Raw genomic sequence first — 144,179 nt, forward strand, 5'->3', positions numbered from 1 at the left:
CACAGGACCCTCAGCTACAGGAGGCCAGACATTTTTGTTTCTCAGACCACATATAGACAGATGTTTAAGATAATTGCGAACTAAGCAGTCAGCCATAATCAATATTTATCATTCACTTTGTAATTATCCACATCCTATCTATGAATACATCATCTTAAACATTACGCTTTAAAAGTCATCCAATATTGCAACTTGAAACAGTCATTTACAAAAACACTTAACAGGAACATGTTTTGTTCTTGTTACGGTGACATTCTTCTCCATCTCCGAGGGATCAAAGGTTATTATTACCTATGGCAGCAATTCAACATGGAGACTTGCAAAGTTCACCAAACCTAATCATTTGGAGTGAAATCTGACCAGTCAGCGAACCTGGAAAAGTCAGGAGTCTTTCAAGCCCCTATTCAGTAAAGAGTGAAAATGATAGTCATTTTACTCCTTATGTCAACTATGAAATAAATGAATCTATCCTGGCAACAATTTATTTATTTTTACAGGATGTGGGTATCACTGGCAAGGCCAGCATTTATTGCCCAGCCCTAATTGCCCTTGAGAAAGTGGTGCTGAGCTGCCTTCTCAGACCCCTGCAGTCCCTATTGCGTAGGTGTACACACAGTGCTGTTAGGGAGGGAGCTCCAGGATTTTGACCCAGCGACAGTGAAGGAACAGTGATATAGTTCCAAGTCAGAATGGTGTGGGGCTTTGTAGGTGGTGGTGTTCCTATGCATTTGCAGCCCTTGTCCTTCTAGGCGGTAGAGTTTGCGGGTTTGGAAGGTGCCAAAGGAGCTTTGCCGAGTTGCTGCAGTTAGCCCAACAATATCACCAGGAGAAAAAGGGTAAACTGCACCCCCCGCCCCTGTAATGAAGCAGAACTCTTCAAATCGCTGCTTATTCTGACAATGATGAAAATGTCAGAAACAAACGGTGATTTTCCTTGCAACCGTTACAGTATCCCACTGTAGAACAAAAACTAGAGTCTGAACTGCCAGCTGAGAGCAGTAAAACAAATCAAATATTGCTGAGAGACATGTTGCTTAAGCTTTCCGCCTTGCACTCAGCAGGATAAATGCAGAATGTCAAATTTCAAACGATCACAACAGCTTAGATTAAAAGAAAAGGGTGCTGATTGGTTAGCAAGTCGACTCTGATTGACCGAGATGTTGCCATGGAGAAAACAAAGGGAACTATAGACTGCCCAAGCTCCAACGGATTGGGAAACACCATATCAGTGTGGTACTTTATAATTAAAATCAAACTTGTCAGAATTTTCAGGCATTCGGCCATTTTGTTAACAGACCATTAAATACAGAGCGAAACAAACATTTATTCCACTTTCTGTTTTGAACAGGAATTTCATGGTCCATATTTTTTTTTTAAATCACAGGCTCACTATTATGTTGCAAATGTGCCAAACTACTAAGCAGTTTAAAATGGATACTCAAAATAATGTAAACAAAAAACATAAATAATTATGAATTGGACATTTCTTTTGTTGTAAATCATTCACAAAGTACATGTCCTGTTGACATGCCAAGATGATTTGTAAAAATAATTTTGTACATGCACTTGTAGAATTCCACTAAAACAATAGAAGTCCAGGACAAGGCTGGAGATTCCTGCTCATGTCGAAGTCAAAAAGTTGTAGACATGGGTCATATCCTTTATCGCCACCTGGTGCAGCAACTTACCCAAGGATAAAGAACGAGACATTGTCCTGCTCTCCCTGCATATATTTCCGAGGTAACTTTCCTTCCTTATGTCAGGGTAGATACAGAGAGATGTTAAATCAGTTGCAAAAAATGTGATGGGTCAAACAAGAAAGAACTAATAAAAAAAAATGTATCATGGATACTAGTGGGAGTTTTTCTGCTATGCAGGATCATGGATTTTTGAGGGGAAAGGCAATCTTGGTTTACTTTCTTGGATAATATGAAGGATCATTTATACATTTACTTCAACAGTGTATTAGGATGTAGAGATAATGCCATTATAAAACAGTAGGATAAAATCCTTGTTTAATAAAGATTCTTTCTTCCCCTTCCTGAAATGACAGTAATTCTCCTCCAGTAATTGCAGATTCTGTGTCAAGTAGGGGGTTGAGAGGCAATCTGACAAAGAAATGCTTCTGATATATTTAGTTATGGCTTGAAGTGGTCACCTCAAATCCCTCCCCTTAGCCCTCTCCAGCATGGCTGCCCTAATGCAGCATTAGCCACCAGAACATCAATATTTTCGTAAAATTAAACGACGACTGATGATGATTAGAATCATGATTTTTCTTCATGGGGACGTGGAGCAATAGGCACTGCACTTTCAACATACTGTGGACAAACAAATCTAATAGGTCATCTATCAAATTTGCCACAGCACCAGAACATGGAAGAGCTTGAGAGGCTTAAACTGAAAGTTTGCCACCTTAACACTGAATAAAAATGCAAACTTCAAGAATAAAACATTTTAAAATCGTTAATGCTCAAGTCGAAGCTGTATGTCATTCAGCACTAAGCATTTTGTGCCGTCAACTCTAACAGAATTTATGGGCATCAGCTGTCCAACTAAAATGGTTGTATTTACAGAACTTCTCTAAAAGGGAGTGCGCTAATATGTATGTCAGAGACCACTGAATATGTACCTGTTGGCCAGGGAATACTGCATGCATTATTACTCAGTATATAAAAACTGTTTAAATGAAGAATCTTCAAAAAATAAACCTGTAGAATAAAATAACTACCCTTAAAGTGGCTTGCTTCAATCTTGTGTTTTCCCAATTTGCTGGTGCCTGAATATGGCAAAGAGTCAAAGTTTAACATTCATGTGACTCTCAGTGTTTGTGCAAGACCAAACGGGAACAAGGTGTCGTGCACAGCTACGAATGACAATGCACACTTATAATTGGCATATTACAAATGATTTTATAGGAACAGTTTTGCCTGTACACTTACAGAAGTTTTCTATATGGCAATACAGGAAAATGTGAAACCGAACACAACCTAAAAGTGCACAAAGTACTTCAACAGAAGGAGGAAAAGAAAGAAATTATTGCTAAATTTCAGTCAGTTTGTCTATTGAAATACAAATGAACTACAGTAATAATATTCCAACTGATTTTTAAAAAATCACAAAAAACATCCAATTTATCTCACTGGTATGATTAACCAATCTTTACCTGGTGGTTACAAGGACACAGAGACATTGAGTAGTTGTTCAAAGTCCTCAGTCATGATATCCAAATTACAATTCATATGACTCAATAGAAAAACAAACAAATCCATAAAATGTCATTCCGTATTACCTCATAGAAATTAATGTTGATATCCTACAACCTTTTGTTTTATAAAAGAAAACAAATTGAAATACGCAAATAAAGCTCATTAGTTCCCTTTAAAACCAGGGACAATACTCTTCAATATTTACTGTATTCAATGTGGTCTCCCACTGTATTTTAAACCATTACTCAAAATACTGGCATGATGGCCCTTTACAAAATTGGTCCATGGGCAAACAAGCACAAACTGGCATAAGAACCGCATGTGCAAACCAGACATTTGAAAATAAATCTATGTTGTGCTCTATAATAAAATGGCATTTGGAAACTATCTTTCAAATCAAACTCAAAATGCTGACACAAGTAGTACAAAAGAACAAGGATAGCAAATTCTATCTTGAAACAACAGCAGGATTTTAAGGAAAGACAATTCCAATCAAATAAAAGAGGCAGAAATTTTGGACTCATGCACAGGTCTGTTTAAGGAAGGTTTGTCAGAAATACAGTAATTTGTATGCAGGAAATGGGGCACAAGGTATAACACTTCAGGTTGTCAGCTGCTGATAATGCCAACACAGTTAGCCAATTAAACAGCAAATTATACATGGGTCTGTGTGCCCTGTGTACCATCTACTGCGCTGAACACATTGTCTTGTTTATTTTACTCCATTAAGTGCTTTTGCTTTCAATTAAAAACAAATCATAGCTTGACTTTAAAGATGATAAATTGCCCAGGTGTTATCTCATTTGGTACACACTGATACTGGGAAGTCACTCGCTTTTGAGCAGGGCCAACCTGCACAGAAGCAGTGTGTACAATATGGCCATTATTGAGGGACTGTGTCTTTAATGTAGATTCAGAGGGCAGGTATAGAAACCTGCAGTTAACAGTGTAAAACTTATAAAGATTGGGCATGGATTGGGCCCAGCACTCTTTCGCAGGTGACTGAGAAAATAGTGTTATAGCTCAACATGAAAAATGTGATGTCTTTATTTGGCAAATAGACAGTGGTCAACATCTGCTGGGTGCATGGTGGAGTGGGGAGGGAGGAGAGAAAGAGAACAGAGGCCTGTGATTGCAAAATGAAGGAGCACCTAAACAAGGATTTTTTAAGCTAATTTTTGATAAATTATATTTAAAAAAAATATTCCAATGCATTCCAGTTCCAAAAGTGCAATCTGCAAGACTTCAAAACTTTTCAGTAGTGTTTCTCCTGCAAATAATCCTTCATTTTGTTTGGCAGAGGCAGTTTTTGAATTAAGTCTATTCGAGTATACTGACGAATAACAAAACGGCACAGATACTGTAGTGACCGCACTTGCATGAACCGGGAGACTGGGTTTGTTAGTCTTACAGGATAAGTTGCAGAGCCAGGTAGGCGAGACCTAGAATAGCAAAATGCGCCGTTTTCAGAGTCCTTAATTGAATGCTCAATCAGCTCCACAATAGATGTGTGTCCCTCTACATCAGGCTGTTCATAAAAGCTAAACCTTCCATTCGAGTGTTCTATTCTAGTGTGAAGAGTCTTGCCTTGTGAACGAAAACTCAGGCTTAAAAGATAACGGTCATCAGAACTATCACGTACAAGAAAAGAACCATCAGGCACATTGGCAAGCTTCTCCTCTGCCTCCCACCGTGTTATGGGGCCCCAGTACCATCCTTGCCTTGCAAGTTTTTTCAGCTCTTCTGTGAGACTTGTGACTACCATTGGACCATTATTTTGTACAGAGTCATAAACTCTCCCTACTCCAGGAGCAGAATTTGGGTCAAAGTTCAAATGGTGACGGACTCTTTCTGCTACATGGGCCGCTGTACCACCAAAGCCAGGAAATGTCAACTGCATTTGATTTGGAATCGGAGGTAGGAGTGGAGATAGTGGAGGGATATCGACATGGTTGGAACCGGAGTTCTGCAAGATGACACCTGTGGTACCAATCAATAGACCATTTACAGGTGGGTCCAAGAATATATCAGAAGCAACCACTAAATCTGGGACCATATGGCCTTCATCTGTCTGTAGCGTGCTATTACATACATGGGATGGCACTGATGCAACTTCCATTGGCAATGGATTGTCAAGACAACAGGTACGGGACCCTTCCATAGGAAACATTCCCTCCTCTAAAGGCATTGTGTACTGAATGTAGTTCTGAGGCATTAACCCAATAACCACGGGAACGTGACAAGATTCATCAATATTCAGATGAGAATGGCCATTTTGGGGCTCAATTTCTTTGATTGTGTTGTTCTGTTCCTGAAACACATGATCTGTTTGCATATCGTGGAACTCCTTACGAACGCCATTTAATGCCTGGTTTGGGCTATTATTGTGGACTAATGCTTTGACCTTAACCTCCATCTTAATGCAGGTTTCTTCTGAGCTGGCTGATCGCAAAGGCCAAGGTGTAGGACTGTAATGGTGGCCACGGAGTGACGTGGATCTTAAGGGTCTTTGAGCTTTTAAATCATTAACGCTCGTTGGAGTTGAAGAGGAGGAAAATCGATCATCTTCCACTAAGCTGACAGAAGGTGCATTCCCTTTAGCTTTTTGTTTCTGCTTTGCAGAAAGCCTCCTTTTCAGCGTGCCCATCAAGCCTTCGCCTTTTGCCTTATTTTTTGGTCCTTTGTCATCCTCATCTGTTTTGTTTAGATCATTACCAGCCAAATCTTTCCCATAACAACTAAAGAGAGAGTCCTCTTTCCCAAAATCATTGACCAGTGACGGCTGCTGTACAACAGCAAATTCATTTTCGTCTTTGCCTTTGTTCAAGTTAAAGGATTTTTTGATCGTTTTAAGGCTGATTTTCTTCATCCTGGAAAGGGTGTGAAAGTCCTTTCACACAGCAATGGCTCCAATGATGCTCTTTGGACCAATCTAGCCGAAGTGCTTTTCTTTGTTCAAAACACAGTTAAACACCAAGATGTCCATCTCCTGCAAAGGCACACAAATGGTTTAACTTTTCAACTTTTAAATGCATATATTTTAAGGTACAAAGAACAAATTATATATATTTTCAAAGTGTTAAGTCTATTCCTAATATTGAAATGCGACACTGTTCAAAGCTAACTTATACCTCTTTTGATAGATGTAAACCACTTAGAATATATAAAAAGGAAAGTTCTCAAAAAACTTAAAAATGGCTTTAATTTCCCCCCCCACTCCATGATACTGAAAAAGCCTGGTAACCAACTAATGTGATTTTTGTATGGTTTGTCAGCTTTGACTAAGATGCTTTGAACAATTGTTAAAACTGATTTGGATCATAGGTGACTAACAAGAAATCAGGCTCTCTCTCCTTCCACCTAACTGCATTGCTTAAAGTTAATCTCTTAAGAGTAAACTTCACCATTACAGCTGCAAAACGCAGCCAGTTAGCAAAAGACATGAGCATTTTTACTAACAAAAAGATGAGGGTGCGCAAAAAATAATTTCTTAAACGCTGAGTCCTCTGCTGCTCAGACAATAGAGATGCCACAAGAGAAATCAGCCAAGAGAAAGTGAATAGGTTGCCAGCATGATAAACCTCAATTTGCCTGAAAAGATAAAAAAAAATGTCTGCATTGATCCCATTGCAGTGTGTTCGATGCAGATAGAGACAAAAACAAAAATTAAAATTAGCAAATTCCAAAGAAACACTGTTTGCCAGACTCAACACAGTAATCATGTAAACGGAGGCCAAACTGTAACTTCATTAAGAAAGTGCCTTTGTCAAACCTGACCAATCTTCTCAATCCTTACCAAGCTCATTCAACAATGGGTTACAAAGGATTTGGCAAGTAGGGTGCCAAGACAAAAAACATGCAAGGCTAGATTTTTAAATTCACAATAATACATATTTTGATTTTCACGAAGCTCACAAAACAGCACGTTAGCTTTTGTTAGCCATCCATTGTCCGCCATCCAAATTCTGCTTACAGGGGCTACAAAGCGAATCTGACAGCTGCCTGCCGCCACCACCCACCCCCTCCACCCCCAACCCCTCACACCCCCAACCCCTGCCATTTTTCACTGAACTGAATGGGAAGCAGTGATATGACTAGAGCTGCTACGTGCTAGGAAACATGCTGCTGTGACCTTCATCTCAAAGGTGCATCATTTGTTGCATTCAGAGACATATAAGAACTTATTCAAATGTTGGATATTTTGCCAGCATTGGATTGGAGTGGTTTAGCATCCTTACAGCATCGTTACACCTAAATTAACTTACCTACCACCGCGAACTGTTACTCAATTTTTAAAAATAGGTTTAGCGGTGACTGAAAATTAAGTCTGTAAAGGAATGCTTTTTCTGCAGATGAGTCAAGAAGTCTGCAGGATACAGACGAGTTCCAATTGACACCAAGAAAGCAGAGAAAGCAAAGCCTTGTTTACACAGAAACCCAAATGCATTATCCTGGCTTAGGGCAGACAGGATGGGTGGTAGTGCTACGTGCATACGGTTCATCCAAATCAACATCAATATGTGAATTACCATCCTTCAAAAAAAAGAGATGGTAAGGGTCACATAGCCACAAGTTCAGAAACACTTAATTCAGCTGAACTCCCGACTGTGCTCTTAGTTTGGGACAAACCAAGCCTTCAACTGGCTCTACAGAATGCAATATATCAATAGCTAGAAGTGGAGCAATAACTAGACAGATTTTTTTCGCAGGTTATTAAATAGCTTCAGTTTATATATCATACATATATCAATTTTCTTTCTCTCTCTATGTATATATTATATATATATATATATATTTATTTTATATAAATATATATGAATGAGAACCAAAGCCAAACATTCACTGGTTACAAAAACAGAATTACCTGGAAAAACTCAGCAGGTCTGGCAGCATCGGCGGAGAAGAAAAGAGTTGACGTTTCGAGTCCTCATGACCCTTCAACAGAACTGTTCTGTTGAAGGGTCATGAGGACTCGAAACGTCAACTCTTTTCTTCTCCGCCGATGCTGCCAGACCTGCTGAGTTTTTCCAGGTAATTCTGTTTTTGTTTTGGATTTCCAGCATCCGCAGTTTTTTGTTTTTATTCACTGGTTACTTCCTGGTAAGTGGGGCACATGAAAAATCCCTATACATTTCGGAATACATCATGAGGTTTAATCAGGTGACATTTCCATTCCCAAATTTTTCAAGTAGCTATTGTTTAAAAAGTGCCCCTTGCAACTTACCTCAAGTCAGTAATTACCAAACTGATTTTTTCCTCAAAAATAGTCTCATAGTAAGCCTTAATGGTGGGGTATTCCCAGTAATTAATTCTGAGCCTAGATTTACAATATAATCAAGCCTTCCTACATGGAACAAGAAATAAAGCAGTGAGAATCACAAACAGCTAGTCCTAGATGAGGATCAAAGATCTAGAAATCTGCGCATCAGCAAGATACTACAGGGCATAAATTTTCTACAATGTTGCATTTGGCTTTAAAGTCAAAAACTTCATATCCTACATGGCCTTGAACATTTAAGGTACAAACGAACAGATGAAGCAAAATACAGTATGCTGCTTTGAACTTCTGACCTAAAGTATTAATAGCATGGCTTATAATTGATTCCCCATCAGCATAATGCTTAAAAACTGAGAATCCTGCATTCATTGTTTCCTCTAGCACTTCATATTTTACAACTTGACCAAATATCTACAAACCTCCTCATCCTGGGGGAATTTCTGTTTATATTATCAAATGTATTACTAAATATATTACCATCTGGATCAGAATTAGCAATTCCATTTGTTCCGTTGTAGGGTGAATCTGAGCCATGACTAAACCCAAGATATTAAACAGAACAAGGACCCATGAAGAGATTAATTTGAGCCAAAGAAATGTAGATTCAATACACAGGATATATGGCATAGAAAGAGAGCACTCAGCCCAACCAGTTCATGTTCCACTTGAGCTTACTCCCATCGATTCCCTTCTCCCTCCTATGCTTGTCTAGTTTCCCCTTATTTGCACCCATGCTATTCACTTCAAACACTCCCTGTGATTGCGAGTTCCACATTCTCACCACTCTTTTGGTAAAGAAACTTCCCCTTATTTCACTACTGGACTCCTTGGTGACTATCTTATATTGTGACCTCTCTCAAAACCTTTCACAATTTTAAAGACCTCTATTAGGTCTCAGCCTTTCTTTTTCAAGAGACGAGACCCAGCCTGTCAATCCTTTCCTGGTATTTATGTACACGCATTTCTGGTGTCATCATTGTAAAGCTTCTCTCCAGCGCCTCTACATCTTTTTTTAAAAATCTGTCAACCAGAACTGCACACAGTACTCTAAGTGAGCTCTAACCAAGGTTCGATACAGGTTTAGTATAACTTCCCTACTTTTCAACTCTATCCCTCTTGAAATAAAATCTAGTGCTTGGTGCTTTTTAAAAAAAAAATCTTGTTAACCTATGGCACAAACTTTTAATGATTGATGTATTTGTACTCTGAAATCCCTTTGTTCCTCTACCCCATCTAGACTTGCACCTCCCAAGTTCTAAGTGACCTCCCTATTCTTCTACGAAAATTTACTACCTCATATTTATCTATGTTTTCATGTCTCAATTCTTTGCCCATTCTGTACGTTTATTAATGTCCTCCTGTAAGTTGTTGCCATCTTCCTCAGAACTGGCTACAACCCCCCTGGTGCTATCCACAAATTTAGAAATTGTGTTTTTGATTCCAAAGTCCAAATCGTTAATGTAAATTGTGAACAGCAGTGGTCCCAGCATTGATCATTATGGAACACCACTTCCCACCTTCTGCTACTCTGAATAGCTACCCTTTATTCCCACTCTGCTTTCTGTCTTGAAGCTAGCTAGCAACGCATTCTGTCACTTGTCCCGGCCCCACATTCTCAGACCTTGTTGGTTAGTCTATTATTGAGCACCTTATATAGGCCTTTTGAAAATCCAGTTAAATGATGTCTACTGCATTACCATTATCTTCCCTCGCGGCTACTTTATCAAAAAATTCAATAATGTTGGTTGAACAAGATTTTCCCTTCTGAAATTCATGCTAACATTCATTACAATATTTCTTATTTCTAGATGTTCTTCTATTTTCTCTTTTGGTAAGGAATCTAATATTTTTCCATCTATGAATCTGAAGCTGACTGGTCTATAGCCTGGTTTATAATTCCCTGGGCATGTTCTGTCCCCCTTCTTAAATATAGGAATTACATTGGCTTTCGACCTGTGCTTTGCGACTATGCATTTTTTTAGCAAATTATTAAATGTGAACGGTAATGCCTTTGCTATCTCTTCCCTAGATTCCTTTAGAATACATGGGTTCAATAAAACTAGGGGCTTTATCCTCTTTTGAGATTCTTTAGTTTATTCAATACATCTTTTAAAACTTTAAATGCACTTATTTCGTTACTCGTCTCATCATTCAATGTTATGCATACCTGTTCTATCTCCTTTTTATATTCATTCACAGGACGTGGGCTTTGCTGGCTGGGCCAGCATTTATTGCCCATCCCTAGTTGCCCTTGAGAAGGTGGTGGTGAGCTGCCTTCTTGAACCACTGCAGTCCATGGAGTGTAGGTACACTCACAGGCTGTTAGGGAGGAAATTCCAGGACTTTGACCCAGAGACAGTGAAGGAACAGCGATATATTTCCAAGTCAGGATGATAAGCATCTTGGAGTGTAACGTCCTGGTGGTGGTGTTCCCATCTATCTGCTGCCCTTGTCCTTCTAGATGGTAGTGGTCCTGGGTTTGGAAGGTACTGTCTAAGGAGCCTTGGTGAATTCCTGCCGTGCATCTTGTAGATGGTGCTACTTTGCGTCGGTGGTGACGGGAGTGAATGTTTGTGGATATGGTGCCAATCAAGTGGCTGCTTTGTCCTGGATGGTGTTAAGCTTCTGAGTGTTGTGGGATATGCACTCATCCAGGCAAGTGGGGAGTATTCCATCACACTCCTGACTTGTGCCTTGTAGATGGTGGACAGGTTTTGGGGAGTCAGGAGATGAGTTACACGTCACAGGATTACCTAGACTCTGACCTTCACTTGTAGCCATAGCATTGATATGGCTAGTCCAGTTCAGTTTCTGGTCAAGGGTAACCCACAGGGTGTTGATAGCGGGGGATTCAGTGATAGTAATGCCATTGAACATCAAGGGGCAATGGTTAGATTCTCTCTTGTTGAACCTGGTCATTGCCTGGCACTTTTTTGGCATGAATATTACTTGCCACTTGTCAGTGCAAGCCTGGATATTGTCCAGGTCTTGCTGCATTTGGACATGGACTGCTTCAGTATCTGAGGAGTCACAAAAGATGCTGAACGTTATCAGTCAACATCCCCACTTCTGGCCTTATGATGGAAGGAAGGTCATTGATGAAGCTGCTGAATATGGTTGGGCTGAGGCCACTACCCTGAGGAACTCCTGCAGCGATGTCCTGCAGCTGAGATGACTGACCTCTAACAACCACAACCATGTTCCTTACTGCTACGTATGACTCTAACCAGTGGAGAGTTTTCCCCCTGATTCCCATTGACTCCAGTTTTGCTAGGGCTCCTTGATGCCACACTCGGTTAAATGCGGCCTTGATGTCAAGGGGAGTCACTCTCGCCTCATCTCGGGAGTTCAGCTCTTTTGTCCATGCAGCAAAATAAATATTTAATGTTTGTCATCTATCATTAACTATGGCATTACCCTGTCTGTCCATTAATGGTCCGATGCTAATTACATTTTTATTCAATTTTATGCTCATTTTTATTGATGTGCCTTTAAAACATTGTACTTTTTAAAGTTCCTTGAAGATTAAAATTCTTAGTTACTCTTTGCATCTCTGTATCTTTTCTAAATGTTATGCCCTGCAATGTCTAATTCAGAGACTTGATTTTTCTGTAGCCATGTCTCGGTAATCCCTACCATGTCTGGTTCCTCTAAACATGATTGCCTCCAGCTCCTGTTTTATTACAGACAGTGTGTGCATTGCTGTACAGACATTTTAGCTCATTTTTAATTGGATTTTCTCTCACTTTGTTTAACCATCTTTTTAGACTACCATTCTATATTTATTCTCTTGCCATCATCCTTTACTTTTTCTAATGTTTTCCTGCTGTGCTTTGTTTACATTTGGGCTGTTTCATTTTTTGTAGATCCCACCACACCACCCCCACCCCCTGCTGCCAAACCAAACTTAATAATTTAAACCCTTCGCTACCTCCCCATTTACCCTTTCCTCTAGGACGAGTCCTATCTTGGTTCAAGTGGAGCCCATCCCATTGATACTGCGCCTTCCTGAACTAGAACTGGTGCCATTGTCCCAAGAAAAGGAATGCCTCTCTCCCTCGCACCAGCCTTTTAGCCACGTGTTAGTTCTCATTATTGGTCTGCTCCTGTGCCAATTAGCACATGGCTAGGGCAATAATCCAGAGATTATTGCCCTTGAGGTCCTGCTTTTTAATTTAGAGTCTAACCCCGACACTCTTTCAGCCGGACCACCTCTCTGTTCCTTCCTAAGTCATTTGTTCCAACATGTACCACGACAACTGGATTTACGCCTTCCCCTTCCAAGTTCCTCTCCCTGGCACTGAGTGGCCTGGCCAACACCCTTCATGATTATAGGGCCCCCCCATTGCTACCACATTTCTATTCTGTTCTTTCCCACTCCTAACAGTCTCCTGAGCTATGGTGCCTGGTCTGCATTGTGGCTGTCCTCTTTGCAGTCTTTTTCCTTATCCTCACAGGTAGCGAGTACATTGTGTCGCTTGGATAGGATCAGTGTCTGCAGGACCTCCTTCTCAACCTTTCCTAGAAGTTCATGGGTCGTATGAACTGTTATTCTACAAGTACCTCTGTAAACCAGGGATCTACGTTAAAGCAGCAGAACCAGGTTTCCAGTGACTCACTGGATAAAGGTATCATCTTGATACCAAGTCTCCAATTATTTAACTGGTCTCAGCTAGGGCAGGAGTTGAAACACAGCAGTGGTTTCATAACTCATGGACTAACAAAGAGGAAGGGGTCGAGTTTCTGCTCCTCACCACTGTCTAGAGATCTTTGCTAGAAAGCACAGGTGGATATCAGGTGTGAGACCAAATTCAGGCACAGCTTACAAACATGCCACCTAGGCGAGAAACCAATAGATATAGATAAAGAACTGTGGACCAGTGGAGCTACTGTATTTGCCTGTGTAAAAGTTGCCCTTGTGTAAAAGGCAACCCCATGACTTTTCGCCTAAAAAATAGTAATTTTTCATGTACCTCATGTGAAAGTCGACTCTGGTTTTTCAGGGATCAAGGTACCAACATTTCAGATGCAAAGTATAATCCTAGAGCTGTTAATGATTCAATTTCATTGTAAATGTATAAATAGGCACTAAAATATTTATCAATATACAAATAAATGTTAGATAATTGATATGAAATGCATATAATTTGTAATGTTATAAAATTTATTCATGTGAAACAATTAGTATGAATTATTTAGTCCAGTTAGTTTTTAATTTATTGCATTGCGACGGTCTTTTATGGATTTCACTTCAAGCATACCTGACAATACATGTAAAAGTCAACCCTATGACCTTTGGCCGAAAAGGCTGGTCTCAAAAATTTGACTTTTACATGAGTATATACGGTAATGCACTACAGTGGAGAGTGAGGGAAAAAAAAGAAATTAGTTCACTCACTGTGTAAGTCCTACAGTGCAAGTTGGAAAGTTCCAAATTATTCCCTAGAGCAGATGTGTACAATACGTGGGTGGAAACCAGTTGAACAATTATGTAAATTAGATGATCAGCACAATTTTCTTCTTTCCCTCCCATCAAAGCAAGGGACGAGAGAAACATTTTAATTAAATAAGTACCATGTTCCTAGCGTCACTTGCAAAAGTAGATTTTTACAAAATTAAAACTGCGGCTGGCTTTTTTTTTAAAAGCCCTTATGACAGAGCAATCTTTTTGATTAGCGCTCTTCCCGCTGGGCTAATTATATACATCTTTCATCATTGGAAACCTATGGCGTTACATGTACCATCCACAGGAAGCACATCAGCAACTTGTTGAGCTCATTTCAACATCACAGTCCAGACCAGGGGCTTATGGTGAGACCACATCAAGTCTCATATCAGCAAAACCCTATGTAATTCCAGCAAGATTTATTTACTCTGTTGCAAGGTGGATGGAAAATTCAAGGTTTATATAGTATTTGCCTTCCTAATTGTTTGTTGTATCTGCATGTTAACTTCACGATTTATATATAAAGACACACAAATAACTCTGTATATTAACATTCACTAGTCCTCTGACCTTTTACAAAATGGTCTGCTTTTCTATTTTTTCTACTGAAGTGGATAATGTCACAGTTCCCCACATTATGCTCCACCTGCCATGTTCTTGCACTGCTGAGTGGTGCTGAGCTTCGAGTGTAGATGTAGCAACACCTACCAGGTCAGTAGTCAGTTTTCTATCACATCTCTGATTTTTGTCTTGTAGTAGGCGATGGAGAAATTTTGAGGGACCTGGGGACAAGCCACCTACTGCAGAATACCCATCATCTCCCCTGCTCATGTGGCCAAGGTGTAGGGTTTTGTTATGTTATGTGATAACAAATTGGCAGAGGTTTCATAATTTGTGTAGAATGTACTGAGGACAGTGTTGTTGCACCATGAGATTGTTGCCTTTTTTTCCAAAAAAAGCAACATATGTACTGATGCTGTTCACCGAACATAGATGAAATGCTATACTTTTAGAAATGTGACTGCAAAGAAATAAGCTTTTTCTAAAAAAAAATCTGCTGCATAGCTTTTTGTTTATATTTTTCCCAAGCAATGCCCAATAAAATGCAGACCTCAGGAACTGAATTGTAATGCAATGCTTCTGACATTAGCTACTTCTGAATTTGATGTGACAAGTTTTGTAATAATTCAGTCCGAAATCATAATCTCTGTGTTAGTTCTGAGATTCTAATGTGAAAGGAGTCTAGCCAGTCGTAAACAAGTTTCTGGTAGAGTTAAGATGCATTATTGCAGTAGGAAAAGCAGGAGCCCCGCTTGACTGGGCAGTGCAGATACTGTAGTGCCAAATTTAATGTGTGTAGTGCAGGAGCTGAAGTGGCCACAACAATTCCCAGGCCTCCTTCAAATGCTGACTTCCACCTGATCCCAGTGTTAATAATGCGGAGACCAGCAGGTGGAAATGAGATTTCAGACCTCTGAAGGCTGGGGTGGGGCATCAAGAGGTGATCATGGTCATGGGAAGGCCGGAGAGGTTTAGCGCGGGTGGGGGTGGAGGGGTAAAGAAGGCAGGCCTAGGTAGAATTGTTTTTTTTCTTTTTTTCTCCTCCTCCTGGCCAGGAAAGAAACCAGTAAAGAAAAAAAAAAATCACATTCAAGCTGAGCCTCTTGCGGCCTTTGAACCATTCAATGCTAGCCTTCCTGGCACATTCGGCACTCTGCAAGAGTCGCACAACCCGGGAATAAATTTGCATCAGAGCTCAATTGACATTATTGGGCATCAAGCTTTGAAGGACTGATACAAGGGCCTTCGACACTGCCTGATAGAACTGCACGGCACAAACAAACTGAATTCTCGCTGGGTTTGGGGTTAAAATCTGACCTTGTGCGCTCAAATGGGAAAACATTATCTCATTCCTTGGGCTAACATATGTCAATTTAATGCAAAAAAAAAATCACAAAAATTTCCTCCCTTTTGCCACACAGAATGTGCTCTCTCATGTTTCGAGGCAGAAAGCTGTCACTGCACATGTGCCTGGAAAGGTTTCAGAACTATATCCTGTCTCAGAACTTAAGACGTTTGTCAAAAACAGGAAATTACTGTGAATATATTCAGCCACATATTACCTCTGCTAGCAACTGTGATTCATATTAGCTTCATTGGTGGTGTTACGGGTCCCTTCGAATGCATCTGCTATGGATTGAGCGGTTACGTGGCTACTTGAGGAGTGAGTAGTTCATACAAATGAGCAGAAACATTTGATAATGTCCATTCTTTTAAGTCTTCACATTCACCAAATTGTGGCTGATCAACAACCTCTTCCTTCCCATTAGTCACCCAAGTTTGAGATTAAATAAAAATTGCTTATTTACTCCTTTTCTCTGCATATGTTGCAAATACACAATTGCCCTTTAGAAAAAGTGTACATTCATCCATCATTTAAAACAAAAAAATTCAACTGTCTTAACTTACAAATTTTGTATTATTTATCCAGCTCTCTATTATAAAAAAAAAGACCCTAAGTTGTTCCGTTTTGCCCTGTTGGAAAATGATTTTCTTCAATTGCCTTTATCTATCAAAGGTGCATCTACCATATTCTTTGAATATAGTGTATGTGAATTTTCACATGAAAATGAACTGGCGCACTGTACCTTTATGGTACTGGCAGGATCGATGACAGTAAAGTGGTTCTTCCCCAAAGCCTCATCCTGAAGCTTTACCCGAGTTGTTTTCACACGAGGTGATAGCACATGAAAGTGAATCAGTAAACGGAAGTTACACCCAGAAAAGCTCCTGTTTGCAACAGATCAAACAGCAAAGAAGCTTTGCAACAAAAAAACGAACTGCACGTGTCAGTTATTACTCACTTGATAGCACTCTCACCTCTGAGTCAGAAAGTAGTGGATTCAAGTGTTGCTCCAGATACTTGAGCACAAAGTCTAGGCTGACAGACCAGTGCAATGCTCAGGGAATGCCGTACCAACAGTCTTACTGATGAGTCATTAAACTGAACCTCCATCTGCCCTCAGGTGGGACGTAAAAGACACCACGGTACTATTTCAAAGAAGGGCAGTGGAGTTCTGCTGGTGTCCAAGTCAATATTTATCCATCGGCCAACATAATTTAAACAGATTATCAGGTCATTATCACATTGCTGTTTGTGGGGCCTTGCTGTGTGCATACTGGCTGCCTCATTTTCTCCATTAAAGCTGCGATTGCACTTCAAAAGTACTTAATTGGCTGGAAATTACTTAAGGTCATGAAAGGCACTATATAAATGCAATTTCTTTCTTTGCCGTTAAAGGTTGTCAAATCAGCATTCATTCTTATTCCACCCCCCACCCCCCCAACCCCTCCCCAAGATCCTTATACAAATGCATCATACCAGAGTAAGAAAGAAAAACAAGTAGGGTTCCCTTGGACTTAATCTCAAGTGAAGCTTGGAGCAGAGTAATTACCAATATTTTGTTCTCATAATGTAACATATTTCTTTTTATTTCAACTGTCAGATGCTGATGATGCTTTGTGGGCAACAGGTAGAGAAGCCATCCTGCACTGGCTGACAATCAGAATTATACGCCACAGAAGGAGCCCATTTGGGCCTATTATGTCTGTGCCATGCTCTTTTCTCATCCCCTTGCAAATTGCTCCTTTTCAAGTATATATCCAATTTCGTTTTGTGAATTAGTACTGAATTTGCTTTCACCACGCTTTGAAGTGGTGAATTCCAGATCATAACTCACTAAGTACAATGGTTTTGCCTAATTTCTCAGGTGGATTTGTTGATAATTTTCCAAAATCTGTTATATCCGTGATCCTCCTGCCAACATAAAATGTTTTTCCCTATCTATTCCGTCAAAATCTTAGATACATCCATTAACACTCCTCTTAACCTTCTCAGCTCTATGGAGGACAATTTAAGCTTTTCTAGTCTCTCCACGTAACTAATGTTTCTCATAGAATCATCGAATGGCTTCAGCACAGGAGGAGATGTGACCCCTTGTGTACGTGCCTAATCTCTGTAAGAGCAACTCAGCTCATCCCACAACTCAGCCCTTTACCCATAGCCCTGCAAATTTTCTCTCTTCAGGAACTTATCCAATTCCATTTTGAAAGCCATGATTGAATCTGCCACCATCGCATTCTCAGGCAGTACATTCCAGATCCTAACTGCTCACTGCGTTAAAAAGTTTTTCTTCATGTTGCTTTTGGTTCTGTTGCCAACCACCATGAATTAGTGTCTTCTGGTTCTCAGCCCTTCTGCCAACACAAACAATTTCTCTCTGCCTACTCATGATTTTGAAAATCTTTATCAAGTCTCTGCTCAACCTTATCTTCTCTAAGGAGAACAACCCCAACTTCTCCTGTCTATCCACATAACTGAACTGCCTCGTCCCTGGAACCATTCTTGTAAATAGTTGATTGGTAGTGCAGAACTTAAAATATTTTCAACTTTTCATATCCTGCACTCATCAGGGCAAATCCAAGATTTTGCTGACGCATTGCCATGGAATTATTTTCAGTGCTGGTGAGATGTCAGGTATGTAGCCCATAAGTCTCAAAGATTGGCTGATCAAATCAAACGGTTCCTCGGGCTGTTCATAATAGGCAGAATATAGAGTGTACTTAACCAGCTCGCGCTTGCAAAACCAACAACAAACTTTCTGCTGTTAGATGTGATTCCACAATTAGGCAGCACTTGCTGAACAATCCCGAGTGTGCGAATAGTTACACTAACAACCAATTTAAGATAATCACTCAAGCTCGTAATGTGGTTCATTAATGCTTGCTAGGGAGCTTTTCTCTGCAAACAAAAGGAATATGTTCAAGCCTCACGCCTTTTTTTGAATTATCCAGAAGCATGGGGAGTCTATAGCTCCCCGTTGCTTTCTGCATGGCAACTCCCCATCCAGAGTCAGCTTGTAGCCAATCAGCACCCTTTTCTCCTGTAATATAAATTGTTGCAATTGTTTGAAGTTTGGCATTCTTGCGTTTGCCCTGTTGAGTGCAAGATGAAAAGCTATGCAAACTGAAAAGCTATACCTCTCTTTTCAGCAATGTCCTTGCAAGACTTTGCTGCACCCTCTCTAAAGCCTTCACATACTTTCTGTCCAGAATTGGGCACAAAACCCCAGGCTGAACCAGTGCTTTATAAAGGTTCATCATAACTTCCTGCATTTGTACTCTACACCTCTATGTATAATGCCCAGGTTCCTGTATGCCTTTTCAATCATTTTGACAACCTGCTTTGACACCTTCTGGTAAATCTCATTTGCAGCTGCTCCATGGACCAAACATCTTTCCTGAAGTACATTAGCCAGAATTGGACACAATTGTCTAGCTGCAGGCCCAAACAACGATATATAAAAGTTTAATATAACTTCCTTACTTCTGTATTAATTTCTCTGTTTATGAAGTCAAAGGTCCTGCATGCTTCTCATCAACTTGTTCTGCCACATTTGTCTATGCGAACTCCCAAGTCTCTGTTCTTGAACCTTCTTTAAAATTGTACCATTACACTTCTATTATGTCTCCTGATTTTCCTTCCAAAACGCACCTCTCACCTTCTCTGCATTAATTTAATCTGACACACATCAGTCCATTTCTTCCTGAAGTTTGCCACTATTCTCCTCATTGTTCACTATATTTTTTAGTTTTGTGTCATCTGGAAACATTGAAATGATGTCCCTATACCAAAATGACATATATCAAAAAGAACAGTAGTCCAAACACCGAACCCTGGCTATATACACCCCGAAATCTGATAAACAACTGTTCACCACAACTGTATAGTTTTTGCCCTTTAGTCCATTTTGTATCCATGCTGCCACTGCCCCGTTAATTCCATTGCTTTCAATTTAGCAAGTCAATTGTGGCATTTTATCAAACACCTTCTGATAGTCACAACATTAACTTGTAATACTTTCAATTAAATAACAATGTGCTGATTAGTTGGCAAGTGGACTCTAATTGGTAGAGGTGTTGCCATGGAGAATGCACCAGTGATGGTGACTGACAGTTAACTGCCAAGCAGTGTTTGAAATTTAAACCAGGCAGTTTGACCCTGATTGGTCAAGGCATTGCCCTGAGGAATGAGTCAGGGAATGGCTGTCACTTATTTTGTTTAGCTGAAACAGATGCAATGTGTGTACATGTTCTGTCTGCCTGCAAAGAACAAGGCCCTGGGAATTAATATATGTAGTTTCCAGTATACGCAAATGCACCACACTGTGAGCGCAACTGACAATCTTAAATTGTCAGTGTATTTCTTAACACACTGAGGATTATTTAGCAAATGTTGTCCAATCGCAGAACCACATCCAATGTTGGACACTGTGTTTTGAGTTTTGCAAGCACGGGCTGGTTGGGTATGGTCTGTACTTCTTTTTTTGCCCATTGCGAACAGCAGCTGGGACATGCTGTTTGATACGATCTGCCATCTTTGGGATGTATGACCTAGCATCACACTGGCACTGAAGTTCATATACCACATTACTCATTTGTGTGATAGGCAGAAGTTCTTTTTGGCTTGACGGTAGCATCCTGTTAATGGCAAATAACACTCATGTTGCTATTGCACAGTAGCAGCGTGAAACAGCTAGCTTCACCTGTTGCTCAAACATTAGAGATACTTTGCCTTTCCAGGGTAATCTGAGGTAGACTGAGCACTTTTCAGGGCCGAAAGTGACAGCCTTGGGCCCATTTGCGAGTTTGCGTGATGTATGGCGCGAAATGATCTGATCGAGGTAGCCATTATCCCGCCGGATGCTTTTGATACGCCCTATTTCAGTATTAAACTTGCATAGTGAGCAAATGGCTCGGGCCCTATTTACAAGGTTGCTGATGAGACCAATCTTGTAGCCTGTGGAACTGTAAGAATCCTAACGCGTATATTGACCAGTGAAGGCAGGCTTACGGTAGACCTTGGTAGAGAATCACCTGGCAGATTTCTCAACTAGTACGTCAGGGAAGGGGAGTTCATTTGACTGCTCCATTTCAAAGCTGAATTTGAGTGCAGGACGGAGCCCAATAAGACATGTAAGGAAATTATTATATGCAGCTGCAGGTTTAAATATAGTGAACGTGTCATCCACATTTAGGAAATATGCGAGGAGGTGGTGGTTAGGTGTCATTCCATCGAAGACATGTTTCTCGTGGAACCCAACAAGGATGTTTGCAAGAGGGGATCCCATGCAACATCATCTACTTGAGCATACATGGAGTCATTAAAACAGAACTCAACTGTGTGAGTTGCCGAATTCATAAGTTCAATGAATACTGACTCATGCAATGGTGGCGGGTCTAGATCACCATGATATAGTGCTGCAGCGCAAATATCTATGGCTTCCACGATTGGATAACATTTGCTAAATAATCCTCAGTGTGCTAAGAATTACACTGACAACCAATTTAAAATTGTCAGTCGGGCTCGCTGCGTGATGCATTGCGTGTACTGGAAGCTACATATGTTAATACACAGGGCCTGTTGTTTGCAAACAGAAAGAACATGCACATATATTACGCCTGTTTCAGCTAAACAAAATAAGTGACAGCCATTCGCTGACTCATTCCTCAGAGCAATGCCTTGACCAATCAGGATCAAGCTGCCTAGTTTAAATTTCAACAATGCTTGGCAGTTAACTGTCAGCCACCATCCCTGGTGCATTCTCCATGGCTACACCTCTATCAATTAAGAGTCCACTTGCCAACAAATAAGCACTCTCTTCTCACACAGTATAAATTGTTGTTTTCCCCTTATATTGGTATTCTTGCAAAGTGCCCTGATGAGTGCAAGATGAAAAGCTTTGAAATTTCGACATGTCTCTCTTTTCAGCAATATTCAAGTTCTGTACTACCAAATAACTATAGCTACAATACTTGGCACTAATGCATCTGGTAGAAGTTTGAACAAACAAAATTTTCCATTCAACTTTTGAGGTTTTTGAGGCAAATTCTAGTCCATACTTTGCGGTCAATATAACACTGTTACTTATACACAAACGCTACACCAAATTCAGCCGAGGGCACAGCTAAACACAGAAATCAAAATGTTTCTGTCCAAGTTGCACCACCACCAGTATCATGAAAATAGCATCTTGCTGTCTGCCTCACCATTGACTTGCATTTCAACATTTAACAGAGTAAAAGTTGCTTCATGGGTGCCTTTGATACAAACAAAACTCACCACAAAAAATTAAGTCTTGTCCCTTTATTCTAAGCACCCTTTCAACAACATGATAACTGTTAATGACTCGCAGTCAGCCTCTCTAACACGGAGAATTAACAATTACAAGCGTGCAGTCTCATCGCTTCATATTTTACTACTGGAAGTGAGCAGCAGTGTGATCTCTCAAATTTGGATTCAGAGCCATAAGAGGTTCAATAACCTCATGAGGGCAGGAAAGGTGAGTGGCATGTCAACTTCATGTGCAAACTCCCTTACTCCAATTTTCCCAGCCTTCTCCTGCACAGCACTCCTCAGCCCAACACACTGTGCTGCCGTTCATTCCTCTCTCTCCCCACCTGAACAATCATGACTAACACGCATACTCATGTTATTGCCATCTCACATACATCCCTCACAGTCACCCCCTACAATATTGTCAACCCATCCTCTTCACACAATCCATTACAAAAAGACTTGCATTTGTACAGCACCTTTCGCAAACACCGGACATCCCAAAGCCTTTTACAACCAATGAAAGTCTGTTTGAAGTGTAGTCACTGGGTGATTTAGGAAAGGTGGCAGCCATTTGCACACAGCAAGCTCCCACAAACAGTAATGTGATAATGACCAGATAATCTATTTTTGTGACTGAAGAGAAATGTTAGATAGGAAACCAGTGATAACTCCACTGCTCTTCAAAGTAGTTGTCCTGGGGACCTTTTGCGTCCACCTGATAAGGCAGAGGGGCTCTCAGTTTAATGTCCCATTCGAAAGACAGCACCTCCACAGCACAGCACTTCCTCAGTACTGCACTACAGTGTCAGTTTTGTGATTGTTGTGATCAACTCCTGGAGTGGGGCTTGAACCCACAGCCTTGTAACATCCGTCAACTCTAGCATAATACCTCCACCAATTACATCTTTCCCTCACCCCCCCATCAGCATTCCATAGGGACCGTTGCCTCTGTGACACCCTGGACCACTCCTCCATCACCCCCATCTCCTCACCCCCTTCTCACAGCACCTTCCATGCAATCACAGAAGGTGGAGCATCTGCCCCTTTACCTCCTCACCATCCAAGGCCCCAAACATGCCTTTCAGGTGAAGCAGCGCTTCACTTGCACCTCCTTCAATTTGGTCCACCGAATTCGCTGCTTCCATAGCGATCTTCTCCACATTGGGGAGACCAAGCCAGACGCATGACTGCTTTGTGGAATACCTCCACTCAGTCCGCAAGCATGACCCAGACCTTTCTGTCGCTTGCCATTTTAACACACCATCCTGCTCCCATGTCTGTCCTTGGCCTGTTGCAATGTTCCAGTGAAGTCCAATGCAAACTGGAGGAACAACACCTCACCTTTTATTGCCTTCCGGACTCAACATTGAGTGCAACAATTTCAGACCAAGAACTCTTTCCTCTGTCTTTACCTCTTATTTAATTCAATTTTTAAAAATTTGTGTTTATTTATTCATTCTTTCTTTTAATTTTTTTGCCCCAACACCCCCCTCCACCCACAGGGCATCTGTAACTTGTTCTTATGTTTTACATTCACAGAGTGCTGACCCTTGTTCTGCTATTAACACATTCTGCTATCTTACCTTTATGCCAATATCAGGACCTTCTTTAGCCTTTAACACTACCATTAACACTCCCTTTGTCCTGTGTCCATGACATCTTTGTCAAATTTCTCCTTAGCTCCCACCTATCCCTGACGTTCTATTTTGCTCCACCTGCTCGACTCCCTCAAACAGTATAAAATTCATCATATTTCTACTTCTTTTTAGTTCTGAAGAGGTCATAAGGACTAGAAACATTAACATTTAACTCTGTTTCTCTCACCAAAGATGCTGCCTGACTTGAGTTTTTCCAACACTTTCTGCATACTTTCAAATTTCCAGCATCCGTGGTATTTTGTTTTTATCTAAGGAGAAAGGGCACATGGACATGGGGACCAATTAGGGTCAAGCTGCCTGGTTTAAATTTCAAACAATGCTTAGCAGTTAACTGTCAGTCACCATACTGGTGCATTCTCCATGGCAACGCCGCTTGCCAACCAATTAACACTCTCTTCACATACAGTATAAATTGTTGTTTCCCCCTTATATATCAGTATTCTTGAAATGTCCTGACGAATGCAAGGTGAAAAGCTTCGACATGTCTCTTTTTTTCAAGCAAGACTCAAGTTCTGTACTACCAAACGACTATTTATTACGTAAGCTAAGGAATGGGGGTATTTTTTTTCCCTTCAGGTACATGATCTGGAGGGAAATTTGGAGGCAGTGATATTGCAAAGATCTTACTGATCTTTGCTTCCCCAGTGGTATAGGTCTATGGAGATTGCAAAGCTCAAGTTTGAGTTGCTGAAGTGCATCTGATACTCTGTACATGCTGCAGCTACAGTGTACAGAGGGGGTAAATTGGAGTTCAGTGACAAAGGTGCCCATTAAATCAACTTCCCTGGGTGCGGTGTCAAGCTTCTTGAGTGCTGTTACCACTCATTGATGGGAGCAGCTGCAAGCGTCATACCATCCCCTGAATTGAGCCGTGTAGATCTTGGGACAGATATTGAGGAGTCTGAAGCATTCCTTAGCGAATACACAATTTGTTTTGCTCCTGTAGCCAGGGAGTTGATATGGTTGGTCCCATTAGGTTTTTTTGTCAATGGTGGCCCTCATATGGGGACTAGGTAATGATTTTGTCATTAAAAGTCAGGGGGATGTGGCTGGCCCTTTGCTGTTAGAGACAGTCATTGCCAGTGATGCCAATGTCAGCCACTATGGTGAGGGAGCCAACTAGTTCTGAAATCAAATGTCTTGTACCACAGAAAATTTCAAACCTGAATTATGACAGCTAATGAAGTGTTCTTATACAAGCCAACAAACTAGTATTATACCAATACTTGCAATTTTTTTAAAAGCCACATTAAAATGATTGTAAAAATTGTAAATATGATCAATCTTGCCAGTCATAAAAGATCTTACTCCTTCCAAAATGTGTTATGTATCTCATAAAATGGCCAAGATGGGGTGGCAGTGAGTATTCCTGTCTGGCCCCCTCAGTAGACGGGAGAGCTGGAGTCGTGGTAGAGAAAAAGAGCCAATGAATTGCTTCATCATTTTGAACCACATTGTTCCTAGTACAATCATAGCAACAACCAATCCAACATATCCATCTACTGCCCTAGACACGCCAGGTGCTCAACATTTACAAAAGCATTGTTAATACATATGGCATCGTAAATGTTAATGTGTTTATATCAAGGTTTGTCTTATGGGTAGCAGCAAAGCCAGCAATTTAGATCAACCTCTGACTTCCTGTTGATGAACAACATATTACCCACAGTTGCTACGTTAACTAAATACGCACAAAATAAAAGTTCCGAATTGAAAAGATCCAAACACAGAAGTTGTGATTGAGATGAAAACCGGAAATTAGCTTAGGAACAAAATGAAATAGATTGCTAATTAGTCATACACTGGGTAAAACTGCTATAGAGGAACACTGGTGCCATCGGAAATGTTCACATTTTGTTTTGGCAGCAATGTAACATCTGCCTTTGCTAACTTGCACTTCTTTTTAAAAAGCTGGATGGAAATATTCATGCTCACAGTTAAAAAAATGTTTCCCCCCTCAATTTGAGTTTTAATGATTTTCTTTAGTTACTACATTATACGGTAGCATTTGATGCACCATAATAAGATTGTTACAATAAACATAAAAAGACACGGGGACAGAAGAAGGCTATTGTGCCCTACAAACCTTTCCCTTTGGATTATATTAATCTATGTAAGTATTGTAAATAGAAATACAGTAAATCCTCAGTGTTTGTCAACCAAAGTCCACGTTATTACCTCAAATTCAAACTGGCAAGAATGAAATACTGTCATCTAATGATGTTTAGCACTGTCACGCCATATTACACAAAGTGTATGCAGTACTGCACAGTCACTTCCAGGTTTCGCCTTCTTACATTCAATCTGTTAAGTATGCTCAGGTCCTATGATAATGTCAGCACAGATTCCTCTCCACAAAATTAATGCTTTGACCGAAAAAAATAGTCAAATAATTCAATCACTTGGAAAGGGAACCCAAACACTTGAATGTTACAAGCTACTTATGAAAGTTGGCACTGATTCAGATTCATTAGAATGACACTTCCAAAACTTCAATAACCCAAGAAATATTGCAACAAAATTTGACACCATATATTGTACAGGTTAAACCATTTTGTTACTTTCACAAAACAATAGTAATGAAGACATTCATACTATATAAATACAACACAAAATGACCAATATGATTCTGTAGTTGAGCAACAGGCTCACAAGATGAATAAAGGCCAAAATCAACCAACATAGACCTCAGACTTACAGGTGAATCATCAAGGTACAAGATAACTGTAAACTACTTCAGTCTTTCCCTGTTAACAGTGTCTGCTGCACACTAGAACCCTCCACAAGAAAGTCTCCCTGTAAATATAGTGAGCTGCCAATTATGCAGCTATATCTCTTCAGCAGAACTAAATCAGCAAGCATGTTATGCTGCAATTTTAACTCCACAGTTGATCTTGTTAGTCTACATTCCTATTTGGGTCAGAGTTCCACAATATACCACAGATGGAAAACAAATGCAGCCCAACTGTGGTCAGAGTCACTAGCTTCAGTTCCCATATAAGCTGACTCACGCTGTAGTCATGAGATTTTCCAGAATTCAATGACACTGGGAAGTTCAAAATGCTACATACTGCAATTTATAGTCAAACAATATCTCCTTCATACAACTTAGAACTGTCCTGAACAACAACTTTGTTACATATATGTAAAAGTACTAGTTATGTCAATGTAGAAAATGTTGACCAACTAGAACATGACATTTGAAGGAGAGAACAAGGGCAGAAGATGAAACAAAAAAAGAACATGGAAAAAAAGCCTTTTGAGAGTCACCAGTTCTTAATCTCCATGTAAACTGGGACATGTGATAGAGAAACAAGTAATTTTAAACATTTACCTCACCTTTTGACAGTGAAGTCAGCTGTAGGCCTAGTCAAAATAAGATCTGCCTTTCAGACACATGATCAATAGGGAGCACAAGTGCACATGTTAGGCAGTCACAAGAAACAAAAAAGGGGAAAAAAATTCTCCTGCTTGGTGGCAACTCCCAGCAATATGCTAAAGCGGTAACCCTGACACTTTTTTTACACACTCAACCTGTTAAAGAAAATGTGTGCAATGTTAACAGTAAAGTGAACTGGAATAAAGCTGCTATTAAGTCACTGTATATGAGTCTTAATTCCTTATTTTCTTCTATTTTTAAAGTTACTGATGCAAGCAGTCACATTTCTAACCTCTATTCACATATAACACTTCAAATTTATTGCAATCATTGACTCCAATGCACTTCTTGCCACGGCTTTAAATCAGAATGTTACAGTGATTTCACTTGTGATAACACACAAAACAAGTCATCAATAAACACAAAATAATTTTACATGGAGGCCATTTAGTCCATCTTAATTCTTCCATCCAAAGATGTGCTAATATCAATTCCATTACCACATCCAATTGTTTCTTAAATAATTTCCAGGTTTTTGCCTTTGATAAACATTGTGCAAGCTTATTGCAGTGTTAAATCTGGGCCTGTTTTTCTACCTTCCTGATATATCCTCAAATTACCTTTGACCAGTATGAACTCACGTACCTAATTCTATTCCCGAAGTCTGAAAGTAGTCATATTCTGGATTAATGTTTTCACACCCTTAACAACATTGTAGGTCTCGATATAAGATTTACCTCTCAGCTGCATTCTTTCTAAGCAGAATTGCTCAAGTTTCTCCAACTTTCCCCACCGGTTTTGTAATTCTTCTCTGCACTTCCTCCAGGATTTGAACGTCTGTATTGTTTCTTGGCAACAAAACTAGACGGAGCATTTAAGGTGCGGTCTAACCAGAGCAAAGGTAAGTTTGATAATTACTTCCTCTGACTTCATTGGCTGGAAAGTGGTTTGGGATGCCCTGAAGTTGTAAAAGGCACAACATAAATCTAAGTTGGGTCTCTTTCAGCATCAACCTTAGCTATTTCAACACTTTCGAGTATATTCAGTGCCTATTTTGCTACATGAATGCACTTTACAATTATCTACACTCAATTTCATTCCATTGATCTGTCTACTTGCATATTTTGTCCAGTGACTACAATGCAAAAAGTACGTCACTGGATATAAACGCTTCAGGACATCCAGTGGTGGTGAATGGCGCTATATAAATGCAAATCTTTCTTTTCTTTTTAACTCATTCTGTAACTTCTGAGCTCTCTCTTTTAATTCCAGCAGTCCTGCTAGTTTGGTACCATCTGCAAAACTGCCACTTTAACTTGAGTTTCTGAATGCACATCATTTCAGTAAATTAAAAACAGCAGTCAGTGGTCCCAGCATCGTGCCCTGAGGCAACTGGACCTGTCAGCTCTGGCTGCACATATTCCTGGAGGTTTAATCATCTGAGCTCCAGCCTTCAACCACATTACACATGCTCTCCTGCCACTGGTTACCATTCAAATCCAACCTTGTGGCCCAATGCCGACCCACATCAATCAGGAAGCCAACATGCTCTTCATTGCACAACTGGATGATTCCTAACCATTAGTCAACTAGGCTTCCCCCGCACCACCGCCCACCCCCACCCCCCACCCACACAATCTTAATATTTTCGATAATAAATGAAAGCATTCAAAGGCAAAATGATCTTTTTGATGCTACCTACCCCCACAACCACCCTTAATTTTTCTCTCAGGTTGTAGGTTGTTTATAGCTGTATCTAGGAGGTTAATCTTTAATTCCTCAATTCTCCTGGACAATCCTGGAGTGTTGGCAACCCTGGAGACATCGTACTCAGTACTTTCCCGCACTCCAACATAGCTCTTCTAATGAATGATAGTTATTATTTTTACCCATTCATAGAGTTCAACCTGAACCCCTAAGGCTTCAAATTTTATGGCCATTTATGTGGAACTTTAAACAGAGCTTTTGGAATTCAAGGTGTGTCACAGGCCACTTGGGTTGTCAACTTTAAAAAAGTTGCGGAGGTTGACCAAGCAGGTTCTTCCTCCTGAGTTCACTTTGACTGCTGGTAACTAGATTACTGTTGTACAACAATGCTTTGTCTCTCCCCTTGCCCAAGACACACTGCTTAATATTTACTCCAAATATTTAGATATTCAATTTCAATATTCAATTTCAGATTCAAATATTTACTCAATTTAAAATTTTCAAACTTCAACGACATCTGAACAATGGCCCTTTACAAATGTAAAATTCCCAATGAGGTTAAAGTTGTTATAAACATTACTCTGACAAGCGAATTGTATTTGAATGCTTTTCATTAGCACTGAATTTAGACCCTCACTAACCACACCATGAAAATATTTAGTTCATTGTTTTTAAATATTGCCATGTTTCTCAGGCTTAATGTACTTACTTTTTCATGTGGTTCTGAGTGTTTTTCTGCTTAGCTGAACAAGGATTTTACTGCCATCTAAATGGATTTCCCGGTAATAAAGTGATATAAGCCATTTCAACACACCATCTATATGTTGTGCTAAGAGCAAATAACAATTCAGATTCTCCGTAACCAAAAGAGTGGGAATGCAAGACTCAATTAATAATTATCTCACACAGGATGTAAAGAACTAAGTACTCAATTCTCAACGCTTTCAGCATGATACGGAGTATGGATTTTTAGAAGGAACACAATACCTGCTTTATGAGCACTAGTAATGATTTAGCAACATGTTAGATCATTAAGCTAAGGCATAGACAGACTAACATTTTGGTTTTCATTTGTGTTGCTGACGACACACCTGAGGAATCATTAAACGTTTACACCACATGAACTCATCACAAACCTCAATGAGGTGACATAATGTGGAGTAAATATCCCACTTTTGCAGATCGTGGAAATGTTATTGCAGTATAAAAAGATAAAACTTAAATGTAGTAAACAGTGAGATGGAGATGGTGACAGACATCAAGAGTACATGGACTGAAGTGGGTAGACACTTGTCAGGTGCAATTTAATGCAGAAAACTGTGACATGATGCACTTTGGAAGGACGAATAAAGAGAGGCAATATAAACTTAAACGATACAACTGTAAAAGGGTATGTGGGAGCAGAGGTCTAGGAATATATGTGCACAAATCGTAGTATGTGGAAGAACAAGTTAATAAGGCTGTTTAAAAAAAAAATAGGATCCTGGGCTGTACAGAGGCAAAGAGCACTAAAGCAAAGTTAAACCTCTATAAATCATTGGTAAGATCTCAGTGGGAGTATTCTGTCCAATTCTTGATACTACAGTAAAGAAAAGCACAAAGAAGGTACTGGGGAGATTTACGAGAATGGTACCAGGAATAAGGGTCTTCAGATATGTGGGCAGGCTAGGGAAGCTGGGAAGGTTCTCATTACAACAGAGATGGTTAAGGTGAGACTGGATAGAGGTGTTCAAAATTATGAAGGGTTTTGATAGAAAAAGGTAAAATGGGCTGAATGGCCTCCTTGTGTTCTATAAGGATCTCTGATTCTATAAGGTGGCAGCAACCAATGGCATTAGAAAATAAAGTTATCAAACACTAGAGTTAATGTAAGCACCAAAGGAGATCGACCAAATTTTGATTGCTTAATTAATTCTGCAAAATGACTATTTTTTAAAACAAGATTTGATTTTGTATCGCATGCAGATTGCCATTTTGACATAATCAGTATAAGGATGAAAGTCTACATGACAAAATCCACTGTAAATTAAACCTTTTGAACTCCACTACCAATTAAGCAATGCAAACCTCCTCCCACCACCATTCACAATTGATATAAGTGCTAATTTCGCACAGAAAGCCAATAATAACAAGCTTAAAGACAGACATTTATATTGATGTTTTTAGCATAGTTATTTTAATTAAAAGAAAATGCCATGGAAACATTGCAATCGTACTTATTATGTGACAACCTTTGACCCAGAAAATTTTTAATTTCTTGAATACAATTACAGATTCCACGGACCTTTTAAAGAATGTTTGAAAATGACTTTTAAGAGTTTTGCATCAATTGTAAATAGATCAACCGTAATTTTCTTGGATAATAAATTCTGGTCCATGTGGACTGACGACCCTTGACCTGGAAACAGTACCAACGGGAAGGAAGTTAAGAAAAAAGCTGAATGGCTAGCAGACACAGAAGGAGAGCTGCTGACACAAAGGAGAGCTACAAGCAGAGGAGCTGGAGAATGAAGGTGATCAGCACACTGATGCAGACACAAAGAGACACCAGACAGAGGCAAAAAGAGCAGCACAGAATTCTTGAAAGGAGAAGCAGCAAATTACTCTCAGGAAGAGGTCGATTTTCTTGTTTGGCAGAAAAGGAGACAGTGGAGGTACTGCAAGAGCTGACTAAAACCTGGAAAGCTGTGTGAATAGCTCGGAGATGCTAAAGTGCTGGATGTCTTTTCAGAAGTGGCCAAACTGTACACCTGGGTTTTATTGGTTGGTCAGCTGAAAAAGAACTCTGGAAAGCCACACCATCGGGACTGTTGGCATTGCCACTTTGAAACATCCCGAGGACTGGATCAGTGATAAATAATCAAAAGTATGCTCTTTGCCAGAGTACTTGATTTTTTACCCCGAGCACTATTCGCTGCCAATTCACAAACATGTTTCAGCAATTACTAGCGGCTCCGACAATGACAAATGTAAAATTAAAGGAAAGAATTAGCACTGTAAATCATCAATCTCGTCATTCTTCCACTGGCAATCAGCTACTTAAAAATATTAAACTGAACAGCGTTTCAGTCATAGCCACTATTTTCAACACAAGTCTCCAAAATGAGCTGCCACACTTTTCCTACTCAAATACGAATCATAGCCTAGTTTGAGGGAACATGGAGTGGAGGTTTGAATAATACAGCACCATACTTGGCTCATACAAAAAGATGATTGAAAATTGTTTGATCTCTAGACTAGAGGGATTTTTTTTAAATAATTCATAATGTTTATAAAGCATGTAAAGGAGTTTTGTTTGCTGCACAGAAGTTTAGCCCAAGGCATCACTGGAACAGTTAACAGGCAAGCAAGTTTCACTTCTAAAGCCCAATTAAAATAAAAACCACAACAGCGGAGCACCACAACATGCTGCAATAGTCAAGTTGCATAAATTGTTTATTCCATTCTGCCCTTACCAGCAGAGAAAGCAATGGAAGCATACTGGACCTTGAAAGCAGGCATTTTTTCTGTAGCACATCACAAATCCTAATATAAAAAGTATCACTCTGAAAAATGTATGCAACGGAGGAGAAAGTAAAATTGCTCTGTACTAGACTAGTGAATTTTGTCTTTTCCACCCCTAACTTGTAGATTTGGTGAATGATTTGAAAAAAAAAGCATGGAATTTGAAGTTCCCTGTGTTAACTGTAAGTCTCTCCCTGTCAGTACACAACCTCTCCACCAATAAGTCTTCAGCTGTCCCTCCTCGTGGCAACTCACAAACTGGGTCCCTGGCGGAAGTAGGCTAAGTTTCAGAGGAACTCGAGGAGACTTGGCCCTTAGACATGCAGTGTGCAGGCCGACAGACATGTGGACACACCCTGGCACTCATGAACCAAACTCCCAGCTATAGGCGAATAGCTCCATTGCCCTGTGGAGAGCTGAAAGCAAAGGGAGTAAACCATGACAAAAAATCTGGAGCGGAGCCCGAAGGCCGGCTGATGTTCTAAATGTCATCTTTCTGGCAACACCTACAGCCAAGCCAGTCCTAAACATAGTGCTTTGCATTCCTTTGGATTCAACTAGGGAGGTCAAGAGATGGACCCTGATATTGGGGTATCCTAGGGTCTCCAAAAATTATGCCCAAGCTTGCACCTTGGAGATTACACTCCAGTTTCTTTACAGAGCCTTAACACAACATGGGAGACAGGATTAACACAGTCAAACACCACTGTGCAAACCATCATCTTATGGGGCGGAAGGCTGCCACTGCGTTCCAATTCCTAGGTGTTTGTCAGGAGATATAGGTAGAAACAGAGCCGTTATAGTGGGGCATTTAGAAAATCTCGATGCGATCAAGCAGAGTCAACATGGTTTTGTGAAAGGGAAATCATATTTGATTAATTTATTGGAGTCCTCTGAAGAGTGAACAAGCTACATGGATAAAGGGGAGCCTGTGGGTGTGCTGTACTTAAATTTCCAGAAGGCATTTGACACATCAAATGTTACTATGCAAAATCAGAGCTCATGGTGTAGGGGGTAACATATTAGCATGGATAGAGGATTGGTTAGCTAACAGGAGGCAAAGAGTAGGGATAAATGGGTCTTATTCGGGTTAAGATGTAACAAGTGGAGTGCCAGAGGGATCAGTGCTGGGGCCTCAAGCATTTATAACTTATATCAATGCTTGGATGAAGGGACTGAACGTATGGTTGGCAAATTTGCTAATGACATAAAGGTAGGTAGGAAAGTAAGTTGTGAAGAGGACATAAGGAATCTGCAAAGAAACATCTATAGTTTAAGTGAGTGGGCAAAAATTTGGCAGATGGAGTAGGAAAAGGGGAGGGAGTGGCTTTGTTAATTAAGGATGGCATTAGTACAATAGAGACAGATGGCCTTAGTTCTAAAATTCAAGATGTAGAATCAGTTTGGGTGGAGGTAAGAAATAGTAACGGTAAGAAGTCACTTGCAGGAGTAGTTTATAGGCCACCTAACAGTAACTACACTGTAAGACAGGGTATACAGGAAGAAATAATGGCGCTTGTGAGAAAGGTACGGCAATAATCATGCATGATTTTAATCTAGTTATCGATTGCATGAATCAGATTGGCAAAGGTAGCCTGAAATCTGATTTCCTAGACGGTTTTTGGTATAGCATGTTCTCGAGCCAACCAATCTAGATCTTGTAATGTGCAATAAGGCAGGCTTAATTAATGACTTCATTGTAAAGACACCCCTAGAGGTAGCAGTGATCATAACATGATTGAATTTCACATACAGTTTGAGGGAGAGATGAGTGGGTCTAAGACTAGTGTTTTGAACTTTAATAAGGGCAATTATGAGGGCATGAAGGTAGAGCTGGCTAAAGTGAACGGGAAATTAGGTTAAGGGAGCAGTTTGGAGAGTTGCAGGGCAGACATTTAAGGAGCTATTTATTTTGCAGATGACACAAAGCTGGGTGGGAGGGTGAGCTGTGAGGAGGATGCAGAGATGCTTCAGTGTGATTTGGACAAGCTGAGTGAATGGGCAAGTGCATGGCAGATGCAGTATAATGTTGATAAATGTGAGGTTATCCACCTTGGTAGCAAAAACAGGAAGGCAGATTATTATCTGAATGGCTATAAATTGAGAGAGGGGAATGTGCAACAAGACCTGGGTGTCCTCGTACACCAGTCGCTGAAGGCAAGCATGCCGGTGCAGCAGGCGGTAAAGAAGGCAAATGGTATGTTGACCTTTATAGCCAGAGGATTCAAGTACAGGAACAGGGATGATTTGCTGCAATTATACCGGGCCTTGGTGAGATCACACTTGGAATATTGTGTGCAGTTTTGGTCTCCTTATCTGAGGAAGGATGTACTTGCTATAGAGGGAGTGCAGCAAAGGTTTACCAGACTGATTCCTGGGATGGCGGGACTGACATATGAGGAGAGATTGAGTCGGTTAGCATTATATTTGCTGGAGTTCAGAAGAATGAGGGGGGGATCTCCTAGAAACCTATAAAATTCTAACAGGACTAGACAGGGTAGATGCAGGAAGGATGCTCCCGATGGTGGGGGAGTCCAGAACCAGGGGCCACAGTCTGAGGATACGGGGTAGACCATTTAGAACTGAGATGAGAAGAAATTTCTTCATCCAGAGTGTGGTGAGCCTGTGGAATTCGCTACCACAGAAAGTAGTTGAGGCCAAAACATTGTATGTTTTCAAGAAGGAGTTAGATATAGCTCTTGGGGCGAAAGGGATCAAAGGATATGGGGATAAAGCGGGAGCAGGCTATTGAGTTGGATGATCAGCCATGACCATAATGAATGACGGAGCAGATATTTAAGGAAAGATGTTTAGTTGAGTTGTGTGGCTGTAGGGGAGAGATGTCCTGAGATCAAATCGAAGGGCTGAATGGCCTACTCCTGCTCCTATTTTCTATGTTTCTATAACACTCAGCGAACCAGTAAGAAAGAAGGACTCTAGAGGAAGGACAGACCAGCCGTGGTGAACTAATAAAGTTAAAGGTCCTATCAAATTGAAAGAAAAAGGGTACAATTCCACAAAGATTAGTGGCAGGTCTGAAGGTTGGACAGAATATAAAAAAACAGCTAGCAGGAAACAGAGCAGGCATAAGTGTGTTATTTTCGGGTTGGCAAGATGTAACGAGTGGAGTATCATAGGGATCAGTGCTGGTGCCTCAACTATTTACAATCTATATCAATAACTTGAAGGAACCAAATGTATAGTTGCTAAATTTGCTGAAGATACACAGATCAGAAAATAAGTTGTGAAGAGGATATAAGAAGCACACAAAGAGATATAGATAGGTTACGTGAGTGGGCATAAATTTAGCAGATTGCTTATATTGTGGGAAAATGTGAACTTATCCGCTTTGGCAGGAAGAATAGAAAAGCAGCATATTATTTAAATGGAGAGAGATTGAAGAACTCGGAGGTACATAGGAATCTGAGTGTCCTGGTACATCGGGATCTGAGCGTCCTGGTACATGAATCTGAAAAAGTTATGTGCAGGTACAAGTTATTAGGAAGGCAATTGGAATGTTGTCATTTATTGCAAGGGGAATGGAATATAAAAGTAGGGATGTTTTGCTACAGTTGTACAGTGAGTTGGTGAGACCACACCTGGAGTACCGTGTATAGTTTTGGTCCCCTTACTGTGAAGATGGATTTTTAAAATAGTTTTGGGAACATGGTGGTATTCTGTAAAGGTGGCTGTGTGTGTGTGTGTGTGTGTGTGTGTGTGTGTCCATGATTAATTAAACTGGGTGGGGGGGGGGCGGGGAGGTTAGTAAAGAAGCTTGTCTGTGGGAACTGAGAGATGAAAGGTAAAGGTGTTAGGTTCATGCATTTGTAATGTGAGGTTGGATTTACAAGTGTAAATAGGTTGAGTGTAATGTGTAATATGAGATAAGTAGGAACTTGACTTTCCAGTTGTTGAATTTCAATGGGGAGTTTAGAGGTGACAAGGAAATTCTACAACTTACAAAGATTTCATAAGTAAACAATGGAATTTTATTTGAACTGAAAGTGGAGGCAATAGGAAAACATGAAAGATTTTAATATTTGGATAAGTTGAGTTAAAAGAGGTGTTTGAGAACAATGGAATCTAAGATGAAAGGGGAAAAAGATATTTAAGGAAAGATGTTTAGTTGAGTTGTGTGGCTGGAGGGGAGAGATGTCCTGAGATCAAATCTGTGCTGGGAGGTGGTGCGAAAGTTGTGAATTTGAAGCAGCCATCGAGTTTTCAAGCCAGAGAAGTATTTGTTTTCAGAAAGCAATTTGTTTCTGAACCTATCTTTTGGATTTCCACAGCAGAGCGGAAGAGAGGGAGAAGTCATGCAGTATACCTTTACAAAAGTGACAGCAGTTTTTGCCTTGGGTAATATTACTGGATTTTTGTGGTTAAAAATCTATAAGGGAGCTGTTGCCATGTAGTTTACTTGTATGTTCTGACCAAGTGGGTTTTTTTTGGGGTGGGGGGATGTTTTGTAAACTGTTTTATCTGTGTAACTTTAAGCTTATGTGCTTAAGCTTTTTTTTCTAATGAATAAATCTTTCAAGCTTAAAATCCTAAAAGTGTTACTGGGATTCTAAGCTTCTGGGATCAGTCGTTCTTTCCCTCATTTTCAAAATACAAAAAAGGTTTTGATCAGTAAGACAAGTTTCCCTCTGGAATTTGGCTCGCTCAGCAAATAACATCAGCTGTGGCCATAACAAATTTGGGGGCTCTTTGCGGGATTTCGAAATCCTTGGTTGAATTGGGATTTGTGAATTTAAAGGAATCTAGTACGAGGACAGTACTAAACTCAGGAGTTTTGTGTTGAGGGATTTTAAAGTGGTTGGACTGCAAAATGGCTTTGGCAATTGCTAAGATTTTTCTGGGAGTGGAAGATGTGAAGTATTTGAAATCTCTGACTAAAATTCAGCTGAGAGAGTTAACAGATAAAGTGCAGGTGGAAATAAAAGCATAATTTCATAAGGTTGATATGGTTAAAGTACTTACTCAGCATTTAAAGTTAAAGGAGGAGACAGCTGAAACTAGTGTCATAGCTAGAGGTGTTAAGGCTTCAGTTGCAGATGAAGCTCAAACAAGGAAAGGAACTGAAAAGACTTAAATGAGAAGAAAAAGAAAAGAGAGAAACAAAAAACTTGAAAAAGAAAAGGACAGATTAAAAGAAATAGAAATAAAGAAGCTTGCATGGGAAAAAGAGGAGCAAGAAAAGGAAAAGAAAAGATTGCAAAAGTTAAGAGATGTGAAAGCTTGAACTTCAACTTCACAGAGTTTAGAGATTGAGGAAAGAGATAAGAGAGCTTCAGAGAGAGAAATAAACCAGACATTTAAGATGAAGATGATAAGACAATTTTTCTCACAGAGGGTTGTGATTCTTTGGAACTCTCTTCCCCTGAGAGCGGTGGAGGCAGGGTCACTGAATATTTTTAAGGCAGAGATAGAGAGATTCTTGACTAACAAGGGAGTCAAAGGCCATCATCAGGTGTAGGCAGAATGTTGAGTTGTGGCCACAATCAGATCAACCACGATCTTAGTCAATAGTAGGGCAGGGTTGAGGGACCAAATGGCCTACTCCTGCTTCAAATTTGTATGTTTACATACACACTCCTAACCCCTTCCACAAGAGCTACAAATGAAAAAAAGAGAAAAAATATATTTTTCTTAATTTTGCATGACAAGTTTCAGCATGAAATTCTGACAATATTTTTGTCGAGCCTTTATAACTAGATATAATTTAAAAAAACTTGCAATAAACTGGTTATTATGAAGATGAATAGTTTACTGTAAGTTACAGACGGTAGCACAAACTCCACAAGGCAACCACCAGCCTCCCTCCGAACTTCAGCAGGAGACCACTGTAAACCCTAGAGAGACAGCCATTTTCGCCTTTCACCAATCTCCTCCAAAGTTACAGCAGCAATTCGGGAGAACCGTCCTGGAATTTCTAGATCGAAGATATCTATTATCCATTTTATCCATCACATCATTCTTCTAATGTCATATTTTTGCATATCTGTAAAGCATCAACAATCCTAATTGGGAAATAATGGATCAGCAAAGAGGAAGAAGGAATGGAAACCAATCAAATTAAAGAAAGCTACAAATCAAAATTAGCCTAAAAGTAACAGTTATTGGAAGGTGGCGCAGGTTGGGGGGCTAGAAGCAGAGTGGGGTACAGAAAGAAAATAAATGAATATCTTAAATTCTTTTCGAACAACCATCTTTCTTTTTCCATCAAGTTGAGCACCCACTATTAGAATGAAGGTTTATAACCTAACAAAAGCACAAAGATTCACACATCCAGCCACAAAAGCACAACCTCCAATTCAAGTGTGCAAATCTCTACATGTTGCTAAATGCCAAAATTAGTCATGAAACACAATAGAAAGTATCATTTGTTTCCTCTTCTTGTCGATATTCAAGCTGCTTGTCCACATAGCTGAGATTTAGTGTCAAGATCTTTAAACCTGTTGCAAGAGCAGAAGTTTCTCTCCAAAGGTGATACTTTCAAGTAATATATCATCTTTCAAAATGACTGAGCCACACTACAGCAAACCTGGACTCATGTTTCTCATTCATATATGATTCCATGTTTATGACGAACTTATTTATATTATGTACTACTTCTATTCAAAAGAAAGTCAAGATCAAACTTTGAGTTCCCATACATACACAGGAGCCACTCTTATTGCTTACTGGAAACACATGTAAAATTTACTCTTTCATAACTCTTTGGATAGGATTTTAAGCTCAGTTTTCTGCTAAGGTACGTTCTCAATTTCAACACATCCTGAATCACCTTTGATTAAGCTGCAGGATGCTTACACAAAACAGAACAGCTTCCAACAGGGATATCCTGTCAGAAATAGGTACTAGGTATAACAGCTACAGGATTACAGCCAAACCAGAATGATACCAGCCTAAATGGGTTAAATTGTGAGGACTGATTCCACAGACTTGACTTATATTCTCTTGAATACAGAAGATTAAGGGATCAACGAATTGAAATGTTTAAGATGATTAAAGGACTTTATTGGGTAGGATAGAAAGAAATCATTTCCTCTGCTGGGGAAATTCAGAACAATGCAGCATAGCCTTAAAATTAGAGCTAGGCCCTAATTAATATGTTTTTGTAGACAAGGGTATTAAGGTTTATGGAACCAAGGCAGGTAGATGGAGTTAAGATACAGGTCAGCCATGATCGAACTGAATGGCAGAACAGGCTCGAGAGTCTGAATGACCTACTCCTGTTCTTATATTTACTCAGATTATGAACATGTAGGTGAAACAGTGTAAAACGAGCATTGGTTACGTGGGTCAAATGGCTTTTCCCTCATTCTTCCTCACTAATGTTCAAATTTCATTTACTGAAAAGCATGTAGCAACCATCCCCAACTCCAGGTGGTGTAGTTATATTATATCATGGGAATGATGATACTATATGAAAGTAATGGAGAAAAATGAAAACATAAAATTATTTTAAAACTTCAGCCTAAGGATTGCAGACTTTTAGATGCTTCTATTTTCTACAACTCAAATCCTACTAGTACAGGGAAAATTATGTATTAAATGCAGGAACTTATTCAATATCATTCAAATACCTCAGCAAGAAAAGTCAGCCAATGCATTTCTCTTTCTTAAAGCTACAAAACATTTTTCTTCAAATTGCTCACCTTTCAAATGCATGCTGTATGGATGCACAAATTGAGTGTAAACATATCCCAAGTCATCAAAACATCAAGTAAACACTGACTAGTTCTCACCGTTATCTCACAACAACAACTTGCATTTAAGTGGTGCGTTGAGGCATTCTAAGGCATGTCACAGGAGGGCCATCAAAAAAAATTGATTAGGTCATTAGGTGATGTGACTAAAAATTTGCACAATGAAGTAGGTTTTAAAAAGTATCTTAAAACTAGGAAAGAGAAGTAGAGAAGGGAAAAGTTTAGACAGGGAATTCCAAAGCTTATGGCCTGAGCAGCTGAAGGCACAGATGCCAATGATAGAGTGATGAAAATCAGAGACATTCAAGAGGCTAGAATTGGAAGATCATAGAGATCTCAGGGGATTGTAGAGCTGAAGGGGGTTCCAAATATAGTGATGGATGAAGCCATGGAGGGTATTGAAAACATGGATGAAAATTTTAACATTAAGATGTTACTGGACCAGGAGCCAGTGGGTCAGCGAACAAACTGTTACCTAGAAAAATGGTCTGAAAAAGTCAGTGTATGACTGGAAACTACATACTGGTGAAATTGTTCTCAAACAGAATTGTACGAGGCATACTCATGATGTGGGCAACAAGCGCCTTGTTTCCACAAGTGGATCCAACCCAAAGCCCACTACTGTGAGATTTATCAGGGATTGAATTTTAGCATTCTCAACAAAACACAAGTATAGTGTGGCCCCCACTCAGAAACAGTTGTCTAACATGTATTATACATCAATGCTTCGTACACTTGATGCCAAATTATACAGGCTATGTAAAAAAAAAACCAGAGCTGCCAGCCAGTCAGCATTAACACGTCCAGGATTACAGTCTGCAGTCCAACATTACACTGCACTTCAAAAAATTGCAATGTAATTGAAGCATAGTCCAAAGATTGCCAAATACAAATAATGATTGGATGAGGTCCAAAGTCACTGCTAAGCTGATCTATTATTTACCACAAACAGTTTACATGAACTTGAAAACTTCTCAGTGTAAAGTAAAAATGATTACCTTGTTAAATACTTGCAGAAAATTCTTACAGCTAAAACAAAATAAAGATACCACAGCAATGGCGAAAGAAGTAGCACTTGCCCTGTGCAGTGAAAGACAAGGGGGGGTCAGGCGAGCAAAACCCAAAACATCAAACTAATTATATGTACATTAAAAAGCAAAATGGAAGTGAAGGATAAAGGGGGAAAAAAAGTACGAACAACAAGGAATGAGAGTAAGAGGCAGGTTTTACTATGGACAGCCATGTCTGCAACATGGGGCAGAATTTCCCCCCCCCTGGGGCGGGGGGGGGGAGTTCAGGGGTGGGCGCGCTTCCAATTGGCGCCCCCGATCAGAGGCGCGCCATCATTTTGCATGGGTGGGCCAATTAAGGCCCGCCCAGTGTGACGTCTGCAAGGAAGCGCTATGCGCTCCCTGTGCGGGCGGGGGGATTCCCTAAGCTGAGAGCACTCATCTCCCTGAGGCTAAGTGCTGCCTCAGGGCGATCGGCTCAACAATAAAAAAATCTTAAAAACAGAAAAAAATTTCCCTGACATGTCCCCTCATGTGACACTGTCACATGAGTTGGGACACGTCCATCACTTTTAAATACACTCCTTTAAATTTTTAAAAACCTACATGAAACCTCATCCCGCTCGTGGATGACGTATCATGCTTTTTCCAATGCCCGCCAGGGCTCCTGGCCTGCCTGCCAACCTTAAGATTGGATGGGCAGGTCCACTAATTATTTTAATTACTTTGTCAATGGCCTCAGTAGGCCATTGACAGGTTGGTGGGCACACAGCTGATTTGGCTGAGCCCCCGCCGACCTGAAAATTGACATGAGGCGGGGTGATGTCGGGAGTTCCGCCATTCTATGCGTTGGTGAGCAGGACTCCCCCGCCCCCCCCCCCCCGCTCGCCAACTGGGAAATCCTGGCCATGTTCTAACATTTGTGTTTAAGTGCAACTTTTTTTGTTCAAAGTAGAACTCTCCTCTTAAGGTACTTTCTCTCCTTTTGATGAGCCTTTGCTTCATACATCAACCTCAACTGATGTGCTAATTCATCTCGGAGTCCCAAGCATTAACTCGTGGATTGCCATTTAGTGGCATGCAGCACCATAACACTCGACACCTGCACATAGAGCATTTCAAAATGAAGGGAATGTAACTTTTTCAGCTTTCAGGCTACATTAGGTGCAAAGAACATTGGGTTGAAAATGCAAAGGAAAGCGGGTAGAGTTATTGAATACTGTAGCATTGAAACATTGAATCAAACAGCACAGGGGACGAACGTTCGGCCCATTATACCTGTGCTGATTCTTTGAAACATACAAAGATATGAGTTGAGGAGTAGGCCACTCGGCCCCTCGAGCCCGCTCTGCCATTCAATAAGATCATGGCTAATCTGATTGTATCCTCAACTCCATATTCCTGCCTACCCTGATAATCTTTAATCCCTTTGCTTATCAAATATCTATCTACCTCTGCCTTAAAAAATATTCAAAGACTCTGCATCCACTGCCTGTTGAGGGAGAAAGTTCCAAAGACTCACGGCCTTTAAAAAAAAATTCTCATTTGTTTTAAATGGCCATGCCAGCTTTCTGTAAACAGCATCTCTACTCTGTCCCCATTGCCCTGCAGGTTATTTCCCTCAAGCGACTATCCAATTTCCTTTTTAAATCACTGATCCTGTCTTTCAGAATGTCTGCAGACCTAAACCTGTAAATGCAGGTGTTTGTGTAATTTGGGGATGTTTGATGATTGCATAACATTTGATACCATTCATAACTCCTCAGATACTGAAGCAGTCTGTGTCCACAAGCAGCAAGCCAACATTCAGCTAATGGCCATCTTCAAAAAGAGAGAATCTAACCATTTCTCCTTGACGTTCAACAGCATTACTAACGCTGTATTCCTCACTATTAACATGCTGGGGATTACCATTGACTAGAAACTTAATGGAACCAGCCATAAGAGCTATTCAATTAGGTGCTGCAAGGTTGGGCCTCCGCACCAAGTGATGAGGGAGATAGAAGAACAATGATTAGAATTGTGGGAGCGGGAGAGCAGAGATCTGGGGAAGAAGATGTTGCGAGTTGGGACCTGATACAGGTGCCCATTATTTGCATTTACTAATGGTCTAAGGCCTGTTTCAAGGGTGGGTAAAGGGTTCATCTCATTTGTCCTCATCTAATATTGTGGGCGGAACTTTCTGAGTCCCGAGAAGACAGGCTAAAGGGTAGTCCGTCTTTAAAATGCTGAAAGGGTTTGATAGGGTAAACATGGAGAAAATGTTTCCACTTGCGAGGCGGACCAAAACTATGGGCCATAAATATAAAATAATTAATAAATCCAATATGGGATACCCAAAGAGTAGTAAGAATGTGGAATTCTTACTATCATAAAGACTATTTGAGGCAAATAGCATAGATACACTTAAGGAAAGCCATGTAAGCGCGTGAAGGAGAATGGAATAGAAGGCTATGCTGATAGGGTTAGATGAAGAGGGATGGGGAGAAGTTGGTATGGAGCATGAGTGCTGGCACAGACCAGGTGGCTTGAATAGACTGTCTTTGTGCTAAAGACTTGATGTAACTTTTGCCATCAATCAACAGGTCAACTTGCAAGACTTGCAAGACATGATTTTGACCCTTCCAAAATCCATATTGAAACATCAAATTGATGCAATTCCAAAATTGAGGTAATGGAATGTGATAAGGACCATTGAGTGTGTTGCCAGGGTAACTTCAATTTCTCTCCATTTCATTTTCATATTTTGTACATGAGCAAGCCAAATAAAATAATACACTTGAGAAAAGTGCATCATGTCATTCCAGACCTCCTGCATGCAAGTGAATGAATACCATGGAGCAGCACGAGTAAACCAAATGGATAGTGTGGATTGCAGGTCTAATAATTGATATAACATTTGCCACAGCATGATGTCCATGAAGCCTGACTCTGCTGCAGTTTAAGTGGAATTTGATAAAGCAGAGGTAACAGATGAGAGAATATGACATGTGTTGTCCAGCATTGTCAATCTAGTACCGTTTAAAAAAAAATCAATCTTGAATAAGTACTCTGCTTCAATTAGTCATTGTACTTTGTGAAGTCCTTCAAATTTCATTACTGAAGAATCAAATGTGGATTTCTGCAGTTGTAAATCACTTTCTAGCTGGGAGAATGTACATCAGTTTTGACATATACCAATATCAATAGATGCCAACGAGGCACCAATATATAATGGAAGTACTCACTTTCAGATCTATATTTTTTTTTTAAAGCAAACAACATGATACCCGAGACTAATTGCAAGCTGTCAGATATGTAGCAGCACGTTGACGTGGGCAGCAGAATACCACTGATCCATCTAGCCAATGCTTCCAAGCCCATCTCATCAGTTTCCTTACTGTGATTCAGGAGTTAAAAACCACACATCCCCTTTACTAACAGGAATTCCAATAGTTATTTTAAGACTGGCTAAGGCTTTCTACTCCACCACTCTGACTGACAATCCATTTCACAATTGTATCACACTTACTAAAAGAAACGTTGCGTAACTTCTCTTTTAAAAAAAAGCATTAACTTTAAAGGGTGCCCCTTTGCACACCAATGACAATATATGAACAAAGACCTGCAAAATACAGACTGTGACTTAATCAACAATTACCAGTAAACAGTTACCATAAAGTGCTACTTATAAATAATTTTAACAAGTTATGTCAAATTTGTGTCTCTTTCCAGAACTCCATTTTGAACCTCTTCAATTAGGTTTCCACTTGTCACAGCACTGAAATAGTACTTATTAAAGGCAAACAATGGCACTGTTTGTGACTATGACAACACAGTTGACCATGCCATCCTCTTCCATTCTCTAGCTGAGTGGTACTGCCCTCATGTGGGTTTCAGTCTCATCTGTTCAGTCATAGCCAGGGATTCTCCTGCAATGACAAATCTTCCCAGCCTCACATCAATATCTCTGGAACGCCAGAAAGATTTATCCTTGGCCCTTTCCTATTTCTCGTCAACATGCTACCCCTCAGCAACATCATCCGAAAACGCAACAAATTCCATACGTATGCTGATGACATCTAGCTTGATCGCTCCACCTCCTCTCTTGACTTCACCATTAGCCGTGTGGTGTCAGGCTGTTTGACATCCAGTACCAGATGAACCAAAATTTCCTCCAATTAAATAGTGGCAAGCCCGAAGCCATTGTCCCCAACTCCTACCACTAACTCTTTTCCCTCCACCAAGTCCACCCCTTCCCTGGCTACAGTCTCAGGTGAACCAGTCTATTCGCAATCTTGGCATCCTATTTGATCCTGAACTGAGCTTCCAACCCATCTTCATTCCATCATTAACAACACCTACTTCCACACCTATAAATTGCCCATCTCCATCCTGGCCTTAGCCTATCTACTGTTGAAACTCTCATCTAAACTTCTGTTACCTCCAGACTCAATTATTCCAATGCTCTCCTAGCTGGCCTTCCATCTTCCATAAACTTGAGCTCATCCAAAACTCTGCCATCCATATTCTAATGTGCACCGAGTCCCTAGGTTTGTTCCCCTCCAATGTTTGCAGTTTAAAAATTCTCATCTTTGTGTTCAAATCCTTCCTAGGCTTTACCTCTTCCTATGTCTGAAGCTTTGTCGATCTCTAAACCCTCCAAGAACTCCACCTTCCTCCAATCTTGGCCTCCTATGCATTCTTGACTTCCTCAGTCTCATAAGCTGAATGCCTCAGCTATCTCGGTCCTAGGCACTGCAAATCTCTTCCTAAATGTCTCCAATGCTCTCTCCTCCTTTACAACACTCCTTAAAATCTACTTCTTTGATCAACCTTTTGCTCAACCTGTTTTAATGTCTCCTTTGTTGACTTGGTGTCAATATTTTTGTCTGATTATGCTCCTCTAAGGCACCTTGAATGTTTAACTAGGTTAAAAAGTGTTACATCAGTGCAAATTGTCAAAGTTTGTCATATATAATTATCCTATTTGGAGTACTCTCACTCTATCCTCTCCCCTTTAAGTATTTAAAATGGGGCAGGGAGACAACTAGAGCTTTGTTCTACATAAATCAGCCTTGCCAACATAACTCTTAACTTAGTTTTGCATTCACAAGACATTCCTGTAACTTCTAAATATTCTCCTGGAGTAACTGAAAGTAGCCAATGATGTGCCTGTAAATGTCAGTAGACATGGAGGTTTGCAATTAGGTTGCCTGGAAGCTCATGGATAAAGTTAAAGCCATGCATTTCTGAGCAAACAGTTGTCACGCCCAAAAACTCCAACAAGCCATGCCATTATTACAAGCTTGAAATTAGATTTGTGTTCATGATTGCCCACGCAATGACTTCCTGATCTCAGGAACCAAAGTAGTCAGGTAAGAAGATGCTTCAGATTCTCTGGCATAAATCCTACAGTTTAGATAAGAACCCTGTTTAGAGGGCCAAGAGTATGGGGAGGCAGAAGTGGAGGCCTGACACTTAACCACCAAGGGAAGGGAGAGGAGAATTACTTGGGGTTGTCCGATTGTGCAGCTTCGGTTGCATTATGGAGAGCAGTAGACTGAAGACTGGGTCCACTGATTGGCTTGTCAGCCAGGGATCTTACATGGTAAGGAAGGCAGAAAGGAAAAACACAAAATAAAACATTGTTCATAAAAATGCATAGGGAGATGTGACTCAAAAACATGACTTCCAGTCTCAAGCTTGTGGTAAGAGTTAACAAAAGGAACCCAAAACATTGCAACCATGGCATGCACTTATGTCTCCTCTATGTGTTTATTGTAATTTCTTTCTCTGCCTTTAGCTTTGTGCTTCTTCAAAGCCATGCTGTATCCCGTGACCAAAAGGATCTGGGGGTGAGGGTGAGGTGCAGCAGGGTGGGCCTTTGTAAAGGGATCTTTTATCTAGCCGACAGGATTGGTGCCAGCGAATCTAAGGCATCTTCCTATCCGATTTCTTTTGTTCTCTGGGGGAACAACACTCCTCTTGGCTGAGGTCAGGAAAACAATGTGTGGGCAGTCTTTTTTTATTCATTCATGGGATGTGGGCTTCACTGACTGGGCCAGCATTTATTGCCCATCCCTAGTTGCCCTTGAGAAGGTGGTGGTGAGCTGCCTTCTTGAACCATTGCAATTCATGTAGTGTAGGTACACCCACAATGCTGTTAGGAAGGGAATTCCAGGATTTTGACCCAATGACAGTGAAGGAATGGCGATATATTTCCAAGTCAGGATGGTGAGTGGCTTGGAGGGGATCTTTCAGATGATGTTCCCACCTATCTGCTGCCCTTATCCTGCTAGATGGTAGTGGTTGTGGGTTTGGAAGATGCTGTCTAAGGAGCCTTTGTGAATTCCTGCAGTGCATCTTGTAGATGGTACACACTGCTACTCCTGTACATCGTTGGTGGTTGGAGTGAATGTTTGTGGATCTGGTGCCAATCAAGCAGGCTGTTTTGTCCTGGACCATGTCAAACTTCTTGAGTGTTGTGGGAGCTGCACTCATCCAGGCAAGTGGGGAAGATTCCATCACACTCCTGACTTGTGCTTTGTAGATGGTGGACAGGCTTTGGGGAGTTAGGAGGTGAGTTACACATCACAGGATTCCTAGCCTCTGACCTGCTCTTGTAGCCACAGCATTTGTATGGCTAGTCCAGTTCAGATTCTGGTCAATGGTAACCCCCCCAGGATATTGATAATGGGGGAATCAGTGATGGTAATGCCATTGAACATCAAGGGGTGATGGTTAGATTCTCTCTTGTTGGACATGGTCATTGCCTGGCACTTATGTGGCGCAAATGTTACTTGCCACTTGTCACCCCAAGCCTGGATATTGTCCAGGTCTTGCTGCGTTTGGACATGGACTGCTTCAGTGTCTGAGAAGTCATGAATGGTGCTGAACATTGTGCAATCATCAGCGAACATCCCCACTTCTAACCTTATGATGAAAGGAAGGTCACTGATGAAGCAGCTGAAGATGGTTGGGCCTAGGACATTATCCTGAGGAACTCCTGCAGTGATGCCCTGGAGCTGAGATCATTGACCTCCAACAACTATAACCATCTTCCTTTGTGCTAGATATGACTCCAACAACTGGAGAGTTTTCCATCTGATCCCCGCTGACTCCAGTTATGCTCGGGCTCCTTGATGCCACACTGGGTCAAATGCAGCCATAATGCCAAAGGCAGTCACTCTCGCCTCACCTCAGGAGTTCAGCTCTTTTGTCCATATTTAAACCAAGGCTGTAATGAGTTCAGGAGCTGAGTGGCCCTGGCGGAACCCAAACTGGGCATCAATGAGCAGGTTATTGCTAAGCAAGTGCCGCTTGATAGCAGTGTTGATAGCCCCTTCCACTACTTTACTGATGATCGAGAGTAGACTGATGGAGCAGTAATTGGCTGGGTTGGATTTGTCCTGCTTTGTGTACAGGACATACCTCAGCAATTTTCCACATTGCCAGGTAGATGCCAGTGCTGTAGCTGCACTGCAACATCTGGGCTAGAGGCGCGGCAAGTTCTGAAGCACGTCTTCAGTACTATTGCTGGAATATTGTCAGGGCCCATAGCCTTTCCACTATCCAATGCCTTCAGCCTTTTCTTGATATCACTTGGAGTGAATTGAATTGGCTGAAGACTGGCATGTGTGATGCTGGGGACTTCCGGAGGAGGCCAAGATGGATCATTCACTTGCCACTTCTAGCTGAAGATTGCAGCAAATGCCTTACCTTTTGCACTGATGTGCTGGGTTCCTTCATCATTGAGGATAGGGATATTTGTGGAGTCACCTCCTCCTCCAGTGAGTTGTTTAATTGTCCACCACCATTCACGACTGGATGTGGCAGGTTTGTAGAGCTTAGATCTGTTCCATTGGTTGTGGGGTACTTAGCTCTGTCCATCACTTGCTGCTTATGCTGTTTGGCACGCAAGTAATCCTGTGTTGTAGCTTCACCAGGTTGACACCTCAATTTTTGGTCTGCCTGATGCTGCTCCTGATATGCCCTCCAATCTTCATTGAACCAGGGCTGATCCCCTGGCTTTATGGTAATGGTAGAGTGAGGGATATGCCAGGCCATGAGGTTGTGTTCGAGTACAATTCTGTTACTGCTGATGGCCCACACCGCCTCATGGGTGTCCAGTCTTGAGTTGCTAAATCTGTTCAAAATCATTTAGCACGGTGGTATCCTCAATGTGAAGGTACTTTGTCTCCACGACGTCTGTGCAGTGGTCACCCCTACTGATAGTGTCCTGGACAAATGCATCTGTGGCAGGCAGGTTGGTGAGGATAAGGTCACGTATGTTTTTCTCTCTTGTTGTTTCCTTCACCACCTGCTGCACAGAACCAGTCTAGCAGCTATGTCCTTTAAGACTTGGCCAGCTTGGTCTACTGAGCCACTCTTGGTGATTGATATTGAAGTCCCCCAACCAGAGTACATTCTGTGCCCTCAGTGCTTCCTCCAAGTGGTGTTCAACATGGAGGAGCACTGATTCATCAGCTGAGGGAGGGCGGTACATGGCAATCAGCAGGAGGTTTCCTTGCCCATGTTTGACCTGATGCCATGAGACTTCATGGAGCCTGGAGCTGATGTTGAGGACTCCCTGGGCAACTCACCCCGACTGTACACCACCGCGCTGTCACCTCTACTGGGTCTGTCCTGCCGGGACATTATCTGTAAGATATGATTCCATGAGGATGACCAGTCTGTGAGACAGCTCTCCCAATTTTGGCACAAGCCCCCAGATGTTAGTAAGGAGGACTTTGCAGGGTTGACTGTTTGCCGTTGTTGTTTCCGGTGCCTAGGTCAATGCCAGGTGGTCTGTACAGTTTCATTCCTTCCTCGAGAGTTTGTCGTGGTTTGATACAACTGAGTGGCTTGCTAGGCCAGTTCAAAGGGCATTTAAGAGTCACCAGATGGGTTTTTACAACAATCGACAATGGTTTCATGGTCATCATTAGACTTTTAATTCCAGATTTTATTGAATTCAAATTCCACAATCTGTCGTGGCAGGATTTGAACCCCAGAGCATTACCCTGGGTCTCTGGATTACTAGTCCAGTGACAATAGCACTACGACATCGCCTCTTCTGTCAGGGACACAAATCCAATTTCAAGCTTGTAGTGGGTAAATCAGGTTATTCTCAAACAAAACCTGTACTTGCACAGTAGAGGCCTTTGAAAGATGAAGTGCTGCCACATTTTCGTCACTTTGTGCCTAATGCAATATTTCTCACAGTTAGCAATCAGGGATCGTCAGCTTCTGGCGCCTAAATCAAGGATGTTCCCAGTTACACCAGAAGCCAATTTCTTCAGTTCAGGCATATTAGGCTGCCTCCATCAAAAATTACTAATCATGCCTCATCATCCCAAACTACATGTTGCAATACAATGATGTGAATCACTGCACATTAACTGTTGGGCATGCAAACATGAACCACAATGAATTTGCAATTACACTACAATCACATGTTCAGCAAGCAAGTCAAAAACAGTTACATGCCAGTTTGTGGGAAAATCTTACAGCACCTTGGAGACCTGTTTCAGAGCCATTCCAGTTGCCAACATCCAAAACAAACTAATTAACTGCCTCATGGTAATCATGCTGCTTAGGTGTCAGCTGTGTCTCAGTCCATAGCACCCTCGCCTTTGAATCAGAAGGTTGTGGGTTCATGTCCCACTCCCAGAAACCAAGAACTGTGATTGTACTCAAAAGAGTTGCAATCTGTGACTGTTGATAACTTGAAAGAATTTTTTTAAGTATAGCACCTTTAAAGATTAAGCATGCTGAAAAATAATGCAGTTTGCAGGTTGCCCACGGCCATAGAGGAGACATGGACAACTTGAAAAAATATGCACAAAAAAATTAAACGTTACATATCACTCCTAACCACTTCTTGTTTTGGAGTTGCTTAAGATGATGGATTTGGATGGTTCTGTCAAAGAAGCTTTGTCAGCATTGCAGCCATGGTATACCAATGGTAAAGGGGTGGGTGATTAGACAAGTGACAAGGTGCCAAGCAAGTAAACTGCTTCATCCTGAATGATACTGAGCTTCGAGTGTTGTTGCAGCTGCACTCATCCAGCCAAGTGGACAGTATCTCATCACAGGCGTAGCAGATGCGGGGAGAACCTTTGGGGAGCTACTTACCTCAAGTGTACCCTGCTCAAGTGACTGCAGCATTTACATGGCTAGTCTAGTTGAATTTCTGGCCAATAGTGGCCTCAGAATATTGATGGTGGGGGATCTTGCCATGGTAATGCAAGTCAGTGTCACCATCCTGACTTGGAAATATATCACCGTTCCTTTGCCGTCGCTGGGTCAAAATCCTTGAACACCCTCCCTCATAGCACTATGGGTGTGCCTACACCACATGGACAGCAGCGGTTCAAGGCAGCATATCACCAACCCGTTCTCAAGGGCAATTAGGGATGGGCAATAAATGCTGGCTTAGCCAGCGACGCCCACATCCCATGAATGAATTTTAAGTAATAACTGCTTCATTAGCTAAGGGAATGTTAATGGAGCTGAACACTACATTCATAAGTGAGCTGACGCACTCCTGACCTTATGATGGAGGGAAGGCCACTGATGAAGCACCTAAAGCTATTTGGGCTTAAGATGTTGTTCTGCGGCAGCCCTGCAGTGATATACTGGCCTTCTTATAATTGGTCTTATACAACCACAACCTTTGTTTTAGGTATTATTCAAACCATGGGAGAGTTTTACTAATGGTTTGAGTTTTACTAGTGGTGCCAATTCAGTCACATGCTGCCTTGACGTCAAGGGCAGTGGCACACAATTCACCTCTGGAATTCAGGTCTTGTGTATATTTGTACCAAGATGTAGTGAGGGAGGTATCCTATTTTCAATAAAGCCATTGTAAAACCTTACCCATCTCCTTTAGTATGTTCCACATTACTGGCATTTTTAAAAATGGCTTCTTGGGTTAGGGATAGCCATTATGCAATCATGTTTTCTCCGACACTGCAAATCCCAATACATAACAAATTTATACTTGCAGACACTGTTATAATGTCTTGATTGCTGAATCAATCTTAATGCATATCAATTGTTTTATTAGATGGGGTTATACATGAATCCAAACAATTTCCAACTACACCTTATCCATTCCTCCTCCGAAACACTATCAACATTAACTGATAATCCAGCAAGTCATCCTTACAGAATCTACATGTGAGACTGTCGATTTATGCTGTGAACTGAATTGAAACTACCCAAGTTTGTTTCACCTAAGAGTCTTAAGGCAAAGAAGAAGAAATTCATTCCATCAATGTGGGCTGGTTTCAATTCCACTTCCCAGAGGTAAAAGGGCAATTGCTTGCTAGACATTTATAATTTATTGTCTTATAATACTTATTATAATATTGTATTCAATAATCAAAAAGAATAGGCTGCCTAAAAAAAATGCCCATGGAAAAGCTCATCCCAGTCAGAAGAAATTGCTGAGTGTGACATGCTATTTCTATAACCATAAAGTTCAGCCACAAAGCAACTGAATTTTGGATTCAATGACTATAATGGATCATAGCTCCTTGAGTTGTACAGGTATCATACTCAGGGACTATGCTATTTATACAATGAAAGCTTTAAGCAAGGCAAACATTTAGCAATATTCGGTCTCTTGTTTCATCATTTTTTTTGTCATGTCCAGTAAAGACACATAGTCATAACTTTTAAAATACAAACTTTATTCAATGTGGAATCTTTTGCATTAACTTTTCTTTTAAAATAGACAATATGTGCTACAAAAGATGGCCACTGAAAGTCAGATGACCTGGTCTGTGTATCCAAGGACTGATTCACTGTCTCACCAGGATAAAAAAGTTATATTCCTGATGAAAAAGTGTTCACTATACATATCCTAAAGACCATCAGAAGACGTTCCTGATCTTTAGAAAGAAAGAAATTGTCTTAACTCACCAAGATGGATGTATCTAATCAATGGATCAGTAATCCAGGAACAATAAAGCAGAAATAGAATTACCTGGAAAAACTCAGCAGGTCTGGCAGCATCGGCGGAGAAGAAAAGAGTTGACGTTTCGAGTCCTCATGACCCTTCCGCAGAACTGAGTAAAGTTAGGAGAGGGGTGAAATATAAGCTGGTTTAAGTTGGGGGGGGGGGAAGGAGAAGTTGTGGCGGGGGGTGGTTGTAGGGACAAGCAAGCAGTGATAGGAACAGATAATCAAAAGATGTCACAGACAAAAGGAACAAAGATGTGTTAAAGGTGGTGATATTATCTAAGTGAATGTGCTAATTAAGAATGGATGGCAGGACACTCAAGGTACAGCTCTAGTGGGGGTGGGGTGGAAAGACTGACAGGGCATTACAGGTACAGATTTAAAAATAATGGAAATAGGTGGGAAAAGAAAAATCTATATAAATTATTGGAAAAAACAAAAGGGAGGGGGAAGAAATGGAAAAGGGGTGGGGATGGGGGAGGGAGTTTAAGATCTAAAGTTGTTGAATTCAATATTCAGCCCGGAAGGCTGTAAAGTGCCTACTCGGAAGATGAGGTGCTGTTCCTCCAGTTTGCGTTGGGCTTCACTGGAACAATGCAGCAAGCCAAGGACAGACATGTGGGCAAGAGAGCAGGGTGGAGTGTTAAAATGGCAAGCGACAGGGAGGTTTGGGTCTTTCTTGCGGACAGACCGCAGGTGTTCTGCAAAGCAGTCGCCCAGTTTGCGTTTGGTCTCTCCAATGTAGAGGAGACCGCATTGGGAGCAACGAATGCAGTAGACTAAGTTAGGGGAGATGCAAGTGAAATGCTGCTTCACTTGAAAGGAGTGTTTGGGCCCTTGGACAGTGAGGAGAGAGGAAGTGAAGGGGCAGGTGTTGCATCTTCTGCGTGGGCATGGGGAGGTGCCATAGGTGGGGGTTGAGGAGTAGGGGGTGATGGAGGAGTGGACCAGGGTGTCCCGGAGGGAACGATCCCTACGGAATGCCGCCGGGGGGGGTGAAGGGAAGATGTGTTTGGTGGTGACATCATGCTGGAGTTGGCGGAAATGGCGGAGGATGATCCTTTGAATGCGGAGGCTGGTGGGGTGATAAGTGAGGACAAGGGGGACCCTATCATATTTCTGGGAGGGAGGAGAAGGCGTGACGGCGGATGCGCAGGAGATGGGCCGGACAAGGTTGAGGGCCCTGTCAACGACCGTGGGTGGAAAACCTCGGTTAAGGAAGAAGGAGGACATGTCAGAGGAACTGTTTTTGAAGGTAGCATCATCAGAACAGATGCGACGGAGGCGAAGGAACTGAGAGAATGGGATGGAGTCCTTACAGGAAGCTGGGTGTGAGGAGCTGTAGTCGAGGTAGCTGTGGGAGTCAGTAGGCTTGTAATGGATATTGGTGGACAGTCTATCATCAGAAATTGAGACAGAGAAGTCAAGGAAGGGAAGGGAAGTGTCAGTGATGGACCATGTGAAAATGATGGAGGGGTGGAAATTGGAAGCAAAATTAATAAATTTTTCCAGGTCCCGATGAGAGCATGAAGCTGCACCGAAGTAATCATCGATGTACTGGAGAAAGAGTTGTGGGAGGGGGCCGGAGTAGGACTGGAACAAGGAATGTTCCACATACCCCATAAAGAGACAGGCATAGCTGGGGCCCATGCGGGTACCCATAGCCACACCTTTTATTTGGAGGAAGTGAGAGGAGTTAAAGGAGAAATTGTTCAGTGTGAGAACAAGTTCAGCCAGACGGAGGAGAGTAGTGGTGGATGGGGATTGCTCAGGCCTCTGTTCAAGGAAGAAGCTAAGGGCCCTCAGACCATCCTGGTGGGGGATGGAGGTGTAGAGGGATTGGATGTCCATGGTGAAGAGGAAGTGGTTAAATAAAGCAAGATGTGGCTCAATCTAAAAACGCCACCATATTTCGTCAATAAACCACAATTGTGAGAAGTCACATAGTAGAGGCAACCATGTTTGTCCCTCTTAATCTTTAAATACTGTCTGCAGAAAGACAGAGATAGGGAAAAGGCTGCAATATCTATGCTTGAGAAAGATCTGAAAAGTACAACATCATTTAAGTTCTTCAATCCTGTTTCATTTAAGGTCCACCAAAACGGCAAACTGACTTCCTGGTAATCAAACTACAAGAAGCTGGCTTTGTGACCTCCAGAAAGTCCTGCAAATAACTTTAGCATATAACTTTAGCTGGTGAATTCACTGAAAGCACACTTTAAGAGTGAAGGAGAGCTTCTATTCAGGCCTGCAATGCATCTTCTCCAGAGCAATGCAACAAAGTGAATGATCAACTATTCCCTTTTTTAATAGCTTGTGAAAGTGCACTATTCTCTTCAACTGTACTTTCCTCGAGTGTGTTTGTGTGCGCGCGATTGTGCAGGTAGGGTCCGTAGCATTATATTTCAGGGTGAGTGCTCAAATAAACAATCATCTTTCTTTGTTTTAAAACCACAAAATGCTTGCTACTGGTTATTCAAATCAACCGCACACTCGGGGGTTAAAAAACCACACACAAGACTTTCTCTCAAAAATTCACTGATTATGGATTGTTCAGAAGGGGACAGGGATTTCAGCAGTTCTCTCTCACCCTGTCCATAACATTTTTAAAAAAAAACAGCTTTGCATATATGCCCCTCCATTTTTACTGGCCTCTACCTCTTGCACCAAGTCCTTTTTCAATGCTGCTCTGAGGTAGCTAGTTGGGCACTAACTTAATTAAGTTAATTCTTCTCCAATATTCCCAGCCAAAAAAGGAAAGTACTTGTTCCTCTATTTGTTTCCTCTCTACAGCAGCATGCTAGAGTGGAATAGGGAAAATCAAACTGTAATCCACTGCAGCAATGCCACGAGACTCCTAATACTAAGTGAATTTTACTCTGAATGTTCACTATATGGAAGGGAAATTGCATCTGACCATCAGCAACAGTGTTCAATGTTTGCCATGTCTAAAATTTATGGTCTTACAGGACACATCACTTGATCTGCCACATGGTTGCATAAAAGATGGTTAAATAATACGGGAAGAACTGAATTCATTGTAATGCCATAATTCATGCACAAATCAGCATGTTCAGGGGATTAAGGGATTACCATGAATTGTGAATCTCGAGAATCTGCTGGTCAATTTACACCACTCTACCAATTACTTTGCAGAAACAGCATCCTATCTCCCTGTTCTTTAAAAGGCTTCACTGGATTTGTACATTAATCGGCTATTAAACTTACCCCAGAAAGTTAGGTCTGCTAGCAGCATGATAATTGTTAACGCTATGCCAATCAACTTCTCCGGTGCAGAAATAAAAGAACTTTAAGTGCTCAGTCTCATCCTTGCATGTAGTCAATTGTTGCTAATGATTGAAGTTTTTTGAAATTTTACTTCTCTGTATTTTTTCTCTCTCAAACTGTTGTCCTTTCTCTCTCTCTATTTTACTTTCTATACACGAATTCACTCTAATTCACCCTTCCTTTTGTCTTTCCTGTTTCTTTCTTAACCTTTAAATTTCATTGGTTAGACAGATCGTTTGTCCCATTGTTCAGTAGGGTCCCAGGTACCACTATATCAGCTCACAATGCCAGCAAGTTATGCCAAAGAAAATAAACTGAGCTGAGGAGTACAGAAAAAAGGCCAACTAATAGCATGCACTGTGAGTTGCTTTGCTCCAGAAAGATTTGGCCCATTGTATAAAGCAACATTCTTTAAGACATCAAATTTTCCAAGTGGGTTGACTACCTTAACTGTTTACTCAAAACCATTCATTATAGACATTTCAGCTCGAACTAATATGGATACAAATAGCTTATATAATGGAAAACCACAACGCTATATTGAGTGTTGGTAGCCAACATCCAATTGGTACCTGCAATCTATTTCAATAGCAGCTTCTTCAAATAAAGTTTTTCAATTTGAGACTGCTTGCCCTCAAGTCAAGGTTTATTCTAGATTTTTCACTAACCTCTCCCTATTTATAAAGCTTTTTTTTCAAATATGATGCAGCAGAGCTAAAAAGAATCTTAGTTAACTGAGTCTGCCCAACTGCAGACATTACAAGATGTTGAACAGCTCCACAGAATCACTGTCTAAACAAAAGGCCTCCACTCAAAACTTCTGGCTTGGTACAGAAGCAGGTAGCACCCTACAAAACCCACAGAAACATACAGTATCTTAGTAAGGAGAGATTTTCCCAGCATTGGAGAGGCTGATATACTGTAATGAGGTGAGGCTGATCCGTATATTAGAAATTTATTGGAGACGACTCTGCAATCAGCTTCAGCATATAGAACAAGAAGAACATCAAAAGTGTTCCCAGCAGTTTGTTCACAAATTGCACACTGCACAACAGGGTTATCACCAGATCCAATACTACACTCAAAGAACCGGCCATTTTCCCCAAATTCTCCAAATGCGAACTGACCCCCAATGGAACAGTTCATCCAGAACTTCTGAAGGCCATAAAGTCCTTCATAGCATCTGAAAACATGAATGCACAAGGAATTGCAACATGAACAACCCCCTACCAAAGGAGGATAGATGCAGGTTTTTATAATCGCAAATCACATCAGATTAAGAGGGCCAACACAAAATCTTGTATCATATATGTTTCGTTCTCTTATAAGTGCTAAACATTTTCCCCAACACAGAGGAGTGCTGGACAAATTGAAGACAAAAAGGTACACATTAATATATATTGTGGCACAATGCTACCGTCAGGCCTTCTGGACAGATATTCCTGGACAATGTTGAAATCTCACCATCCACTAAACCAAATCCGATATATACTTGGTCTACCATCAGTAGGACAAGAAACGTCTACCACAGGCAGATTGAAGCACTCATGCTTTAACCAATGAGCCTCCTTCAAATGGGTCGCAAGCTAACGCCCCTTTAATAAATAAGGAAGGCATCTGTGAGCTACTGGCCAATTGAAACTAGTGATGCACAGCCATGCAAAAGCAAAATCAAAATCCTACATATGCTGGAAATCTGAAATAAAAGCAGAACGTGCTGGAAAAACTCATCAGGCCTGGCAGCATTTGTCAAAAGGTCATCAATCTGAAACGTTAACTTTGTTTCTCTCTTCAGAGCAACTGCCAGACCTGCCAGGTATTTCCAGCGTTTTCTGTTTTCATTTGACGCTCAGCCATAGTTGGAGTTCATGCGGTACTCAGAGATGTGGACCTCCCAACCTCAACCCTCCCCACCCTTCAAGGTCTGGCAGCTTCACAGATTCTGGGACTGCTCAATGAACAGTAGACTCCCAAGCTTCTTCCAAATTCCAATGAAGGCCACCTAATATACAAATCCAGTTCAAGCCCTCTGAATCAGGGAGTTGGGAGTTCAAGGTCCATGACAGAATCTGAGCACATAATCCATGATGACACCTCAGTCGAGTACTCCAATAGGGCTGCATTTATTTTTATTTGTTCTTGGGTGTGGGCACCTAGGCTGCAGCTCGTCTCTTGGTGCCTTAGAGAAGGCGAATCTTTTGTACAGCCAGGTGGTTCCATACATGAGTGGGCATTCCGAGTCAACCACAAAAGTTGGACTAGTTACACATGACAGTTTCACTTCCCTGAAGAACATCAGTAAACCTGTTGGGGTTTTATGAGAAATAGAAAATTGATAAATTCAATTTCCCAGCTTGCCAATGATAAAATATAAACTCATGACCTCTAGTCAGCCCAATACTAGAACCTTTACTACATTATGATATTCTTGCATAGTTCTTGCATAGCAAATGAGTCAGTGAACTGAAGCCACAACTGACTTTTCCAGTGAACTAAAAAGCTTGCATGCTTATATTTAGAATTCAGGCAGTTTTCTCAGGGTCCTCCCTCAACCAACACAATCAAATAAAGATCATGGGCATTTGTAGATTGCACGGGGTGCAGACTACACCATGTTTAACTACAAAAATAACAGTGACCAGAGTAATACATTGACGGTGAAGCACTTTGAGATCTTACAAAGATGTGAAGGGCACTACACAAATGCAAGTCCCTTTCTTCTCATGTCAGGTTACTGACAATGAGGCCTTCCTGTCTGCCAATTGGCTGTGCATCTGTCTATATAAAGTGGACAGATCTATAATTGGCTATTTTATTGACTTGCTACCAACAGGCTTCGCTATCTTGTTTTACGCCTAAATAAAGCTCCAGAACAGACCCTAACCCAACTCTGGCCAATATAGTAACACACTTCTAATTTGAATTTATATAGCATCTTTAATATAGCAAAATATTCCAAGGTGTTTCATAGCAGCTATTATTAGACAAAACCTCACATCAAGCCACATATGGAGATATTAGGACAGATGACAAAAAATTTAATCAAAGCAGTAGGCTTCATGGAAGTTCTTAAAGGAGCACAGAGATGCACAAAGGTTTAGGGAGGAAATTCCAGAGTTTAGAGCATGGCACTAATGGTGGAGTGATTAAAACCAGGAATTCAAGAGGCCAGCATTGGCAGAGCGCAGAGATCTTGAAGCGGTGTAGGTCTGGAACAGGTTAAGGAGCTTGAGAGGGATTTGAAAACAAGGATGAAAGTTTTAAAATCAATGTCTTGCTAGGCCAGGAGACAATGTAGGTCACCAAGCACAGGGGTAATAGGGTAACAGTACTTGGTGGGGATTAGTTTTGGATGAGCTCAAGGTCATGTAGGATAAATGGGAGAGCACTGAAATAATGTAGTCTAGGGGTAACTAAGCTCTCTATGTGGGCTTCAGCAGCAGATGAGCTAAGGTGGGGCAGAGTCAGACAATGTTATGGAGGTGAAAATAGGCGGTCTTGATGATGGAATAGGTACGTAGTCAGAAGCTCATATTGGGGTCAAATACGGCACAAAGGTTGGGGAGAGTCTGGTTCAGCATCAGTCTCCAGAGGGGGCTGGAGTCAGTGGCTAGGATATTTTAAAGCAATAACGACAATTAATCACAGCAGCAAAATAAATGATTTAGTGTGCAATTTTGCAATTATTTTGGCATTGCTGTTGAAATTCTTCCACTTTGAAGCTATGCAAAAATGATGGTATAACTCGAGTCAATTTTCAACATGATTCCAAAGCAAAGCAATACAGAATTCTGCTCATAAAAGTTATCATTGCACTATTTGGGTCAGACATCTTGGGAGTACAACTCTTGTGGGGCGTCAAACCTGATTTCATATACCAGTATTGTTCAGGGGGGGTTCTTAGGGACCCCTGAGCACTATGTAACATGAGAATTGTTTTACACGTTTTAAGGATGTGGTTACTCCCACGCTCAGACTGAAGTATAAAAGTACACTTAAACAGAAGACTGGCTAGAATATACACCTATTTCACAACTCTGCTAGATTATTACTGCACAACAATGACTGTCAGAGCTTATGCAATAATACAATGTCATACAAGAATTTCAGGGAAATTAGAATCAAAACCTTAAAGTTACTTTCATGCTGGTGTTACTTCCTTCAGATTCTGGAAAACTAGCATATGTTAACTGGCTCCTAACACTTTACAGCATTAAATCTGGCTTCCTTATCCTTGCAGAACTAGAAGGCCCATGAAAAACTGGATCTATGATTCGAAAGTCCTGATAAGAAAGCTGAATTTTGTCGCCAAATGTTAAGAGTCAACCCAGAGAATAGAAACAAAGTCAGCACCAATACAAAAGTGACTGGAGATGTTGAACTGTTTAATGGTTAAATCTTTGTAGGTGTGCTAAAAATAAACCTATAATACATGCAAAGAGCCTAAATGGTTCATTGTACATACAGTTTTCTATTTGCATGCAGATCTCAAAACTAAGGGCCAATTAGTTTGAGGGGATAAAGGTTTGTTTTGAATTTTTCTTTTCATCACCTGTACAGTTTTACATTGAAATTAAGATACATGGGGTCTCCCACCATTATCTGTTATAAGGGAGTTCGGAGGGGAAAATAATCAAGATTCCTCCTATATTAGTGCACAAAAGTGTTTTTAACATGTGATTATCAAGCATCCAGCATGTTCAAGTAAACCATATGTTTACCCATTTAAAAAATGACACACTCTTATGCAAAACTAAGTCTAGATTCACAATGCAAATTCTGAGGGATAACTAAAAAATCAGCATACATTATTTCACTGAACACTACCTGTGTATTGTTAACTCTGTAATGATTATTCTAAACATTATAGATTGCAGATTTGTACTAATACCTAAACTTGTAAACTACAACACAACCATCCTGAAAATGCCATGAGCAAACAACTTTAATAAAACGTTTATTTGTCTACTTCAATTTCCTTGCCTCTACCAACTCTTAAACAATTCCTAACCCAGCAATTATTCCATCAATATGCAACCAGGAATGGTCCGAAACACGTACTATTTTAAGAGAAAACGATCATTTTCAAAAAATCTGGTATAACATTATTAAAGTTGAACTCGCTAAAAGACAGATATGATGATACCGCACAGAAAGAATATAAAATAAACTAAACCTTTGTCTAGCTAATAAGCTCTCAACATTTGCTAGGATTGCAGTTTAGAACAGAAACAAGCTGAGACAACTCTGCCTGTATTCCTGTAAAACTCCGACTCAGTTTGGCAGGTACACTGCAACAGATTTATGATCTGAGTCACTACACCTGGGCTGGAAACAGGGTGGAGGAAGAGAAGATAGAAAAGGGTTGTTTGTATCAATTCCAGTATTTATTTTTTCTTAAACAGTACTCTGGAAAGTACTTCAAAACTTCAGAAAAGAAATTGTAACATCAAAAAGACACAGGGTCAGACTGATATCTTTCTAAAATAGAGAACAGGCGGTCCAAACTGACTTTTGTTTTGGCTGTTCAAGTTCAAGAGAGGGGGTATGAAACAAGACATTTCCCCCCACCCTCCCCTCAGTTCAAAGAATGCTGCTGAAACCCCACAAGCTTGTCATTGCTGGCAAGTCAGTCACAGTCATTTCACTGGACCCAAAAACCCCTTGCAAAAAAAAAGAAAATCAGCAGTACGTTAATGATGGAAGAAAACCCCTCAACATAAGGAATAGAAATAAGAAATGATCAAGAGGGGGGAAAGGCAGAGATTCCTGACGTACCATGAAAATATTTAAGAGGAGAATTTCTCTTCCCAATTTCCTCAATATTAGAAGGTGAACATTGAAGATGAGGAGGGGTCAGCAGCCCCAGTTTGGGGAGACACTCAGAGGGTTTTACATTGTGGGGGGGGGAGAGAGTTTTCACAACTTCTGTCCAGACAAAGAGGTAAAGGCGAGGACAGGAGGCGAGGCCCGGCCCAGCCCAGCCCGGCCCGGCCCGGCCAGGTGAGGCTCCACCCGGGCCCGGAGGCGGCCGGGGTGTGGGTGACTTTAGGGCCACTTTCACAAACTTGTTCCCCGGAGCCTGGCTTCGGGAGCCCGGGAGAGGAGGGCGAAGCCGCTACGCTAGGGTTGGGGTTGGGGCTGGGACTGTTCCCCCCCCAAGGCCCCGGGGAGGGCGAGCCAAGCTCTCACCCGCAGCTCGGCGCCCCCCCTCCCCTCTCCGACTCCACGCCGGCAGCGGCCGGAGCGCCGCATTCCAGAAACTTCCAGGGCGCCCGGCAGCTGCACGAGCCGCCCCTGCAAGGCAGGCCCATCCGCCCCCGTACTCACCTCACCCCACCCCACCCCGGGGGCCCAGACCCCCTCGGAGGATCAGAGTGGCCGCGGGCCCAAGGTCGGCCCTGAATCCGCCACCCCCTCTCCCTCCCGAGGGCCAAACCTCCTGCCGCCTCGGAGCCTAGGCCGCGCCGGCAGCCTCGGCCTTTCCCGCTCACTTGCACCGCGCGCCCGTTATGCCCCGACCGCCGCTGGCGCCTTACCTCCGGCTGCTGTCCGCCCAGACTCCGCCGCGACCTTCATCCCATCAGCGCCGGCCGGGCCCCGGAGGGGGCGGCAGTGAAGGTTTGGGTTGGGGGGGGGGGGGGGAGAGGTGGGGGAGCCCAGGGGAGGGACACACACCGGCTGCGGAACCCGCTCCCCTCCTGGGTGACTGAGAGAGCGAAGAGCGCGGCCCCCACGCCTCAGGGATCCACCCTCCCGGCTTCACTCGATCAGCTTCTCACAGATCCCAACTGATCACCCATTACCTAATCTCTCAACCTCCCGTTACTGATCTCTGTCCCATTACTAATCTCTGTCCCTGTTACTGATCTCTCTCCCCTATTACAGTACTCTCCCTGTTACGGATCTCCCTCTCCTGTTCCTGATCTCTCTCCTGTTGCTTGATCTGTCCCCAGCTACTGATCTCCCTCTCCTGTTACTGATCTCTCTCTCTCCCTGTAACTGATCTCTCCCTGTTACGGATCTCTCTCCTGTTGCTTGATCTCTGTCCCCAGTTACTGATCTCTCCCAGTTACTGATCTCTCCCAGTTACTAATCTCTCTCCCAGTTACTGATCTTTCTATCTCCTGTTACTGATCTCTCCCTGTTACTGATCTCTCCCCTGTTACTTGATCTCTCTCCCCTGTTACTGATCTCTCTATCCTTTTACTGATCTCTCCCTCCTTTTACTGATCTCTCCCAGTTACTGATCTCTCTCCCAGTTACTGATCTCTCTATCTCCTGTTACTGATCTCTCCCTGTTACTGATCTCTCCCTTGTTACTTGATCTCACTCCCCTGTTACTGATCTCTCTATCCTTTTACTGATCTCTCCCTCCCTGTTACTGATCTCCCTCCCTGTTACTGATCTCTCCCTGTTACTGATCTCTCTCCTAGTTACTGATCTCTCCCTGTTACTGATCTCTCCCTGTTACAGATCTCTCCCTGTTACTGATCTCTCTATCTCCTGTTACTGATCTCTCCCTGTTACTGATCTCTCTCCCGGTTACTGATCTCTCTATCTCCAGTTACTGATCTCTCCCCGTTACTGATCTCACTTTCCCTGCTACTGATCTTTTGTGCTGTTACTGATCTCTCTCCCCCTGTTTCTGGACACTCTCTTCTGTTACTGATCTCAATCTTCCTGTTACTGATCTCTCCCTACTGTTACTGATCTCTCCCCCTGTTACTGATCTCTCCCTCCTGTTACTGATCTCTCCCCCTGTTACTGATCTCTCCCCGTTACTGATCTCTCCCCCGTTACTGATCTCTCCCCCTGTTACTGATCTCCCCCTGTTACTGATCTCTCCCCCTGTTACTGACCTCTCCCCCTGTTACTGATCTCTCCCCCGTTACTGATCTCTCTCCCTGTTACTGATCTCTCTCCCTGTTACTGATCTCTCTATCCTTTTACTGATCTCTCCCTCCTTTTACTGATCTCCCTCCCTGTTACTGATCTCTCCCTGTTACTGATCTCTCCTCCCGTTACTGATCTCTCTCCCTGTTACTGATCTCTCTCCCTGTTACTGATCTCTCTATCCTTTTACTGATCTCTCTATCCTTTTACTGATCTCTCCCTCCTTTTACTGATCTCCCTCCCTGTTACTGATCTCTCCTCCTGTTACTGATCTCGCTTCCTGTTACTGATCTCTCCTCCTGTTACTGATCTTCTTCTTCCTGTCCCCATTTCTCTCCCTGTTTCTGACCTCTCCTTCCTATTACTGATCTCTCTCCCCTGTTACTTGATCTCTCTATCCTTTTACTGATCTCTCCCTCCTTTTACTGATCTCCCTCCCTGTTACTGATCTCCCTCCCTGTTACTAATCTCTGCCCCCGTTACTGATCTCTGCCCCTGTTACTAATCTCTGCCCCTGTTACTGATCTCTCCGCCTGTTACTGATCTCTCCCCATTACTGATCTCTTTCTTCCTGTTCCCGATCTCTCTCCCTGTTCCTGATCTCCCTCATGAGACTGATCTCTCTCATCCTGTTCCTGATCTCTTCCCCTGTTACTGATCTCACTCTCCCTGTTATTGATTTCTCTCCTTTAACTGGTCTCTCTCCCCGTTTTTGACCTCTCTCTGCTGTTACTGATCTCACGTTCCCTGTTACTGACTCCTCATCTGTCACTGATTGCTCTGCCCCTGTTTCTGATCGCCCTCTCCTGTTACAGATCTCTCCCCGTTACTGATCTCTTTCTTCCTGTCCCCTATCTCCGTGTTTCTGACTTCTTCCTATTACTGATCTCTCTCCCCCTGTTACTGATCTCTCTCTCCTGCTACTGACCTGTTTCTTCCTGTTACTGATCTCTCTCCCATGACTGATCTCTCTCCCCCCGTTTCTGATCGCTCTCTCCTGTTACTGATCTCCCTCCCTGTTACTGATCTCCCTCCCTGTTATTGATCTCTCATCTGTTACTGATCTCTTTCCATGTTACTGATCTCTTCTCCTGTTATGGATGTCACTTTCCCTGCTACTGATCTCTTGTGCTGTTGCTGAGCTCTGTCCCCTTGTTTCTGACCTCTCTCTTCTGTTACCGATCTCACTGTCCCTGCTACTGATCTCACTGTCCCTGTTACTGACCTGTCTCCTGTTACTGATCTCTCTCCCTGTTACTGATCTCTCCCCCTGTTACTGATCTCTCCCTGTTACTGATCTCTCCCCCTGTTACTGATCTCTCCCCCTGTTACTGATCTCTCCCCCTGTTACTGATCTCTCCCCCTGTTACTGATCTCTCCCCCTGTTACTGATCTCTCCCCCTGTTACTGATCTCTCCCCCTGTTACTGATCTCTCCCCCTGTTACTGATCTCTCCCCCTGTTACTGATCTCTCCCCCTGTTACTGATCTCTCCCCCTGTTACTGATCTCTCCCCCTGTTACTGATCTCTCCCCCTGTTACTGATCTCTCCCCCTGTTACTGATCTCTCCCCCTGTTACTGATCTCTCCCCCTGTTACTGATCTCTCCCCCTGTTACTGATCTCCCTCCCTGTTACTGATCTCTCCCCCTGTTACTGATCTCTCCCCCTGTTACTGATCTCTCCCCCTGTTACTGATCTCTCCCCCTGTTACTGATCTCTCCCCCTGTTACTGATCTCTCTCCCTGTTACTGATCTCTCTCCCTGTTACTGATCTCTCCCCTGTTACTGATCTCTCTCCCTGTTACTGATCTCTCTCCCTGTTACTGATCTCTCCCCTGTTACTGATCTCTCCCCCTGTTACTGATCTCTCCCCCTGTTACTGATCTCTCCCCCTGTTACTGATCTCTCCCCCTGTTACTGATCTCTCCCCCTGTTACGGATCTCCCTCCCTGTTACTGATCTCTCCCCCTGTTACTGATCTCTCCCCTGTTACTGGTCTCTCTCCCTGTTACAGATCTCTCAGCCTTTTACTGGCCTCTCTCCCTTTTACTGGTCTCTCTCCCTGTTCCTGTTCTCTCCCCCTGTTACCAATCTTTAACAATTTCACAGTAAATTTTGTCCGCCAAGCACCTACCCTTTTCACAGCTGTGTCCTCTTGAAGCCTATCACTATCCTCCCTACAGTTCACAGTACATCCAAAGTTTTGTGTGATCTGTAAATTCTGAAATATGCCCAGACACCAAAGCCCAGGTCACTGATATCGATCAACCCCATCTTTTTCCAGTCTGCAAAATAACTGTTCACAACCACTCCCTGTTTCTTGTCACTCAGCCAATATGAATGGGAAGTCAATGGGAAACAGGGGGAAGACTCCTTTAGTTGGAGTCATACTCAACACAAAGGAAGATGGTTGTTTTTGCTGGAGGCCAATCATCTCAATCGTAGGACATTGCAGCAGGAGTTCCTCAGGATAATGTCCTAGGCCCAACCATCTTCAGCTGCTTCATCAATGACCATCTCTCCATCATACGGTCAAATTGGGGCTGTTTGCTGATGATGGCACAATGTTTAGTACCATTCACAACTCCTCAGATACTGAAACAGTGCTTGCCAATATGCAGCAAGAGCTGGACAACATTCAGACTTGGGCTGATAAGTGGCAAGTAACATTTGCACCACACAAGTGCCAGGCAATGACCATCTCCAGCAAGAGAGAATCTAACTACCTCCTTCCCCCTCCCCCCCTTGATAGTCAATGGCATTACCATCACTGAATCCCCTACTATCAACATCCTGGAGGTTACCATTGTCCGTAGACTGACCTGGGCCAGCCATATAAATACTGTGGTTACAAGAACAGGTCAGAGGCTTGGAATTTTGAGGCGAATAACTCACCTCCTGACTCCCCTAATCATGTCCACCATCTGGTACCTCATTAAAAAACTCAATCAGTTAGTTAAACATGATTTGTATTTAAATAATTTGTACTGTCTTTCTTTAATTAATCCACCCTTGTCCAAATTCTGGATTATTGCTTCGAAAAGACTTCCCACTATTGAGATTAAACCATCTGACGTAGTTGTTGGGTTTATCCTTACTTTTGCAATTCCCCTGTTCTCTGGCACCACGCTATATCTGAGAAGAATTGGAAGATTATGGTCAATACTTCTGCAATTTGCATCCTTCTCTCAGCATCCTTGGATGCATCCCATCTGATCCTGATGATCTAACAACTTTAAGTACAACCAACCTTTCTAATGCCTTCACTTTATCAATTGTTAGCCCATCCAGTGTCTCAGCAATTACTCTTTAACTTTGACTTCTACAGTAATTCTTCTTTGGTAAAGATAAATGCAAAGTGCTCATGTAGTACCTCAACCATGGCATCTACATACAAATTAGGAGCAGGAGTTGGCCACTCGGCCCCTTGAGCCTGCACTGCCATTCAACATGATCATGGCTGATCCGATTGTAAACTCAACCCCACATTGCTGCCGACCCCCTGATAATCTTTCACCCCCCTTGTTAATCAAGAATCTATCTAGCTCTGCCTTAAAAATATTCAAAGACTCTGTTTCCACCAACTTTTGAGGAAGACAGTTCCAAAGAATCACGACCCTCTGAGAGAAAAGAAATCCTCGTCACCTCTGTCTTAAATAAATGACCCTTATTTTTAAAGAGTGACCCCTAGATCTATATTCTTCCACAAGAGGAAACATCCTCTCCACATCCACCCTATCAAGACCCCTTAGGATTTTAAAGTTTTCAGTCAGGTTGCCTCTTACTCTTCTAAATTCCAGTGGATACAAGCCTAATTTGTCCAACCTTTCCTTATAAGACAACCCACATATTCCTGGTATTAGTTTAGTAAATCTTCTCTGAACTGCTTCTAACGCATTTACATCTTTCCTTAAATAAGGAGACTAGTACTGTACACAATTCTCCAGATGTGGTGCCCTGTACAACCGAAGCATAACCTTCCTACTTTTGTAATCGATTCCCCTCACAATAAATGATAACAATCTATTAGCTTTCCTAATTACTTGCTATACCTGCATACTAGCCTTTTGTGATTCATGCACTAGGACACCCAGATCCTTCTGAATCTCTGAGCTCTGCAATCTCTCACCATTTAGATAATAAGTTTCTTTTTTATTCTTCCTGCCAAAATGAGCGATTTCACATTTGCCCACGTCACACTCTATTTGCCCATTCACTTAGCCTATCCATGTACATTTTTTAAGCCTCCTTATGTCCTCTTCACAATTTACTTTCCCACGTAGCTTTGTGTCATCAGAAAATTTGGCAACCATCCCTTCATCCAAATCATTTACATAAATTATAAAAAGCTGAGGCCCCTGCACTGATCCCTGTGGCACACCACTCGTCATATCCTGCCAACCAGAAAAATATCCATTTATGCTAACTCTCTGCTTCCTGTTGGCTGGCCAATCTTCTATCCATGCCAAAATGTTACTCCCATTCAATGAGCTTTTATTTCCCACAATAACCTTTGATGTGGCATCTTATCAAATTTTTTTTATTCGTTCACAGGATGTGGGCATCATTGGCTAGGGCCAGCATTTATTGCCCATCCCCAATTGTCCTTGTTTAGAGGGCATTTAAGAGTCAACCACATTATTGTGGATCTGGAGTCACACGTGGACCAGACCAGGTAGGGACAGCAGATTCAGGCTGATTCAGTTGTGGCTTTCAAAAGGGTATTAGATAATTATCTGAAGAGAAAAAAAATTGCAGGACCGTGGGGAAAAGGCAGGGGAATGGGACCAGCTGAATTGCATTTCCAGAGAGCAGGCATGGACACAACAGGCCGATTGGCTTCCTCTGGTCCTGTAACCATTCTCAGATTCTATGTGACTTTTCAGTCGTGTCTACGGTGAGCATTTTTCTTTGCCCCTAGGGTTTCTATTGCCTCGTGTTATTAGCCTTAGAATCTGGAGAAGGTAAGTGTGTGCAGTGCTCCATGATATTATTTGGCTTGGTGTACATTCTTAATTTGTGCCTCCGTGAAGTTCCTTGGGACCTTTTTCTATACGAATAATGCTGAAGAAGTTATTGTTGTTGAAATCTTCAAGTTGTCAATTTAAAACAAAGAAACTGTGAGTTGTTTTGAATCTATGGTGTTATTTAAGATATAATTAATTTCAGAGGTAATTAGGTAGCTATGAGGATAGATTGGAGAGGTTGGGACTCTTTTCCTTGGAGAAAAGGAGACTGAGAGGAGATTTGACAGAGGTATTCAAGATCCTGATGGGTATGGACAGGTTAAATAGTGAGAAACTGTTCCCACTCAAGAGTACATCAAGAACTAGAGGGCACAGATTCAAAATCATTGGCAAAAGGAGTAAATATGATGTGAGGAATTTTTTTTCACTCAGAGGGGTGGTTGGAGTCAGGAACAAATTTCCTGAAAGGGTGGTGGAGGCAGGTTCGATCAAAGTATTCAAAAGGGAATAGGATTGCTACCGGAAAAGAGATAATGTGCAGGGTTACGGGGATAAGGCAGGGGAGTGGGGCTAGGTGGAATGTTCTTTCAGAGAGCCAGTGCAGACGTAATGAGCCGAATAGCCTTCTTCTGCACTGTAAAGATGCTGTGATAGGTGATGATTTCATTTCTGGAAATCCAAGTACATCCATTGATTCCCCTTTATCCACAGCACATGTGACTCCTCAAAGAACTCCAATAAATTGGTTAAACATGATTTCCCTTTCACAAAACCATGTTGACTCTGCCTGGTTGCTTTGAATTTTCTAAGTGTCCTGCCATAACATCTTTAATAATAGTTTCTAATATTTTCCCAATGACAGATGTTAGGCTAACTGGCCTATAGTTTCCTTCTTTCTGTTTCCCTCCTTTTTTGAATAAAGGAGTTACATTTGTTATTTTCCAATCTAATGGAACCTTCCCTGAATCCAGGGAATTTTGGAAAATTAAAAACAACGCATCAAATATATCACTAGCCACTTCTTTCATGACATTAGGTGAAGTCCATCTGGACCTGGGAATTTGTCAGCCCGCAGCCCCAACAATTTGCTCAATACCACTTCCCTAGTGATTGTAATTTTCCCAGGTTTCTCCCTGCCGACCATTTCCTGATTTACAGCTACTTCCGGGGTGTTACTTGTGTCCTCTGTAGTGAAGACCAAAGCAAAATACCTGTTTGATTCATCTGCCATCTCCCTATTTTCCATTATCAATTCCCATGACGCACTTTGTGTAGGACCAACGCTCACTTTGTTAACTCTTTTCTTATTTAAATATCTATAGAAGCTTTTACTATCTGTCTTTATATTACTAGCTAGCTTTCTCTCGTACTCTAATATTCCCCTCCTCATTAATCTTTTTGTCATTCTTTGCTGTTCTTTATATTCTTTCCAATCTTCTGACCTGCCATCCGTCTTTGCGTAATTATATACTTTGTCCTTAAGTTTGATACTGCCTTTAACTTTTTTAGTTAGCCACGGATGGTGGGCCCTCCCCTTGGAATTTTTCTTTTTCATAGGAATATATATATTCTGTGTATTCTGAAATATGCCTTTAAATGTCTGCCACTGAACCTCTATTGACCTATCCCTTAACATCATCTGCCAGTTCACGTTAGCTTTCTCTGCCTTCATGCCCTTATAACTGCCCTTATTTAAGTTTAAATACCGGTCTTGGACGCACTCGTTTCTCCCTCAAAATGAATGTAAAATTCACATCAGTGACTAACTCAAGACTCTACACATAGAGAGCTGGCCCACACTACTCTGCTATTGGATATTAAGATCATGTGACCTTACATTACACTGCTTGTGGTACAGCAAGCAATTCAAGTGGGGGGAGCACAAAGGAATGTAGAGGTAGTAGGGGACAGCATAGTTAGGGGGCTTGGCAATGTTCCCTGTAGCAAGGAGCAAGAGTCCAGACAGCTATGTTGCTTTCCCGGTGCTAGGGTTCGGGACATTTGTTCAGGGTTGGAGAGGGACTTGCAGTGGTAGGGGGAGAATCTAGTGGTCATGGTCCATGTAGGTACCAATGACATAGGAAGGATGAGGAAGGAGGCTCCATATAGTCAGTATGAGCAGCTAGGCACCAAATTAAGAAGCACACCTCAAAGGTAATAATATCTGAATTATTACCTGAGCCACGTGCAAATTGGCATAGGGCAAATAAGATTAGAGAAATGAATGCGTGGGTCAAAGGCTGGTGTGGGAGAAGTGGGTTCTGGTTCGTGGGGCACTGGCACCAGCATTGGGGAAAGTGGGATCTGTACCGTTGGGACAGCTGAACTGTGCTGGGGCTGGTGTCCTCGCGAGCCGCATAACTAGGGAAGTAGATAGGGTTTTAAACTGAATAGTGGGGGCAAGGGATCAAATATGGGAAGATGTGGCAAACCAATGAGTAGAGACAAGGCAAGAGAGAAAGGTATTAATATGGGAAATAATAAACAAACTATGACAGGAAGGGATAGACAGTACAAATCTAAGTGTAAAACAGCAGTCAAGGCTAAAGGTTATAAAAATAGTAAGGACAAAACTAAAGGCTCTGTATCTGAATGCACATAGTATTCAAAACAAAACAAATGAACTGATAGCTCAAATAGAAATAATTAAGTCCAATCTGATATCCATTACAGAGGCATGGCTACAGGATGACATAGATTGGGACCTGAGTATTCCGAAGGATAGGAAGCTAGGAAAAGGTGGAGGGGTGGCTCTGCTAATTAATGATGGTATGAGTGCATTGGAGGAGGATGACCTAAGTTCAGGAAACCAGGATGTAGAAGCGATATGGGTTGAGATGAGAAATGATAAAGGCAAGGAATTACTTGTGGGAGTACTGTACAGGCACCCTAATTGTAACCAAATGATAGGACAGAGCATAAAGGAAGAGATAATGGGAGCAATAATCATGGGAGATTTTAATCTACACATAGACTGGAAAAATCAGATGTGCAAAGATAGCCTAGATGAAGAGTTCATAGAATGTTTTTGTGATAGTTTCTTAGAACAGCATATCCTCTTGTCAACCAGAGAGCAGGCTATACCAGACCTGGTATTGTGCAACGAAATAGGATTAATTGTTAACCTCATAGTGAAGGCACCCCTGGGTAGCAGCCATCATAATATGATTGAATTTTACATTTAGTGTGAGGGAGAGAAGAGTGGGTCTAAGGTTTAAGCTTAAATAAGGGCAGTTATGTGGGGATGAAAGCAGAGCTAGCTAAAGTGAACTGGCAAATGAGATTAAGGGATAGGTCAACAGAAAATCAGTGGCAAACATTTAAAGGGATATTTCAGAATACACATAATAGATACATTTAAACGAGAAAGAAAAATTCCAAGGGAAGAACTCACTTTTTAATGTAAAAAAGTTAAAGACCATCAGTGGAATTTTCCGTGCCCGCTGACGTCAGATGTGCTCGGTGGCGTGAGCAGACAGTATGGCAAGAAGACCAAAAATTGGTTTCACGATGTCATGAAACCAGTTTGCGATTGTCCACTCAGCCCGTTTATGGTGAGCCACGTTTTCCACCATTGAACGTTGGGACCTCATTGTAATACATCATCAAATTATTATTATAAGGCTAGAGTGCCGGACTCATCCCCCCCACCCCCCCCTCCCACCACCGGATTGTCCACCCTCGTTGGCGTGATTACTCTCTGACATGTTTCACAACAGCACATAAAAGGCATGCACTTGGCGGGCTGCAATTTGAGGTGAGTGCACAGTAATGTTGCGGAGTGCTCATGAGGGATGCTTGTTGGACTTCAAGGGCGAGGCGCATGGGGGGGCGGGGTCAAAGGCTGCCCTCCGGTTGAGGCGACTTTGGTGGGGGGTAGGGGTGGGGCGGAGTGGGCAAAGGCAGCCCTGAAGTTGAAGGCAGCGCACGAGCACATGCAGGGTAGGGGGTTGGTAGGTGAGGGAAGTGGCTGCACATTAGGGACACCTTGTATAAAGTGACCATTCCTCTGCAGCTGAGACAGCTCAGGCGCAGCCACATGGAGTCGGGCCTCTAGCTTATCTGACCACTCAAGCAACACAGAGGCATGAAAGTGCCACAAAATGCTCCAGACCTTTTCACCCCTCGGGCACAGATTGCAAACTAATGAGCATTTTAATGGACTGCAGAACAGTTCGACAACTGGGCACGTTGTACAATCTCCTTGCTAAAGCTGGCCGTGGAGCAGTCAGTGGTGGAGATGTTCATAGCCCCTTGCGATGTCATCAACCCGGTTTGGACCAGTCTCCCCCATGGTTCAAGTTAACAGTGCAGTGTGTGCTAGGAGAATGCCTGCGCCTGAGCTGAGAGCACAGCATGCAGTCCAATGGGTCAAGCTGCCGCCAATCGGTCAGGTGGAGTGGGGCGGCGGAAGGCAGGGTATCGGATAGCCAATCTCTGGCCATCCAAATGGTGGCCAGCACTCTCTGTGATGTTAAGGGGCCTTCAGACTTAACCAAGAGAGGTTCTTAGAACACCCATGCTAATCCACAGGTCTTTCTCTTTCATCCAGCATGAGGAGTACATCACGATCATGGATCCTAGGCAAGGCACCAGAAACGACAATGGCAATCGCAGCCCTGTCGACCCTGCAAAGTCCTCCTCACTAACATCTGGGGGCTAGTGCCAAAATTGGGAGAGCTGTCGCACAGACTAGTCAAGCAACAGCCTGACATAGTCATCCTCATGGAATCATACCTTACAGATAATGTCCCAGACACCACCATCACCATTCCTCGGTATGTCCTATCCCACCGGCAGGACAGACCCAGCAGAGGTAGCGGCTCAGTGGTATATAACCAGGAGGGAGTTGTTCTGGGAGTCCTCAACATTGACTCCGGACCCCATGAATTCAGGCCAACCATAGGCGAGGAAACCTCCTGCTGATTACCACATACCGCCCTCCCTCAGCTGATGAATCAGTGCTCCTCCATGTTGAACACCACTTGGAGGAAGCACTGAGGGTGGCAAGGGCACAGAATGTCCATTACCAAGAGTGGCTCCGTAGCACCGACTGAGCTGGCCGAGTCCTAAATGACATAGCTGCTAGACTGGGTCTGCGGCAGGTGGTGAAGGAACCAACAAGAAGGAAAAACACACTTGACCTCATCCTCGCCAAACTGCCTATCACAGATGCACCTGTCCATTACAGTATCGGTAGGTGTGACAGCTGCACAGTCATTGTGGAGACGAAGTCCCGCCTTCACATTGAGGATACCCTCCATCATGTTGTGTGGCATTACCACCATGCTAAATGGGATAGGTTTCGAACAGATCTAGCAGCTCAAGAGTGGGCATTCAAGAGATGCTTTGGGCCATCAGCAGCAGCAGAATTGTACTCGAACACAATCTGTAACTTCATGGCCCAGCATATCCCCCCAATCTACCATTATCATCAAGCAAGGGGATCAACCCTGGTATAATGAAGAGTGCAGGAGGGCATGCCAGGAGCAGCATACCTAAAAATGAGGTGTCAGCCTGGTGAAGCTATCACATAGGACTTATGCCAAACAGCATAAGCAGCAACTGATAGAGCTAAGCGATTCCACAACCAAGGGATCAGATCTAAGCTCTGCAGTCCTGCCACATCCAGTAATGAATGGTGGTGGACAGTTAAACAACTCACTGGAGGAGGAGGCTCCACAAATATCCCCCTCCTCTATGATGGAGGAGCCCAGCACATCAGTGCACAACAATCTTCAGCCAGAAGTGCCAAGTGGATTATCTATCTCGGCTTCCTCCGGAGGTCCCCAGTATCACAGATGGCAGGCTTCAACCAATTTGATTCACTCCACTTGATATCAAGAAACAGCTGAAGGCTGGATACTGCAAAGGCTATGGGCCTTGACTATATTCTGGCAATAGTATTGGAGACTTGTGCTCCAAAACTTGCCACACCCCTGGTCAAGCTGTTCCAGTACAGGTACAACAATGGTATCTACCTGGCTATGTGGAAGATTGCCCATGTATGTCCTGTACATGAAAAGCAGGACAAATCCAACCCGGCCAATTACTGCCCAATCAGTCTACTCTTGATCATCAGTAAAGTAATGGAAGTGGTCATCAACAGTACTATCAAGCGGCACTTCCTTAGCAATAACCTACGCGCTGACGCAATGTTTGAGTTCCGCCAGGACTACTCAGCTCCTGACCTCATTACAGCCTTGGTTCAAACATGGACAAAAGAGCTGAACTCCAGAGGTGAGGTGAGAGTGACTGCCCTTGACATCAAGACAGCATTTCACCGAGTGTGGCATCAAGGAGCCCTAGCAAAACTGGAGTCAATGGGAATCAAGGGGAAAACCCCACCGCTAGTTGGAGTCATACCTAGCACAAAGGGAGAAGGTTGTGGTTGTTGGAGGTCAGTCATTTCAGCTCCAGGACATCACTGCTGGATTTCCTTAGGGTAGTGTCCTCGGCTCAATCATCTTCAGCTGCTTCATCAATGACCTTCCTTCCATCATCAGGTCAGAAGTGGGGATGTTTGCTGATGATTGCACAGTGTTCAGCACTACTTGTGACTCCTCAGATACTGAAGCAGTCCATGCCCAACTGCAGCAAGACTTGGATAATATCCAGGCTTGGGCTGACAAGTGGCAAATAACATTCGCACCACACAAGTGTCAGGCAGTGACCATCTCCAACAAGAGAGAATCCAATCATTACCCCTTGATGTTCGATGGCATTACACTCACTGAATCCCCCACTATCAACATCCTAGGGGTTACCATTGACCAGAAACTAAATTGGTCTAGCCATATAAATACTGTGGTTACAAGAGCAGGAATGAGGCTAGGAATCCTGCGACATGTAACTCACCTCCTGACTCTCCAAAGCCTATCCATCATGTACAAGGCATAAGTTAAGAGTGTGATGGAATACACCCCACCTGCCTGGATAAGTGCATCTCCCACAACACTCAAGAAGCTTTACACCATCCAGGACAAAGCAGCCCGCTTGATTGGCAGCCCATCCACAAACATTCACTCGCTCCAGTACCGTCGCACAGTAGCAGCAGTGTATACCATCGACAAGATGCACCGCAGGAATTCACCAAGGCTCCTTAGACAGCACCTTCCAAACCCACGAACACTACCATCTAGAAGGACAAGGGCAACAGATAGATGGGAACACCACCACCTGGAAGTTCCCCTCCAAGACACTTACCATCCTGACTTGGAAATATATCGCTGTTCCTTCACTCTCACTGGGTCAAAATCCTGGACGTCCCTTCCTAACAGTACTGTGGGTGTACCTACACCACATGGACTGCAGCGGTTCAAGAAGACAGCTCACCACCACCTTCTCAAGGGCAACGAGGGGTGGGCAATAAATGCTGGCCCAGCCAGCGAAGTCCACATCCTGTGAATGAATAACAAAATCTAGCTGTATGCTGCGTGGCGTACAGTGAGCGAAGATGATGGAGAAGAGAACGACTGAGGCGCCTGACAGCGCAGAGGGAGGAACAGCACCCTCTGGAAGAAGGGGCAGCTGAGGCTCCCGTACACACTGCTGAAGAGCCACAGCGAGTCGTCGCTGGTCGGCGCCTAGCTAGACCCAGGTCTATAGGTGTCGCCTTTCATTCCTGCAGATAACCGAGAACCAGTGTTGCTAAAACTGCGCATGTCGAGGGAACTGGTCGGTCACATCTGCCAGCTACTGTAGGATTTGGCGCCATGTGCACATGGAAGACATCCACTGCCAGTGGCCATGAAAGTGACAGCGGTACTCAATTTTTACACCAGTGGCTCCTTTCATGGCTCCACAGGTGACCTCTGTGGGATATCACAAGCTTCCACCCACAAATGTATCCATGAGGCCATGGATGACATCTTCACGAGGGAACATAACTTTGTGCATTTTGCCCGGGATCAGGAAAGCCAGGATGCAAGAGCGATTGGATTTGCCCAGATCTCAGGTTTTCCACAGGTGCAGGGCGCCATTGACTGCACTCACGTGGCACTCAGATCTCCGTCACAACACGTGATCAACTATGTCAACCACAAGGGATTCCATTTGCTGAATGTGCAGCTGGTGTGCGACCACCACAAACGCATCCTGCAGGTCTGTGCATGGTTTCCAGGGACTGTGCACAACTCCTACATTCTCAATCGGTCACAGACCCCTGTGTCTTCCAGGGTCAACAGAGGCTGCAGGGATGGCTCCTCAGGGACAAGGGCTATCTGCAGAGGACATGGCTGATGACACCCATGCGGCAGCCTCAGACTGCAGCAGAGCGAAGGTATAACGAGGCTCATGCTGCAACTCACAACTTGGTGGAGCAGACCATCAGGATGCTGAAAATGAGGTTCTGGTGCCTGGGCTGGTCTGGTGGAGCCCTGCACTATATTCCACTGAGGGTGTCATGCATCATTGTTGCCTGCTGCGCCCTTCACAACCTGGCGCTGCAACGGGGAGAGGAGCTGGCTGAGGAGGAGGTGCAGGAGCTGGAGGTCTCCTCCGATGAGGAGGAGGTCGACGGTGATGAGGGTGAGGAGGTCCTCGAAGGCGACGACGATGCTGGCCAGAGGAGGCAGGTGCGCTCGGGAGGGCCTCAAAGCTGCTAGATTTGTGAAGGATCATGACGACATGCAGTGAGGAGACACCATGAGATCCTCACATTGCTTCTATGATATTTTGACACCAGCCTAGCTTATGGCAGTGCACATATCCTCTGTGATAAGGCTCCTGTCATGAAGATGCAGTGGAGGCCCTAATAGTCTGTCAATTGCAGGAGGATGATGACAACATGCAGTGAGGACACTCCATAGATCTTCACATAGCCCCTGAGAATGTCTGACTCCTGTCTGGCCGAGGGCAGCTGTCATGAAGCTATTAATGTGTGTATATATTATTGGAAAATATTTTTCTTTTAAAATAGAGGTTTAGCTTGTGGGTACGTTTTCATTGGATTAAAGCCAGCTAGTCTGGGTGCTTTGATGTGTACTAGTTTTTATATGTAAGAGAGATAGTTTGCATTTGTATTTTTTGAATAAAGCATTCAAGAAGTGGGGTGAAAACTGACATCTGTCTAGCAGATACCAGCAATGTGTTTATATTACTAATAAAAATGGTATTATGACGGGTTTTATTGTTAGAGAGGCTTAGTTCAGAGGTTGGTGATACAGTGAGAATTTACATTCAATGGACAGTGGTAGGTATAACATCGGCAGTGTTGTGTGTGCAGGGTAGAGGCAATGTGAGATCTAAAGGCAGCTGTAAGCCTCCAACTGTCTCCAAAGGAACCAAAGTGAAAAGAACCTCATTTTGAATTCGTAAGATGAAAATGCTTTGTCTGGTGTCTGGTTAAGTCTATGGGTTGCTGTTGCCTTAATGGAGATTAGTTTGGGAATTTGTTATAAGTTATAATGGTAGTAATTTGTAGCCATGTGTATATCTATTTTAACCTGTGTAAATTAATAAAATGTTTCATTTATTTTAACGTAAAACCTCGAAAACTGGTGGTCTGATTCCTGAATTTAGAGTCACATCTCAAACATAGCACTTAAAATGATAGGTTATGACAGTTGTTTAAAGTTTCTCTTTGAGATTTTTAAATAACTCCGCTTTACCAACTGCATCAGTCATAACACATCTCGCTTGCGCTATATGATCAGGGTCATAACATAGAGATGGAGCCATGAAACTTTAAAAGCATCTGATCCTTGGTCTTCCTTCAACACCTGATCCCTTCAGGAGTGCAGCATCACTGGTCACAGATACTGAAGAGATGGGGGCCAGCCCCACCTTAAAGTGGCCTGTGAAACAGGACACATCACTCACAGCATGGTTCTCTGATGGATGTTGCACTGCTGGATCCTCACTTGGTAGAGCACCGCCGACTTCACTGTCAGCACAGGAATGGTCGATATTCTTGCCGGCCAGCTGGACGACTCTATTTTCAAAGTCCGTGAGGACCTTAATTCCAGGTATTCCATCAGTCTGCTACCTCTCCCTCTCGTTGTGTGCCAGCTTGTCCTGCATGAATAGAGATGGAGATAGTGTAAACAGAACACCTCCCAGGCCCGATGATAAGTATTCCTGACATGTGTGGGTGGTGAGTGGTCCCATGGGCAGGATGAGGACAATGAAGGTGTTTGTGAGAGAGTGAATGGTGATGTCCCTTGAAGTGATAATGAGTGAGGGCCCTGTGGATGTGTGATGGGTTTGTGAGTGTGAGTTGAGAGTGCTGAGTAGAGTCACTTACCCTGGCAGAATGGAAGAGATCATTCATCCTCTTGCAGCACTGGCTGTCCTCTTTTGTAGGGCATTGGTACTGATCACCGCTGGCGCCGCCTCCTAAGGCGGATTGGTGACATTGCTGCCCATTCTGCGGTCAGAGCTGGGTTAGAGGACATCACAGTGAGCTTCCAATGCATCCAAAAGGCACTCGAGGGATGCGTAATTGAACTTGGGTGCTGCAGTCTTTTTGCCTTTCATGCAATGTCTTCTTTGTAACAGTCGTGGGCTGGAAGCAGTGAGACGTGTGTGCGCAGCTGCACTTTAACCATGGCACCCAGCGTGATGAAGTGGCGAGGTGATGGCGTGGTGGGTGAATGAGAGCCTGCCCACCATGTTTCCTGGGAATGCATAATTAATGCGTTGGTTTTGGGAAGATATGGCATGAAAAGCCACCATTGCGGTCGGCAGGTAAAACGTCATTTTACCTGCCCGCTACCGCACTTAGTGCAAATCTGGGACTGTTCTGCCCAGTATCAAACTTAAAAAAAAAAGCATATAATTGTGGCAAGACTGGTGGCAGGTCATAAGATTAGGCAGAATATAAAGAACAGCAAAGAATGACAAAAAGATTGCTAAGGAGGGAAAAATTAGAGCACAAGAGAAAGCTAGCGAGAAATATAAATTCGAATAGTAAGAGTTTCTAAAGATACTTCAATGAGAAAAGAATTAACAGAGTGAATGTTGGTCCTATAGAAAGTGAGTCTGGGGAATTAATAATGGAAAACAAAGAGATGGCAGATGAATTGAACAGGTATTTTGCACCGGTCTTCACTATAGGGGATACAAGTAACATCCCAGAAATAGCTGCAAGTTAGGAGTTGGAAGGGAGGGAGGAACTCAGGAAAATTATGATCACCAGGGAAGTGGTACTTAGCAAATTGTTGGAGCTGCGGGCTGATAATTTCCTGGATCTTGATGGTCATCATCCTAGGGTCTTAAAAGAGGTGGCTAGTGAGACAGCTGATACATTGGTTATAATTGGTTATAATTTTCCAAAATCCCCTGGATTTGGGGAAGGTGCCATTAGATTGGAAACTAGCAAATGTAACTCTTTATTCAAAAAAGGAGGGAAACAGAAGCAGGAAGCCATAGGCCAATTAGCTCAACATTTGTCATTGGATAAATGTTAGAAGCTATTATAGCTATATGTTATAGTACTTAAAAAATTCAAGGTAATCAGGCAGAGTCAACATGGTTTTGTGAAAATAAAATCATGTTTAACCAATTTATTGGAGTTCTTTGAAGGAGTCACACGTGCTGTGGATAAAGGTGGATGTACTTAGATTTCCAGAAGGCATTTTATAAGGTGCCATATCAAAGGGTATTGCAGAAAATAAAAGCTAATGGTGTAGGTGGTAACGTATTGGTATGGATAGAAGATTGGCTAGTTAGCAAGAAACAGAGGGTAGCCATAAATGGGTCTTTTGCTAGTTAGCAGGATGTAACGAGTGGTGTGCCACAGGGATCAGTGCTGGGGCCTCAACTTTTTACAATTTATATAAATGACTTGGATGAAGGGACAGATGGTATATTTGCTAAATTTGCTGATGATACGAAGATAGGTAAGAGAGTAAGTTGTGAAGAGGACATAAGGAGGCTACAAAGTGACATAGGTAGGTTAAGTGAGTGGGCAAACGTCTGGCAAATGGAGCATAATGTGGGCAAATGTGAAATTGTCCATTTTGGCAGGAAGAATAAAAAAGAAGCATATTATCTGAATAGTGGGAGACTGCAGAGCTCTGAGATATGGAGGGGTCTGGGTGTCCTAGTGCATGAATCGCAAAAAGCTAGTATGCAGGTACAACAAGTAATTAGGAAAGCTAATAGAATGTTATTGTTTATTGCGAGGAATTGAATATAAAAGTAGTGAGATTATGCTTCAGTTGTACAGGACTCTGGTGAGACCACATCTGGAGTACTCTGCACTGTATTGGTCTCCTTATTTAAGGAAGGATATAAATGCATTAGAAGCAGTTCAGGGAAAGTTTACTAAACTAATACCAGGAATGGGTGGGTTATTTTTTGAAGAAAGATTTGACGGGCTAGGCTTGTATCTGCTGGAGTTTAGGAGTGTAAGAGGCAACTTGATTGAAACATATAAGAACCTGAGGGGTCTTGACATGTAGAAAGGATGTTTCCTCTTGTGGGATAATCTAGAATAAGGGGTCACTTGTCAAAAATAAGAGGTCATCCATTTAAGACAGAGATATGAAGAAATCTTTTCTCTCAGAGGGTAGTGAGTCTTTGGAACTCCCTCAATAGGCAGTGAAAGCAATGTCTTTGAATGTTTTCAAGGCAGAGGTAGACAAATTCTTCATAAACAAGAGGGTGAAAGGTTATCATTGGTAGGCAGGAGGTTACAGTCTTATCAGCCATGATCTTATTAAATGGTGGAGCAGGCTCGAAGGGCCAAGTGACCTATTCCTGCTCCGAACTCATAGGTTCGTATGTCTGAACTTTCTATATTCAGCCTGGTTCTCACTTGTAAGCTTTATATCTGTCATATGCACCTTTTTTCTGCTTCACCTTACTCTTTATCTCTTTTGTCATCGAGGGAGCTCTGGCTTTTATTATTTCTCCCCCCCTTGGGAATGTACGTATATATTTCCCTACTTTACTACAGTCTCTTCCCTGAATCCAGGGAATTTTGGAAAATTATAACCAATGCATCAGCTATCTTTACTAGCCACTTCTCTTAAGACCCTCGGATGATGTCCATCAAAACCCGGGGAATTGTCATGTGTGCTCTGACCGGAGGCAAATCCTTGGCCCATTGTCTGCTGACGCTTCATTCTGAGCTGTTTTTCTTGGCAGCTTTTCTCATTGGTGGTTTGCCATTGCTTTCACTCTCAAAGGTTCCCACCAGAACTATACAAACGTCCCAGATGATGGACATGGCCATCTTCGCCTCAAAGGACGAACAACTGATCTTACTGATCCCTCAGTTTATTTGTCTCTTTGCCATTTTGACAACTCATTACACCTAGATTGACGATCAAATATTGACTGTTCCTGCTGTATTTGGAGTCCGTGCAGCAGTTCAAGATGGTAGCCCATTCCTACCTTTTTCAATAACTAGAGATTAGTGATGAATATGGCATTGCCAGTGCCAGCCATGTCCAATGCACACATTTGCATTAATCTATTTTGTCGCATTATGAATTGCATTTCTGAACACAATTATGTTTATCTGCAAACCTGGTTTCAAAGGAATTAAAGGGTTAAAAGGTTCCAAAATAGCATTTTAATTTTTCTGCAATGGCAGTCATTTATTTGTGTTCAATTCACTAACGAAAGAATGCAGGCAAAGTGGAATGTTCATTTGAATTTTTAGAAAAGTGTGAGAGTAAAGCAGGATTTTGTTCTTCAAACATTAAAAAAAACATTTTTTCAGCTGGCAAAACTGTTTTGAAGGACAGATGGTTAATTACAAACTTTTCTTGTTCTGTGCATCTTATTTTTGTCAAGCTTTTATGTTTTACATTTCACTTAATGACAAATACGTTTATGAATTGCCTTTTAAAACACAAGCTCAGTTTATTATCCAAAGTGTGCAGCATGAGACTTTAATCCTGTAAATGGATCATTACAATTAGGTCAATTGTTATTACCTAATAACAACCCGGTGTCATCCTGATTGGTTATTTATCAAGAGCAAACCATTAAAACACAATATTACTAAAAACAAATCTGTGAGAAATAAATTTGTTCACTAACCATGCTTAATGCTTGCAAATTGATATACATATTTTTCAATACATTGATCAGAGGTTTACTAAAATAAATTACCTTCAACCAAATTATCCATGATTTCTGTATTTTAAATTAAATTCTATTAGACCATCATCAAAAACATAGAACTTATAACTGATTAGCTGCTTTCCTTGACTTGGCAACAAAAAGTGATAATAAGTGGACAAGAGGGGCAGTGACTACTAATGTAGACACAGCTGATGCCACCAAGGGTTACCTCTTGACCTTCTCTTTTGACTCCTCCTTGTTTCCCATGCTGCAGAGTTTAAAACTAGGGGGTCATAGTCTCAGAATAAGGGGTCAGCCATTTAGGAGTGAGATAAGGAGGTATTTCATCATTCAGAGGGTTGTGAATCTTTGGAATTCTCTACCCTAGAGGGCTGTGAATGCTCAGACGTTGAGATTTTAAGATTTAAGATTTTTAGCCATATGGCCTACCCCTGCTCCAATTTCCTATGTTCTTATAGCCCCAGGTGGAAAATTGTCTGCAACCCATCAACCATACTTATATGCTTACATGCACTTAAGCCGATACACTCCAAACTCAGTTAACTTTCTGCTCAATGACCTGTACTGCCATCGTGAACTCTTGTGAGGGTGCGACTCATCATTCTAATCAGAGGGAGAGCTGTCTAATGCCTTAAGTCTCTGTCCATGTGGTCCATCAGTCTGTCCATCTGATGTCGCAATCTCTCCATGGTGGAGCTGACTTTGGAGCCCCAAAGTCTGGATGGCTTTCATTGAAAACTTTCATTGAAACTTCAAAAGCTGAGCTAGAACATTGAAATATAATGTGAATAAGTGTGAAGTTATTCACTTTGGTAGTAAAAAACAGAAAAGCAGAATATTTCTTAAATAGTGAGAGGTTAGGAAGTGTGGACATCCAAAGCGACCTGTGTGTCCTTGTTCCTGAGTCACTATAAGTTAGCATGCAGGTGTAGCAAACAATTAGGAGGGCAAATGGTATGTTGGCCTTCGTTGCAAGGGGATTTGAGCACAGGAGTAAAGATGTCTTGCTGCAGTTGCATAGAGCCTTGGTGAGACCGCATCTGGAATTTTGTGTACAGTTTTGGTCTCCTTATCTAAGGAGGGATATACTTGCCATAAAGGGAGTGCAACGGAGGTTCACCAGATTAATCCCTGGGATGTGGGGTTGTCTTATGAGGAGCAATTGAGGAGACAGGGTCAGTATTCCCTAGAGTTTCAAAGAATGAGGGGTGATCTCATTGAAACTTACAAAATTCTTACAGGGCGTGACAGGCTGAATGTAGTTTCCCCTGGCTGGTGAATCTAAAACCAGGGGACATAATCTCAGGATAAGGGGTAGGCCATTTAAGACTGAGACGAGGAGGAATTTCTTCAGCTAGAGGGTGGTGAATCTTTGGAATTCTCTGTCCCAGAGGGCTGTGGAAGATCAGTCATTGAGCATGTTCAAAACAGAAATCGATAGATTTCTGGGGACTAATGACATCAAGGAATATGGGGATAGTGTGGGAAAATAGCGTTGAAGCAAATGATCAGCCATGATCTAATTGAATGGTGGAGCAGGCTCGACAGGCTGAATGGCCTACTCCTGTTCCTATGTTCCAGATGTCTGTGGTGAGGCTCTGTCTGCAGTGGCCACACACTCTAAGGTAAATTGCAAAGTAGAAATGTGATGCAAGAGAGCTCCACGCATACTGGAAGTGGGCTCTTCCATACTTTCAGAGGTGCTGGCCAAACCTTTGGCAGGCCTTCCAGTAGCTCCTCGAGTTGCTGGTGTGTTGTCAGCATTTTCCTCTTCACGGCTAGGCCTTGGAAGTCAGTGGACAAGATTTTAACTCGCTCAAAACACTTTCACTAACATAGTTCAAATCAGGCCCAATATCTCTGTCCCACTCAGCAGGACTGGGAGAGGACATTGCCCTCCAACAATCATTTACAACTGTCTATAACACTGCTACTGGCTCTGGCTCAATCATGCTGTGTGTTTTATCAGGCACAGCCCCTTTAATTCTTTATCCAACTCACCTGGGTTCCAATCTCTGTGTTTGTGTGACACTGCTTCCTTGTGCAATATCTTTGTTTGAGTTGCCTTTTGCAGGAGATTCTGGTTGCTGAGAAGGCCCGAGAGATAAAGGACAAGATATGTATAAAAAGGAGAGGCTGAACAATAGTACATTGAAGGTTGGACAATATTGGTTGAAATTTTGAAGTTAACTGAATATGCAATTGCATGTGGCACATGATGGGGTACAAGTGATAAGCTGCAATGCTGCTCAGAGAAGCCACCTGCCTCTCCATCTCTAATGCTGTTGCTCTTGCTGTCTCATTGATTTCCACTTTCGTGAGGGCCATGGTGGGGGCTGCCCCAACCCACCTTATTTCTTTCTCTCCTGAGCTGCGCTGTCTCCTCCTGCAGGAGGAGGGAGGAGAAAGTTGAGTGATTACTGCGAAGGCAAGTGGACACATGCATAAGCCGAGAGAGAGAAGGAGGATGGTAGGTGTTGTAAGGATGGCCGAGATGCTACTGTTGATGATAGAGTTGATCTGCAGACACTTCTTGGGTGGAAACATTAAGTTTATTTACAATATACTCGGCAGCAACTACACGAATGCTTTCAACTCCAACTCTATCTCCACACTGACTGCTGAGGCAGCCCACGCTATTCTCCTATTGGTTACTACAGATCATGTGATCTTCCCTAACAAGTATTATTCTTAAAGGTCTATTACACACTAAACAAATCCATAATTACTACAGTAGACAGGGATCAGCAGCTTTTTTTTACCTTGAAGAGCTTTGTTAAAAAAAAATTGCCTCAAATAAAACTGTTGGGAGCACAAGGTAAAAATTCAGCATTTCTAAACCAAACACTAGCCAGAAATTGCCAAGTGTCTCTGGTAGAAAGTAAAATTTTCATATATATTAAATAAAACAAGTATTAAATTTATGTACCAATAAAAAAATGAAAATTAAAATAAACCAAACTCTGAAATATCACAGTTTTTGACTTTTTACTATAATTCTGTCAGTAGAGTCATCTTCAAAACAAACTTTAAGTTGTTTAAAATTATGTCAATTTTTTTGGCTATTTATGCTCGTGATAAAAAAGCTTCTAAAAACACACTCGGAATAATTTATTGTCTCGACTACATAAGAAACAATAATGGTCCTACCATAAAACCTATTCCTCAATTCAAAGGCAAAGGGCGGAATCATCCCAGATTTGCACTAAGCACGGTAGCGGGCGTGATAAACGATATTTTATCCTCTGCAATGGCAGATCTTTGCACTGTATCATCCCCTTCCTGGATCACAAATTATGCAGTCATGGGAAACACGTTGTCTCGCTGGTGGGCAGCCTCCGATTTCCCCGTCATGCCATTACCTCGCCGCTTCCTCACACCGTGCGCCATATTTAAACTGTAGCCGCGCACATAGTTCTCAATGCTTGAAGCCCAGGACTGTTCCAGTGAAGACATGGCCCCAAAGGCCAAGAACAGTGCAGTCCCCCAATTCAATGACACATCCCTGGAACGCCGTTAGGACACCATGGATTCCTGCTGTGATGTCCTCTACTCCCACCATGGCAGCAGGAGGCCCATCAGTCTCATCACTCTGGCTTGGGAGGCGGACACAAGTCGTCGGCCATCCAGTGCAGAGAAAGGATGCATGATCTCATCCATGCTGCCAGGGAAGTCAACCATCTCATCGATCTCAACTCATCCACTCACAAGCCACTCACTTCGATGGCCAGTGTGTAGTTTGCTTCATGGTTGTCTGAAACCCAACCCACCTCCACCCGACTCCACTTGATCAATTGGCAGCAGCTTTGGCCGCTGGACTGCATGCTGCACTCTCAGCTCAGGCACGGGCATTCTCCTAACCCACACTGCAAGGCTGTGCTGTTAGCTTGATACAGGTCCAAACCTTCATAAAAACATTGCAAGAGACTCTGAGCATCTCCACCAGTGACTGCTCCACGGCAGCTATCGCAAGGGGATTCTACAGCTTGCCAAGTCATCCAATTGTCCTGCAACCCCCTAAAACGCACATTAATTTGCAGTCTGTGCCTGAGAGTTGAAACGTTTTGGAGCATTTGGTGACACATTCATGCTTTTGCGTTGCTTGAGTGGGCAAAAATGTTTCAGAGGCCTGACCCCAAGCATATCAATGGAGCTGCTGCTGAACGGTCTCAGCTGAAGAAGAATGCTCGCTTTTGACAATCTTTTCAAAGTGTGTGGCTGCTTCCCTCACCTCCCCCCTACCCGACCTACCCTAGTATATGCTTATGTACTTCCTTCAGTCTGTGCTGCCTTACACCCCACCGGAGCCCTTGCCCCAGCACCACACTGAAAGCCAGCCACGAAAAAGTGACTTGCCGGTGCCACTACCCCACCCCCGAATGCGCAGCACCTCTTCCTTGATGTCCTACAGGCGATCCTTGTGAGCGCTGTGCAAGGTTGTGTGCACTCACCTCCGAGTTCCCCTTGAAGTTCAGCTCCCCAGGTGCACGCCTTTTAAAAGCAGTTGTAAATCACGCCATTCTGGAGTCATGCCGACGTGGGAGGTAATGTTGACGTGGGGGGATGATTCTGGCATGCAGGCACAGTAATGGGATGCAAATGCATTAAAATTTAATTCCCAACGTTGGACAGCGGGAAATGCGGCCGGCTATTGACGGGCACAGTGGACGGTTGCAAACTGGCTTCAAAACGGCATAAAACTGAATTTGGCCTTCTCGCCATATTGTCCGCTCACGCCACCAAACATGCCTGCTGCCAACAGGGGCAGAAAATTGCAGCTATAATCTATAAGCATGGTGTAGCTATACCACTCAAACAGGTTTATTTAGAGCGCAATGATGTTTTTTGTTAAACTAATTACTTGATACCATATAGTGCAGCATAATGATTAGCCTTTATGCCTACAGTAAAAACACAGCTCTTAGTTTTCTTGACTTAATTTTTTTAGGCTTTTTTCATGATAATGTGATCGAGCTGGAAAAGGTTAGGAGCCGCAACCGAGGCGCTAAAGAGCCACATGCTGCTCTGGAGCTGCTGGTTGCAGACCTCTGTGCTAGGAGAACAGGGAGGTGTTGACTGGGAATTAAATGCCTTGAGTGTGTGTTATAGAATCATAAGAAAAGAGCCATGCAGGAGTTGCAGATTCTGCAATTGACAGCACATGAGGAGCAGGCCATTAATGGAAGCAGTAAAGGTAGCAAAGAGCTTGTTAGCAATGTGATGGAAGGTGAGCTCTTATGATTAGTAGTGAAGAACATGATGCAGGAGTGGTTTCTGAATTGCTATTATTATTGCTTTGAAGGCAGACGAGGGATTGATCAGGTGCAGTGCAAAGATAGAGAAAGGAGGAGCTGTACTCACCTTTGTTGATCTTGTGATATCATTGGTCTAATTGTCAGAGAAAAGACTCGCTCAGCTACTCAACAACTAATTAACCTGCCCATCAAATCTCTCCGCTCTTGTAATGCTCTCAAACTACTGGGTAGCTTTGCACCCTAGTTTCTGTAATGTCCTACCAGATGTCAGTGGGTGTGATTTAAGCTGTTTCTGGAATGGATTTGCATTAAGTGAGGTTTAAAACCAAGAGCAGGCAGCAGATTTAAAAGGGAAATTCTGTCCTTTAAATTTTGGGGCCATTTGTTCTAATTTTAACATTTCTCTGGCAGGCTGGACATTAAAAGGTTTTTCCTGAACACAGCCCTTTTACAAAAGAATTCAGCAACATATTTTGACCACCTTATAAAGCTTGATACTGCAGCCAATTTGAAACTAAACTTGTATCCTTTTAGATCAAAGAAAAATATTATGGATGCTGGAAATCTGAAACAACCCCCCACCACCGCTCCCCCTCTCCAGAGGGCCATCTGTCACTTGTTTCTATGTAGTGCTTTCACAGAGCACTGACCCTTGTTCTGCTATTAGCACATTCTGCTCTTACCTTCATGCTACCCCCAGCACCTTCTTTGTTCTTTAACACTATCACTAACACCCTGTATGTGTCCATGACATCTTTGTCAATCTCTCCAGAGCTCCCACCTCTCCCTGACCCTCCATTTTGCTCCATCCCCTCTTAAGCCCTATAAAACCCATCACATTTCTACTCCTCTTTAGCTCTGAAAAAGAGTCATACGGACTCGAAATGGGCAACTCTGTTTCCCTCTCCACTGATGCTGCCAGACCTGCTGAGATTTTCCAGCATTTTTATTTCTTATCCTTTTAGTTTCCGTTCAAAGTTGCCTTAACATTTAATGCAAACTTCAGTCAACTCTCCTGCGCTCTCCCTATGATTTTCATGCTCTCTTTCTCTCTCTCTTCCTTCTGCTTTGCTTCTGAATTTGTATTTCTCTTCACTGTGGTGATTCTTCATTTCATTATTTGTTTTCCCTCTCATTACCTCCTGTATCCCTTTCTTCCCTAACTTCGGATTCCATTCTACCTGGCTCTCCGTCAATTGTTTCTCTCTTTCTTTCTCTCTGTGTGCCTTTGTGTTTACTCCTCTATCTCAGCTGACCCAGTCCAGTGTGGCTGTATATTTCTTTTCTCCAGTGGAATGTTGTAGGGCTGGGATTATAGGGGTTGTCAACATCTCAACCTAGGCCTGCACATTGAGAATAAAGCCAAACCAGAGGAGAATTTTTAGACAGTGATGAGAGCTTATGGAAGTCTGTGTCTGGAGCAAGAAATAAACATACAGCTGCTTTAATAAATACCCGTTACATGTTTTTCTTTATTAAAAATTACCTCACAAAACTTTAAAAGTTCACACTTCACATCGTGTTCATGATTTCATACAATAAATGGTAACTTTCAAGCTTTAAAATGGTTTCCTGTTTTTTGTTTTCTACCACTTGCAAAGCCTAGTGGGGACGTGTGGGAGATGGCTTACAAACAGCAAATTCTAGTACACTCTATTAATGGCCAGACATGCTATCAGACAGATTTTTAATATACATGGAATGAGCCCTTTAACCCAATTTTTGACCTCCTAACCAAGCCATGTCAGCAAGTACCTCCTACTGTGCACTCTCATGTTTGCTAATGATCTATTATGTGGATTCTTATCAAGTCCCTTCTGGAAGTCCATGTCGAAAACATCTATAGACTCTCCCCTATCCACTATTATTGACCTCAAATAATTCTATTAGGACCACTGAGGGATGCACAAGCACACAGGTAATGACAGTGGAATGCCATGGCCTGCTGTGGTTCAAGGAGGCAGCTCACTGTCACCTTCTCAAGTGCAATTAGGTATGAACAATAAATTCTGGCCCTGCCAGTGACACCCACACCCCATGAATGAAAAATAAAAAAATATGGCAGATATATTGAATAGTTACTTTGCCTCAGTGTTTCCCAGATAGACTAACAAGGTGAACATGACATTAGAGAAAGAGATCAAAAAGATATAAAAACAATTAAAATAGGTAAATAGATGAACAGGGGTAGGAGAAAGCTTGTGTGCAGCAATGGACACTGGCATAGGCTAGTTGGGCCAGATAGCCTGTCTTTGAGCAGTAGACATGATGTAACTCAACATAAGACATGACCTACCTTCAAAAATCAGTGCAAGCTCTTTTTGTTGCCTTATTGTTCAAGTGCTGAGTTTGATTACATAGAGTTAATCTTGCAGCAATGAAGCCACTACTGGTACTTAATTTTTTCAGTGCAAGAATGTTAGTGTTTGTCTCAGCATCTTAAATGAGCTGATATTGGTCATCTCAGGAAGATTGGAAATCCCTGGAGTTGCTGATACTGTAAAGATTAGCATATAGATTATACAAGGACAGAGAATCTATTTTGACTCTTCTTGTTAGCAGTTTACCTTTCTAGTGTCTTCTTATCCCTTTCCTCTTTTACATTTTAGATGTCTTTAACTGGCTGTTGTATGACTCCCATTCATGATTCATTTTTGTTCTGTATAGTTTTCAAAATAATAATTTTCTCTGATTGTATTTTTTTCATCTGGTCAAATAGATAACAATGTCTAGATTTTGCAATTTATCTGCTTTTTCCTCACAGGGACATAATTGCACTAAAGGTCCATGGTCCTTTGACCTTGGCACAAGTTATCAAGATCATCCCACTGGCGACCTTAGCACTGACCTTGTCTGGGTCCCAACTCTTTGGATTTACAACAGGACTGCACTAAAAGCAGATGTTGGCCCTAGTGTTTTTCCACATTCCTTAAAGTAATCCATAATTTTTTTTCAGTCCTACCATTTTATTTTCTATGCCCTCTTCACTTAATTCTTCTCCATACCTCTTACTACCACTATTCACTCATTTGCAGGTCATTAGTGACATTGGATTCACTGTTATATTAAAATTAACATCTGGCTTGTCACCATAATTTATGTGTTTATAATTTATTTCCTCTTATAAATTATAAATAATAAAATTATTTATTTATTTTTACAACAAAAATAGTTGTATTCCTCTCATCCCTCACTGGATCTTCGCAGTTTTGCCTGAGGGATTCTGAATTCCCACTGGACTATCACGTGATGATTCCCTGTAGTCTCCTATATGCCATCACTGCCTGGATAGCTCATCTTGCACTGGCACTGATTAGCTGTTTTTTATTCTGTCACTGTAATATTAATAATTTCTATCCAAATTTCTTTTGCTGTCTCTTCTTCAGCTGGTTTTTCCACTCTTTGGGTAGCGGTTACATCATCCCTTCACAATAATGCCAATCCATCACATCTTCTCAAAGCTTTCTCTTGTCTATCAGTATGATAATTTCTCATCCCTGCCTGCAGTCATGGTTTCTATCAAGTCAATGTCGTTTCATGGTATCAATGCACTACTATCTACTTTATAAATAAATTCAATTCATAAAAATCTGGAATTGAAAGCTAGTCACAGTAATGGTACCATGAAACTATCATCAGTTGTCATTAGAACCCATCTGGTTCACTAATGTCCTTTAGGAAGGAAATCTGTCATCCTTACCTGGTCTGGCCTACATGTGACTCCAGACTCACAGCAATGTAGTCGACTCCTATCTGCCCTCTTGAAAGGCCTCACAACCCATTCAGTTGTACCAAACCACCACAGTAAAGTCAAAAAGGAATAAAACCAAATGGACCAACTGGCATTAACTTAGGCATCAGAAACAACAACAGCACACCCAGCCCTATTCAACCTGCAAAGCCCTCCTTATTAACACCTGGAGTTCCCGTGCCAAAATTGGGAGAGCTGTCCCACAGATTAGTCAAGCAACAGCCTATCCTGGTCATACTCACAGAATCAAATGTTACAACCTATGTCCCAGACACCATCATCACCATTCCTGGGTATGTCCTGTCCCACCGACAGGACAGGACAGAGCAACCAGAGGTGGACACAATGGTATACAGTTGGGAGGGAATTGGCCTAGGAGTCCTCAACATTGTCTCTGGACCCCATGAAGTCTTATGGCATCAGGTCAAACATGGACAAGGATATCTGATTACCACCCATCACCCTCCCCCAGCTGATGAATCGGTACTCCTCCATGTTGAACACCCTTTGCGGGAAGCACTAAGGGTGGCAAGGGCACAGAATGCACTCTGAGTGGGTACTCCTGAACTTGGTAGCAGTACTATGGACCAAATAGTCCAAGTCCTTAAGGACATAGCTGCTGGTCTTGGTCTGCGGCAGGTGGTGAGGGAACAACCTACTAGGCCTCATCCTCTCCAATGCACCTATCACAGATTCATCCATCCATGACATTTTGATAGGAGTGAACACCGCACGGTCCTTGTGGAGACACTGAGCATACCCTCCATTGTGTTATGTGGCACTACCATCATTCCAAAGGGATAGATTCAGAACAGATCTTGCTGCTCAAAACTGGGCATCCATGAGGCACTGTGGGCCATTAGCAGCAGCAGAATTGTACTCAACCACAATCTGTAACCTCATGGCCTGGCATATCCCTCACTCTACCATTAACATCAAGCCATAGGATCAACCCTGCTTCAATGAAGGGTGCAGGAGAACATGCAGGAGCAGCACCAAGTATACCTAAACATGAGATGTCAACCTGGTGAAGCTACAGCACAGGACTACTTGCGTGCCAAACAGTATAAGCAGCATGCGATAGACAGAGCTAAGCGATTCCACAACCAATGGATAGAATGCAAACTTTGCAGTCCTGTCACATCCAGTCGTGAACAGTGGTGGATAATTAAACAACAAACTAAAGGAAGAGACTCCACAAATATCCCCATCCGCAATGATAGAAGGGCCAGCACATCAATGCAAAAGACAAAGCTGAAGCATTTGCAACTATTTTCAGCCAGAAGCGCAAAGTGGATGACCCATTTCAATCTCTTCCTGAGATCCCCAGCCCCAGTCAGCCAATTTGATTCACTCCATGTGATACCAAGAAACAACTGATGGCACTGTATACTGCAAAGGCTACGAGCCCTGACAACATCCCGGCAATAGTACTGAAGACTTGTGCCCCAAAACTAGCCGCTCACCTAGCCAAGCTGGTCCAGTAAAGGTACAACATTGGTATCTACCCGACAATGTGGAACACTGTTCAGATATGACCTGTCCACAAACAGCAGGACAAATCCAATCTGGCCAACTACCACCCCATCAGTCTATTCTTGATCATAGGCAAAGTGATGGAAGATGCTGTTGACCGTGCTATCAAGCAGCACTTACACAGCAATAACCTGCTCACTGATGCTCAGTTTGGGTTCCGCCAGGGTTACGGGCTCCTGAACTCTTTACAGCCTTGGTGTAAACATGGACAAAAGAATTGAATTCCAGGGGTGAGGCAAGAGTGGCTGCTCTTGACATCAAGGCAGAATTTGACCAAGTGTGGCATCCAGGAGCCCTGCAAAATTGAAGTCAATGGAAATCAGGAGGAAAACTCCCCACTGCTTGGAGTCAGACTGAGCACAAAGGAAGATGGCTGTGTTTGTTGGAGGTCAATCATCTCAGTCCCAGGATGTGTTCTAGTAGTGTCCTGGGCCCAACCATCTTCATCTGCTTCATCAATGACATTCCGTCCATCATAAGGTCAGAAGTGGGGATCAGAAGTGGGGACTATCGCTGATGATTGCACAATGTGCAGTACCATTTGCAACTTCTCAGATGTTAAAGCATTTGTGCAAGCCTGGGAAGCATTCAGGCTTGATAAGTGGCAAGTAACATTCGTGCCCTATAAATGCTAGACAATGACCATCTCCAACAAGAGAGAAACTAACCATCGCCATTTGACATTCAACAGTGTTACCATCGCTGAGTCCCCTACTGTCAACATCCAGGGGTGGGTGTTACCATTGATCATTAACTGAGCTGGACCAACTATATTAATGCTGTAGCTACAAGAGCAGGTCAGAGGCTAGGAATCCTGAGGAGAGTAAGTCACCCCTTGACTCCCCAAAGCCTGGCAACCATCTACAAGGCACAAGTCGGAAGTGTGATGGAATATTTCACACTTTCCTGGGTGAGTGCAGCTCCCACAATGCTCAAGAACCTCGACACAATCCAGGAAAAGCCTGCTTGTCTGACACCCATCCTCCAACTTAATCATTCACTCCCTCCACCACCGGTGCACATTGGCAGCAGTGTGTACCATATACAAGAAGCACTGAAGTAACTCACCAAGTCTCTTTCAACAGCACCTTCCAAACCCATGACCCGTACCACCTAGAAGGACAAGAGCAGCAGAAGCATGGGAATGCCACCATCTGTAAGTTCCCTTCCAGGTCACACAGCATCCCAACTGGGAACTTTATCGTTGTTCCTTCACTGTCACTGGGTCAAAATCCTGGAATTCTGTTCCTAACCTAGCACCGCATGGACTGCAGGGAGTCAAGATGGCAGCTCACCACCTCCTTCTCAAGGGAAGGACAACAAATGCTGGCCTGGCCAGGGCGCCCACATCTCACGAAAGAATAAAAAAACTTTAATTCCTTCTTTCCCAGAATTGTGAAACTCTGTTGTAATTCATTTGTCAGTCTTCTCTTTCCTCCTACAATCTAGAAGTTTTTAAAGCTTGTATTTAACATCACAATATCTTTATTTACCTAAAATCCTATCTTTTTAATCCTCAGTCAGACCCTATCTGAGGGGCCTTGGCCTTTGTATCAAAGTTACTCAGTAGATTACTTGCATTGTATGAAACTTTGACTTAAAACACTTAATTACCCTCAATACAATCTTATTGGGCAGTACCTGGGCATGTTCAATGCTAAGGTAAGCTGTTCAAAATATTTAGTTGCTCACTTTGTCTTTCTAGTGCTTCCAGCCACATAATCTTTCACACTATAGTTTCCAACCTTTACACATTTGTATTCTTTTGCTTATAGGACATTGGGCAGAATTTTCCGTGCCCATTGGTGTCAGGCTTCATGGTGGGCATGAGTGGACAATATGCCGGGAAGACTAAAAATCAGTTTCAGGACATCGTGAAGCCAGTTTGCGATCATCCGCTCCGCCCGTCAATGGTGGGCCGCCTTTCCTGCCGTTGCATGTCAGGAATGTCATTTTAATACATTTGCATATCATTATAAGCCCTCCTCACCAGAATCATCCCCCCCACGTCAAATTTACCTCCCAAGTCGATGGGAAAACACGCCAGTGCGGAACACGTCTTGACAAGTGTGACGTGCAGAAGTCAGGACCGTCAGGGCTTTGCTCACATCGTGGACATCCGAGGAGCAGATGATGCCAGAGCCCTACAGCAACTGGACCCTGGAGGAACACATGCATCACATGTTGGGTGGATTCTGATGGACATGGCTCAACTGTGAAGCAGCTCATGGAAGGTGGAAGGTCACCGTTGACGTTCGGGGTCTGCTCTGGGATATCAGTGTCTTGGCCATGGGCTGCGATGGATGCTTGTCAAGGGGGTGGAGAGGAAGGTCCAGCTGTGAGTGGGAAAGGAAGGTGCACCGGGGGGTGGGGAGCAGTGTTGGTGGGAGAGGCAGGTCTAGGTTTGAATGGGAGAGGAAGGTGTACCGGTGGGGTGAGGTAAGGTTGGAGGGGGGGAATCGATGATGTCGGGGTGGGTGAGCTTGGTGGGGGAGGGATTACGGGGGGAGGAGGGTGTAACGAGGAGAATGTGGCAACTAAGAAGGTAGGTATAAGGATGGAGGAACGTGTAAGGGGAGGAGTTCGGAGGGGAGAAGGAGTTCGGAGTTTGGAAGGACTTCGAGGAGGAGGAAGGAGTTTGGAGGGGGCAGGACTGCGGCGAGGAGGAAGGAGTAAGGAGGGAGGAAGAAGTAAGGGGGGGCTGTCCAGGTGAAGGTGCATGGGAGAGGCCTGTGGAGTCAATGACTGTCTCCTGGAGAGTGAAATGAGGGTGTGTGTGGTAGGAGGGAATGGTGAGAATGAGAGAGAGCAGAATGAGCTGGTAGTGTGGGAGGGTGAAGGTGTGGTGGAGTGGTAGATGGTATGGTGAGGGTGGTTGGTGGGGGCTCAGAGGCAGACACATACCCTGGGGGTGGGAAGGAGGAGGTCGGTTGGTCATTGTGGATGGGGTTGGGATTCTTGGGAAGATAGTGGGTGTGCATGCTCACCTGGACATCCTGGAAAGAGAAGGGTTCTGTTTGGTAGGTGATGGTGGGGAGGTGGAAGGTGATGTCAGGGGGGCGGTCAACAGTGATGAGGGAAAGGACATGGGTGACCGTGGGAGGGGAAAGGATTGGGGGAGGCTAAAGACATACTTCATGACCACCATGCTTCTAAAATTGTAAGCGAGAGGAGCCTCGTGTTGGGCGGGAACAGGTGCTACATGGGAGTGTGGTCAATGGGTGGGTGGAGATGCAGGTCAGCTCAGATGGACAACTGAAAGAGAACCCCAGCAGGCAGCATTGAAAATACTGGGAACAGTAAGATGAGTGTGATGGATGAAGGATCCGTATGCGTGGGAGAATGCTTGCACAAGGCTCCGAAAGGCCCTGCCTCACACACATCTCTCCCTCCAGCATCACTCGTGGGCTGGCTGAGCGCAGCTGAAATGCTAGTGTGAGAGGATGCAGGGGGAGGATTTGTGAAGCCTGAAATTGAAGCTGAAAGACATCATTACACATTATTCAGTGAAAGTGAGTATATTTTCAGATTATAAAGTGACAAAATATGTTCACCTATGCAACCACTTGTGATCAGAAATTCTTAACTTTTCTAGGCCTGCCACTTCTCCTAGGTGCTGCCCTGACATCTACAGCAGGAGTGGAGACAGCCTGTGCAATGGTTGACCCTGTTGCCTCTGATGACTTTGGCATGGGTCCTCTGGAGACCTGAGGCCTTAGGGCCCCCAACTTGCTTTGGCTGTCCTCCTGTGGGCCAGTTTCTCCCTCTGTGGTGACAGCGGATGAGGTTGAGGGAATCACAGGCGAAGGGGATTCGGAGGGAGAGGACAGCCTCTGAGAGTCTTGAGTGGATGACCCAGATGCCCTCCCTTCAGATGCCTGAGGGCCCAGCCTGACTCCTGGAAGGAAGGAACACCTGGAGGGATGTCAAGGTGCCCTGTTTCCCTCTCTCTCTGCCACTGCAGGAACCCATGGCTACCACACTGGAGTGGAGGCTCGTACGTTCTGCTGGAGCAGGGTCACCATGGCATCTGTCATCCTTCCCATGGAGACCTCCATATGTGTAGATGTGGGCACTACTTCATCAGAGAGCAGGTGGACGCACTGCTCTGACTCGTGTGCCACTCTGATAAGGGCTTCCAACGTTCTGCATGATGTTCCCATGCCTGCTGCTGACTCTCCACAATGGAAGGCCAAACCCAGAGGCTTGTCATCTGACTCTGACCTCACAGATGTCCCTTCCCCAGCAGTCCCCTGAGTGCTGGGGAGCTCAGCTGAACCTGCCTCCTTCAGCTGCAGGCATGTGTCCGTGCAATGACCACCAGGTTGTGAACACTAGTCTGCTCCAGATCTAGGTCCTGCTGAGGTGTGTATTTGTGTTGGTGAAGGGTGTGGGTAAGCGCTGTGACGGGTCTTCCAGGCTGCTTATTTCCAGCTCTTCAAGGAGCAGGCCTTCTCTGAAGGTGAGGACCTGGATGGAGCTGAGGGACTGGCTGGCTGAGGGTATCGGTTGCTTGGCAGAGCTCCCTGAGTAAAGGAAAGTAAACCAAAGTAGAGATGATTAGTTCGTGGAAGCAGAGTCAAAAGCAGGAGAGAGAGAGCACTCAAAGATGCGTTGAGAGAGGGATGATGCAGTGCATGTGGTATTTGCTGAAGACCTCACTATTGCTGCAGGCATGGTCCACGTCCTCCCCAGTCAGCGTGATGGCACACTCCTCAAAATGGGCGCATGGCCTAATGTGGGCCGCTCCATCCCTGGTCTGGGATCTCTCTCTGCTGCTTTGAGGCAGCTTCTCCTGCATGAAGACAGATGGAGAGAGTGTGAGCAGGACGCATGGCACTGCCTGGAAAGTTTGGGTTGTGAGCAGAGCCATGAACGGGATGAGGACGGAAGCTCCAGAGTGTATGAGCCTGATGGAGATGTGAGGGTGTGTGTGAGAATTAGTGGTGTTGTCCCTTGAGGCATGAGAACCCTGTGGATGTGTTATGGGATTGTGAGTGTGTGAGTTGAAAGTGATGAGAAGAGTGACTTACCCTGGTAGAACGGATGAGTCCATTCATCCTGTGTGGCACTGGGTGGCTGTACTCTTTTGCAAGGCATTGGCACTGACCACCACTGCCACTGCCTCCCATGCTGGATTTGTGACCTTGCTTGCTGGCCTTCGCCCAGAGCGGGCTAGAGGACTTTGAGGCAGGCCTCCACTGCATCCAGTGGGCACTCAAGGGAGGTGTTGCTAAATCTGGGTGCAGCATGCAGCCCCTTTGGCAGCCATCAGTTCGCAGCAGCTTCCTATCCCTTGAAGAGTGCTAGCTCTTTGTAGGGACAGCCTTTAGATGTGTCGTCCAGTTTACTGAAGGACTGAGGTGACGACGGGATGGGTGAATCAGAGGACATCCTGCCAGCGACCTGGCGTGTTTCCTGGGAATGCATAATTAATTAAGGGGGGATTGGGGGTGATATGACGTGAAAAGACACCATTGCAGCCAGAGGGTAAAATGCTTTTTTTCCCGCTTGCTACTGCACTTGGTGCAAATCTGGGATGATTCCGCCCATTGTTGCGTCAAATTGAACTGTAAAATGACCATTAAATTCATTTGCAGGCAATCAGCCTCTGCTGGTTGACTGTTACATACTGTATTGCATCTGGTCTTTCCTAATATCCGAGCATGAACTTTGGGATCAACAAGAGGGACTAAGAGGTCTTCTCCTGTTCTGTACATTCCTAGATGACTTGGGGCAAGCGCACACTGCAGCCGACACCATTGTTGCTGCAACGCAGTGAATGCTAAATTACTGAAGCAGGGTAGCTAACAGAATTTGCTGTTCGTTTGATTTGCCCTTTCTCATTTAGGTTTTTAAATTTTTGGCACAACAAATTGTTGAAAGTGTGAGCTAACAATGCAGCGAGGAGAACAGGGCACCTGGGGCCTCAGAAACCAGGGCACCTCCTTCAGCAACCTGATTCAAGGATTGTAAAATGAACAACCCTGTGTAGATTTTACATTAGATAGTTGTCATTCAAGATTCTCGATGTATCATACAAAATATTCAAGTGTTAAAATCTGAACATTATTTGTTTTCTTACTGAGGACAACAAGGTAATTGCAAGCTCAATAGTCATGTTAGCCATAGCTCTGTGGTAGCTATTCTATGCACCACAAGGCTGAGGGCTCAAGTGCCACTCCAGAAACTTGAACAGATAATCTAGGCTGGCATTTGAGTACAGCAACGAGAGAGTGCTGCACTGTTGAAAGTGCTGCCTTTCAGATGAGATGTTAAACCAAGGCACCATCTGCCTTCTCAGGTGGAGGTAAAAGATCCCATGGCATTTTGAAGGTGAGCAGGGGAGTTTCTCCAATATTCTAGCCAACATTTATCCCTCAATTCACGACAGCAAAACACATTATTATAACATTGCTATTTTTGAGACCTTGCTGTTCACAAATTGGATGCTGCGTTTCCTAGGTGACGCCGATGTACTTCATTGGCCGGACAGTGCTTTGAGTTGTCATGAAAGGTGCTATAAAAATCCAATTATTTCTTATCTCCTAAAATGCATTGTGCAGACATATTCAGCTGTTGTTGTTACCTAATCAGTGTAACTCAAATGTCAATGTGGGGGCTAGTTGCACCAATTTCCTTCTGACGTCTGCATTTCAAATAGTTGAATCAAGCCACAAAAAATCTGGCAGATGCAAGTGAAGACTTTCAATTCTATTCTCCCAGTCACAAAAAAATCTCACTGGGGAGGTATGATGAAACCTTGTAAGTTATCATTATTCAGTGTAGCTGGCTCCATTATAATTACAGTATACCATAACATTGTGTGACATGCCCCCTTGTTAACAACTGGGAATATTGTAAAAAAAAGCCCAAGGTTATTTTTACTGTCTGATATACATCACAAGATGTTGCAGGGTCTTTAGATGTTAGAATTTGCCTAAAGGCATTCAATGTAAAAATCACAGATAAGATCAAGCTACCTGTCCTAGTAAGACCCCTCTCCCCATAAAAGCAAGCTCCTTCAAACAATAATATTATTTGGAATGTATGAATATAAATCTGTTTTATCATACCTAACTTGACCAGCACAGATCTAAGATACTGTGAGGTTGGATTGGCGTTCAAAGTAAATATCCAGTTGTTGAAACCAGGAGCGTGCTGAATGTCCCTGTGTATATGAACTTACTACAGTCGGTTATTCTGCACTGACAATGCTTGAAAAGTGCCCCATCCATACAGGGAAAGATCTGACATGGGATTGGAAAAAATGCAGGCTTTTGCAGAAAGAATAGGGGAATGGAACTAATTGGATAGCTCTTACAAAGAGCCAGCATGTGAAAGATGGATCGAATGGCCTCTTCTGTCCTGTATGATCCTATGATCAGCCATACAGAGGTTCGAGCAGCTGTGGGTTATCTACAGGGTGCAGAGAACCCTTTGTTTCCATGTTAGCTAAGAAAATCAAGATTTATTATTAAGTGTAGTTTAGCTTTGGTATCATTTTATGGGATAGTGCAATCATGCTGTAGGGCAACACCATCTTCAAGGATAAAAGCAAAAAACTGCAGGTGCTGACCATCTTCAAGGATGCTGCTTAAACTTCAAAGGAAAAACATTCTCACAACCCAGAGACTGCTTCGGTTTACATAGGAAGGGGTGGATAAAGTTCTGTTTGAAACATTTTGCACATTTACCATAAGAGATAGGCCGTTTAAGAACTTGCAAAGGGAAGCTGGAAGAGCTTTGGAATTGCAATTGTATGAGTGTTTAATTACCATTTAATCACTTCAGTATGCTAGACACATATTTCTGTTTCTCTTTATTATCTTTATCTGTAAATAAAGGAGTTGTAGCCAGTATATTGATCCAGAAGTGGAGTATTTTCAACCACCTGATGTGATGGGAGAACATGGTGGGCATCATACGTTCCAGTGTAGGGGTTAACTATTAAACGTGGGCTGTGTTAAAACAAACATGCTAAAGACTGAAAATGCAGGATTGAAATTCTGATTTTTGTTGTGTCAAAAGTGCTTATCAGTTCCAGCATCTAGAATTGGAATTTGGAGTATATGCCAGATGTATCAGAGTTATACCAGATGTAAAATTTTCACTAAATCCTGGTGGAATTGGCTGCTGGCAGATGCTGTACTTGCCTCAAAAATGGCATGTGTATCCAAATGATAAGATAGTGAGCGCTGAAGTTGATTATCCAAAACTTCCAGCAGTTTTACCAAAATTGCACCTGACAGATTAAACTTGCAGAAAGGAGTCAGTTTGCTTACATGGCATGTTACCAGAGGCTAAGTTCAGAGGCTTTGAAGGTCCATAAGCTTTGAAACATCACCTTCAACTGAAACAATTATAAAAATCTTTTCTCAGCTGTGGATTGCACAATGCTCTGTACCATTCTGTGGTAATCTGAGGTGTAATACACCTTTAAGAGAATGTCAGCAGATTGACCATGTGACTGTAAGACCCAATAGCTGTGTAGCATGGGCTACCATGTTGATGTTAGTCTAGAGTAGGGTCTAGTTGGGGAAGCACTTATCATGTTAATGCTCTGTTGCCTATGTGAATAAATAGCATGTGCTTCATTTCAAATTGGTCTCTGTGTCTGCAGTATATTTTAATTGACTCACCTGCCGACAGATAAGCGTGCAACAGGTTCGCGAGCAAAGCGACCGTGTAGTGAAACATAACAATTGGTGACGAGGCAAAACACAACCAGTTGACGACACCAAGGAAAGCCACAAAAACTCATCTAACGAATCAGCTGTTCCTTGCAGGCCGATTGTACGTACATTTCAATTGTAAGCCCTCACCATAGTCGTCGAAGTTATTGCCCTCCAGTAGGCCACAACTTAGTCCCATTGAACCATTTGATCAGACCACCAATGACTGGTCACATTATATTGAACGCCTCGCATTTTTCTTTTTGGCCAATGACACATCAGGGGAGGAGAAGAGGCAGGCAATCCTCTTATCAACATGTGCCAGTAAAACATACGGCCTAATTCATAGTCTAACGGCACCCAACACCCCAGATTCCAAGGCCTTTGATAAGTTGATGAATCTAATGAAAAGCCACTTTCAGCAGAAATCCTTGGTAACAACGTAGCATTTTAAATTCAATTTGAGGTATCACACCCCTGGAAAGACAGTCGTTTGCTATGTAGCAGCCTTAAAACAACTGACAGAGCACAGTGAGTTCGGGTCATTGATTAATGACATATTAAGAGACCAATTAGTATGTGGGATTAACGAAGATGCCATTCAAAAAAGGTTGTTGTCAGAAACAAATTTAGACTTTAGCAAGATACTGGAATTGGTGCTCGTACTGAAAAGCACAATCAGGGACTCAGAAGAAATCAAGGGAGCACAAAATGGTGCCCTTCTTCATGTCGGGAGGGAGTCACCGGCTAGAAATGGTGTGGAAGTGCAGGGCTCTGTAGAAAGGTGGGAAAGAGCCGCCATTATCAGACCAGCAAAAAACAATGGCTTAACAGATAAAAACAACATTCATAATTGTAGAATTGGAACCAGACCGCCTACAAATGAACAACAATTTAAAAGAACTGAGTGTTTCAACTGCCATTGCAATGGGCACATTATAGGATATTGTAAAGAAAGATTGAGGCAAAATTTCAAACAAAAAGGCAGAGGTAATGAAATTTAAATCATGCAGGAACCAGAAGAAATGGAGTCAGATATTTACTCGCTACACAACTTAAAAACGGATAAAACAGAGCCAATCTACGTGACAGGAGAAGTCAACAGAAAACCCATTCGGATGGAGATGGATACAAGCACATCCATACAGTCATAGGGGAACACATGTTTAAGTATCTGAATGGAGGAAGCCACTCACTAAAGCTGGAAAACTCAGACGCTCGACTGAAGACATGTACTGGCAAGTGAAAGGTATATACAAGGTTCCAGTACAATATAGAAGCCAGCCTGCTAACTTACCCCTGATAGTGGTAGCAGGGGAGGGTCCAACTCTTCTTGGTTGAAAATGGCTTAAGGAAATAAAGTTGGAATGGACTAAGATTTTTCAACTCAGAATGAAAGATCTGCAAGAATTATTACAAAAATATGCTTCTGTCTTCAGGGAAGAGCTCGGGAAGATTCAGGGGCTGCAAGCTCAAATCCACGTGGATCCTGGAGCAACCACCAGATATTTGAAGGCGAGGCCAGTTCCCTATGCATTTCGAGAAAAAGTGGCTATTGAATTGGACAGGCTGGAAAGGTTGGGAGTCTTACAACTTGTACAATTTTCTGAATGGGCAGCGCCCATAATTCCAGTACTAAAGCCTGACCAGAGTGTGCGAGTATGCGGGGACTACAAGTTGACCGTTAACAAAGTGGCCAGACTTGATAGGCATCCTATACCGAAAATTGATGAATTGTACTCCAAGCTGGCAGGGGAACCACATATATGAAACTCGACATGAGCTACACTTACCAGCAAGTCGAGCTAGAAAAGGCCTCTTGGGATTTTGTGACTACCAACACATAGAGGGTTATATCAGTATACCAGGTTACCCTTTGGAGTCTCATCGACTTGCGCCATTGTCCAATGGACTGTGGAAAATTTACTTCAAGGTCTGCCCCATGTGGTTGTTTATCTCGATGATGTCTTAGTAACAGGACTAGCTGATGAAGAACACCTGGCTAGCTTGGAAGAGGTATTGAAACATTTCTCACAAGCCGGAGTGTGCTTGAAAAGGGAAAAATGTATCTTCCAAGCAAAATAATTGATTTACCTGGGTCATAGTGACGACTTGCAGGGTCTTCACCCAGTAGAAGACAGGGTGAGAGCTATTCGTGGGGCACCAGCTGAAAAATGCCACAGAACTCAAGTCCTTCTTGGGAATGGTTAACTACTACGGTTATTTCCTCCCATATTTGTTGACAGGACTGGCTCCATGATATGGGTTACTCAAGGAAAACTACAGGTGGACTTGGCAAGCACCACAACAACTGTATTTTACGGCAGTAAATCAGTTACTACATTCATCGACCTATTGGTACATTTCGACCCAAAGAAAGAATTGATTTTAACCTGCGCTGCATCCCCTTATGGAGTAGGGGCAGTACTCTCCTACCAGATGGCGGATGGCTCTGAACGGCCCATTGGTTACATCTGAAGAACACTCAGTGTGGCAGAACGAAGATACTCACAAATAAATAAAGAAGGCTTATCCATCGTATTTGGCGTTAAGAAACTCCACCAATACATCCATGGTTGCCACTTCACCATCATATCTGATCACAAGCCACTACTAGGCTTGTTTGGGGAAGATAAGACAAAAACCCCAATCGCCTCAGCACACATCCAAAGGTGGGCACTGATTCTAGCTGCTTACGAGCATACTTTTATCCACCGGCTAGGAAGCCAGATTGCCAATGTCGACACATTGAGCCGATTACCTCTAAAGGACAGTAATATGAATGTCCCCATCTCTGAAGAACTTGTCTTGTTATTAAACTTTCTGGATTCATCACCAGCCAATGCCAAAGAGATCAGAGAATGGAGAGACCGCGATCCAGTTTTCACTCATGTCAGGGAACAAGTCTTGCAGTGATGGTCTAACGAGCCAAAGTTGGGCGAAATGAAGCCATATTTTAACAGGAATTACAAGCTCACCTGCTAGGATGGATCTTACTGTGGGGAGCGAGAGCAATTCTGCCTCCCAGAGGAAGACAACCATTATTGATAGAACTGCATAGCGCTCAGCCCGGCATTTCCAGAATATAAATGTTGGCGCGCAGCTACTTATGGTGGCCAGGGATGGACACTGAAATCGAAAACATGGTCAAGAGCTGCATACAATACCAACAGGTACAGAAATTGCCTCCTTCTGCTCCACTGCAACCTTGGGAATGGCCAGGAAGGCCATGGGTCCGCCTCCACGTTGACTGTGTGGGGCCTTTTTAGGAAACAATGTTCCTCTTACTTATAGATGCTCATTCCAAATGGATGGATGTATACGACGCAAGATCACTCACACCTGCCGCCACCATTGCATCAGAGTTTTGCAATACACGGTTTACCAGAGATAATAGGTCTGATAATGGAACGGCATTCACCAGCGGGGTATTCCCAAGATTTACAACTCTCAATGGCATAACACATGTCAAGGCCTTGCCATACCACCCTGCATCCAATGGGTGGCCGAGAGGGCAGTCCAGACCTTCAAGGCAGGAATGAAAATACTAGAGGGGGACTCTATAGCAACAAAGTTATCACGTTTCCTGCTCAGCTATAGGACTATGCTACATATGACCACCGGTATTGCCCCCGCAGAGTTACTAAAGAAGAGATGTCTCAGGACACGGTTAAGCCTCATAAGGCCGAATTTAGGGGGGAGGGTAAAGAGAAGACAGGAGGCCCAGAAAAATGAACATGATTACCACAGTCATGAAAGAAACTTCACTGTAGGAGAAGCAGTTTTTGCAAAGAACTTTGGAGATGGGCCCAAGTGGCTCTCAGGTGAAGTCAGTACAGTGACAGGACCCCTGTCCTACCACATATCGGTTGAAGGTCGGATAATCAGGAGACATGTAGATCGCCTCAGGAAAATGGAAACAGATCCACAAGAAAAGGTGCGCCAGACATTCCCGTTGGCGTCTACACCACAGGTAGAAGGAACTCCTCTTGCTTTGGAAGTACCTGAAGGACCCGTTGAGCCTGAGAGAGTCGAAGAGGCAAACTTACAGGTTCCTAGGGGAGCCTAGTGGACAGATAACCCCTGAGAGGGAGGCCTCAGATAAACCATCCGAAGTCATAGAACTACAACAGTCAACACATTTGAAAAAGCCTCCAGAGAGACTGAATTTGTAAATAGTTCATTTTTGTAAATAGTTAATATAATGTAAAATATACTTTCAAATAAAGGGGGAGGGATGCAGTAATCTGAGGTGTAATACACCTTTAAGAGAATGTGAGCAGATTGACCATGTGACTGTAAGACCCAATAGCTGTATAGCGCAGGCTACCATGTTGATGTTAGTCTAGAGTATGTTCTGGTTGGGGAAGCACATATCACATTAGTGCTCTGTTGTCTATGTAAATAACTAGTATGTGCTTCATTTCATATTGGTCTCTGCGTCTGCAGTATATTGTAATCGACTCACCTGCCGACAGATAAGTGTGCTACTGGTTTGTGAGCAAAGCCACCCCTTAGGAAACCATAACACATTCACAAAGGATTCTGCCAGGCTACTATAAAGCAGAGAAGTATTTTACATCCAAATTATGCCTCCCTGATAATTAGATAGGTCTGCATAAAGACGCAAAAATTTAGTAAGAAAGTATCCAGTAAGTAGAAAGAATTAGTACAAACTGATCCCTGAACATTCCCTCACTGCACAAAGTGCAGTATTCTGAAGCGTTTTTTTAATCGCTGTGGTTTTATTGTGCATGTATGTATTTATAGTAAGTGCTTCGTATTACAACCGAACCTACCTGGTGCCTCCCCATGCTCTTCTTAAACCTATCCTCGTGCTGTGTTGAGATGATGCTTGTAGGCCTGGAGTTGTCAGAGGTGCTTGGCTGTGCTGTGGCAGTATGAACCTACTGGCGCTGAGGTGTCCCCTTTGCGGGGCCCCTGTGTCCTGAGACTCCTTCGCCCCTGCAGGTACATGCACAACCTGGTCTGTCTCCTGCCACCCATATGAAGAGGCACCTGAGGGGAATGGCAGAAAAACAAGAAGAGTTGTCATCAAGGGAGTAGGACATTATGAAGCCAGATTGAAGCTTCACCACTTGGAATGGCTCCTGGGTATGAGTACCTACTGGCCGCTGGGGAGGAAAGGTTTGATGATAATAGTTAAATGCTACAAACCCTGAGACATGTTGTCTTAAAACTCGCAGATCTGCCCCTTTGCAACATTTTCTCCAGTCATCCAAAGGCCTGTGGGCCAACAGACAAAACATCTTAGCTCAATAATCCTACTTTGACTAGTCACACAACTTTGCTGGGGGACACAGCAGATGATGCTACCGCCTGTTATAGGTAACACAACATTTTATCAAATGCTTCTTTGATTTTGTTGCTGAGGATGGCATTGCACTGTGCCATAGTTGCATGGCCTGATCCAGCATCTTTTTCAGAGCAGGACTCCAAAGATGTGAGTCTGCAGGCTCAGGAATCAGGGCTGACTTCTGTTCCCCGCTGCCAAATGTCACTTTCATCCCTGACCCCTCAGGCACACATCTGAAGAGTCCCTCATAAAATTTAAAAATTACTTGGCTATGCACTTGAAGTGCTGTCATATACAAGGCTACAGACTAAGAACTGGAAAGTGTGATTAGGCTGGATGGCTACTTGTCAGCCGACGTGGACGTGATGGGCCAAATGGCCTCCTTCCAGGCTGGTAATTTTGTTGTTTCTATGGGGCTGCAAGAAAGGGTCAGGGAGAGCAAGTATTTGGCTTCTGTGTTGAAGTTACTAAAAGTCCTCATGACAAAGGAGTCCGAAGGCTTAAGGAAATGATGCTCACTGCCACCTCTTCTGTGAAATGAGTATCATATCCGCGATGGATCTCTGACCTCTAACACCCCCAAACAGATCGTTACTCCAGCCCCCTCCCTTCGAGATGAGGATATGTGAGCTCGGCTTAGTTCCATAAAACACTCTGCTTGTTTTTGATTTTTTTTTACTGATTGCAGCTCATCCAGGACTGGATGTTGACAAGCAAATTGACAACACAGAGACAGTGGAGCTTACAAGTCGAATCTGATGCCATGTATTCGTATTATGTCCCAGTGACCTCTGAGAATAGGGGGTCGGGGGCAAGGATAGACTCATTGATGGGGGAGGGTGGTGGTGGGTCTCCAGAGGTAACTGGATAACTCTGCCATGGATGGGGTCGGGGAATAGCTGGGACTTTGCTGGTGGTCTTTTGGATATGATTATATAGGTTACAGCAATGCTCTTTTAAGGATCAGGATATTTTTTATCTTGCTACCACACAGGTTTTGGGTCCCTCCCAGGAATTTTCCAACCCGCTCCCATCTGTTCCCAAGTTGTTACCCTGCCACAATCTCTTTCTATCTACAACCTGCAAGTTTGGGACCTTATTCCTACCCCTTCATTATTTTCAAATCAATCCCACCCCACCCTATGTATTTGAGGCATCACGAGGCTGTTTGCATCTGCCTATTTCTGCAATTTTTGATATATTTGGTGAGGCATTAGCAGAGGCAAAACAAGCTGGGAATGCCTGAACTGCATGAGTGTCCCCTGAATACGACCCAGTACCTGCTTCTCTTAGCCTGGTAGAAATACAAGTACGTGCATCTATGTTGTGCCTTTGATGCTGAAACATCAAAGCCCAACGTACTTCACAGCCATTTAATCAGACAAATATTGACACAAACAAAGGAGGAGGTATTAAGGGATAGTTAAGGCAGGCTTTAAGGAGGCTTTTAAAAGGCAAGACAGAGGCAAAGAGCTTTAGCGAGGTTTTGACACAGTATTTGGAAGTCAACAAACACAATTGCCAAAGGTGGACATACGAGAAGCCAGAGATGGAGGAACACAGAGGGAGTAAATTAGATAGATCCCAAAAACGGGCAGGAGTCTGCACAGTTACCCAACACCTCCTCTATGTGATGCAGGCAACAAAGCCTCTTCATGCTGCTTGCATATTGACATCGTTTCTGCATGCAGCCAATGCTAACTGCACTGTTGATTGACACGGATCCGCAGGGAACCCAAAATGGACACTTGCCAGTACTACTTAGAGCTAGCTTGCACATCTTAAAGGGAAGAGGCCTTGTGGCTGAAGCAAGTGCTGGGAGTCCTCTGCGAGCTGAAATTGACCTGGAATAAACAGAAGAATAACTGAATTTGATAGAGAGCAGGCACTCTGACCTTCCTACTGTGAGGTGAAGATCTTGGCAGAGGATGAGGAATGGGGGAGAGATGTCCTGTATCTGTAGCAGCAAGGAGATCGTCTAGGCCCACTGTCAAAGGGCAGTGGGTGCAGATACCCCATGGAGATCAATGACGGGGTAATCTAGTCCCAGGCACCTAGATGCAGCAGGACTGCAAGAAGTTTAATGACCTCATACAAGTGATCAAGTTCAGTGGATGCATCTTCAAATGTCATATCCTACCAACTGCATTACTGGCCTCAGGAACTGCACAATTCACCATAATCACACCCTGGGCTGGATTTTACCTACCGAGCTGAGTAGTTCCAGTTGGAAAATTCCCTGTCTCAGCACACCTGCCTCAGTTGAAAGGGCCCCGAATTGCACAACTTTATATAGGAACATAGGCTATTTGGCCCGTCGAGACTGCTCTAACATTCAACTAGATCATGGCTACATCTACCTCAACCTCACTTTCCCACGCTATCCCCATATCCCTTGATGTCATTAGTGTCCAGAAATCTATCGATTTCTGTTTTGAACATGCTCAATGATTCAGCTTCTACACCCCTCTGGGATAGAGATTTCCAAGGATTCACCATCCTCTGAGTGAAGAAATTCTTCCTCATCTCAATCTTAAATGGCCTGCCCCTTATCCTGAAACTGTGTCCCCTGTTTCTAGAGTCACCGGCAAGGCGAAACACTCTATCCACATCTACCCTGTCACGCCCTATAAGAAATTTGAAAGTTTCAGTGAGGTCACCTCTCATTCTTTGAAACACCTGAGAATACAGGCCTACTTTCCTCAATCTCTCCTTATAAGACAATCCCGCCATCCCAGTGATTAGTCTGGTGAAACTCAGTTGCACTCCAGCTATGGTAAGCATATCCTTCCTTTGATAAATAGACCAAATCTGTACACAATACTCCAGGTGAGGTCTGATCAAGGGTCTATGCAATTGCAGCAAGACATCTTTACTCCTGTACTCAAATCTCCTTGTGAAGAAGTCGAACATACCATTTGCCTTCCTAATTGCGTGCTGCATGCTAGCTTTTAGTAGCTCATGCACTAGCACACACAGATCCCTTTGGGCATCAACACTTTCCAACCTCATCATTTAAGAAATACTCTGCCTTTCTGTTTTTTCTCCCAAAGTGAATAACTTCACATTTATTCACATTATATTCCATCTACCACATTCTTGCCATTCACTTAGCCTGTCGGTGCAGGGAGGCAGGTGCTGGATGGAGTTGGGCCCGCTGACCCCAGACGCAGATCCTAGGTCGCCATGGGGGCAGGCAAGTGCTGAGGCAAACTGGTTAGAAGCTCCGCCTTGGTTCTCTGGGACCATGTCCTAGCTGCAATAGAAGCAGTTAGCCCTCACCCCTCATCCCTCCCCCACCCACTCCTCATGGCCCCTTATATCCTCCATGTAAACTCAATGCAAACTCATACCCCCCAGCCATTCCCCATGCCCCTCATTCTTTCCATGCCATCTCAATGCCAACCAATTCCTCCCAACCACTCCTCACGTCCCCTCATGCTCTACATTCAAACTCGATGCCAACTCATGCCCCCCGCCATTCTCCATGGCCCTTTATACTCTCTATACAATGAGGATGGATGGAAACCAAGATGGCCTGTCCTCTTTATGCATGCTTGGCTGAGAGTCCAGACAAATAAAAGCTTAAACTCAGCAGACATTCTGTTTTGACAAGTGAGGTGAATTGTTGACTTTGCTTGATTGATATCTTTAAGTCGTTATAATAAGCTAATCTTTCTGTGATTGCTTTTGTCAATGTCTCAATGTTTATTTGGGCAAAGTTAAAAGTTGTGAAATAAAAACAGAAACTATTGGAAAAAACTCATTAGATCTGGCAGCATCTGTGGAGAGAGAAACAGAGTTAGCATTTCGAGTCCAATATGATTTATCTTCGGAAGTGAGTTCTCAGAACAGAAATCTCAGCTCTGAAGAAAGTGGTACTGGACTCACACTTTGACCTGAATTTTCAGCTCGGCGGCCAATTAACAGCCAGCCAGCGTAAAGCACGCGCTGATATGATCAGCGCTGCCTGTGTTGGGGGCGGGAGGAGGGTGAGTGCTGAAGACACCGCGGGCACGGGGGAGCACAGAATGAAAGCTCCCTGAAGGCAGAGAGCTGCCTCAGGGAGCTGAAAAATTTAAATACAAAAAAAAATAAAGATTTTAAAAACCAGGACAAAATGCCCACACATCAGAAATATGTCACCTGAACATATACAACATGAAAATTCTGTCCAAACATTTTTATTTTCTTAATTTAATGACAGAAATCTCATCCCACCCTTGGATGAGGTTTCCTGAAAAATGCAAAGGCCACCTGGCTGATTTGCCCGCCTGCCAACTCTAAGGTTGGACGGGTAGCAAAAAATCTCAGTTAATTGCACTGGTAATGGGCTTAATAGACCTCTTAATTGTCGGCGGGTGCGCTTCTGACTTTAGTGCGCGCCCGCCAACCGAAATATTGCGCGATGACGTCGGGATGCTCGCCCGACATCATTGCACCCTGTGTTACGCTTGAGTGTGTCGGGCGGGTGCCTGCACACTGAGCTAAAAATTCTGCCTGTTAACTCTTTTTCTCTCTCCAAAGATGCTCCAGAACTGCAGAGTTTTTCCAGCACTTTCTGTTTTGATTTCAGCATCCACAATATTTTGCTCTTAGCTATAGAAGTGTTTGAAGATCTCTGTTATTGATACATTAATGGTCTGTCTGATTAACACTTTTTTGAGGCTGTAGAAACAGCAATTTTGTTTCAGAGAACATTTCTGAATGAGTGTTTTCTTTACTCAGCAGCTCCACACTTGCCATTCCCATTGTATAGCTCATTGGTTATGTACCTGGTGCATACTGGGTGAATGGGCATGGGTTGGCATTGAGTTGACATGGAGAGTATGAGGTGTCATTGGGAGTGACTGGGCGTCATGGGTAAGAACTTTTAAACTTACCTTTCAAACTGTTCCTGAATCCAGACCATGGTTCATGACTCCTTGGAAGGGCTGTTATCCATGAGCCACAGAGAAACTGGCCCGACTCCACGAAAATTGCAGGGGCTAGGTGATGCCTACCCCAGCAATGGAGCCGGCCAGGTCATGAATGCAGGGTATGAGCTCACTATCCGCACCCTTATCCTCTGCTAACGAGAATTGCTGGTGCCTGGAATGGGGCAGGAGTCCAGGAATCGGATCCCACCTGTCATTTTTAAATGACTCTGGAGCTGTTCCAACTCTGTGAAAATCCAGCTCCATGCCTCTACTAACAATCTCAATTAATCAGGACTCATGCCTAACATTCATTCATAGCTTCATCTCACCTTTGCACACTTAGCACTGTTGCAATCCTCAAAATCACATCTCAGACACACTTCCAGCTATTCAGCCGTATCAGTCACATCACGTGACAATATGGCACAAAATTCATCGAGATACCTCCCTCTTTCTTATACGAGAAGGTAGCCGACATCCGAATGCAACAGGAACTAACCAAAGGGGGACAGATGGATCTGAATGCCCTAACCCCAACGGAGGAGATGGTTCTGGTCATTGTCGGAGGGGCCATTGCCATTCCACACTTCTTCTGATTTACAATCTATAGATGATGCAAGCTTGTCCCTCTTGCTCCCCCACTCCCCATCACCACTTCTTTCATCACTTCATTACAGCCCTACCCTTGTGCCTCTTCCCTTTCAGATACACAGGCCACACAGGAATAACAAGAAGAGGGTGATGATGAAGGTGCACTGTCAGCTGATTTGACACTTGGAGGTACCAGCACAGATTTTGGAGGACTGATTAGAGGCAGGATCTGCATATGGTGAGACACTGGTCTCAACGGAGCTGTAACCAGGACAGGGGGAAGTGAAAGCATAGGTGCTAGCTCACAGGAGGGTGATGCCCACACACGTTCTGCTGCAGGGGAGTCAGATGAGGAATTCAATGGGCCAAGCTACAGAACAAGGCTGATGGGTGTACACAGCGAAATGTTTGGTGCATTGGAAAGCCTGGCAGAATAAGAACTTCACCATGGTCACTTCCTAGCACCGGCTGTGGGATTCTGACCTGCTCTGAAGCTGGAGTTGTGATTGCAGCAATCGTCAGGTTTCGGTAATGATATGACTTTGGTCTTCCCAATGTTTAAATTGAGGAAATTACAACTCATCCAAGACTGGATATTTGACACTTAGGCTGACAACACAGAGACAGAGGAAGTGAAATCGGCATGCAGGTTCGAATTATGGCTCCGGCAGGGCAGTATGGACATTGGAGTAGGGGGCCAAGGTTAGGCCCTTGGGGGTATGTGGCTCCAAACTGCAGGGGCAGGAAGTCTTTACTGGAGATCCTTTGGCTACAACTGGATAGGCAACAGTGGCATCAAGCCTCAGATGGATCAGGATTAGGTTCTGGTGTGATTTTACTTCACACTTCACCCCCACCACCACACCCCTACCTCCCCCCTCCCCCAGCCTGTCAAATAACAGACTATCACTCATTGTGTTGACTTGTACCTATGAAGTGGTTGCTTGGTGAGGTTGTTAGAGACCAATGTACTCCAGCAAACCATTCATTGCTTCAAGCAAGGAGTGGAAGAGAGATCATTGGCAAAAGGAGAAAGAAATTAAACTGTTGGATGACTTGTTTGTGTCTGAGATTATTACAATCTGTGAATATTCAAAACAAATTGTTCTAGAGGTCTCGACTGGGACTATATTAATCCTGGAAACCTTTGTCCCACAGCTCCACAAGTCTCAGGAACAATTTTACTAAGAACAATGAGCATCTGTCCATAAGAATAGTTGCATTTATTAATATAAATCAGATGTTAAGCAAGCTGGTTCTGATTTAGCATAACTGACAAATTGTTCTCACAGTTTCCTCAGGCAGTTTCTGTCTCATTCAACTTATATATAGCAGCTATTTTATACCAAATTGCGCACATTCAATTTTCCTTTGATATACACACTAAGAGTAACTTTTATGTGTGTGTGTGTGTGTGTATGTGTGCGTGCCTGTGTCTGCATGTATGTGTCTGTCTGTCTTTTAGTGTCTATCTGTCAGTGTCTGTCAGTGTCTGTGTGTGTGTGCCTGTGTCTCTGCCTGCCCGTGTGTGCGTCTGTCTGTCTGTCAGTGTGTCTGTGTCTGTGTGTAAGTGCATCTGTGTGTATGTGTCAGTGTGCATGTGCGTGTGTGTGTATGTGTCTGTGTGCCTGTGTTTGTGTCTATGTGTATGTGTCTGTATGTCTGTGTTTTAGTGTCTGTCTGTCAGTGTCTCTGTGTGTGCCTCTGCCTGTCTGTGTGCCCGTCTGTCTGTCTGTTAGTGTTGTCTGTGTGTGTGTCTGTGTGCGTATGCATGTGTGTGTGTGTGTGTGTGTGTCTATGTGGCTGTGTGAATATTATGCTTTGGTGGGTGAGGGCCACAGAAAAGGTGTCACTGTTTGTCACCAGGTCTGCCAAGCATCCCTAATAGGTCCTTCTCCTTTGCTCTTATTGATGGGATAAATTATCCACCTTCAGCACTGTTTCATGTATAAGGACAGTAGTCTTCATCGGTGTCTGTCTCTGTGAGAGGCTTTATTGAACTGAATAGAAACGGCAGCCTACAGTGACTTTGCTTCATGGCAGAGTCACATGACTACAGCAAGTCAGATGTGACATCAGACTGGTTACATTTTGCAACCCAAACAATTCCCCCTTCCATATCGAACAAAAGATACAAACATCCTCCTTTTCATAGTGAACAAAAGACATATTTGCATACATGACCCTGTGTGACTGTGAGTTACCCAAGTTACCCACTATACGCCTATTGTTCACATACATTGACAACTGTTTGTTCTACTAGTCAGTCTCAGCACATGCATTGCACACATAGGCTGGAATGTTCCAGCCCCTCACGCCAGCGGGATCCTCTGGTCCCACCGATGTGAACGGAGATTTCAATGGCTCGCTGGCCCCGCTGCAAGGGGGTTGGAAGATTCCGGCCATAGCCTTTAAATCATGCAGGTCTCTTAGTGGAATCGGTGCACGTTGACATTGGCTGTTCTTCTGGTTGATGGTCCTTGTATAGAAAGTGTTGTTCCCGTGGCCCTTGTTGCCTTGGTGACTGTTAATATCCCATTGCGGTTGTTGGGAACTCATGGACCTTGGGATTGACGGTGGTCCTGTACCCAGTACAGCCAATGAGATCCCTTCTCTCTGACCCCCCGATTGCTGTGAAGGAACAGCTTCACTGTTGTTCTGATATGCCTGTGGTTACGCAGGTACATTTGGTCATTCACTTCACTGCGTACGATCAAGGTGACAATTTCTCTACACATGTGCCAAGTTTCTGTATGGGCTGACTCCTTTTGAGAGCTTTGAAGGTTTGTACCTTGACTGGCTCTCCAATACTCAACTCTGGCAATGGTTTGGTAGTCTTGTCCAACTGAAATTTGTATTTCTGTCATTTCCCCTTGATCTTTTCACCCATGCCTGTTACCACTTCTGGTTTCAGTAGTTTCTTTTTTCCTATTGGAAGAGTAGTTTGGGTGTGTCATGACATTAGTGTTCGGACAGGACTACTTTCCATAACTTCAGTTGGTGTTTTTCTCCAATGGAGGGTTGCCTTGTATACATGTGTCCAAGGTTTGTTCAATTCCTTGATGAGTCCTGTGGCGATTTTCACTACCACCTCAGCCTTTCCATTTGACTCGAGATAGTGTGGAGACTATGTGTAGGGCTGAGTTTCCCAATCCTTTGCGAATTGGCTAAATTCTTCACTTGTGAACTGAGGCCTATTGTCACCCATCACAATGTCTGGAATTCCGTACCCACTGAAATGGGCTTTCAGGCCTTCTACTATTCCTATTGTCATCATCGTTGAAGTCAGCTGGTCTAACTCCGGTAGTCAGAATAGTGGTCTACAGTAACAAGATAATCAATTCCTGCCAAAGTGAAAAGCCCTACTCCCAGCTTCATCCATCGTCTGTCTGAAATATCATGCGTTATCAACGGCTCTCTAGCTTGTTTAGCTTGGTACTCGTTATACGCACCACACTGGCCAATGTGGTCTTTAATTTCTTTGCTCATGTTTGGCCAGTAAAGCACATCGCTTGCCTTTCTCAGAGTCGATTCAATTCCTTGATGGTTTGCACGTATATGCTTCAGCATCTCTCCTCTCATCTCCTTAGGGATGATGAATCTATTCCCTTTGTACAAGTTGCCGCTTTGGGCTGTCAATTCATCTCAGTATGCTCAATAGGCTTGTGTGACCATGGGTGTGTCCTTGATGCTTTCAGGCCATCCTTTCATAACTGCTTCTTATAGTGCTTGGAGAGTTGCATCTTGTTGGGTCATTCACTTGATTTGAGCAAGGTCAGATTCAATGTCTCTGCTGGGTTGATGGCTTCCAGATCATGTTGAGCTGTTGTTTCACATTAAATCTGGAAGATGTCGCATTCTGTTGTAGCGTCCTCAACTTTCTTCATGGAGAGCGCTGCTCTCGACAGCATGTCTGCAATGTAAATCTGTTTTCCTTGTTTGTATGTCATGTCCAGATGATATTTTTGTAAACAAAGTAATATTCTTTGCAGTCACTTTGGAACAGATAGTAGTGCTTTGCGAAAAATGCTTCGAAGGGACTTGTGGTCAGACTCCACTGTTACTTTGTCTAGCCCAAGCAGCTATTGATGAAAATGCTCGCAAAAACAATAGCCAGGTACTCTTTCTCAATCTGAGTGTAGCGTCATTATGTTTGTGTTTATGCCGTGGATGCAAATTGACAGGTTGCCCTTGCTGCTTTAGGGTTGCTCCCAGACCCATCTCACTGGAATCACACTGCAAGGTGACTTCATGACTTCAGGCATCTGCAGTTGCAATTTGTTCTTGAGAAAGACAGAGTTAACGCTTCGAGCCCATATGACACGGACTCAAAATGTTAACTCTGTCTTTCTCTCCACAGGTGCTGTCAGACCTGCTGAGTTTTTCCAGCAATTTTTGTTTTTGTTTCAGATTTCCAGCATCCGCAGTATTTTGCTTTTATGCAATTTGTTCTTGTTCAGTTTCAGACTCATCTGGCCATCTCTGTCCTACAGTCATACTAAATTCCGACCATGGTCCACTATGGCTTCTTCCATTGTGACTCCATATCCATAGCCTGGTAGATCATCCACTATGGCTTCTACTGCAGAAAGATAACTGACGACCTCATGTTGTCTGCTTTGATCTTCTTCTGGAGCCATGTGTTATGACATGGCAGATGATGTGTACCAGGTGGACCAAATCCACAAGGGAAACTTAGCCGCGCTATCACAATGGTTTTGTAACTTGTATTTATTACGAGAAGATGTGTGCACCAAATTTAGAAGTAATGAGTCCACTAAGGCATTTGGGGATTTTAAAAATGTAATTAAAATATTTATTAACCAAATAAAATATTTCAAGCACATATACAAGGCTACAATTACTTACTAATATAACAACTCCTAAAATTCTTAATTAACCTGACTCCCAGTTACACACCCCCTTTAAGGCAACCATCCAAAATAGATGTTAGATTTAAAAACAAAACCAGCAAGTTAACACCGTATCAAATTGACAGTGGAATTCCAAATGGCTTTCCCTAACTTCAGTTACTTTACACAGCAGACTTATGCACAAATGGCTGGAGGCTTCTTGAAGGTTGTTTCTAGATCTTATATGGCCCCCTCCTCACATAGCCTTTCATTCTCCTTTATATATGTTTCTCTCTCTTTAATATGTAAATTTTATTGTTCCATATGTCTTTGAAACTATATCTTCCTCATAATATAAAAAAAATTCTTGTTGTCAGTATTATCAGTAACCTTTGGGAAAAAATAAACACATTCCTTAGCCTTGCTTATCTGGCTAGTTATAAACAGACTAACATCCGTTTGAAATCCAAACAATCCCTTCCCTTATCTAAAAATGGAAATTCCCTTCACACCTTACATGCTAAGTCAGCATCCATGTTTACTCATTAGCATGCCAAGCACATTTCTACACCTAGCTTCTTTTGATGATTTCAAGCTTGCAGTCTGCTTGATTCAAAATGTAATTAAATCTCACAGACAGAACCACCTATACTTACACTCATAAACCTATTTCACAATAAACCAGAAAAATGTTATGAAAATTATTATATTTCTGTAACACCGTGGAAATGCCAAACAGCATGCACAACCATCTGTATCTCCCAAAAGACATCCAGATTGTCATCAGAGAGCTGCTGCTTTCATCCAGCTTCACTTGCCAGTAACCATCCTTCACATCTAGGGTAGTAAAGATCTTTGCCTTGGCAAGTTGTGGCAAAATTCCTTACTTTCCTTTGAATGATGTTATTCACACTATTTGCATCCTACCCTTTGTCTGTGATTGCTCCACTCTTTCGGCCTGGAATGTCTTTCAGCATAATGTATCTCCTGGTCTGCTCTGCCATACATATACTCGAGCTGACATTTCACAGCTTCCGCATTTTGACACACTTCTATCGCTTTCTTTAGCATCAGTTTCTCATCTTTCAGTAGACTTGCTCTCATCGAGGGATATCTCACCCCTAAGACTAATCTATCTTTACTCAGATCATCTTTTAGCTGTCTGGATTCACATGATGCTCCCAGCTGCATTATTGCAGTCATGTACCATTCAATGGTCTCGTTTTCACCCTGGACTTTAATGTTGAATACAGATTGTTCATATGTAGCATTCACCCGGCGTACAAAATGTGCATTCAATGTGTCCAAAATCTCTGACGTCTGTTTTCTCTGCTTGTCAGTTAGACTTAGGATGGTATACACTTTGTAGCAGTCCCTCCCCAGCAGTGTTGAAAGTGTGGCTACTCTTACCGGTTCCAGCTTTTTAATTAAATCTTTTGCAATCTAATAGTTCTGCCATTGTGAGTGGAAAAACTGCCAGTTTTTCCACGTATCACCATTCAGTTTGACTGGAGATGGAAGTGGAAAATTTACTGCAGCCATTTTACTCAATCAGTAATTTATTTGCAACCTTTGTGTTCCTTTTGTCCTTTTGTTTCTACTTTCCTTTGACTTTTGCAGCGGCTATCTGCAGCTTTGAACTTTTCTGTGTGCCTTTCTTAGCTGTGTCTTATCTGTAGCCGGTATTGTACTTGCAACTTTTCTCTTTGTCCTTTTGTTCAGCGGCTTTTTTGAATATTTGAACCTTTCTGCACTCCTGGGTTCTCAGTGTCTTCTCTGCTTAATTTCCAGGGTTGAAAAATCTGTTTTTCTCCACTTTCTGACACCATGTTTCATGTATAAGGACATCAGTGTCTGTCTTTGTGAGATGCTTTATTGAGCTGAATAGAAATGGCAGTCTACAGTGACTTTGCCTTCTTGGCAGAGTCACGTTACTACGGCAAGTCAGATGTGACATTTCACAACCCAAACAACCACAACAGCAGTAAGCCAGTGGAGCGGATCGCCTGGCCATTATTGAAGCTGTCTGATTTTAATTTCATTGATGGGTGGGTGGTCCACTCTGCCAGGTCCATCAGTGGTGATGCAAATTTACCCCAAAATGTTATCACTCAAATCTGAAAGACCCCTTCATGACCAGAATATTTTTTGTCTGTTTACTACTCCACAAATTCCGTTCAGTAACTCTGAGCAAGAATGCCAGTATGCAGCAGAACTAGGACAGCTTTACACATGCCCACCAGATCCTGGGCCCATGCTGCCTGAACCTATTTCACCAAGGGCCCCCTTGTACCCACGACAAAGGTGAATTCAAACTCGCCAAAGACTGGATTCTCACCGCTGAGTAAGAACTCTATGCTTAAATATTTTACCACTTGACTTCCTCTAGTCAGAACTTCTCCAGTCTCACAAATGTTGAATGTTTTCTCTTTCGTTTTCAGTCTTATTCTAAAAATATAATGAAGTGATTGTCTGATTTACTTTTCATTAGATATCTTTTCCTTCAGACTTTACATAGTGTGGCTGTTTCCTTGTTTGGTCTTCAGATGCTACAGTGAATCATTGAAGCTGTTTAAACTGGGAAAGAAATGTCGATCCTAATCAGACTGATTTAGTAAATTCCTCTAATCAAACTACTTCATCCTTCTCCACTGGCTGCTGCTTTCCCCGACCTCAAAAGCACATAGTTACATCCCCACTGTTGACGTTTAGAATAAACTTTAATTTATAAGCGTAGCATGTTTTCTCACCTAAGAATAATATCAATTATTTCAGCATTCCTTCCTTCTATTCTTGTATCTCTTCTGTATTAGTTTATCCCTTGTTTTATTAATCGTTTCTGCTTTGGACACATTTTATCTGTTAATGACTATGTCCTTTTTCTATTTATCCATTAAGAAAAAGCAAAATACTGCGGATGCTGGAAATCTAAAATCTATTTATCCAACCTTGTTTCTTTTTGTTACTTAACAATGTTGTCTTTCTTTTAATAGGAGACAGTGTTACCACTGTAGCATTCTTCACTTGAAGGATAATCTTTAAAGACTCTTGCTAATTTAACATCTGCTTTGTGCTCTTCCATGTCAGCATGAAGCTCTGCTGTATGGCAATTTCACTGATGTGTAGGCGTATGGGTCATGACTGTTGTCATTTCAACTTAAAATCTGCTATAGAAACCTCAGCGATTGAAGTAGAATCCAGCTTATTAGTGGTGGCATATTAGAGCACAGGGGTCAGAAAGCCTCTATACTCCTGCCACTAAACACAGAAAAAATCTGTGTATCAAAGAAAATGTCCCAGTTGGTAAATAAACAGTTTACTTATGTTATCCATTTTTGGGATGTGGGTGTCACTGGCTAGGCCAGCATTTATTGTTCATCCCTAATTTACGACAATGGTTTCATGGTCATCATTAGACACTTTAATTCCAGATTTTCATTGAATTCAAATTCCACCATCTGCCGTGGTGGGATTCAAGTCCAGGTCCCCGCAGCATTGCCAATACCAGTCCAGTGATAATACCGCTATGTCACCATCTCACTATAAATCTTCCTTTGTGCTAGGTACGACTCCAACCAGCGGAGAGTTTTCCCCCTGATTCCTAATGACTCCAGTTTTGCTAGGGCTCCTTGATGCCACACTTGGTCAAATGCTGCCTTGATGTCAAGGGCAGTCACTCTCGCCTCACCTCGGGAGTTCAGCTCTTTTGTCCATGTTTGAACCATGGCTGTATTGAGGTCAGGAGCTGAGTGACCCTGGCGGAACCCAAACTGAGTATCAGTGAGCTGGTTATTGCTAAGCAAGTGCCGCTTGATAGCATTGTTGATGACCCCTTCCACCCTTTACTGATGATGGAGAGTAGACTGATAGGGTGGTAATTAGCCGGGTTGGAACTGTCCTTTTTTTTGTGTACCAGACATGCCTGGGCAATTTTTCACATTGCTGGTAGATGCCAGTGTTGTAGCTGTGCTAGAACACCTTGCCTAGGGGCATGGCAAGTTCCAGAGCGCAAGTCTTCAGTACTATTGCTGGAATATTGTCAGGGCCCATAGCCTTTGCAGTATCCAGTGCCTTTAGCCATTTCTTGATATCTCATGGAGTGAATTGAATTGGCTGAAGACTGGCATCTGTGATGCTGGGGTCCTCTGGTGGAGGCCGAGATGGATCATCCACTCGGCACTTCTGGCTGAAGATTGTTGTGAACACTTCAGCCTTATCTTTTGTACTGATGTTCTGGGCTCTCCCATCAATCAGGATGGGGATATTTGTGGAGCCTCCATCTCCAGTGAGTTGTTTAATTGTCCACCATCACTCACGACTGGATGTGGTTGGACTGTAGAGCTTTGGCCTGATCCATTGGTTGTGGAAGTGCTTATCTCTATCACTTGCTGCTTATGCTGTTTGGCATGAAAGTATCCTGTGTTGTACCTTCACCAGGTTGACACCTCATTTTTAGGTATGCCTGGTGCTGCTCCTGGCATGCCCTCCTGCACTCTTCATTGAGCCAGGGTTGATCCCCTGGCTTGGTGGTAATGGTGGAGTGGGGGATATGCCGAGCCATGAGGTTACAGATTGTGGTAGAGTACAATTCTGCTGCTGCTGATGGCCCACAGCACCTCATGGTTGCTAGATCGGTTCGAAATCTAACCCATTTAGCACGGTGGTAGTGCCACACAACATGATGGAGGGTATCCTCAATGTGAAGATGGGACTTCATCTCCACAAGAACTGTCATGAACAGGTGCATCTTTGGCAGGCAGGTTTGTGAGGATGAGATCAAGTATATTTTTCACCCTTTTTGCTTCCTCACCACCTGACGCAGACCCTCTAGCAACTATGTCCTTTAGGACTCAGCCAGTTGAGTCAGTCATGTTGCTACTGAGCCACTCTTGGTAATGGACATTGAAGTCCTTCACCCAGAGTACACTTTGCATCTTACCCTGCTCAGTGCTTCATCTAAGTGGTGTTGAACAGAGAGGAGTACTGATTCATCAGCTGAGGTGTGGGGGTTGGTGGTGGGAGGGGAGGGCAGAGGGAGGTGGTTGCGTGGTACGTGGTAATCAGCAGGAGGTTTCCTTGCTCATGTTTGATCTCTTAGGGTCCTGGGTCGATGTTGAGGGCTCCCAGGAGAACTCCCTCCTGTTTGTATACCACTGTGCCACCACCACAGGACATACCCAAGGATGGTGATAATATAAAGTGTGTTGCAGTGAGTATGACTATGTCAGGCTTGACTAGTCTGTGAGACAGCTCTCCCTAGCCCCCAGACATTAATAAGGAGGACTTTGCAGGATCAACAGGGCTGAGTTTGCTGTTGTTGTTTCCGGTGCCTAGGTTGATGCCAGGTGGTTCATCCAGTTTCGTTGCTTTTAGACTTTTTAGCGGTTTGATTACTCTAATGTCTCTTGCCCTCCACCCTTCAAAACTCTCAGTTCAATCCAAATTCTGCTACCTATATTGTCTTCCATATTATGTCATATGCACCCATCACATCTGTTCTTGCTGACCTACATTAAACTTTCTGGCACAATGGCCGGGATTTTCCGTGCCCGCTGGCGTTAGGTGTGTTTGGTGGCATGAGCGGACAATGTGGTGTGATCGGTTTCATGATGGCATGAAATCAGTTTGTGATCGTCTGCTCAGCCCGCCGATGGCAGGCCGCGTTCTCCGCCATAGGACATCAGGGATCTCATTGTAATACATCAGCATATCATTAGTGGCCTGCCCACTGGAATAGATCCGTCGCCACTGGATCGTCTGCCCATGTTGGCGGGAAAACACGCCAATGTCTCACAGCAGCACATAAGTGACATGCACCTTGCAGGCTGCATTTTGCTCAGGACTTCAAGGTTTGTTTGCCTACCTTGCTTCAGTCAGCACTCAGTCATCCGTGCCAGGCTTCACAGACAGCACCACATCACTTTTAGGGGGGTTCACGGCAGGTCTCTGCCCAGCAGATCAGTCACATATGGGTGGCTTTTCAATGGCTGCAGGGCTAGGGCTGGCTTGGCGAAGAAGGAGAAGCGGCTTCAGGCAAGTGAAGAGGCTGCAGGAAAAGGGCTATACTGGGGAAGGAGGGTAACCCAGGGTGAGTGTGAGGGCACATGTTGCTCTGTGCAAACGGCCTCAAGATGGTGAGGGCTGTGGAACCTCCAGAGGAGATGAGGCCAGATGGACATGTGAGGGTGTGTGTGTGAGAATGGGTGGTGATGTCCCTTGAGTTGGCAATGAGTGAGATGCCAGTGAATGTGTGATGGGCTAGAGTGTGAATTTAGAGTGATGAGATGGTTGCCATACCCTGGCTGCACAGATGAGATCATCCATCCTATTATCTTCACTGGATGGCCAACCTCTTCTGTACAGCATTGGCACTGATCACCACTCTCACTGCCTCCCAAGCCTGGTTGGTCATGCCGCTGCCCATCCTGTGGCCAGAGCAAGGGTAGAGGAGATTGCGGCAGGCCTCCACAGCGTCCAAAAGGCATTCCAGTGATGTGTCACTAAACCTGGGGCCTGTCATCTTTTTACCTTTCATGGACATCTTCCCTGCAGTAGACCTGGGCTGGAAGCACTGAGATGTGTGCACGTGGCTGGACTTTAAATATACTCCCGGCGTAATGAAGCAGTGAGGTGATGGCGTGGCGGGCGAATGAGAGCCTGCCCACCATGGAAATGGCGTGATTCCCAAGAATGCATAACTAATGCGACGGGTTTGAGATGAAATGGTGTGAAAACCCACCACTATGGCCGGTGGGTAAAACGTTGTTTTACTCGCCAACTATGGCACATCGTGCAGACCTGGGGCTATTCAGCCCAATGTCTCAAATTTAAACTTGTCACCCTTCTGTTAAGTCCCTTCATAGCCTTATCCCTTCCTAGCTCAGTAACATCTTCCTGACCTACAACTGCCATTCCCTAGCCCCTGTACTGTCCATTTCTCTGGGTCCTGTTGGTTTTGTATCTACCTCCCTCAATGTCTCTAATTCACTCTCTGAACCTGATTGTCTCTCTTCATCTCCCTCAACCCCCAAGTCAGACCTAAAAACTCATCTCTTTGACCAACATTTTGGTCACACTTCCTAATACTACCATTTTTTGGCTAAGGGTTAATTTTCCTTTTGCTCTGGGACATTTTACTATGTTAAAGTGGTAAATGTAAATTGGTGTTATGGCTCAAATTTACAATACCACGATGCAGGAAGTGCAAATTATTGGCCTGGATTTCACGCTGCTCAGCTGGTGGGTTTTTAGGTGGGGCGGAGTGTTGGGGATAGCATGAAATAGAAGGAACGAGCTTCCCCCTGGGTTCCTGCCTACCCCAACCTCACAGCGATTTTACGCTGGGGGAAGGCAAGTCCTTGGATGAGCCACCCACCCTTGCCCCAGCTGAGCCCCTTTAAGGGCCGTCTCGTGCCTAGCTTCAATTTTTAGGCTGGCAGGAGGATTTCCTGGGCTTGGGGGAAGTCCAAAAATGATCAGGCTGAGGCCTTGGGCGGGAAGTGGGCAGAAGACCCCTTTTGACTTCGTCAGTGGCAGCTGGACCTCCCTCTCCTCTGGCCTTGCCTCCAACACCTCAATGGCCCATTTTTCACCTCCCCCGACGTCCTCCCCACCCGGCCTTTCCCCCAACACCCCAATCACCCACTTTCCATGCCTCCCCGACATTCCCCCCCACCCCCCCACCACAACACACACACACACACTCCACCCCACCCCCCCACACTGCAGCCTTCCCTACCCTCTCTGCTCTGGGACCCTGAAAATTTACCTTCCCGTCCAGTCCCGGGACTTAGGTTCAGGCATCTTCATGCATGTTGTCTTCTGTCCACTGCAGCTCCTGTCGCTGCAGAGACTGGAGAGCTGCTGGCCAATTGGATTGGCCGGCATATCTCCAAAGCGGGACACCCCCACCGAGTGAGGGGCGGAAGTCCCGCTTGCAGCCAATTGATGTTCATTCGAGTGTGAAATGGCTGCAGGGCAGGGAGAGTCATCCCTGTCGACTCTTCGGATGGCGTGAAGAGAAACCCTGCCATTCGAAATATCCTGGCCGTTGAGTTGTAGGTGGTCTTGAGACACAAAGAGGTTACTGGCAGGGAAGCAATCATCCTCATAGTTTTGCTAATTTTTTTGCTAGATTTGAATGGATGCAGGGACAACCACTTTAACCATTCACCACCATGTCTGGCTCGACCATGTAAAGCACTATCAGGCTCTGCTCTTATTCGTGAAAACTGCTTACTATTCCAGAATCATTCTGTAATGCAAAGGTAGCCCCTGGTTTCTTTTCACTATTGCAAACCAACTTCTTAAATCCCTCTCCCCTCTCTTCTCCACCCTTACCTTCAACAACAAGCATGAGGAGCTCATGGATTTCTTTGCCACCAAGTTTGAGTCAAGCTCCCTGAGACAATCTCTTTGAGGCAATGCCACTGCTACTTCCATTGCTTCACCTAGCCCATCAGGCCAAACTTCCTCTCAGGCTTCCTCCCTGCCCAGGCCTTGAACTTGTATCTTTCTTTAGTTTCTCTCCCATCTTCCCTCATGCGGTCTCCCTGTCCATGAGACTTACCTCCTGGTCTCTCTACCCTATTCCCACCAAACTGCTGACCACCCAACTTCCCTTGCTGTCTCCCATGTAAACTGATATTATTAATGGTTCTCTCACCTCAGGTTCTGTCCCTCTCTTCTTCAAACCTGTTGTCATCACCCATCTCCTCAAAAACCAACCCTTGACCCCTCCTTCCTTACAAACTACCACACCACCTCCAACCTCTCTTTCCTCTCCAAAGTCCTTGAACACGTTGTCACCTCTCAAATTCATGCCCATCTTTCCTGAAACTTGGTACTTGGTAGTGTTTCCTTCCACTAGGGAATTTTCACAATGAGTTTTGACGATGGTTGCATTCATTAAAAAAGTTCAGCACATTTTCTTTAAATGTGTCCTTAGAAGGCACGGAGACTAAAGTTTGTAAAAAGTTGTTCCAGTCCTTAATTGTTATTGGGGAAAGGAGTTAGCAAAGGAAGCACATTGGACTGCATACAGTTGGAGCCATTGGTTTTGAACTTGATCCTTTTTGGCCTTCTTAGAAATATTTAATTGTTCATTCAACATCTTATTGAGGCATGTCAACTTGTGGGCTTTTCTTTGGTTTTGGAGACTGTGCCAGTCTAGCGACGTGACCAGCTGGGAGACACTAGTACCTTGTGAGTTATTGCTCACAAACTGAGCTGCCTGGCATTCAACTCTCTCAAGGAGGGTAAGGCAGTTTATGAGTCCCAAGTGGCCATCGCTGTAATCTAGGTATGGTCTGACTTGTGACTAGTACAGCATTTACTTTACTGTAGTTGAAGAGTGGTGCAAGTACTATTTCAGGGACCCAAGCATTTTGGATGCCTTGGAGGCTGCGTATTGAGTTTGTACATTCCACTTTAAATTATTTTGGATGTGGATCCCTAAGTAACAACATTCTTTAGTAACTTCAAGCGGGGAATCATGCATTGTGCAGTTGAGTACTGATGGACATCGAGTATTGCTGATCCACGTGGTGTTTCATTTCTCCACGTTGAGTTTCATTCCCCATATATTGGACCATTTGACAAGATGATTTAGATCTTCCCAGAGGCTAACTTCCTCAACTGCATCAATAATCACTCTGTAGACTATGCAGTCACCTGCAAAGAGTCTGGTCTGCCTTGATATTCCATCCTGAATGTCATTTATGAAGAGGAGAAATAAGCGTGGGCCCAGAATGATGCCTTGGGACTTGCCACTTGAAACTGGTTTGCAATTGGAGGCTTTCCTATTCACTGTGACTTTTTGTTGCCATTTGGTAAGAAGTATTTTTATCCATTGCTTAGTGTTCCCTCGGACACAATAGTGATCTAGCTTGTCCAGTAGCTTTGCATGTGTTACACGGTCGAAAGCCTTGGGAAAATCTAAAAAAGCTAGATCAGTGGTGATGTGGTTGTCAAGGTTATAGGTCAAATCATGGATGGTAAGGATGAGTTGTGATTCTGTTCATCTAGTTTTATGAAAGGCATGCTGTATGTCAATAAGGATATTCTGCCCTTCAAGACGTCTCATTAGCTCACTATCAATGATGCGTTCCAATAATTTACAGCAAACTCTAGTAAGCAAAAAAGGCTGGTAAAAACAAAAAGCTAAAAGCTACTGCGGATGCTGGAAATCCAAAACAAAAACAGAATTACCTGGAAAAACTCAGCAGGTCTGGCAGCATCGGTGGAGAAGAAAACAGTTGACGTTTCGAGTCCTCATGACCTTTCGGCAGAACTGAAGTATAGTTAGGAGAGAGGTGAAATAGACCAGCTTATATTTCACCTCTCTCCTAACTATACTTCAAAGGCTGGTAGTTTGCTAGATTGGTAGGGGGTTCTTTCTTATAAACTGGAGCAACATTAGCCTTAGCTAGTTGATGGCTAGTTCATCTGTGTTTATGAGTTGTTGAAAAATATACTGTAACATTGATGCAAACTCATTTGTTGCAGTTTTAAGTGCGTGGTTTGGGATGTCATTAGCACTGCAGCCTTAGATAGATCAGTGTTATAGAGGAGTTTCTCAACACCTTTTGATATAATTATAACATCAGGCATTTTCTTGTATGACAGATTCGTACTCGCATGCTCTGATTCCATCCTTGAAGACAATCTGAAAGTGTGAACTTAGATCTTCAGCTTTTTTCTTGTTATCCTGTAGTAAATTATTCCCTACATGCAGAATTGGTATTCCGGTATTATCCTCTCATTTTGATCTAGTATGCTCCCAAAATTTCCTGGGGTTTTCTGTCCTAACCAATTCAATATCATATTTCTGCTTAGCATTTCGAACCTCTCTGTTAACCATTGTTTGGTCCTGTTCAAACTTAATCCAGACTTCCTCTTTCTTTAAAGGATTCTCATTCCACCAAGAGTTTTTAGTGCGGTTGTATAGTTTCTCCTCCTAGTCAACTTTCTTTTTGAGATAGACTGAAAACCATGGAGTACTCCTCTTTCCAGGGTAGATTTTGTGAGGAATGTGTAGATTGAGAAGATAATTTACACATTCAGCAAACACCTTCAAGTTCTTGTCCACTGAGTTGGCCTCAGGAGAGTTGTTGAGAAAATGCTTTGCTGTCTGCGCAGCTTGGCTCTTAAAGGCATCAATATTGATACTCTGCCACTGGTGGTACTGTTGTTGTCTGGCGTATTGACCTCTGCCTCGAGCAGGCTGAGCGTCAACTCACAGACATTTCCTCCTACCTCTCCCTGGACCATGACCCCACCACAGAACATCAAGCCATTGTTTCCAGGACTGTCACTGACCTCATCTCCTCTGGAGATCTTCCTCCCACAGCTTCCAACTTGATAGTCGCCCAACCTCGGACGGCCCGCTTCTACCTCCTACCCAAAATCCACAAACAGAACTGTCCTGGCAGACCGATCGTGTCAGCCTGTTCCTGCCCCACGGAACTCATTTCTCGTTATCTTGACTCCCTTCTCTCTCCCCTTGTCCAGTCCCTTCCCACCTACATCCGTGATTCCTCTGACACCTTACGTCACATCAACAATTTCCAGTTCCCTGGCCCCAACCGCTTCCTCTTCACCATGGATGTCCAATCCCTCTACACCTCCATCCCCCACCAGGATGGTCTGAGGGCCCTTAGCTTCTTCCTTGAACAGAGGCCCCAACAATCACCATCCACCACTACTCTCCTCCGTCTGGCTGAACTTGTTCTCACACTGAACAATTTCTCCTTTAACTCCTCTCACTTCCTCCAAATAAAAGGTGTGGCTATGGGTACCCGCATGGGCCCCAGCTATGCCTGTCTCTTTATGGGGTATGTGGAACATTCCTTGTTCCAGTCCTACTCCGGCCCCCTCCCACAACTCTTTCTCCGGTACATCGATGATTACGTGGGTGCTGCTTCATGCTCTCGTCAGGACCTGGAAAAATGTATTAATTTTGCTTCCAATCTCCACCCCTCCATCATCTTCACATGGTCCATCTCTGACACTTCTCTTCCCTTCCTTGACCTCTCTGTCTCAATTTCTGATGATAGACTGTCCACCAATATCCATTACAAGCCTACCGACTCCCACAGCTACCTCGACTACAGCTCCTCACACCCCGCTTCTTGTAAAGACTCCATCCCATTCTCTCAGTTCCTTCGCCTCCGTCGCATCTGTTCTGATGACGCTACCTTCAAAAACAGCTCCTCTGACATGTCCTCCTTCTTCCTTAACCGAGGTTTTCCATCCACGGTCGTTGACAGGGCCCTCAACCGTGTCCGGCCCATATCCCGCGCATCCTCCCTCACGCCTTCTCCTCCTTCCCAGAAACATGATAGGGTCCCCCTTGTCCTCACTTATCACCCCACCAGCCTCCACATTCAAAGGATCATCCTCCGCCATTTCCGCCAACTCCAGCATGATGCCACCACCAAACACATCTTCCCTTCACCCCCCCTGACGGCATTCCATAGGGATCGTTCCCTCCGGGACACCCTGGTCCACTCCTCCATCACCCCCTACTCCTCAACCCCCACTTATGGCACCTCCCCATGCCCACGCAGAAGATGCAACACCCGCCCCTTCACTTCCTCTCTCCTCACCGTCCAAGGGCCCAAACACTCCTTTCAAGTGAAGCAGCATTTCACTTGCATTTCCCCTAACTTAGTCTACTGCATTCGTTGCTCCCAATGCGGTCTCCTCTACATTGGAGAGACCAAACGCAAACTGGGTGACCGTTTTGCGGAACACCTGCGGTCTGTCCGCAAGAAAGACCCAAACCTCCCTGTCGCTTGCCATTTTAACACTCCACCCTGTTCTCTTGCCCACATGTCTGTCCTTGGCTTGCTGCATTGTTCCAGTGAAGCCCAACGCAAACTGGAGGAACAGCACCTCATCTTCCGACTAGGCACTTTACAGCCTTCCGGGCTGAATATTGAATTCAACAACTTTAGATCTTAAACTCCCTCTCCCCCCATCCCCACCCCGTTTCTTCCACCCGCACCCCCCACCCCCCGCTTTTTTTTCAATAATTTATATAGATTCTTCTTTCCCCACCTATTTCCATTATTTTTAAATCTAAAACTAAAACCTTGTTAGCCTTTCCACCCCACCCCCACTAGAGCTGTACTTTGAATATCCTGTCCTCCATTCTTAATTAGCACTTTTCTCAGACAAAACACCTCTTTGACCCTTTTGTCTGTGAGATCTTTTGATTATCTGCTCATCTCCACAATCACCACACCCTCAATGTCTCTCTCTCCCCCCACCACCCCCCCCCCCACCCACCTTAAACCAATTTATATTTCTCCCTTCTTCTAACTATGCTTCAGTTCTGCCGAAGGGCCATGAAGGCTCGAAACGTTAACTGATTTCTTCTCCGCCGATGCTGCCAGACCTGCTGAGTTTTTCCAGGTAATTCTGTTTTTGTTTTGGATTTCCAGCATCCGCAGTAGCTTTTAGCTTTTTGTTTTTAGCAGCACTTTCCTTGTTGGCTTTCGGTGCAGTGATACCTTGACACAATACTCACCCAATACTGCTGAGTCATCACTTATCTCAGAATGGGACCTGACAAGTCTTATCAAAGCAGGATGTGCAATGAAAAGAAGATTCAATATATTCTCAATTCTATTAGTGTGTCTCCTAGTTGTAAAGTTGACCATCTGTGGTAATAAGTGGTCATTTACTATATGTATTATCTTTTTCTGAAGTGGATTTGTTGCGTACTGGCGGCCATCTTGATTCCAAGAACGATTGGGGATACTAAAACCCCCACTTAATATGATGAGGGTGACGATATATTGTAAAGTGTTGTTAGGCTAGCATCTAGGTCATTTGGGCTGCTGGGTTTCTGATAGTAAGCTCCAACAAAAACGTCTCCCCCCTGGAGGATCAATAGGTATCATACTAACTCTGTGTCTGTTGAGGAAAAATCGTGTTTGTGAAACTGGAAATTGAGTTCTTTGCTGCAATAAAGACTCCTTCACCTTTAGTAGATCTGTCCATATGATATACTTTGAAACTTTCCATAAATATTTCTTCAGTGTGAATATTTTCACCATTTTCAGTTCCGATGATAATAGTTTTTCTTGGCTGATGAGTAACTCCAATTATGCTACTTCCCCTTAAATACCATTGCAATTTATGTTAACAATCTTTATAGGGTTTAATTTAAATGATTTTGAGGAGCTGTGGTCTTTCCTGTGTCTTGGTTTTTGTTGCGGCTGGTATTGAAAGATTGCTGGCCTTGGGCAGGTCTGGTTACATGTGACCATCTATCTTTTGAATGTTAGTGGAGTAACTTGTCTTTTCTGCTTCCTCTGTTGCTTCACTTTGGATCCACTTACATTCACCTACCCATCTTCAGTTAAGTTTAAAAGCATTGGTGTCAATTTCCTTGCTTGCACCTTGGCTGGCTACATTTGGCTTGTAGGATGGTGATTAGAAATCAAATCTATTCCTAGTACCTGAGTTGAATCCAAGAGTCCACGTATTCAAACTACCACAATCATGACATAGCCATAGAACATCTATGTGTGTTATGTGATGTGACAGTGTTTCATCTGATGGTCATATAACTGAAAATGCTCATAAAACTGAAAATGAGGTTCCAGTCTCTGGACCGGTCTGGTGGAGCCCTGCAATATTTTCCACAGAGGGTGTCATGCACCGTCATTGTCTGCTGTCCCCTTTACAATCTGGTGCTGTGATGGGGAGAGGGGCAGCTTGAGGAGGAGATGGAGGAGCCGAGTGTCTCCTCCAAAGAGGAGGATGTCGATGGTGATGAGGTTGAGTAGGTCCTTGAAGGGGATGATGAGGACGATGAGGCCCTTGCACTGGCCAAATGAGGCAGGTGCAGGAGGCCTTAATAGCTGCTGGATTTGTGGAGGATGATGACGACATGCAGTGAGGAGACACCATAGATCCTCAGTTGCACCTGTGAATGTTTGACTCCAGTCTGGCTGATGGCAGCTCACATACACTCTATGATAAGGCTCCTGTCATGGAGACGCAGTGGAGTCCCTAGTATTCACTCAATTGCAGGAGGATGATGATAACATGCAGTGAGGACACTCCATAGATGTTCACATAGCCTCTGTGAATGTTTGAATCCTGTCTGGCCAAGGGCAGCTCGCTTGTGCTCTGTGATCAGGGTCATATCATGGAGACGTAGCTGTGAAACTTAAATTTTCGTGATGCTGTGTCAGCCTTCAGCACCAGACTCCTTCAGGAGCACAGCATCACCAGTCACAGATGCTGACGAGATGGGGACCAGACCCACCTTGAAGGTGCTGTGAGCACACAGAGAGAATGACGGAACTCTGTGACACCTGCCCATGACATTCTGGCAGCAATGACAAAAACCATCGAGGTGCAGGCATCACAAATATGTCCAGGGAGTGTGAGGCCGGACCATCAATTTAGTCTGAAGGCTGCACAAAGCAAAGGGAAGAGGCCCTGGACTGACACACCTGCCTTTATCTTGTGCAGAAAAGTTTCACATCTGAGTGACATGAACACTGCTCATCAGAACAAGATGCCATTGGCAGGGAGACATTCTTGGGAGTTTAATGACAATAGTGAACAGTACGTACAAGTGATCAACACCCGTGCCAAGGCTGTACAACTACATCTTCTTAACCTTCCTAACCCTGCCACTACATCTTGGTGTCCCCTGACATCCATAGTGGAGGTGGAGGTAGCCCGTTGACTGCTACTCCCTGTCTGTAATGACCCTGGTGGGCATCCTCTGGAGGACCAAGACCTGGAAGTCCCCGGCCTGCTTTCGGGGTCCTGCTGTGTGGCAGTGGCACCCTCCTCGGTCTATGGAGCTGGAGCTGCTGGGGTCACAGGAAGAGGGGATTCGAATGAGACAGACACTCACGGAGCAATCTGGGTGATGACCCCAGGGTGTGCACCTGCTGATCCTCCTCCCTATGGGTGCCCGATGTCCTCTGACTGACTCCTTGAGGAGAAGCAGTAGCGGGAATGAGATCAAGCTGTCTCACACTCCTCTCACGTACATACTGCTGGGGGCCAACTATGGTGCCAGTGATGGAGTTCTGCCTATGCAGCAGTGCAGGACCAATGTCCAGGACAACGTCTTCATAGCAGCCACCATCCTACCAATGTTGACCTCGATGCATTGGCATGCCGGCGCTATCACCTCAGACTGATGGCAGACGGACTCCTCCATCGTGCCCTGCAATCTGAGGAGCGCAGCGGACATCCCTTCTGATGATACTGGGCTTGTCTTTACAGCACCAGCAACTGAGACATGACTGAGTCCAGAGGCTCATCACCTGACTGGGACTCAGTAGATTTCTGGCCTTCAGCAATCCTTCGAGTGCCGGACACCTGGGAAATCCCTGCTGCCTGCTGTGGATCACCAGATTGTGACCCCGAGGCTATTCTAATGCGAGATCCCACCGAGGTGTGTGTCCCTGCACTGGTGGAGGGTGTGGGTGAGCGCTATGGTGGGTCTTCAATGAAGGTGCCTTCAGATTCCTCTTCAGAGGTTTCTTTGGGGCTTCATTGGAGGCCCTGGGTCATAGACTCCTTTGGCTGTTTCCCAGATGTGCCTGTGAAAGCAAGGAGAGATAATTAGTGCATGGTAGTGGCCCGTGAAACAGGACACATCACCCACAGTGTGGCTGTCTGATGGATGTTGCGCTGCTGGATCTTCACTTCGTAGAGCACCACCGACCTCACCGTCAGTACAGGAACAGCTCAGATCCTCACCGCCAGCTGGATGGCTCTACAAAGTCCGTGAAGACCTTGATTTCAAGCATTCCTCCACCAGTCTGCGACCTCTCCTTCTTGTTGTGTGCCAGCTTGTCCTGCACGAATAGAGCTGGAGAGAGTGTAAGCAGGATGCCTGCCAGGCCAGATGATAAGTATGCCTGGCATGTGCGGGTGGTCCTCTGGATGGGATGAGGACAATGGAGATGTGCGTGAGAGAGTGAATGGTGATAACCCTTGAAGTGGCAGTGAGTGAGATCCCTGTGTTTGTGTGATGGGTTTGTGAATGTCTGAGTTGAGGGTGATGAGAAGAGCCCTTACTCTGGTGGAATGGAGGAGATCAGTCATCCTTTTTTGGCACTGGGTGGCTGTCCTCTTTTGTAGGGCGTTGGCGCTGACCACCGCTGTCATTGCTTCCCATGCCAGATTTTGCTACCCCTCCTGTAGCCAGGGCCGGGGTAGAGGACATCACAGCGGGCCCCCACTGAGTCCAAAAGGCACTCAAGGGATGCATTATTAAACTGAGGTCTTCGTCTTCTTGCCTTTCAGGGCCATGTCATCTTTGCAGCAGTCTTTTGTCTGCAAGCACTGAGAGGTGTTCGCGCGGCTGCGCTTTAAATCTGGTGCCCGGTGTGATGAAGCGATGAGCTGATGGTATGGCAGGCAAATGAGAGCCCACCCGCCCATCATTAAAATGGTTTGTTTCCCGGGAATGCATTACTAATGAGGAGGGATTGGGATAACGTGGTGTGAAAAGCCGCCATTGTATTCGGTAAGTAAAACGTCCTTTTTCCTGCCTGCTACCGCACTTAGTGCAAATCTGGGACAATTCCGCCCGTTGTTTATTTGGCCTGTGATTAACATAAATGTCTCCAGCTAGCAAGTTAGCAAGGATTAAGAGTGGTAATTTATCACAGAGGCAGCCCAAAAATAGGGCAGAACTGTACTTTAGGCCTTGTTCTAATTTTACTTTTGTTGCAAATGAGTAGGACAGGATATAAACGGTAAGGTCATTTCTGGCATTGTAATCTAAGCCCTGGACTGGAGTGAGACCTTTTTCAAAAAATGAATCACACCTTAATTTTTTTGTGGTGGCCAAGTTTCCCCGGCAAGAGCACAGGTTCAAACTGGTAAAACCAAGAAGACACAAGAAGGACAAAGGGGAGAACCGTGTTTTGTTCTTGTAGCATGTTAATTGCTTGGATTCAACCAAAAGGCACATATTAAAATGTCCAGATTAAACACTTTGAACAAGAACACCAGTGATCAGTAATGAATCAATGTTAATACAGTTCACTTAATCAAGTTAAAATACATTAACACTCATGGAGAAATTACAAACTATAATGAAGAATTATTATGAATCCAGCGAATTTACATATGAACATATTAACATACAAATTAACACCAGTAGTAGGCCATTTGGCCCCTCAAGCCTGCTCTGCTGTTTGATAAGATCATGACTGACCTGATGTGGCCTTAACCTTAATTTCCTGCCTTCTCCCTATAGCCTTGGACTCCCTTGTCAATCAAGAATCTATATAACTCAGCGTTAAAAATATTCAATGAACACCACTCCCTGGGGAAGAGGATTCCATAGTTTAATGACCCTATGAAAGAAAAAATTCTCCTCATCTCCATCTTAAATGGGAGGCCCCTTATTTTTAAACTGTGTGTACTAGTCCTAGTCTCTCCCAAAAAGTGAAACACTCTTTCAACATCCACATTGTCAAGTCCCCTCAGGATCTTATATGTTTCAATAAGATCACCCCTCGATCTTCTAAGTTCCAGTGGATACAGGCCCAACCTGTCCAACCTTTTCTCATAAGATAATCTCTTCAACACAGGTACTAGTTGGGTGAACCTTCTCTGAACTGCTTCGAATGCAATTAAATCCTTTCTTAAGTAAGGAGACCAGAACTGTACACAAGTACTTCAGATACGGTCTAACCAATGCCCTGTACAACTGTAGCAAAACTTCCCTACTTTTATATTCCATTCCCCTTGCAATAAATGACAACATTCCATTTGCTTTCTTAATCACTTGCTGTACCTACATACTAACTTTTCCTGAATCATGTACCAGGACACTTAGACTCCTCTGTACCTCAGAGTTCAGAATTCTCTCTCATTTATTTTTCTATTCTTCCTGTCAAAGTGGACAAGTTCACATTTTCCCACAACATACTCTGCCAAATTTTTGCCCACTCACTTAACCTATCTATATCCCTTTGTACCTCCTCTTCGCAACTTACTTTCCTATCTATCTTTGTGTCATCAGCAGATTTAGCAACCATACATTTGGTTCCTTCATCCAAGTCATTGATACAGATTGGGAAGATTTGAGGCCCCAGCACTGATCCCCATGGTACATCTTGCCAAACTGAAAATGATTCATTTATCCCTACTCTCTTCTTCCTGTTTGAATTTAAAAGTTCAATTGTTAAAATTTGAAATGCAATAAAAAGCCCTGAAGCAGTTAAAACTTAAAAACTCTAGTGAAGAATTAATATTATAATTTCAGCTAAAGCAGACCGGAGCATTCCATATTTCCATGTGGAATGAGGATCTTGGAGGCTCCAAGCCAGGATGAGGGGGTGTGTTTGGAATTTGGATCCGGTTGTTCTGGGCAGGCACTGCCGCTCGCAGGTCTAGGGACTCAGAATTGGAGCTCCGGGGGTTCTGGAGGCTCAAGATGGGTTTATTTGCTTTGCCTCCAGGGGTTCTCTTATGGTGTTGGTTTGGCTATTCCTCTCATTGTCCCAGTTCCCAGGCACTGCTGCGTTTTCCTCCCATGCCGGAGCTGGCCACTTGGCTTTGTGTCACCCCTTCTGTCATCAGCATGAACTGTGTGGTGGTTGATCGATGATTCTCGGAAATCCATGTTTGAATCCTTCCAATCAGGCTTCTGTCCCTGTTTCAGTACCAAAACAGCTTTTATCAAAGTTACAAATGATGTTCTTTGTGACTGTGACCTGCCTGCAGCCTTCGACAGAGTCGATTACCCTATCCTCCTCCAGTGACTCTCCACGGTCAGCCAGTTGGGTGGGGCTGCACTCGCCTGGTCCCATTCTCATCTATCTAATCGTAGCTAGAGAATCGCCATCAATGTCTTTTCTTCCCGTTCCTGTATAGTAACCGCTGCTGTCCCCGCCAGATGTGTCCTTGAACTCCTCCCATTTCTCACTGATAGGCTGTCCCTCTGCGACATCGTCTGAAAATTTCGGCATGTACATTGATGACACTCATCTATACCTTACCCCCAAATCTCTTGACTCCTCTACTGACTCTAAATTGTCAGACTGCTTATCCAACATCCAGTATGGGAGGAACAGAAATTTCCTCCAATGAAATATTGGGAACACTGAAGCCATTGGGCGGAATCGTCCCAGATTTGCACTAAGTGCGGTAGCGAGCGGACAAAATGATGTTTTACCTGCTGGTCGCAATAGTGGTTTTTTACGCTGTATCATCCCAAACCCGCCGCATTAATTATGCATTCCTGGGAAACACATCGTTTCCATGGGGGGTGGGCTCCCATTCGCCCACCACGCCATCATATTGCCGCTTCATCATGCCGGCGCCATATTTAAAGTCCAGCTGCGCACATGCCTCTCAGTGCTTCCAGCCCACAACTGCTGCAAAGAAGACATGGCCCTGAAGGCAAAAAGACTGCAGTTCCCACGTTCACTTATGTGTCCCTTGACCACCTTTTGGATGCAGCGGAGGCCCACTGTGATGTCCTTTACCCTCACTCTGGCCGCAGGATGGGCAGCAACATCACTTTTCTGGCTTGGGAGGCAGTGGCAGTGGTGGTCACAGCCAATGCCCTGCAAAAGAGGACAGCCACCCAGTGCTGCAAGAGGATGAATGATCTCTTTTCTGCCAGGGTAAGTCACTCTTCTTATCACTCTCAACTCACACACTCACAAACCCATCACACATCCACAGGGTGCTCACTCACTGCCAGTTCAAGGGACATCACCATTCACTCTCTCACGCACACCTTCATTGCCCTCAGCCCATCTGTGGGACCACTCACCACCCACACATGCCAGGCATATTTATCATCTGGCCTGGCAGGCATCCTGCTTACACTCTCTCCATCTGTATTCGTGCAGAACAAGCTGGCGCACAACAAGAGGGAGAGGTTGCAGACAGGTGGAGGAATGCCTGAAATCAAGGTCCTCATGGGCTTTGAAAACAGCCATCCAGCTGGTCGGCGAGGATCTGGACCGTTCCTGAGCTGACGGTGAGGTCGGCGGTGCACTACCAAGTGAGGATCCAGCAGTGCAACGTCCATCAGACAGCCACACTGTGAGCGATGTGTCCTGTTTCACGGGCCACTGCCATGCACTAATTATCTCTCCTTGCTTTCACAGGCACATCTGCCAAACAGCCGATGGAGTCCATGACACAGAGCCTCCAATGAAGCCCCAAAGAAACCTCTGAAGAGGAATCTGAAGACACCCTCCTTGAAGTCCCATCACAGCGTTTACCCACTCTCCACCAATGCAGAGCCACACACCTCGGTGGGACATGGCTTTAGAATAGCCTCGGGATCATAACCTGGTGAACGCATCGCACTTTCTTATCCACAGCAGGTGGCAGCAGGGACTTCCCTGGTGTCAGGCACTCGGAGGACTGCTGGAGGACAGAAATTTCCTGATCGCAAGTCAGATAACAAGCCTCTGGACTCGGTCATGTCTCAGTTGATGTATCTGTAAAAGAAAGCTTGGGAACAACAGGAATGGATGTCTGCTGCACTTCTCAGATTGCAAGGTACGATGGAGGAGTCCGTCTGTCTTCAGGCTGAGGTGATAGTGCTGGAATGCTAATGCACTGAGGTCAACACTGGTAGGATGGTGGCCACCATGCAGACCTTGGTCCACAACGTTGCTCCTGCACTATTGTGCAGGCTGATTTCTATGACTGATGCCATAGTTGGCCTCCAACAGTGTCTTTGCGAGAGGAGTGTGGGGCAGCCCGATCTCACTCCAGTTACCTCATGGAAATCAGGGGCCTTTGGGCGCTCATAGGGAGGAGGATCAGCAGGTGTACCCCCCCCTCCCCCCCGGGGCCATTCATCCAGGTGACTCCGGGAGTGTCTGGCCCATCAGAATTCCCTCTTCAGCAGCTCCAGCTCCACAGGCCGAGGAGGGTGCCACTGCCACACAGCAGGGTCCCGAAAACAGGCCAGGGTCCTCCAGGTCTTAGCCCTCCAGAGGACGCCCATGAAGGTAATCACAGATAGGGTGTAGCAGTCAGCAGGCTACCTCCACCTCCGCTGTAGTTGTCCGGGGAGCACCAAGACCAGCAGGGTTAGGAAGGTTAAGAAAATGCAGTTGCACAGCCTGGACATGGGTGTTAATCACTTGTACGCAATGTTCACTCTTGTCAATAAGCTCCCAAGAATGCCTCCCTGTCTCTGGTTCGTTGTTCTGATGAGCAGTGTTCGTGTCACTCAGATGTGAAACCTTTCTGCACAAGATAAAGGCAGGTGTCTCTGTCCAGGGCCTCTTCCCTGTGCTTTGCGCAGCCTTCAGACCAAAGTGATGGTCCGACCTCACACTCCCTGGAGACATTACTGATGCCTGCACCTCGGCAGTGCTGGTCATTGCTGCCAGAATGTCACTGGCAGGTGTCACAGAGTTTTCTCATTCTCTCTGTGTGCTCTCTGCACCTTTAAGGTGGGGCTGGCCCCCATCTCATCAGCATCTGTGACCAGTGACTCTGTGCTCCTGAAGGGGTCAGGTGCTGAAGGCAGATAAAGAATCAGATGATTTTCAAGTTTCATAGCTGCGTCTCTATGATATGACGCTGATCACAGAGCATAAGCAATGTGCTCTCATCCAAAAAGGAGTCAGATATTTTCAGAGGCTATGTGAAGATCTATGGAGTGTCCTCGCTGCATGTTGTCATCATCCTTCTGCAATCGAGCGACTATTGGGCCTCCACTGCATGTCCATGACAGGAGCGTTATCACAGAGGGTATGAGCGCTGCCATATGCCGGACTGGAGTCAAACATTCATAGCTGCAATGTAAGGATCGTATGGTGTCCCCTCACTGCATGTTGCGTCACCCTCCACAAATCTAGAAACTATGAGGGCCTCCTGAGCATGCCGGCCTCGACTTGCCAGTGCGAGGGCCTCATCCTCATCATCGCTGCCTTCAAGAGGCTCCTCATCCTCATCACCATCAACCTCTTCCTCATCAGAGGAGACCTCCAGCTCCTGCATCTCCTCCTCAGCCAGCTCCTCTCCCCGTTGCAGCGCTAGGTTGTAAAGGGCGCAGCAGATGACAACAATGCGTGATACTCTCTGTGGACTGTATGCAGGGCTTGACCAGACCGGTCCAGGCACCGGAACCTCATTTTCAGCATCCCAATGGTTTGTGAGTTGCAGCATGAGCCTCGTTACACCTTCGCTCTGCTGCAGTCTGAGGCCGCCACACGGGTGTCATCAGCCATGTCCTAAGCTGTATCCCTTGTCCTTGAGGAGCATCCCTGCAGCCTCTGTAGATCCTGGAATACATCAGGGATCTGTGTTCGACTGAGAATGTAGGAGTCATGCACACTCCCTAGAAACCGTGCGCAGACCTGCAGGATGCATTTGTGGTGGTCGCACACCAGTTGCACATTCAGCAAGTGGTATCCCCTACGGTTAACATAGTTGACCGTGTTCTGCGATGGAGATGTGAGTACCATGTGAGTGAAGTCGATGGTATCCTGCACCTGTGGAAAATCCGAAACCTGGGAAAATCCAATTGCTCTTGCATCCAGGCACTCCTGGTCCCGGGCAAAATGCACAAAGTTATGTGCCCTCATCAAAATAGCATCTGTGACCTCATGGATGCATTTGTGGATGGAGGCTTGTGGTATCCCACAGAGGTCACCTGTTGAGCCCTGAAAAGAATCACTGGTGTAGAAAATGAGTGCTACTGTCACTTTCATGGCTACTGGCAGTGGATGCCCTCCATGCCCACTTGGCACCAAATCCTGCAGTAGCTGGCAGATGTGACCAACCAGTTCTTTAAACATGTGCAGTCTTTGGCGACACTGGTTCTCAGTCATCTGCAGGAATGAAAGGCAGCATTTATGGGTCCTGGGTCTAAATAGGTGCAGAACAGTGACGGCTCACTGTGGCTCTTCAGCAGCATGTGTGTAAGCCCCAGCCACCCCTTCTTCCAGAGGGAGCTGCTTCTCTCTCTGTGCAGCCAGGCACCTCAGTCACTCTTTTCTCTATTGTTTTCACTCTCAGTATGCCATGAGGCATGCAGCTAATTCACCAGGCTCCTAGCAACTGATGTACTCCTCCTGCAGGATGAAAGAGAGAGACGCCTGTGTTAGCATGTGTGTACCTAGAACCTCTCTTGGTTAAGTCTCATGCCCCCTTAACACATCTCAGAGAGTGCTGGCCACCACTTGAATGGCCAGAGAAGTGCGCTGTGTGGTTGCCCAAAACTCCACCCGTCTCCTCCCCAGTCTACCTGACTGATTGGCGGCAGATTTGCCCATTGGTCTGCATGCTGTGCTCTCAGTTCCCCTCAAAGTGCAGCCCGCCAAGTGCACGCCTTTTACATGCTGTTGGGAAACCCAGCGGCGTACATGGGCGGACAATCCAATGGGAGAGGCTGAGTCCGGCAGGCTAGCTTTCTAATGATATGCTGATGTATTAAAATGAAGTTCCCGACGTCCGATGGAAGGAAACGCGAGCCGCCATCGACGGGCTGAGCGGACAATTGCAGACTGTTTTCACGATGTCGTTTCACGATCTTTGGCCTTCTCACCATATTGTCTGCTCACATCGCCAAACACGCCCGGCGCCAGCGGGAATGGACGATTCCGCCCATTGTCTTGAATTCCTGCTCGAAACTCCATTCCTGAGCTACCATCTCCATTCCTCTGACAACTGTATGAGACAAAACCAGACCATTCGTAACCTTGGTGTCATAGGATGATCTTCCGACCACATATCCATACTGTTGTTAAGACCGCCTATTTTCACCTCGAGAACATAGCCCATCTCCACCCCTACCTCAGCTCTTCTGCTGCTGAAACCCTCATTCATGCCTTTGTTACCCCCAGACTTAACTATAATAACTGACCTTCCACATTCTACCCTCCATAAAATTGAGGTAATCTAAAACTCGCCTGCCCATATCCTAACCCGTAACAAATGCCATTCACCTATCACCATTATGTTCTCTGACCTATAAGAGGTACTGGCTCTTGGCTCAATGAAGCCTCAATTTCAAATTCTCATCCTTTCAAGTCCTTCCATGGCCTGGTCCTTCTCTATCTTTGTAATCTCCTCTGACCCCACAACCCTCTGATATATCTGCACTCCTCTAATTCCGGCTTCTTCAGCATTCCCGATTTTAATGAGCCCACCATTGGTAGCCATGCCTTCAGCTGCCTAGGTCCCAAGATCTGGAATACTTTCCTTACACCTCTCCACCTCTCTACCTTGCTTTCCTTCTTTAAGACACTTCTTTAAACCTACCTCTTTGACGAATGGTCTTTTGGTCATTGGCCTAATATCTTCTTATGTGGCTTGGTGTCAGATTTTGTTTTATTATGTCACTGTGAAGCCCTGTAGGACATTAATTACATTTAAGGTATTTTATAAATACAATTAGTTGTTATTGTTATTGCTAAAATGGGGTTGGAACTCAAGTCCCTTTTGATGGGGCTATCAGTCTATTCCTGATGTCAGGCAGCTCTAGTTTGGATACTTCACTTGAGGGGCTGAATAATACCCACTGGTGCAGCTCACAGGCTGCACACCTGGAAACAGCTGGCATTCAGACTTCCTAGCCCACAGTGCAAAGACACAAAATTGAGCATCAACAGGGCCAATTAAGAGTGCTGCGTGGGTTCCGGGCCACAGACTGAGAGTATCCCACCCAATCAGAAGTGTAGGGCGGGATATCTGGTGTTGGAGCTCGTCGGCTGTGACCCGGATCAAGGTCACGGCCCATAATTTAAAGGGCCATTCTGGCCTCTTTAGCCATGCAATGCAGAAATGGACCTCTCTGCATGAGGTCTCAGGTTCTTAAATTATGAATTTAAGTCAGTATACATCTAATTCTTCCATGAAGTACTTCCAGTGACCAAAGTACACCAAACAGCCAAGATTTAACTCTGCCCTCAGACAACCCGTCATTACAGCCTGTCTGATGAAAAAATGGGAAATATGACTGGTGTAAGTCAGCATTTTATTCCATTCTGCAAGTATTATGGCAGCCTATTAGCTTTTTAATGAGCACAACTAGTCTTTTACCTTCAATTTGCATAGCGCGGGT

At 43.7% G+C, this 144,179-nt stretch overlaps 1 protein-coding gene across 3 annotated transcripts; it reads right to left on the reverse strand.

The window, feature by feature from the left end:
- Positions 1-2,892: 2,892 nt before the first annotated feature.
- On the reverse strand, positions 2,893-63,326 carry socs6a (suppressor of cytokine signaling 6a). Of its 3 annotated transcripts, none has more exons than XM_078540042.1 (2): positions 62,862-63,326; positions 2,893-6,198 (listed from the first exon to the last, which is right to left on the reverse strand). In XM_078540042.1, exon 2 carries the CDS (start codon positions 6,076-6,078, stop codon positions 4,465-4,467), a length of 1,614 nt encoding a protein of 537 aa, XP_078396168.1. In that variant the 5' UTR covers positions 6,079-6,198; positions 62,862-63,326; the 3' UTR covers positions 2,893-4,464. The 3 variants fall into 3 exon arrangements, with proteins under 3 accessions (XP_078396168.1, XP_078396169.1, XP_078396170.1); XM_078540043.1 differs by lacking the exon at positions 62,862-63,326 and adding an exon at positions 27,887-27,997; XM_078540044.1 differs by lacking the exon at positions 62,862-63,326 and adding an exon at positions 26,469-26,634.
- Positions 63,327-144,179: the final 80,853 nt, after the last annotated feature.

This window comes from Cetorhinus maximus, chromosome 4, assembly GCF_964194155.1.
Source record: "Cetorhinus maximus chromosome 4, sCetMax3.hap1.1, whole genome shotgun sequence".
Lineage (NCBI taxonomy): Eukaryota > Metazoa > Chordata > Chondrichthyes > Lamniformes > Cetorhinidae > Cetorhinus > Cetorhinus maximus.

Coding starts and splice junctions, on each gene's coding strand:
- socs6a (XM_078540042.1), bottom strand. CDS start 6,078: ATGAAGAAAATCAGCCTTAAAACGATCAAAAAATCCTTTAACTTGAAC.